General features: G+C 36.1%; 6 protein-coding genes across 6 annotated transcripts; 4 read left to right on the forward strand and 2 right to left on the reverse strand.

Moving 5' to 3' along the window:
* Positions 1-1,219: 1,219 nt before the first annotated feature.
* LOC128983368 (uncharacterized) lies at positions 1,220-15,055 on the reverse strand. The gene is made up of 15 exons (XM_054402628.1): positions 14,930-15,055; positions 14,201-14,410; positions 13,292-13,463; positions 12,742-12,862; positions 11,266-11,476; positions 10,227-10,347; positions 9,130-9,232; positions 8,654-8,855; positions 7,319-7,419; positions 5,720-5,809; positions 5,132-5,333; positions 4,397-4,612; positions 3,891-4,014; positions 2,531-2,643; positions 1,220-1,427 (listed from the first exon to the last, which is right to left on the reverse strand). Exons 1-15 carry the CDS (start codon positions 14,970-14,972, stop codon positions 1,279-1,281), a joined length of 2,178 nt encoding a protein of 725 aa, XP_054258603.1. The 5' UTR covers positions 14,973-15,055; the 3' UTR covers positions 1,220-1,278.
* Positions 15,056-31,458: 16,403 nt separating this feature from the next.
* Positions 31,459-63,065, forward strand: LOC128992476 (sodium- and chloride-dependent GABA transporter 1-like). The gene is made up of 14 exons (XM_054416069.1): positions 31,459-31,499; positions 44,259-44,387; positions 46,473-46,638; positions 47,591-47,725; positions 48,495-48,623; positions 50,081-50,183; positions 50,706-50,838; positions 51,819-52,057; positions 53,388-53,499; positions 54,194-54,298; positions 54,678-54,830; positions 56,013-56,216; positions 57,370-57,537; positions 57,649-63,065. The coding sequence occupies exons 2-14, from the start codon at positions 44,307-44,309 to the stop codon at positions 57,781-57,783; spliced, it is 1,863 nt and encodes a 620-aa protein (XP_054272044.1). The 5' UTR covers positions 31,459-31,499; positions 44,259-44,306; the 3' UTR covers positions 57,784-63,065.
* Positions 63,066-65,023: 1,958 nt separating this feature from the next.
* On the reverse strand, positions 65,024-68,712 carry LOC128983374 (uncharacterized). The gene is made up of 4 exons (XM_054402635.1): positions 68,665-68,712; positions 67,581-67,834; positions 66,200-66,451; positions 65,024-65,319 (listed from the first exon to the last, which is right to left on the reverse strand). The coding sequence occupies exons 1-4, from the start codon at positions 68,671-68,673 to the stop codon at positions 65,055-65,057; spliced, it is 780 nt and encodes a 259-aa protein (XP_054258610.1). The 5' UTR covers positions 68,674-68,712; the 3' UTR covers positions 65,024-65,054.
* A 6,106-nt stretch (positions 68,713-74,818) lies between these two features.
* On the forward strand, positions 74,819-78,747 carry LOC128983369 (uncharacterized). The gene is made up of 4 exons (XM_054402629.1): positions 74,819-74,921; positions 75,837-76,081; positions 77,001-77,252; positions 78,402-78,747. Exons 1-4 carry the CDS (start codon positions 74,913-74,915, stop codon positions 78,664-78,666), a joined length of 771 nt encoding a protein of 256 aa, XP_054258604.1. The 5' UTR covers positions 74,819-74,912; the 3' UTR covers positions 78,667-78,747.
* A 737-nt stretch (positions 78,748-79,484) lies between these two features.
* LOC128983370 (uncharacterized) lies at positions 79,485-83,910 on the forward strand. The gene is made up of 3 exons (XM_054402631.1): positions 79,485-79,579; positions 80,837-81,292; positions 83,668-83,910. Exons 1-3 carry the CDS (start codon positions 79,559-79,561, stop codon positions 83,875-83,877), a joined length of 687 nt encoding a protein of 228 aa, XP_054258606.1. The 5' UTR covers positions 79,485-79,558; the 3' UTR covers positions 83,878-83,910.
* Positions 83,911-87,174: 3,264 nt separating this feature from the next.
* On the forward strand, positions 87,175-90,227 carry LOC128992486 (uncharacterized). Its single transcript, XM_054416081.1, has 2 exons — positions 87,175-87,289; positions 88,634-90,227. The coding sequence occupies exons 1-2, from the start codon at positions 87,281-87,283 to the stop codon at positions 90,194-90,196; spliced, it is 1,572 nt and encodes a 523-aa protein (XP_054272056.1). The 5' UTR covers positions 87,175-87,280; the 3' UTR covers positions 90,197-90,227.
* The last annotated feature ends 28,327 nt before the right edge of the window (positions 90,228-118,554 follow it).

A 118,554-nucleotide genomic window follows, 5' to 3' on the forward strand; every position in this document is an offset into this window, starting at 1 on the left:
TATTTCATGCTGTACATGTTTCAAGCTTGTTACAGCTCATCTTCAGCAGCATTCATTCATTTAAAATAAGTCTTGAGTATTAACAAAACTTATATACACAAAAATAAACATTACATGTTTTGTTTTGCCGGTATTTACACATTTTAGCCTACACAGGCATGGAATTATTGGAACCGGACAACATTCATAAGCCTACTCAGTCTAATTTGGACACCTTCTGGAAAATGTGGAAGTAGATTTTTATCTATATTTTTTATTAAGGGTGTCAAGGCTGTTAAATTTGAAAAGTTGTTCAATGTGTTTACCAACAAACCCATTTATCTACAAAGTAAATATTTTAACAAATGTTATGTGTTTTTTTAGCTTTATGATCACAATGTGTAGTATTTATTTAGTATGACCAGTTAATAGTTGTCAATTTGTTGCATTATCATTGTCAAAATGTGACCATTAAAAAAAATTAATAATTTCAAGTCCAACTAGGAGAACACAATGAACACGTTTGCTTTGCACAAGATGGTGGTGGATTTCATTTTAGCCATCATCTTGAGTAGAAGTAATGTGTTCTCATCATCTTGTTTATTACTAATATATTCTTTAGGTACTTCCCACCTAAAGATGGGATCAGATTTCAGATTCCATGTTCTGAAATGTTATTAAAACTTTTGTCTCTATGGAAAACCTCTCTTAAATACCACAAGTATTAGTATTAGAAGTACTTAAAGGAGGATAGAGTCTTTTGGGAGGAGGAGTAAAATTTTGAATCCTCTTGCAGAGTCATAATCTAGTTTTCATATCGGGTATTATAGGAGTATGTGTGACGAACTATCCTACTGTGACATACTTTTTTACACTGCAACATAAAACACCAGTTTAATATGCCAGGTTCAAGCCACGTGTCTCCTATTGCGACCCCTATTGCTACCGCAGTTTTGAGTTGTACTTCCCATCAGTCGCCGCTTTTGTACCGGGTGTTTCCTGTCTGTGGTGTTCTCCAAGAATTCTGCTCGTCTCTCGTAACCCTGTCACAGCAATGAGTCTTGTGATGGCCTTTTATTCTTAGTCGTTATCCTCTCATTCGTCCAAATGTTCCTAGCGACCTTTGGGAGGGATTTGCCTCCATTCCATCCCTTTCTTTCTCCCACGAGATTCTCCCTGAACCCAACAAGGAGCTGCTAATCCATGGGTATTAGGTGTAAAAGAAATCAAAATCGACAAGTGTTTTAACATTCTTTTAATTCAAATTGACCTGAGATGGGTGAACTTGTTTCAATATGTTTATAGTCCTGGAGGTACAGGAAGAAAGTCCCCACAAGTCGGGAATTTGTCCGGAGGACGAGGGAAGGTGTTAGCCTCTCCTACCTGCAGGATACCGCTCATTCCAGAATCCAGGTGGTAGGCAAAATGACAGTGGAAGAACCAGTAGCCTGGAATGTATACATTGCTTCATGAAGGTAAAATAAATCAACATTTTGCATAATCATCTATACCCTTAGCACTACGGTAGTGCTCCTGAACTTTTCTATTTTACCTTGTATTCATGGGCTTTCCCATATTTCATGGTTATAGTATTGTCATTATTTTTTCAGCAATGTATGTAAAATCTAGTAGTGGCATAAACTCTTTACAACGGCTGTCCATAAATTTATTTCTTAAACAAACTCCTGTCGCAGTCAAGCGTGCTTAAAATCTGACTCCAAAGATGATTTCTTTACTCTATTCACCATTTCTCGCCAGTTCCCATCTCAATTTGTTTAGTTTAGTTTTAGCTGATAATGATCTAATATGGAAAGTCAACGCTTCTGTCAAATACAAATACGATTTTTCCTACCATTGTTATTGGCTACTGCGACTTAAGCGTCACTGGAGATTGGAACTGACTAAAAGTGATGAAGAAAGTAAAGTACCCAGTGCTGGTATCAAATTTGAGCAAATTTAATGTGTCTTGACAAGAGCTTGTTGGAGAATTAATTAACAGACAGAGACAATCGTTGTAAACGATTTATCCATGAATTTTTTTTGTCCTAGGTCACTAGGCTGAGGCTCCGAACTGGGATTTTTTCACATTACTTCAGACTAGGCCTTGGGGTTGCGGCATTATCCCTTAGAAACATGCCTTGGAGATTGGTGGAACTCAAACCCAAGATCTCGGGGACCGAAGTCTTGCACTCTACCACTTCACCCGTTAGCTCCCCCAACAAAGGTAAACTTGAAATCGGTATAAATTGCTTGCAATAGGTATATAAACATAAGATTGATATCAATCTTTTTGGACTCAATCCGAACCAAAACCAATATTCGCTGATAGTAGACAACTAGATGAAGAGATTTCTAGACACATTGTTAACATATAATAAGAAATAGATGTTTTGTTATTCATTACAGATTACTGTATTACCAAATTATTTACTATTTAGGAGTGCTCGCATTAGAATAATTTAACATCAAGCTTACTTTAATAAATTAACCATCTGCTTTGTGTTTTAGGAGGTTTAAACTCACATTTCTATCACTATTCACTGTACTCTACCTGGGTTATCAGTAACAATCCTAGTGACAGCGTAGCCTCCAGCCGTGAGAGGGTAAGTATCTTTTGTGGCGAGGTCTTGAGGAATACGTGGCCTTCTGTCAGAGTCCAGATACCTAGGGCAAACAAGATTGTCACTAAGTGTGGTGAACACTAGATGAGAATTGTAACATTTCTTTTATTTATAGAATTTTTCAATTTAGAACCTATCATTGTCATTTATAATTTTATCGTTATCAGAAAGTTGGATAATTTTATTCTCTATTGGAGTTGCTATAGTTTGTTTATAAAATACCACAGAAATATATAATTGCTTAACAAAGTTAACCCCATTGCTACACTGGTTAAATTTGTGATTGCTGCACAGCATCTACAATCTCATGTTGGGTTACCCTCTGGATCAAGATGATGCAAAAATAAAAGGTTTAATTCACGTGTTGCGTCAATTGATCCTTAAGTTATGAAATAATTACGGCCGTTTCGTGCTGCTAAGCGAGCACATCTTCAGGTTGTGTGAACGTTAAAATATGGTCTTCTCATCCATGGATGGAGTCATCAGCACATTTAGGACACATAACACTAAACACATACAAAACATTTAAATATTTACATTAAAAAACTTGTCCAAGTAGTCCGGACACGAGTTGGGTAACTGGTAGCGGGAGATGATGAGAAACAGCCGTAGTTATTTCATAGCTTAAGGATCAATTGACGCTACAGGTAAATTAAACCTTTTTACAATCTACTTCTAAATTTGTTAACTTAAGTTTTTTTTTTAAATTTAGACTTTATCTCAAGTGCTACAGTCATTTTAACTTTCAACATAAATGATGCATGATTTTACCTACACCCTTCTTTTGTTTTTAAGATCAATTGAAGCAGTCAGCAGTGTGTGCTATCATTAGTATTGAGTGACGTAAATGGTGTTGGTACAAAATCTTTTTAAACTACATTTTCAAATTTAATTTTAAGTAAATTACATTATTTCATTGGATACAATGGATTCTCAATTTAAAGGTTTTTTAAGTATTGCCACAACTTTTCCTTGATTACTTAAGTTTCTTTAATCATTATGACAAGTTCTTAAGTATCTTTAACCTACTTTACCTAAAGTCATTAAATGCCACCCTCGTTTGGACCGGGCGTTTGGTTCCGCATACATATATCCACGGTCAGGTTGAGGTGTGTTACCTAAAGTCATTGTATTTATTTGTTTTCACTCGTTGCATTTTTTTAAGCCTTTACCTTGATTCGCTGTTACTTTATTCTGCGATTAGCTATTTAAAGTGCTGTCGTTAGGAAACCTAAAACCTCTTAACACTGCAACTACTTTATTTATTAATTGCTACAGTATAACTTTTACCTCATCAGCTGCAGATAGGATTGGTTGAAAGGCACTCCCTGCGGCATGACACCCTGTTCCACCATGTACATGTCGTAGCCGTGGAGGTGGATGGCATGGGAAATACCAGCCTGATCGTACTTAGCTGTAGAAAACAAAATACTTCTTGTAAAAATACTGTCCCATATCTTCGACTATTGATAGAACTAAATATTCCATCCGTAAAAAGTTGTTGCCATTTTTTTTTTCAAAATTTATGTTAAATTGAGCCGTTGACTCGCTGATGTTAATTACTGTTTTCCGTAAAAATAAAGTTAAACTGATAAAACGACTTTTTGTAAGCAATATGATATTTTATAATACATAAACTATCAAAGGAACAACAAATAATGGAGAAAATAGAATTTTTGACACTAACAAACTCTGTGACTGGCTCACTCGACTATGTTCTTTAGGAATAAGAAATTGGTGACATCTGGTTCATAAACGGAAAGTCTATTTTAGTATTCAAAAGTCAATTCCCTTACCTATATCAATGGCCACTATCTCCACCACACTGTTGGCTGGAACCTTCATCACATGCACACACTCTCTGTGTACGGTGTTCCAGGTGTTGGATCGATAACCTTCCGGAGGGCAGATGATGTTCCGGGGAACGTCCCGCGGCTGCGACAGGATAGGGGAGGGGGGGAACATGTTGACTATCCCGTTCACAGTGCTTCCAACTGGGTCGAATGGAGACTCTGAAATACAATTTTTTTATTTACCCAAATTGTGAATCAATGTTTATAAACATTGATTCACAATTTGGGTGAACCCTATAGGGTTGTGTCAATTAGGAAAGCTTGTATTGTTGATGTATTGTAGAAGGGGCGGACTTGGGGTCCCAGCTAGTCAGCTGAAGCTTAGTAGAGGACGATTGCTTGTAAGAAGAATAAGAAGCAAAACTTAGAGCACACCATTAGCGGAATTAAAGTAATTTATTTACCGTCTGTCCTCTGTACAGTAGTGTAAACATTTTTGTATTTTATATTTAAATTTATGGATCAACAAGAAGAGACATGATAAGAAGTGAAGAGATAAGAAGAGGAATAAATATATACAGTTTAAATGAAAAAATTTAAGAGAACAGAGAGAACTGGAGACAACATCTTCAGAAAATGCCAAGAGCAGGTTTCCACGGAAGATTTTTAATTACAACCCTAGAGGGAAGAGGGATGTTGGAAGACCTCGGAAGAGTACAATACTAAAGCGTAACTCACGTAAAAATCTATCATATTTTCTCCCATTGAACAGTTCCTCGTCTGTAAAGAAGTAGAATCCGAACGCCCAGACGATTCTCATGTCAGGTCGTCTGGCGAGCACTCGTGAAGGGGCGTTCCTTACGCCTCTCAAGTCTGCGACACACGGACCTAGTCTTTGCCTGGAGCGAGCCGTGCAGTTGGAATTGATTGGGTTTACTGTCTACGGACAAACATAAAACTGTTTATGCTGAAATTTACGTTATATATTTTGTGCAAAATAAGTTGAGGAATTTAGTCCATCAACAGTTCAATTGACATTATTTCTCATCCTTTTGGAAGTGTAGCTTGGTTTTTGTTAAAAGAATAAGGTAGATTGGAACTGTTAATTTTACTTTAGTTACTTCATTCCTGAGGTGACGTTGGAAATGTAAGAAAATTACTTTAAATATGTTTGATATGTGGAAACTAGAAACTCGCACTTATGAAGGCTATTTGCAAAATAACCAACCAACACAATTGTTCAAAGAAAGATGGCTTATTACATGAACTAGGAGGAATAGTTTTGCCCTATTTTATTAAGTTTTAGGAAGTTTATTAACTACTTACGATCCCAACTCTGTTGACGCTAGATTCCAGATGGTTGGGAGGTGCAGTCGAGGGTCGTTGTGGTCCTCCTTGGTATCTTAACACAGCAACCTTGACAACAAAATTATATTACTGCTTTGTTAAAAAAATAACTGTTTCAAATCCATTTTCGTGTAAGCCTTTAGAATAGACTGGAGATCTAGAATCGTTCAAGGATGCAATGATGGGACAAAAGCAAAAGAATTTTAAAGTAAATTTTTTTTTATCTTATAGTTGTTTGTTTCATCTTGTAATTTAAATTTTTTGCTTGAACTTGATTTAATATTCAAAATTTTATTATCTTTGTCAGTAATAATTTAACAAATTCTACGCAGGCATCCTTGGGTTCATGTAACTATATATTCCATTCCCAAGGCAATGTTGCTGCCAGTTTTTGGATCAAAACTGACATAGATGAATTTAGCCAACAACCAAATGGTGTAAATTACACATTTATGTCGAATATGCTAAACTTTTAACCAAGTCAAACTGATAGGACGGTTGTAAGCTATAGCATCTTTCATGCTACATAAACTATCTTACACACAAAAGCAAATGCAGAAAATATAATTTTAGACTTGTGAGCACTCTTAAGCCTGTGTCACACTTGGCTACTTACTAGCAGCTACCTAGTAGCAGCTACTGAAATAGCAGCTACTTTTGCTGTCACACTTATTTTGGTAGCGTCTATTCACTAGCTGCTACTACTAGTTTAGCTCAAGAGAAGTTATGTCCCAAAGACACGGATATTTCCTATACAGGTTCAAAAAATTAATCACATCTCCCCCACCCCACTTCGGATCACTCATGATTACTTCAGAAATTATTCAAAATGAACGAGAATAAACAAATCAGGTAGACAGCACGTGGTGCAAGTAGCCGCCAGTCTGCTATTGAAGCTGTCACACTGAGCGACAGTCGCTACTTGATAGCTGCTAGTTGGTCACGTGACTCACTAGCGCAGTTTAGTAGCACGGAAAGTTGGACATGTTCAACTTTCCATGCTAGTAAAATTTCACTAGCGCGCTACTCTTAGTAGCTGCTACTGCCTATGTCACATTGGCTACTAGTAGCTGCTATTTCGCTAGCTGCTAGTAAAGTAGCGTAGTGTGACATAGCCTTTAGGGTGACTCATTCCACTATGTTCTATTTCAATAACAAAATTGGATAGTCTATATAGAATGTCTTCTTCAGTATCCGAAATTCAATGGTGTTATACAATACGTGCAAGCAGTCTGGGCGCGCGGTTCCTTCTCTACTAGCCATTCTATATACATTTAACCCACCCCTTCCACCTCGCCTAGCCACGAAGACAGCTGAACAACCCCAGAGCTGTGTGGGCCAGATGTTTTTGCATTTTTGGTAATGAGCAATAAACACCCCCTTACACCCTGGGCCCTAGCGCAGCCACGCGCCCAGACTAAATGCGACTACTGTACATTGGTCCAGCACTGTAGGATTCAGCAGGGAATATATTTGGAAGAAAATGTACAAAATTAAAATGTTGGTTGTGAAAAGAAGTGTTTTAACAATCCGAGTACATAAAATGTTTGATCGGAACGCAGGATCAGAAAGACTCACCTGATTGGCTCTCATGTGTCTGCACAGTCCTACAGTCCTGACTTGCATCCAGTAAGCTCCGACCCTTTGGTTTGCATTGATCACTATACTGAATCTCTCCCCTGGTGACAGACACATTGGAATTTTAAACTTTAAATACTTGTGGCTAAAACTCTCTAGAAATAATCTCTATCTTTAACACGTTGTATGCGGCCGTTCTCTATTAGGTAAGGTGCTTGGCGCCCATCGGGTGCAACCGTACCCTATCAGGAACACACGGCAATGCCTTTCGTATATTTTTGTTTCTCTGTCAGCGTTGCTTGTACACTTTAGTCTCGCGTTGTGTGTTACTTGCTTTTTGTTGTGGTGTAAGTTGGTAGTAAATTTCCCCATAAAATCCCAAAGCAAGCTTAGAAATCAACTTGTTGTCCCGTCTTTCTCCCTCCAATTGGCAATACAATGGGACCGACTACGTTCCATGCAGTGCTGCTATCTGTGGGTATTTTAGCCATCTACATCACTCTCGTCGTAACACAGTTCATCACCACACATTATTTGCTATTTGTCAGACCGAAATTTGAAAGCCAATCGTCCGGCAATCTGGTTCGTTCGACGCGGCGTGGCACTGGGGCTTCGCCTGCCATTGATGGGCCGCAGCGAACGTGTTAAAATTTAATGCTTCCTATTTAACCTTATGATAGCATATACAAACATAAGAATATGTACCAGTACATTATGTATGCTAAGTTATTACATTCCTTACAAGCTTTCTACATTAAAGATTCATTGTACTCGCTTATATATCGATGTATCAGCAAAAGATTACTTTATGCTTAGTTCCGACTGGATTATAGAGAGTGTTTTGTCGTTTACTTCTTTGTTTTTTTTTATTTAAAAACTGTTGTCCTCTGATATAATCCATAAAGTAGTGTACAAATCCTAAATTTCACCCTAAAATAAGGGAGAGCATTTAGCATTTAACATTTAAGGGAGACATTTATTTAGCATTTAAAAGAAGAACATCTGCCAATATGGAACACACATCAAAACAAGCTTCGGTTTGTACATTACGATGAAAAGTCTACTTGGGGTATGCAAAATCATTTATCTTAGAGGAAAGCCATGCGGCTGATTAGGATTTTATTTTAAAGTCATAAAGTTCAGCTATTTTACCTGGCAAAATGAAAGTACAGGGGGGAATGGATACTCGAGTGTTGTAGTTTTTGTCATTTTGTCTGTATACTTTTAACCTTGGACACTAATATCCGTTGGAAAGCTAGCTGAACTCCATTCCTTTTCAGAAACAGAAACTCTTAAGTTATTTCAGTTGCTCCCTTCTACATAAACATATCTTACCAGGGGACATGGTGAGGCTGTTGACCCTGTAGGGTTTGGTTGGTTGAGCGTCTCCCCCGACGATGACCATATCGTGGTTCTGTACGGTGAACACGTATTGACATTCGAAGCAGGTTCCCGCGATGATATGGAACTTGTAACGGCTGCCTCGGGTCACGTTGAACTCGGCAATGGGAGTGTTGGCCAGCCTGGTGCCGTCCGCCTGACAAACAGTTAACAAATAAGTTAGAAAGAAGTGCTTTGGATTCTACTACGGCAGAAAGTAACATTACATAAGATTCTGAATGTTGAAGACTTCAGCTATCAAGACAACTTCACTCAAAGGGTTTCTTTCTGTTACATTCACCGTACCACAGTAATCGAGGGAACAACCATCATCTTTCTGTCAAAAAAATAAAAACTTTTAAATAAGTTTGTTTTGCAAAATTTTTATTTATTTATATTTTTTTATACAGTGTTTACATAAAATTACTGACCATGATGTACTGTCCTTTGCCTTGTATTAGGTAGCTAGCAGCCATCTGCTCTGTATCCCTGTATCTAAGACCGGGGAACATCCCGTCAGCCACCATGTGATACCTGGATAAAGAGGAACATTGAATAAAAGCTCATAATCTAAGTAAGCTAAGATCGAGTTATGTATATAAGTATGTAGCTAAGTGGATTTAGTGCTTGCATGGTACAGTAGACTCTCTCTCATCCGGATCGGCCTTGTCCGGACTCCCGGTAGTCCGGATCAGCAATCGTGATTTTTTTTAGTGGCTCAGTACAGTAGACTACCTTGAATAATGAAAAAACTCGGATAACACGGCGGTAAAAATTATTACCGGTGGAAGTGCATATGCCTGGGCTATCATTACTGTGGACCTGGAACAAAATTGAAAAAACGTCTATATACAGTACTGTGTATTTGATCGACTCTCGATAGTCCGGATTTTTTGTAATCCGGACCGGACGTCCGCCACATTAGTCCGGATGAGCGAGAGTCTACTGTTATCAGAATTTTGCCAGTTCAATACTGGTAAAAAAAAAATAAAAAATGTTTAATGGTTCCAAACTGGACACAGCTGTCCTTATTATTGGGATAATCAATGATATATGGCTTTAAAACCAGCTGATCATAGTCAGTAACAAAGCTGTCTAATTTATTAAACACTCATCGGTAAAAATTATCTAATCTATTACCCTAGACAATGGATGCTAAGGTAAAGGATTAGTAAAGGATGAATATAGTAATAATTATCTTGTAACAAGTGTTTGTGTTGCATATTTGGATAATCTGTTTATTTAGCTAGACTCATTGTATCACACAGTTAGTTATTTTTAGCGCTTGACTTAGGAATAATACATTAAAGGAGAAGGATTGGATATAGAACTAACTTAGCCAAGAAAAGAGTTTCAGACAGTTAAGAGTAAAAAAAATAATGGTTCTGTAAATATTTTGTGTGCTATCTCTGCCTGGAATCCTATTACCTATTCAACCACACAGAATATCTAGTAAAACTGAATAACTATATATTTTCCAGAGTCAATTGCATGCTGGTTATGTAAAGCTGAGACGATTGATACGTACCAATCCTGTACCACAATCACATGAGAAGGTAGGTCTAAGTCGTACTCCCTGTCGTTGGGATCTTCTGTCCTTGGTTGACGAACAAGAAGACTTCCTACAATGCCGTCAACTTTCTGTAGACCTGGTAGACATTAGATACATCAATGAAAATACCCACAATATATAATATCGCTTCACATTGTAACTGTACAATAATATTAGTTTTTATAAGTAGTACACAATTGGTTTTAATTTAATGAAAATTGAGCATTTATTATTTAAGGGTAAAAACAAAAACACGTAAAAACCATTTTTTTTTTTACTTAAAAACCTAGACCACCTTGTTCTTATGAGCTTTTAAGCTTTACATGTTCCTGCCAAATATGCAATAAAAATCAGACCAAAATTACTCGAGTATATATAAAGATTTTTTACCTCTGGAGACATCAAAATAGAAAAGGGTCTAGGTCTTGCCAGCTACGGTAACGGTAATATCACTTACTTTATCCCTATAGAGGAATTTGGTAAAATCAGTTTTTCCTCTTCTCCATTGTCCTTGATGACGTATTTTTTAAGCTAATAGAATTAAACTATGTCAATGACAAAGTGAAATAAATATTCCCTGCAATGAATTTCATTTATGAGGTGCCTGTTAGATTAAATATTCTCAACATTCCTCTAGTAACAGACTTTTTTGAGCAGTCTGAGCATTCTGATGAAAACTATCTCTTACTAGTTATGTATTTGATTTATTTAGCATGTTAAAAATTACACTACTGGTAGTGCATGTATTTAATGCTGAAGGACAATAAATTATTGTGATTCTGTAATTGATAGGTATGAGGGATGAAAAGTAACCGCATAGTGTGGAAAAACAGGAGTGAGAAGGCAAGAGGTGGGGGATGAGAAACGGTGGAAGGTTTGGTGAAGATGAAGAAGCCTTATCAACACTCAAATCCAATAATAACTGGTTGGTAAGATGTAATTTGTACATACTTGTGTGACTATTGAGTTTTTAAAGTAGAATACAATGTTACCAACCTCAAAAAATTATACTTACCATCATGAGAGTGGTAGAAATGCAGTCCGGGATCTTCTGCGCGGAAAGTGTAACGGAAAATCTGCGACTCCTCTATAGGACACTGTGTAACCATCGGAACTCCGTCCATGAACTTACTGTTCCGTTGACGTACTCCGTGCCAATGTACTGCAGTGCTGCGACCTGGCATGTGGTTCTTTACATCCACTACGATCAGATCTCCCTCACACACCTAAAACAAATCAAAGTGTACAAATGTAAATTTCTGAAAAAAAAACAAAGTGAAAAACACAATAAAAGGGGAGCAGCTATGATTTCATCATTGTTTTGATCAAAATGTAAACTTCTGTTGTAGAATATAGTCAATGTAGATTTGATTTTTGCTATATTACACTGTTTAAAATTTAAAAAAAAACCACTATACAAGTTCATTTAGGCTTGTCAACTGGATTTGATCAAGCCTAATCGAGTTTATTTATGCAAAAACTGGTTCAAACAATGAGATTTCAAGATAGATATTTGACTGTGTGTGTAGGAGCGTGAGTTCTCTAAATCAGCTGTTCTGACAATCCTGCAAAGCTCAGTTAGATGTATTTAGTAGGATTTTAGATTACTGAACAGGATTTTCGAGGAGATAGACTGAACAGCTTCACCGTTTCTTCTACTTATCTATAACTGAAAATATTCTGATGTTTTGTTGTTTTGTTAAAGCAGCTGCTTAGAAAAACATTTTTTTACAAAATCTCTGGCCGTCCAAAAGATCTTGAATCATCAATTTCAAGTTTATTTCAAATGCTTTATGCGCCATCAGACAACATTTTTGAAGTGGTTGGATCTGTTGAAGAAACTTTCCTTGATTTCTTTTGGTGGTGGATAATTTGTTGTGGTAAATTTCTTCTCTTGAATTGTGTTCTACCAAGAGGTTCTCAAAGAAGTTTTCTTCAAGAGAGTAGTCCTATTATTAATTACCTTTGTTGTTGTTGCCTGGGAAGATGTCTTTACCCTATGCATTTCAAAGGCTTGTGTGGCATCTTCAAGGTTCTCATTAAACTATATCCTCATTACCAACACTATATATTTACAAAAATATTTGCACCTATGGGGGTCACTAGTATTGGGGTCGGGTCGATCGAACAAAGCAACAACAAACAGGTGGAGTCACGGCAGAAAGTATTTCTTTCTTTGTTTAATTTCTCGGACAAAAGATGTTGAAATTTAGGTTTTTAGATTGTTTAGGGTAGTTTGTAGCTTTCCTAGTTTATGTATGGTCGGGCGGGTGCTTTGATCTTTGTGGTGTTGCCTGTTTGTCGCTGTATTACCAGTTTTGTTAGTTTCAATGATGCATATTAATTTAAAAATTGTAAAGCCGGCGTAGTCTTCTTCTTTGGTTTAGGAGGGTGTTCAATCCATTTACATTTATTTACATGTTTTTATAATAAACCCTAAACAAAAGACCTAATTTTTAACCTATTAGAATAAAATAATATTTGCCGTTACCTGAATGGAGGGTCCAGGCATTCGCCTGTTGATGGTAAGCACTGCTTTCTCAAAACCATCAGCTGTCACACATCCTCTGGCGAAGCAATCAGAGATGTTGGTGAGGCAGTCATTACAAGCTCTGCACATACAAACATAGGTGAAGACATAGTAAATCATTGTCACATGGTATTAAAATGTGTTCCTTGGACCTGGTTTTCTTTTAAAACTAACGGTTGGGTCTTCTTACTGTCAGTAAACTAAATGGAGAATTTTATTTTACATGTTACTAAAACGTTAATTTTATGTCCTGAGTGAGACGAGGGATCAGGAAAGCTAAGTATTTCGAGAACTTTTTGTGTGCACTTGAAAATCTTTTCTTAGGTGAGTTAGCCATCTATGTATTCCTTCTATGTTCTTCTGAATGAAACAAGGTGTAAGGAAAACATAAGTTTTTTCAGAACTTTTTGTGTGCACTTGTAACTTTTTTTATGTGAGTTAGCCATCTATGTACTACTTCTTCTTTATTTTGTCCTAGCAAGTATTCTGAGGTTTTTAAACTTTTACTCACTTGCCCAGCACTGAGTACGGCTCAAAGACGAAGCGATAGTAGCACACCTTAGGGTCATTTTTTTTGCAAGGGCGAGTGCAACTGTTCCCCGGGAGGTTGGCCGGGTTGTCGTAGAGACCGGAGTCTACATCATCTATCTGTAGGAAGTCGAGGAGTCTTCCTCTTGTACTTGCTGTGGAAAAGTAACAGTAGTATACCTGTTTCATCACATTAACCACCCTGTTTTGTTGTGAAAGAGGTAATCTATTGTAATTGAAAATAAGGAACACAGACTTTTGATAAAAGCATGATTTGCACACATACAAACTGCATACTTGAATGAAAGGAGTTGATGAGAAAATTTCTCAGATTATAAGCGGGTTTATCAAAATCTAACACTATTCCCAAGCACCAACCTCAACTAAAGGGTTGTATCTAATCACATTTAAATATTGAATACAGGTCAGCTAACACATTATACTGTTTGGCAGATTTAAACTTTGACTCTCATTAAGATTTTCTGTGTTTGCAATCAAGTTATTAGTTTTGATTCTGACACATTATGGTGTTTTTTTCACTAAATATTTCAGATTTTGCCTTTATGTTGGGTAATAAGTGTGTGTAACAATGTTGTCTGTAGGTCTCAAAAGTTTGGACTTAGTTGTTTCGTTGTTTGTGTAGATAAGTAGTTAGAGTGCAAGCCTTCAAATCTAAAGGTTGCTGGTTGGATTCCAAGCAAGATCGTTTTGGACCCAGATGCAATTTTTTATTGGGCTATCAATTAATGATCCTAAACAAAAGGTTGTTGTTAGATAGTAAAAAACCCCAGGGCTTAAGACTGTCCCCTTTTAAAAACATGTTACAACATTGCCAGTGTTGTAGAAGCACACACAAAAAAACAATCATTTAAGATGCCATCAGTATACTCACTGTCTGCCGGCCGTCCGTTGTTGACGTTCTCGTAGTTGTTTGCGCTCGGAGGCGGCTGCTGCGAGTTCTGTATCCTCTGCGCCTCAGTCTGCGCTACTCTGTCACGGTAGTTGTCAAACGCTCTGTACTGCGACGGATCTTCCCCGTTCCTCCAGTTCTGTGGATTGTTGTTGTGGTATTGGTTGCTGTCTGACCCTTGTGACTCGCCATCTAAAAAGATGTTACAAAGTCATGCTCGTATTAAGCCAGAACCTATAGTGTCTGGCAGTAAATATATTTGGTCAATCAGCTTAATAGCATTACAGATAATTTTTAAATCAATGTATATTTTACAAACAAATCTATATGTTTTATTATACCTTATATCAGTTTTGACATAGATAAGATTATTTTAGTGATTAACTTTTAGAAAATAATTTTAGTGTGAGAGAGGAAACAAATTTTGTATGTAAGAATTTCAATTATTTTTTTACAGGCTTCTTGTGTTTCTTATCTCATGTGCGTAAACTTTGTCTTTCAAAAATAAGATAACTTTTGATTTGAATAATAGTCTTTTTTAATTTAGGAAAAACACTTGAAATATGGCATGTGGTACTAAACACTGGTTCTGGGTTCTATTAGTATTAATAAACATTTTTGCTGTCATATACTGTATGAAAAAATTTGTACTAAGAAAATCAGCCACCGTTTAAGTTTAAAACATAATTTAAAAGACTTGGTTTATTATACCTTGAACTACGATCAGAAAAAGTAGAAACAAAAATATTCCCATTTTGGAACAAATTCAACAAAACTACAGACAGCCGACCTGTCGATCGGACAGCTGGGCACTACCAGACGGCAACATTGCAAATATTGTTCGTTAGGTGTTGATTAGGTCGCGATTGTTTAGAACAATTGGCAGATCAACAAATCAAACGTTAGCTCAGTTGTGTCATAAACGTTCAATGCTAAATCAACAAGTTAATCAAGAGCCTTGTATAAATATAGACTATTGTTGAATAAAGTCTGAGTTTGGCTTTTGCAAAAAACAATAAAGGAAATTACAGCCAACTTTTGTAATGCCATCTGCCCACAACCAGCATAATTTGGTCTATTTTTTATTAGCTAATACACTACAGCTAGCTACTGATGAGCTTAACGCATAAATGCTAAAACATGCTTACCTTATATTTTACAATCTTAAATACCGGTATCTCTTTCATCAACTTATCGTTCCCAAGGCCCAATGTCAGTTTCACACAGAGTGGTGTCCTCTATCCTCCAACGGCTGAAGACTAAGATGCCTATTGGAGCTGACAACGAGTCTGAACATGCCGGAGTGGTGAGGGTGGAAGGCCGCTGCCACCACTACGTACAGTCCAGGCCATAACCAACACCTTCGCTGGACCTCTGGGCTGTTGACGTATACACCGGACTGTACCTCGGGTGAGACGCAGAGGAAATATTCTGGCTCCAACCTTTCATGCATGGACTCTGTCTGGAAAAACTTTCAAATATGTATTTCGAAATTTAAACTGAAATAGTACTCTGTGGAGACCGTTTCCAATATTTTGGTTCTAATCTAATCCAACCTACACAATATAACCATATCCTATAGCCCCAAACAGGATTTATAGACAAACATAACATTTCAATCTAAGAAAAACATATTGGAATAACAGAAAAGGTCCCGCCATATGGGAGTCACTTTTGAAAATAAAATATATTAAAGCATTATTGTTAAAATTAGTGTAGTCAACATATAGGCAAAAAGTTGTAAATTTTATTTTAATCGGTTACTCACCTTATAGACAAAGAAGGCGATATGTAGAGGCCGTTTGGTTTCGGTTTGCGAGAGAGATATAAACACTGGTATACGAAATCTCTTCACATTTAAACTGTATTCCTCTGTAATATCGCTGGGAGAACCTGAAAAGCTTTTACGTTTAGATTACTCAGAAATAGAAGATGGTATGGTTACATTTTTTATTACCTACCGGTACATTTAATGGAATAACTCAAAGACCATCAAATGACAAAGCAAATTCAATTATTAACTAGAATAATTAGATTTAAATTAAATTCCAAATTTCCATAACAATTTCCAACGATTCTGTACATAGTGCTATGACAGATGAGGCACAACTTTGGAATATTTTAACACAAGTACGTAACTTACTGTGAGATGTGTTTTGTAGTCTTCTCACTGACTATGAAACTAGCTGGTTCATAAACCAGGACATTTTTAAATCCCAATGATCAAGCACAGCTGACCTGTCGTATTGTAAATGCCAAGTCTTTGCATTGATTATCTTGTTTGAGGTACTTATATTTTGAACAGAAATCAATTAATTGCAATCATTTTTACGCCACACTACATTATTTTGACGAACTTCCCACGCAAGGATTTAGTCCAGAAAACAGCTGTTTGCCGCCAGCTTTTTCAAATGGGGTTTCATTGCGTACTACTGTGCTGCAATGAGTTTTGCCGGACACCAATCAGCTGATTATACTGTATTTAGGTGGCAGTGAGTGGTTATAAACAAAAACATAACCTCTTTATGACTAGTGATTTTTAGTCCTTTAGTTGGTGGAAATATATAAGGATTTGTACGGATTTAGTAGTATGGCGTAAACTATCGTACGTAACTCGTCCAAAATGTGTGTACCGGACTCGTATGGTAATCCCGTACTCGACTTCGTCTCGCACGGGAACGACCACACTCGTCCGGTAAACACTTATTTTCAGGACTAGTAACGTAATATACTATTACACTCTGATTCGTCATAGGTTGGCAATCCAATCCCCCGGTATGGAATGTCCGCAAACAGAATCCTTGTCTCCCTACTCTTCATCTGAGCAAGGACTGCCATATTAATCCACGTTTCTTCAGCTTAACACATGGATTGCATTCACCTATCTATATCCTACTCTCCACTCACTTTTCTGTGCCCTTTTCTTGAGTTCGGTTTCATACCAACCCAAGGTGTCACGTAGACCGTGTCAAGGGGTGAATGGCACCTTACATTTCACATGGAAACTACAAAGCGAGGATTATACTAAACTTTGCTTGCCTCGTATGGTTGGTGTGTCCGGAAGAGAGTAAGCTGAAGATCTTTGGCCCACTATCAGTAAGAACTGAGGGTTGTGAGCGAACATCTCAATATTGTTGCGAGAGCCTCCAGCTGACAAACCTCTTTTCCACTCCCCTTCTACATGAACGGTCTGTGTACAAAGAAGTAGAGTTGGTGATGCTACAAAATGTTTAAGAGAACTTTACAAATAGAAAAGAATTTTCTAACAAAAAGATTAAAACCAAAATAAAACTACTTGCGAAAAAGATATGAAATTAGCTAACAGACAGACATGAAAACCTTTAAAAATATGAAGGCAAATTCTATAATTAGAAGAGCAGGTGTGTTAAACAAAGAGAAGAAAAGACACTGAAAAATCAGAGGACCAAAACTAAACAAACATGGGGGAATGACTTTATAACAAAAACACAGAGGAAAATTAATACACTTACAAAACAAAACAAACCAGAATATCTCAGAAAAAATTGTTTAAAATTCAACAAGCGAGGAACCCAAAGAAATATTTTCTTTCCCTCTGACGAATTGGGAATTTTGTGATACATAGAAAGAAGAAACCCAAATCTAAATTATTTGAGGAAATAACCCCACAGATTACAGTATTATCTATTACGTTGGATGAGAATCGTAACTGCAGATACATTTACATAACAGACGCTGCAGATATATTTTGTAACGTGTAGCTACATCCAAAGTCAATGTTAATACTCACATATCGGTAATCAAGTTCATCTTGAGGCGCACTCCTGGTGGAAGAAGATTTTGGAAGTGTTTTACATGTGTCAACCTCTTCAACCTAAAAATCAAACTACCGATAAGTAAAATGTTATGAACCTCTTTATAAATTGTTGTAACTAACGTTAACAATTACTTTTCATTAATTCCCTTTTGTTATATAAGTATACATTTTTACCTGAATCCTATGGAGAATGTGAAGCTTTAGTTTTAAAAGCAAGTAAAACCTATTAATAATTTTGTTATGAGATCAAGTTTGGGTGGAAATACACGCTTTGGGTCCCCATGAAAACAAAAAAAATTGTTTTTGAAGTGATGTCTGTGTGAACAAGCGTGCGTGTGTGTCTGGATATGTGTGTGGATTTGTACAGAGACTTACACCTGTGACCTAATTTTAATGAAATTTGGTATGTAGGTACTGTACCTAATCTCCAGGTGTTTTTTTTTGTTTTTTGAAATGTAGATTTTAAATGGAAAATTTTCTATAAAACCCATAAATTAACAGGAAAATGGGTTTTGCTCAAAAAACAGTTTTAATAAAAATTTAGTTTGTTATGGTCCTTTTTAACTGTAAACAAAATTGTACAACCCCCAACGCTGTAAAGATCACAGTTTAATATATTTTGCAATCTTGTGATGTATCCCTAAAATCATAGGTAATCACACTGCTTATCCACATGTATAGGTTGTTCGGTTTGTTGACAAGCTATGTCAGTTTGCAGATACTGTACATTTATCACTAACAATTTTGCTACTTGCCATACCTATCTTAAAACAAACCTGTAGAATTCAATTGACCCTCAACTGACACTCACAGTTTTATAGTTGAATTAAGGGAATTCAAGAAACTTGACGGTTACCTACCTGGAGTATCCTAGTTTCTCTAGGGTGTCTCTGAGCAACACCCCAGATATGAGTGATACCACTGAGATCACTAGGGGTGGATACACTGGCTGCACACCCCATGGCTTACTTGATCACTAATTTGTCACTTGATTGTTCAGGAAGATCTTCACATTGTCACTAAATAGTAAATTTATCAGCTGATCACCTGCAACATGGAAAAAGTTTGAAAATATTTGAAGGTTGATTAGAAATTACAACAATATCGTGTTTATTTAATGGATGTCGATTTATTTCATTACCATCATTATAGTTAAACACAGTGGAAGTATTTAATTTAGTCATCAGTTTGCCACAACTTTTTTAAACTGTCAGGGTTGATTTTTTATTGATTTTCATGTATTTTAGAAATTTTGGCAATTTCTCTGATTATTTTAGTATATCTAAAAGTAAAAAAAAAGTAGAAAGACACTCTGAAAAGTAGGGTGTAAGTAAGACAAGAATTAATCTTTGAAAGTTTGTGTCGGTTTTATCAAAGTTGTTTTCTAGTTTTGAATGTATATGAGCAAGTAATATTTTGAATGAAGATAAAAATTATTCAGATATTGAAATACCTTACCTTAACAATTATCTTCTGTAACTTATTAATTGCAGTAGGCCTACTGTAAATGTTTGGCGCATAATAAATGCATCAGATTGTGTGTCACATATCCAGAGGCGGCCCTACATAAAGGCAAACAAGGCTGTGCGGGGCCCCACGTTTTTCAGGGGCCCCGCACAGCCATATTTCAGGTGAGAGCCCCCCCCCCCCCCCACCGCTATAAACTTTGCCTTGGGCCCCTCAATCTCTAGGGCCGCCACTGCATAAGTCACAAGTTTTTGTACTTAATATATTTTAAATGCAATGCGAACTCTCAACCTTATACCTACTCCACCATGCATTTCCAGTGACTGTTTACAAATACCTATGGTATTTTAAAGTTTTATTTTAGAACGTATTGAATGCATGAATGCAATTTTAAAACCATTTGTCTAGAATATAATCATGATCAATTACAACTCCAATACAAAGTTAATTGAAACGACCAACAACTGTAGATTATCGAGGAATCTAAAACAAGGGAGGTTAGGAATAGCTCAGATCTGTTGGGATTTATTGAAAGGGTTGAATTCTGATTGGCTCCTACTCACCCTCAGTGAAGCAGGTAAGTTTGAGGTTGCAGTAACCACAACTAAACTGACCATGAGGGTCAAGAGGATCACGTGATTCCCCTTAATATTCCCCCCACCAATATTCCCCCACAACACCCCCCTTAGCGTGGTGAAAGGGGGCGGCAGACAACCCCCCCCCCTATGTATTGGCTGCAAGCTAACAATAATTGATGCATGAATTAGCCCTTTGAATGACGTGTGAATTGACTCTTGCTTGTCTCCGTTGATATAGGCCAATTCTATTGGTATTTAGTTAACTGTGCTATTCAACTGCTCTATTCAATTTTTTTCTTTTTCAACGAAGGAAAAATTGCTCTAGCGAAGTTGTATGTTGCAATCAAAATTGAAAGAATTTAAAAGGTTTTACTTTTCTGTCGTCAGCGGTTGTATATTAGAAAAAGGTAAAAAATGCTCCTTATATATTAATTAAATCATACAATATTAGAACTATGGTTGTTTCTAAGTTTATAAAGCTACAAATTAATTTGTTTCCAAGACATAAACGGTTTCTTCGGCTATAATTATAGTTACAATAATTTTTTTATGTACCGGTCCTACTAAACATTTTTTTAGGGTTTTCAAATATATATGAACTTAAATTAGTATATGGAGTACTTGGATTTATAAGTAGTAGCTGTTGTAGTTCTCTACGCAAGAGAATGAAAAAGTCCGTGACCCCTACCTATACATTTTCGTTCTATTAACTAATAAACGATTACCTGAATACATTAATCCTGTCATAATTATTTCGTATCTAAAATTAAATAAAATGACAGTAATTTCTCCAAAATCAAGCCCCAATAAACCATAAACACAGTTCATTCAAACTTGTAAGTTCGTTGCATGATAACTTTTTTTAAATATGAAATTTGGTTCAAAATTTGAAACTTATGAACATAATAGAAGAGTACCCAACACCTTTGTACAAAGTTGGCGTATAAGTATAACATTCTTAGAGCAGGTTATACTCGTGCTCTGCGTTTGCAATGGGAGAAGACACGATTTCAGAAAATATGGTTCTTTATTTAATTAACGGTATACCATAGTATAGCACATCTGCCATAGCTATAATGTTCTACCACTGCACCTAAACAATAGAAAAAAGTAGGGTTCTCATTGGGTGCTTTTCGTTGCTCTTGGTTCAAATTAGCTGCTGTCATAATGAAAAATTATATTTTATTCGGGAATGTAAGCTATCATCATACCAAATTTCAACCGAATCCGACCAGTAGTGAATACGTGATTGATCTTCAAACAAACACACAAACTTTCACAATTATAATGTTAGTATGATATTTGTATACCTTATACAAATCAGCTTAATCCGGCCTAAGCAATGATTTAGTGAGAATCTTTGTAAAAAATTAATGATTTATAATTTAATATACATTTCAACAAAATAAAAACATCCAATATCACAATATTCAGGAAACGTGATTTTGTAGAAAAACTTGAGATTTAAATATCAAACTTCATCGAACACTGCGAAGTAGCAGTTGTAAAGTTTTGAACGACGAAACTCTTGGTAATATTTTTATTTTTCCCCCAGAAAACGTCAGAACCCAAGACATGTTAAATTACCCACGACTTGACATCAAAGAACTCTTGCGTGCTTTGCCGACGCAAGAATATAAACAGCTGACAAGTTAGCGTGCAACGATAGGGTCTTCATAAATGTATGATTTAATTAATATCTCTAATTCTAAATTAAAGCTGTCACGTCGCGTTCTTCCACTTGATATAATTATTCTAACGACCTTACCGATTTGCCAAAGACAATTCTAAGGCATGTTTTGGTCAGAAGTACTTTTTGATGTTCACCCTTTTTGATCGTTATTTCACTAACGTTTAAGTTTAACCTATTGGCTATAGAGTGTAGATAACATTCATTGCTGCTGAAGTCGTCGCCAATTTCAGAAAACCGAACCACGACAGAGTGCGCTAATTTCAATTACTGTTTTATATGAGGAATACGCAATTTTCAAACCAATGATCTTACTGTAAGCTAAGGATTCGTTTCTTTCACAACTTTTCCAAGGATGAATAACTAAGATAGGTAATAGAATTTTTGACGGTGGAGTGACTGAGTCACTTTGAGTGGTTCGTTCAACGTTTTTATACTCAAACAATAAGTATGTAGTAACGTGGTAAAAAGTTGCACCATTTTGAGCGTCTGGTTTTGGTTGGGGGGGGGGGATGAGTGATTTGTAACTCTTGTAAGTTTTTTTTAGCAAGGTTATGAAGAGGAACTTTCTTTTTCAAAATTTGTAGATTCTCTTCGTAAAACACATATTGCGATAAACGACACAGCTTACAAAATACTTCATGAAAAAATAAACAAATTTTAACCCAAATATTGGTAACAAGTACCAATATTGTGTTTGCGAAGTAGTCCTACTTAATTCATGTGGATTGGTAGCAGGTGTTTAGTATAATAGTAAAAGTTGGAAGCTTCTTGGGAGATAATTCACAAAGGTAAACTACTAAATTAATGTTTTGTTACCGGTAATTAATTAATTAATTAGTGCAACGAAAGTTAAAGTAAACGGGATGTCCATTTTGACTTGCTCATTTTAAAACATCGGTTGTCAAACCAGAGCTCGCGTCGAAAAGAGTCACTAGAGATGAAAAATACACTACTGAAACGTTAGGATTCCAAGTAAATTAGGGTAGACATCCATATCCTTTGGCACAAACGAATGAAAATATTGATTATTCGATGGTTTCATTCGATATATCGTTTGGTTAGTTAGGTTAGGTTAACCTTATCTAACTCACCAAACGATATTCGAACACTCGATATATCGATCGATATTTTCATTCAGTTGTGCCAACAGATACGGTAGTCTACCCGTAAATTAAAATAAACTTTTCGCAAATATTTTAAATCGTAAAATAGCATAACGTGGATCCGACACGTGTACATCGTGACCGTTACCAAGGTCAAGTTAAAACAAGGTGAGAGTGAGATGTAAACGAAGGGGATGAAACGGAAGAGAACGGAAGTGAGAGGGAAGAGAGGGTTTGAGAGGGAGAGTTTTCGTCGATACACCCCCGGAAGTTGGGCCAGGTCGGAAACAGGTCAGGATCCAAGGTTATTGAGTACTCCACACGTGGCGTTAATTTACATTGTTTACTAATCCTACATTACGAGCGAAGAGGGTTGTGATCCGCTAACATCAGACCAACCTGGCTTGTAGTAGAAAATGTTTGTTTTATCCCCTTTGGAAAGTGAAATACTTTCTATGGATCGTAGCAAAATTTAAATTCAAACAGTTGAAAACCACTCAAAGTGTGCTAATGTCGAAATTCTATTTACTCTAAATTCAATCTTATTGTTTAATAATAATATAGCTTATGTGCGTAGAAATTGCTAGTTTAAAGGCAGTTTTTTTAACTTGGCTTGACAATTGTGGAATAGAAATCAGATATTTATATAAACGCTCTCTGTCAGTTTTTCGTCCCAAACTGGCTTCAACTTCAACAAAGGGATGTAGCCTTTCGAATCTTTCGTTCTGTCAATCAATTGCCAAAACTGAAACTCGTAAATTTATAAACGGCTGTGTGTACAACTTCGTGAATTGCCTCTGGATGACTGGATTATTCGGAAATAGTTTTAGGCTACTGTTGTGCTGTACATGTCCTGAATACGAGTGATGGATTAGTGTAGAATGAAGTTAGATGCTTTGTGTAGCTTTGTTATTGACTATAAGACTGGGACGGGTGGCGTCGTCCTGCAATCCAGCTACTAGGAGGTCATGAATTGTGGATAATTATAGGGATGCACTGTGGATGCGATGCTCCCTGGTGTGGATTAACGTCCGCACTAGTGAGTACACGACTATCCGCAGTATTATCCTAATAATAAGACCAATTCGTTAATTACGAGAAAAAAATGTGGTTCGGATTCCACAATAAACTGTAGGTCCCTTAGTTGTCGTTAGCTGTATGGGCTATTAATTAACAGCTGTGTCTAAGGAACATGTCGGCCTTAGTCACTAACAAGACTACAAGATCGCGCCACTCATCCTACACTCATCCTTCACTCATATTTGGGTTAAAATACGCACATAGTGGCGTCCCCATCTTAAATAATTGATTGATTAGTCAGGATCTTTTTATTAAATGCCTAATGAATAATTTTGTGTGTCCTTGGACGCTAGGCACGAGCCCGGAATTGTTTTCCATTAATTCAGGCTAGACCTAGGGGTTGCGGCATTATCACTTAGATAAAATCCATTGACTTGGCGGGATTTGAACTCGGGATCTCAGGGACTGAAATCCCATGCCCTAACCACTAGACCAGCTCGCTATCCCCCACACAATGAATAATAGAAGCTACAGTATCATTAAAATAACCCCTACTCCTTTCTGGGTGAATCGAGTAGTATGCATCAAATGTAGTAAATGAGCAAATGAGTAGTATGCACCAATGCATCAAAATGCATTGACAATTGTCAATGCATTTTTGTAATGTCCAATGACAAATAAATATTTCTGATTTCTGATTCTGATTTCTGATTTTGAATTTACTTTGCCACACTCTTTTTATGACACCCTCTCATTACTAATTGAGATAGGATGGGGACTACACTCCCCTTATGGACATTGAATGGTGTGTGATGCTTTGTTTTCACCAATGTAATCTCTCCATTTTAGGATGTACATGTAGACAATCTAGAGCCTAGGTCGATACCGGAAGTAATCCGATGTTGCAATCGATTATTTTTAGTGCTGTTACAATCAAGGTAGCTTTTGTTTGATGAAAAATTCTACAATTGATGTTTAAGTAACCGAAATAGTATAATCAACATTTTTAAATTTTATAAACTGACATTAGAGCGGTAAAAAGTTTGAGGTTTAATACTCTGAGAAAAAAGGTGTGAATAAATTTCTAAATACGTTTTGGTAATGAATATGATTTTATCAAAAAGAATAGCGGGTTTAAAACTTTGGGAACACCTGTAAATGTATATTTTCGTGAATTCCGTAAATACCTTTAGCAATATTATTGGTGTTATACAACAACTAAAATTTTACGAGTTACAAAGTCTTATTTACCCTTACGTTTGCCTGTCTACAAAAGTCTCAAGCTATGCATGAAAGGTAAAACGTATCCACCAAAGTAAGGGTGAGCCGCTGGCGTATTTACATATTTTTGATGGTGTAAATCGCCGTCGGTATTATGTTAATGATTTCACGATAGACTTTAACCCAGTCAGTTTACTCGTTGAATGACAGGATTTCCGACTATTTTGACGGTATTGCCTCAAATAACCAGCCAAATTTAATTGAGAGTAGGCCTATATATCTAATTTATAAATTAAAAGAATTAGCTGTACGAATCAATTAACTAATAACCTTTGACGGGCTGTGTTGAAAAAGGAATTGCGTTATTAAAATTAACACCCCGAATGTATCACAATCCAACATCAACCAGTTATTAATAGACTAATAGGCCTAATTGATTCTCGGGACACTAAAGTACCGAAATGGGGAAAATACTTAGTAAACTAACTAACTAACTGTTAGTATGCAATAATTTAATATGAAGATGTTCTATTTCAAGGATTTATAGATAAAAAATAAGCTGAATAAACTCACCCCTGTACTGTGGTTCGCTTCCGACTGTGGCTAAGGGACTGGGGCCATTGCTTGCGTGTGCTGGTTATTTTAATATTCATACACCGCCTCGGCCAAACCACCAACCAATACACTATAACCTTCACTCCTTCATTACTTATGACTGAAACAAACTGTGTACGTTGTCGAGCTGCACTTGTTTAATATTTAAGCGGGTTTCAGTTAGTACAAGTTTCATTTTAATGCTACATATATTTTTGTTCCCAATACAATAACTATAAAGTTTTGTTTTGTGAAGCCCGGTTTCTGTACTAACCTTCTTACGTTCTATTAGGTTGTAGTTTCCTTCCCACCTGAAAATATGGTTGAAGTTCAGATCTCGAAAAATTGTGAATAGTTAAATTGTGACTTTCTAATCAGTAATTGAAATATTCGTAGTTTAAACATACACAGAACGTCAAAATATTAACATAAAATCTGAATTTTCAAGGTTTAAGCAGTATGTTGTATTATTTACGTTTATTTTGAAGGATTATTTTAATATTCATCTTTAGTGTTAACTAGCTGTTGTGCCCGTGCTTTGCAACGGGAATAGGACACAAAATAGAAACATTTTAATCTTTACATCTGTTGCATATAATAGTTACACGTCCGCCAACGCTTTTAGAAACAAAATTCAACTTTTATAGCCTAAATAGAAACGTTTAAGTTATATGACTTTTAAATCTGGTAAGTAGTGGATACCACCATTTTGGTTTTGATTAATTTTAAATCTTGTGTAGGCTGATATGAGAAAAACTTACCAAATCTTCGAATAAAACATTGACATACATGATTTAGGTACCTTCGTCTTACACATCTTTTAATTTATTATTGACATTTAAAATTTCAATTTTGAAGCTGCAAAAATACTAATTATTAAATTTAAATGAATTTTTTTTTTAAATTTCACTCTTCTTTATATTAAATCACAAATCCTTCCATCTTCAGTTTCTTTACTCATAATAAATCATTAGCAAAACTAAGTCCGCTGTTATAAACTTTAGAAATATTGCTGTGCCTTATCAATACAGTTTTTTTTTATATTAAAGAAAATATATCTATAGATACTATAAAAAATTTTTCACAAATGATTTAGCATTAAAGACAGCAGACAAAACTAATATGATTATCAAAGCATCAAGGCCTAAAAAATTTAATAGCAAATACAGTACTGTATATGTTTCATTGCATCTCTGATTCTACTCTACAAAAATATCAACAAACGACTTAATATACAAACTCGTTCTTTTAATCAGTTCCATCGTCCATTGCCTTTACATTTTCACACTTACCATTAAGTTAACATAGTAATACATATTTCATTGATTTTAGAAACAAAAGAACACTGTATACTGCCATTGACTATTAGTCACAGACACTGCTTAGTTTTATGATATTTTCCTTGGTTTAATTTAATCAGTGGTGTGGCAAAACACAAATAATAAATGTATCAAATAAAGTAAATGTGAACTGAAACCTATATTAAGATAAAATAAGAGTATTTTGTATTAGCATTTGATAATTAAATATAGTTACATACATAGAACAGATTTTAGAAAACAAAAATCAACGTACAATTTAGTTATTGATGATATTCTTTAGTTTAATTTAAGCATAGGTTTAGCAAAACACAATAACTTAATTTACCTAAATATACATATAAAAAACAATGTGATGTGCAAGTTATGTTAAGTTAATCTAACACATGTTAAGCAGTTAGAATTGATTTAAAGTAGCCTCCAAATTCATATAAAACATCTATACTTTGTAATTTTAATACTGTTTCCATGAAAACATTATTTTCATAACTTAAACGCTTTAAAAAATCCAAAGCAGAGCCGGAGTTGATACAGCAACGGTAATAGATTTTTTTTCTATAATCATTGACATACAGTAGTTTCATAATAAATAATCCATGATAAAAGGTTAGATTAAATTAAACCTACCTCATAGTTATGGAAAATATTATATTTAATTTCTTTGTATCAGCTGTCTGAAATTGTGAAATATGCAGTTTAGCAGTTATTCTTGTTTACATTTAAATGTCAAAGCAAATGAAAAACAAACATTGTTAATGTTCTCATCACAGCCATGGAGACCAATCAATATTTACTTTTAAAATGTTCACCTCAGAACTTTTAAAGCCAAAGGGGCAAAGCCTACGGTCAGTATCGAAATGTGAATAGTCCTATAATGGTCCTTGGTATGGTAGCTATATTTTTGTATAATTTAAGCCCAGTTGGTTCAGTAGTGTTTGCACCTATTAGTAATACACATACAGACACCATTAGACTTTTATATAATAGTATAGATATAGATTATTGGCATCTTAGTATTGACTATTGTTCTGTATTTCCACGAATAAGTTATACAAGTTATAATGTACTGTATCTAAATATTTTTACAAGTTTTTCGGAGTATTTTCCCGTATTTTAGTTTGATTGCTTATGTAAAAATGAATTATGGAAAATGAAATCTTTGGAAGATGAGTAACTATTTCATACTTGTAAATTTAAAGAGCCAAATCTTCCTCTTCCCTTTCCCCGTTGCAAAAGCAATGCACCGATAATGCCAACTCCCTGAACGGGTACTCTGCTAGTAGGAAAATCTGACAGGCTTGTCAAAATCCAATCAGACCAATTGAAATTCGCTTCTGCAGGGCAGCTTTAGTGGGGGTATTTTTTCATATTTTTATTTGATTTTATTTGTTAAAATCTGTTAAAACATCAAAATTTCGATGAATTTATCTTGTGTTTAGGTGAACCGTGTACTGTAACCAACAACACTAGTTCACAGTTTAATAAATTTTACACTGCACTAGATTCAAAGACATTGTTTACAGTCTTGTATACATAACACCTCTAAGAGCATAATATACATAGTGGTGCAGCTAGCGTTGCGTTTTAATTATAACTGTGAAATGCACTGCAATGCATTGCGCATGACGTGACCTTCCATTGCAATTGTTTATAATGCTAAACTAAACCAAACTGTTTGCATGGTTTTTACTTCAAATTCACAACGTATCTTTTTTATTTTATTCTAAAAATAGTGGATGAGTAAAACAAAAATGAAGATAAATAGTTATAAGCACATTATAAGCATATTATAGATAGGCACATTATAAGCAGATTATAAGCATATTATAAGCACATTATAAGGACATCATAAGCACATTATAAGAACATTATAAGCATATTATAAGAACATTATACAGGGTGTTCATTTGAAAACTTTCCATATCTGTTGTGTGCAAAGGTAAGGCTTTTAACACTTGTTTGTTCTCATTTCCACCTAATTTGGACATGCCAAATCCAATAAAATTATTTTCAATTTTGAAAAATGCCCCAAAAGGGCCCAATTTGGGGGGTAGGGGTGCTTTTTGAGAAATTTTCAAATGTAAACATGGGTTGTGTGATACATCAATTTAAAGGTCTAATCACCCCGATCATTTTGGTGCAAAAAAAGTTTAAATATCTTTAACCGTATTTACAGGGTGGGTCAAAACGTTTTAAAAAAGGACTTTGAAGTTAAGTACCGTATTACCCTAACTACTGAACGGAACAGCGCCAAATTTCTTTCCAAGCTTATTCTTGAGCTACTCTTTAAGATAACTTGTAGTAAGGGCATTTTCCAAGTTATTTTCTAATTTTTAAAAAATCTCAAATTTTAAGAATAAAAGAAAGCTGAAAACTCAAAATTCTTAAATAACAATGTATAACAAATTTCATACCACGAGAAAGGTCCTTTTTTAACAAACATTTTACGTATTTAAGTTTTCTTTCTATCTCTTACCGTTTAAAAATTGCAGTGGAAAAACATAATTTTCCATGGTAAAATTATAACTAGTTTTCTAATAAAACACATTGCACTTTGTTCAACGATGTAGTAGGATTCATAACAAATTGATCGACTACTTTTACGTGTGTCAGAATTCATCTTGGACCCTTCATCCTGTTCTTTTCTCATTGGTAACTGAGCCAGTTTCAGAAAACTTCCTAACTAAATCATTTACAGGCCATATGACTCAAGGTTATACCTGGATATCTATTGTTAAACACTTTGCAGTTATCCTGGAACACTTTTGTTATGACCAATAAGTAAAATAAAGTCTATTTTTTTAACCACCATATTTGATTAGGTACTACAGGAAATGGTACTTTTGAAATTAATACTACCATTGACTAGACAATGGTACTACAGAAAGCGGCCCACGCTTGGGTTTTTCTCATCAGCTATAAAACTTGTTTTTCACAAAGTAAAACGTAATGACTTGTTTGCCTATCTGCCTAAAAATAATTATGAATTGTTTCCTTCAGATATTGCACCATTTAATGTGTCTAGAGACGAATTTTGGCTGTTTTATTAGAAAACTAGTTACAATTTTACCATAGAAAATTATGTTTTTTCTACTGCAATTTTTAAACGGTAAGAGATAGAAAGAAAACTTAAAAACGTAAAATGTTTGTTAAAAAAGGACCTTTCACGTGGTATGAAATTTGTTATACCTTGCTATTTAAGAATTTTGAGTTTTCAGCTTTCTTTTATTCTTAAAATTTGAGATTTTTTAAAAATTAGAAAATAACTTGGAAAATGCCCTTACTACAAGTTATCTTAAAGAGTAGCTCAAGAATAAGCTTGGAAAGAAATTTGGCGCTGTTCCGTTCAGTAGTTAGGGTAATACGGTACTTAACTTCAAAGTCCTTTTTTAAAACGTTTTGACCCACCCTGTAAATACGGTTAAAGATAATTAAACTTTTTTTGCACCAAAATGATCGGGGTGATTAGACCTTTAAATTGATGTATCACACAACCCATGTTTACATTTGAAAATTTCTCAAAAAGCACCCCTACCCCCCAAATTGGGCCCTTTTGGGGCATTTTTCAAAATTGAAAATAATTTTATTGGATTTGGCATGTCCAAATTAGGGGAAAATTAGAACAAACAAGTGTTAAAAGCCTTACCTTTGCACACAACAGATATGGAAAGTTTTCAAATGAACACCCTGTATAATCACATTATAAGAACATTGTAAGCATATTATAAGCACATTATAAGGACATTATAAGCACATTATAAGCATATTATTAACACATTATAAGCACATACGCACATTATACGCACATTATAAGCACATAATAAGCGCATTATAAGCACATTGAGATCACAAAATACGTTTAGAAACAAGAGTTAGTTTATCTGGTATGATATTGTAATATTTTGAAGTATTGTCTTGAGGACCAGTAAATAAATTTGAAAAGTTTTAAAATGCCTTTTTAGATTGTGTAAAATTGACCGGACAGGTATTTTAAGGCTTTTATTTATTACTGTGAGATCGTATTAAACTATTTTGAATCTGATTAATTACAACACATTAATTAAGTACTAATGTGTGCCCCTATGAGAGGGTTTATCTAAAAACTGTTATCTTTCGGCGAAATTAGATTTTTTTGGCTAGATCAAAGACATTTCATTCTAATATTAGTTTGATAGTTCTAGTTCTTTAATAACTTGATACATGGGTATTTTGTACACTATAACCGAAACCACTTTCAAGGAACCAAGTGTGTATATCATGATGGACAATTTACATATGTTCACAAGACTCTGTTCAGTTAATCAATCAATTACGACGTTAGGACAAGACAAGGAAGAGAAGAGGGAGGGAGTTAGGGGGGTGGGTTTAGAGGGTAGCTAGGTAGTTCTCGAGGTGGCCACCAGGAGCGGTAGCGGCGGGGTACAATCGATTTTGGGTTTTTGGTCCAGTGTGAAGACGGCATAGGGTAGGTCGCCCCTTAGTGTCATCTGGTAAGTTTGTTTCTCTATTATCTGTGCCATCTTGTTTACACCTTGAGTGTTTAGCTGTTGTGTCTTTTTATTATGTGCGTAACAAGTTAGTTTGTTTATAAACAATTTAAATGGGTCATAAACATGTTTTGTTTATTTCGCCGGAGTGTGTTTATTTATAAATAGTAGACAGATCCGTCATGTTTTTTTTTATAATTTTAATGACAATGAGTTTAGTTCGGTGTTGATTGTATAAATTGACTCAAGATGGTGACAATTCATGATATGCACGTCTCGTTTAGTGAATTAAGGAAATTATATTTACAAGCATTATACATTTTTGTTCTTGCAATTTCATTGTTGTCATATAAACCTTTAAACTGTGTTTTAGTTTGGTTGACAAAATGGCGTATACACAATAACACAGTTAAATAAGTTCCATTTCGTTTAGTATATTTTGAAGAAAAAAAGAAAAAAAACACAGTGGAGATAGAAAAATAACACGTAATACTACTAGTAAAAAAATAAATGAGTGAATTGATATTCTTAATACTCTAATGCAAGTACGAGAAGCATACTATTGTTTCACAGCTTGAAGATGTGTTTAATATCATTCAATGGCCATTCTGTTTCTGTTAGGGAAGGTCGGATTTTCAAAAACCGTCCTCCCCTAACACGAGTGTGCCAAACATCTTATGTTATCGATTACATAAACTGTTTGGATCGCTGAAGCACTTAATTGATATGTATGATATTAGTAATGGTTTATGTATTACCGTATGTGTATTTCATGAAGATACACATTTATTGTGTTTATACACATCAGATTGAGCGATGTTTTGTGTCATGTCCTAATATTATGAAATACGAAATGTGTTGTGGATAGAGAATACCGTTATACTCTGTATTTGGATCATCCGACATTTCTATATTTCTAAAAAGTATCATTTGTACTCAAATTTTCCAGTTTATATAATTTGGAATACTGGCTGGATAGAACTACGCCTGGGTATATTTGACAAGTAGGCATACGGTGTACTATATCAATATTGATAACGTAAGAATTTTTATTTTGACAAACCGTATTCTGTTTAAACATATTTGCAAGTATAAAAGTTTGTTAGTGGATACTATTTGAAGTACTACATCGAATAGTTTTGTGATAAGATAGAAACATGCGCAGATATATACTCATCTCCATTCATACTTGGCTTAAAATACCTACATTCGTAGCATATGGTCGCCATTTCAGATTAAAATGTTTAAATTGCGTATCAACTTTGATACTACAGTATATGCAATAATGTAATATGACCAAAGCAGTATCCGCCGCAAAGACAGATTATCTTTGCCAATATTGTTGTAGGCAAATCTAATTATTGTTTGTGCAGCTCACTCAAGCTGTCCCAATATACCCTTTGAAGTATTGTTTGACAGTTGATTAATGACCTTCTTGTTAGAATTCCCCTCAAGTTTCGTCTTTACCTGAAGTCATGGTTTGAGGACAAGAACTTGTTGACACGTTTAGGTAACTTGAGAGATTTATAATGTCATTTTAAATTGAAATGTTTCCTTTTGTTTTGTTCTAACTTGTAACTGTACACATATCTATACAGGTTTGTAATACTGGATCGTGGTCATTACAGTATAGAGGTTTATACAGGGTGTCCCGGAACTCTCTACCAATATTTTAGGGCATTGTTCCTGGGTAAGAAACATATCTAAATATCATATTTAAATTGTCCGGAAGTCCTTAGTTACTCAGATAGCCGCCATTTTGTTTTTTTTCACTTATTAATTTTTTTCTGAAAATTGGTTAAACATACGAAGTTGAAACTTTGCACAAACATTTATGACAACTAGACAAAGCTACAAAAAAATTATGACGATTTTTCAAATTCACAAAACAAAATGGCGGCTGTTTAAAATTTTGTTTCTTAAATTACTCGAAAACTGTTGATGTTACAAAAATGTTACAAGAATAACTTTTTTAAGGCAATTTTATTACAAATCGATCGACACCTTAATCTTTAAGATCGGACGAGTATTAACTGAGATATGGCAGTTTTAGTGATACGTGACCGCTTTCAGCATGCGCTGCAACTAATATCCGGCGGTCACGTATCACTAAAACTGCCATATCTCAGTTAATACTCGTCCGATCTTAAAGATTAAGGTGTCGATCGATTTGTAATAAAATTGCCTTAAAAAAGTTATTCTTGTAAAACTTTTGTAACATCAACAGTTTTCGAGTAATTTAAGAAACAAAATTTTAAACAGCCGCCATTTTGTTTTGTGAATTTGAAAAATCGTCATAATTTTTTTGTAGCTTTGTCTAGTTGTCATAAATGTTTGTGCAAAGTTTCAACTTCGTATGTTTAACCAATTTTCAGAAAAAAATTAATAAGTGAAAAAAAAACAAAATGGCGGCTATCTGAGTAACTAAGGACTTCCGGACAATTTAAATATGATATTTAGATATGTTTCTTACCCAGGAACAATGCCCTAAAATATTGGTAGAGAGTTCCGGGACACCCTGTAGTATGGGTTTATAGGGGGTTTTCTTGTATACAACATAATTTTCAGACTAGAGAAAACCTCTCGGAAATGTCTGCAGAAATTTAATACGATTAATTATGCTTATTAACCGTTTGTATTAACTAATTGAAATGAGATAATTCTTACACATGACGAACATACATGTAAAATCTCACAATGTTCCCGCCCGGAGACAGTTAAGTGTGGAAACGATCGGCGAACTCAAAACCATGTTTTTCCTACAGTTACCTAACAATGTACATGTTCTCTCACTGATTTGAGAAAGCAAAGTGGCCAATTCGCTCATCAGTGAGACAATGTTAACATTGTCTCACTCTAATTACTTTGTCTCACTCCAGATTTTCAACGTGAAGGCACGAAATAGTGAGCGCGTAACATGCAGGCAACGCCGTATGCGCGCGAAATACGTTGGCAGCACTGGCTGTAAATCAGCTGGTCAGCTGTTGTACTGTTGTATTTGTCACTTCACATTAAACGTTATATTAAAAGTTCACTTCTGTGTAAAAATAGGTTATGTTTCTTCACCAATTTATTTGTTTTATGGTAACTGTAGGAAAAGTATGATGTGCAACTCGAGTTCAAAGTACAATTGCATCACTCGAGAAACCATTCCTCACTCGCCTACGGCTCGTGAGTAAGGATTTCTCTCGAGTGAGTCAATTGCTCACTTTTCTCACTAGTTGCACAAATAGCTATTGCCTACGAGAATAATAAAGAAATCTATTTCATTTGTTTTCCTACAGTTGCCTAACAATGTACATGTTCTCTCACTGATTTGAGAAAGCAAAGTGGCCAATTCGCTCATCAGTGAGACAATGTTAATATTGTCTCACTCTAATTACTTTGTCTCACTCCAGATTTGCAACGTGAAGGTACGTTGTTTCTTTACCAATTCATTTGTTTTGTTATATGGTAACTTTAGGAAAAATATAATGTGCAACTCTAGTGCAAAGTGCAATTGCCTCACTCGAGTAACCATTCCTCAATCGCCTACGGCTCATGAGTAAGGATTTCTCTAGAGTGAGGCAATTGCTCACTTTGCTCACTAGTTGCACAATAGTTATTTGTGCAACTAGTGAGCAAAGTGAGCAATTGACTCACTCGAGAGAAATACTTACTCACGAGCCGTGGAATGGTTTCTCGAGTGAGGCAATTGCACTTTGCACTCGAGTTGCACATTATATTTTTCCTACAGTTAACATAAAACAAATAATTTTGTAAGGAAACGTAACATATTTTTAAACAGAAGTGAACTTTTAATATGACATTTAATGTGATGACAAATACAACAGTACAACAGCTGACCAGCTGATTTACAGCCAGTGCTGCCAACGTATTTCGCGCGCATACGACCTTGTCTGCATGCTACGCGCTCACTATTTCGTGCCTTCACGTTGCAAATCTGGAGTGAGTGAGACAAAGTATTTAGAGTGAGACAATGTTAACATTGTCTCACTGATGAGCGAATTGGCCGAGAAAACATGTACATTGTTAGGTAACTGTAGGAAAATAACTATTTTCATCATTAAAGTTCAGTCATGGAGAATGTTTTTACCGGAGTACAGAGTATGTAATAACGTTATGTCTACCTTATCATCATGACATGGAAACACATTACAACCTCGTATGAAATAATGAGTCTTCCGTCTTGTTCGTCTTCCTACTTATCCACCTTTCTTCTCCTTGTCATTTCTATATCTTCTCCTCCTGCGTCTTTAAATTCTTCTTCTATTTCCCTCTCCTTCCTGATCTCGTTTGTTTTCTTTCTCGAATTCTTATTTTTCATAATCTTCTCATCGCTTGCAATAGGTATACTGATAAACTGAAGAAAGACAATACGAACGCTTTAGAGAGTCAATCAATTCAGAAATGATACTTTGTGGAAAATTTAATGTCCTGAAAACGGATAACATTTCTGCGCAAGAATAACAATCTACCGATTGTATTTTAAAAGCTATCTAACTCTTTCCATTTGTTGCTCTACGGTTTTGAGGTCTTGTTTTATATGCTTAAGATATGCCACAAAACTCACTACAGTATTTAAAAAGGCTGTATTGTTTAGTCAAAATAAAACTCATGAAGAAGTAAAAATTTCTAATTGGCCAAGTAATCAAATTCAACAGAACCCTCTTAATGAATATTTTTGTTCCGACCGACATAATCTCCTTTAAAATGTAGTTGTCGACTTCAATGTTCTTTCATTTTCCTGGATCTTATGTTCCAAGTCGTGAAGTATATTTCTGACTTTATTAAAGTTAACAATATTTACTTATCACTAAATATAGGTTGATAATTTTAAAGATATCAATGGATGTCCAAATAGAACATGTTTACGAAAGACCAATAAGCAAGCGCTAACTCTTTATCTGGGTTCTTTTTATGACTTTTAATATGAATTGGTGTCCAATTATACATATTGATGCCAACAAAAATTTCCAATGTTGCTGTAAAGACCTTGTTATCATAAACATCTTTAATAACTCAACAGAAAGGTTATTCTTGGTATCTTTAATTCCGTTTGTGGAGATAATATTAGTGGTTTCCCTTTGGGTTTTGGCTTATTGACGATTTATTGAGGTGGATTTTCCTAGAAAATGTAATGACGCAATTAACTTTGCCATAAGGAAGCTTCTAGTCGATTTAATCTTGTTAGATCCACTTTGAGAGTTTTGCAATTCCACTTAGGTTTGTGTACAGGTTGAGAAGGAAGGTTTAGTTGGAAGTTCTCTTGATCATTCTGTGGAACTTTGTAGTTTTCTGAGACGTCAAAGAAAGCTAGAAGTTCTTTAAACATGATAGACTTCTATCTAATGTAATGAGTTTGACTAAAGCGTTTGATTCGTAAACCTATTCTCATTTCAAACCTTTAGGTCTGAAACAACTCTTTAAATCCTATTATGATACTAAAAGTTTTCATTTATTAGCGAATTTCCTGATGAGGATGAAGCTATAGGTGAAGGTGTCCAAGACCTAGACTTACTCTTTCATTTTGATGTTCCAGAGATCTTTTGACCTCTTGAACGAACAAAATAGTGTTTTCATTATTCGTAAAATTGTTAATGCATATATTTATCATATGTATCCGTAAACAAGATAAGTCGAGTAATTTTGGCCTGATTTTTAAAAATAAATTCGGCATGAATATGTCTGAATACACTTAAAAGAGTTCGCGAACCAACAAAAATAGGTTCCACAGGGACAGGGTAAAAAAACAATTTTTTTTTCAAATTTTGACTCTTAATACATATAAAAATGCCCGATTTCATTAGTCATCTTGCAAAGCTTAAAAACAATATTTTTTTATGTTTAAGCTTTATTGTAGGACTAAATATTGCGGACAAAATTCCAAAAACACATTTTAATTCCCATGTTAATTTTTTCAATTTTATTTCGAAGATAAATTTCAGACATAATCACAATAACTACTGATCAATATCCAAAGAGTAAGGAATGTATTTTATCTATAAAATGTTGAATGCTAGTGAATACTCTTCTACCTCTGTACTTTCAAAGAACCTCCCAATAAATCACTTCCGGATAATGTATTTTCAGTATCCACAAAGTCCACATGCTTCATTGATTTCTACTTTTCGTGTTTGGTTGATATTTTATGTTCATGTCAGAGCTTGTCTTGTGATCGGCACACAAGCATACAGAATACTATTTTGGGTTTTCCTCATTTGATTTTGACATTGAAATAAAAAAGTAAAAGGATTTTGTCGATATTCAATGCTTAGACTAAAATTCTCAAGCGCGAAGCTATATGTTTAATCAAATTTTATAACTAAGTTTAAACTATTTTACCTAACCATGTTAAACTTCCCTATCCCAAGCGTGATGAATACAACTTCCTTACTTTTCGAGTGATGTAAAGTTGAACTAAAACTCACTCGGTGATGTAATGAAACCCATTTAAATAACATTGAGTGCTTAACTTAAAAAATATACCTCTATGGAGGCATCGACGTTCAACGCTAGAAATCAGCTGTGCGCTTGAATGTTATTGTTATGCTTTAAAGTATTTTCATAACCTAGCTTTTGTTTGTAAAAGAACGTACTGTTAGACGATGAGTAAAATGGATAATGAAAAATATTGTACGTAAACCCATGTATATTGTCGGGTCAGGTAAAATCTTGTACGTTACACGTTGCGCAAGAGCGTGTTTACATCTCTTAGGTGTATTATGCACAACATTCACCTGCGTGATGTAAAAACGCTCTTACTACACTTGTAATGTAAATAGCTATTACTCAAGTTTAAGTTATTAAAGAATTGAGTAAAAATCACACACATGCAGACAGCGCTCATTATCACGTTCGGTCCAAGTTTCTAAAAGCTGTATTTCTTGATGAAAGGAAAAGAAACAAATTACAATACAAAAAGGCAACTTGGAAGTTCCGGGACACTATTAATTCCTTTAAGTTGGAAATCGAATGCGAAATTATATAAACATTAAGAACAGTTTTAATTTAATTGTATAACAAAATTAATACCCTGAAATCAAACATGCCACTCGTTAACAGTATTGTATAAGTTAACATTAATGAATATTAATCAATTGTAACTTAATGCATGTAAACATTGGAAACACATGTTGGAGGGTAACATGAGAAACACATTAACTTATGCCCCAGAGATATTAGAAACCACAACTGTAATATATTGCAATTAATACAGTTGACTGTACTTGTCGGCAAAATATATTTGGAATTTACAGTTGGTTCGAGTATACTGGGATGTTAGTTAACTCGTACACTAGGCCTAATCTATCTCTTATTCGGGCATTATCTTGAGACTTAAAGCCTAACCGAATAACGAATGGATCGGATTAAAAAATGTCCTTTAAAACCTTATTGCTTTTATTATAAATGGTGGACGTTTAAACATAACGTAAAACTCTAGAAAGACCAAAAGTTGACAAAATACTAACATAAATGTTTATCAGTGGTCCTGTGTGCGAGGGATAGGCAACTTCTAGAGTTTATAGTTTAATGATGTCCGGTTGTGCGGTTTGTAGGTAGGCGGATAAAAGGAAGGTAGCGGATTTTTATCCCCTTGGAATTTTACCCCTGGGCAGACGTGACGTCACAAACCAATTCCGGCCGCGAACTTTTGAGTTTCGCGACATCAGTTCGATGGATTAAACGCGGAATTAATCGTATATTTTCACGGTTGAGATTTTAATCAGAACACATTAAATTATAAAAACCTAGAGTGTACGGCCCGGATTTTTACCTCCGGATTTTTACCCCCTGGCCAGATATATAAATTAGTGAGAATAATTAATTATCTTCATTCAGTTTTAATTTAATAGTAAACACTTTATTGTTAAGTAGCCTATCTTAATTTATTTGTAACATCATTTAAACGAACAGGTTTTTAATTTTAATTTCGAGATCAATTTGGATTCGATCATTGAAGCCAACTATTCATTAATATGATCAAAATTAAACAGCGAATTCTGTTTACTTAGTTGAGATTAAAAGATAAATAAATAAAGATAGTCTACTTAATAATAAAATAGCCCTTGGTCTTCTGGGTAAAACGTCGGAAAACTAGGAGAAACTAGTTTTTATAGTTTTTAAGTTAGTGAACTCAGTTAGTGCCTGTCACCAGCTCTGAAGATTACTATCTGCAACGAAGCCGAAACGTCAGCAACTAGTGTTTCTCCTAGTTTTCCGACGCGGTCGTACCCAAAAGACCAAGAACTTTGTGTTAGTAATTGTGACTGTGGAAGCCTCACTTCTTATGTTAATAATAAAATGTTCACAATTAAATAAAAATAGAAATAAGAAAATCAATCATTCGTATTCTTAATAATTTATATATCTGGCCAGGGGGTAAAATTCCGGGGGGTAAAAATCCGGGCCGTACATCTTCAGTTGTCTAAATGCTAGTTATATGGACGGGGTTTAAAATTCCGGATTCTATTGCTAATCTAATTAATCACGCTCTGTCTATTTTCATTAGACTTCCAAATCCGCGGGGTAAAACTCCGCTCCCGAACAAACTTTTGAGCGCTCAGGTTACTACGTCATACCAACGTCAGCTTTGCCCAGGGGGTGAAATTCCAGGGGGATAAAATTCCGGCGACCCCCAAAGGGAAGGCGCGGTAATAAATGTTAGTTTCACAAAGATTTTTTGAGTTTGTCCAATAAATTTATACACTTCGCAAGGGAACGAATCTAACCTTCCTAAACTAACCTAACTGCTTAAACTAAAGTACATTACCATAATTTACTAATTTAAATAGCGCATGCTTCAGAGACCCTGAAACAGTAGTTAACCTATTTGTATCGATAAAGCCTTGGACTATTTATATTCATGCCAAGTACGCTAGAGGTTACTAATGACGTCATCGTTGTAGGCCGTAGACGTGACGTAGGAGCACGTAGAGGGGGGAGGGGGGAGCTTTAAGTCGCCCCATATACATGTTGGCACGTACCGCTTCTATATTCTGATACTGTGGGTTACAGATTGTATGTTGTTTAGTATGACCTGAGGTATGACGTACGTCATTGGGGTCCCAATGCATGATGTAGCCGTAGGTTTTATTTTATTTTAATTTATATTGCTTAAGGAACGTTTAACTATGCTTTAAAATGTGTGCAAGGTCGTTCTATGTAAATTTTACATCCACTTTTTACTCTAAAGGACTTGTCCTACAGTTGGAGTTTCGACTTTCCCTCCAATAGGTACTATGATTGTTGTTGTTGATCAGCTGATACAACTGTTGGTAGCACTGAATGAGTAAATTGAGGGACGTTGGCCGCCATGTGTACTATGGGATAAAGTACACGGTGTTACGTGTATACTCAATGACGGTACTTAGTACAATATTTTACACCAGGGGATTGTGTGAATATAGACTACATACATATAACTAGCGTTGTCACAGGGGAAGCGGAAGAGTGACTTTTTACAGTAGAAGATCAAATCAAAGCAGCTTACTTAAAAATATCTAAAGGCAGACAATTTTCCATTACACTAATAATAATACCCTCTCCGCAGCAAACCTGCAGACTAAGCGAATTTCCAATTTACCTGGTTGTATTTCTACAAAAATATTCCCTGAAAATGGTCAGATTTTTCCTATTAAAATCAAATTAGTTTTAATGTGTACCTAGGTTTGCTGCTATGGGGAAGGTATTGAGGTGTGTTTTTTTATTGAAATGTCGATAGCTTAGTATGAAATAAACAAAATTGCCAAATTAGTTTAAAATATATCCATAAACAAGCAAACTAGAACAGTTTATTTATTCTCTAAAAAAATAACATGGGAATTTTAAATTTAAATTTTTTTTTTAATTATGTCCGTAGCCGTTGGGCATATAACAACGCTTCAACGTACAAAATTATTTATTTTTTTTTAAGCTCTACAAAATGGTTTGGAGAGAAAATATGAAATTTTGTGTTTTCAGGGTCAAAAATGGGAAAAATAAATTTTTACCCCATAAAACCCCCCATAAACGGGGGTTCCCTTAGACCGATTATGCTGGTTCGTGAACTCGTTCGAATAAACGTAGGTTTACACGTTTGTACCAAATTTAATCAAAATCGGATCATTTTTGCCTCTGGGAACCTGAAAAGGAAAAAGTAAATCGATCCCGGGTCCAGGTTTTACCATGAGACCTACGGTAACAGCTTATTCACTATATGGGAAATTCGCTAAAATGAAGATTTATAATTTTTTTTCTCTGTTCGTAGTTTTTAAAAACCTAACTTGTTCATAGTATAGCACTTGCCAAAGGCAATTCTTGTATCTTTATAATGTGAAACGAGTTATTTAAATTCCAAAAATTATGTCAGTATGACAGAATAAGTTAATCAGCCATAAACATATATATTTAAAAATTGCTTTTGCTCACAAAGAGGATGTTACATACAGTATGTTTAGTCAATGAAGTTTAAACGAGCTTTACCTCTAAGCCAGTATTATTCACAACGGACGAGCTCATGATGTATTCAAATAGTTAATCTCATGCAAGGGCTATCATGTTAAATGAGATGGGTAGAATTGGATGGATCGCAACAAAATCAATTTCCTCCCCCCCCTCCCCCCTGAAGTGTCAGTCGCATATTTTAACATCTGAAGTTGACATATTATCATGTAACATTAGCTGTTATTAAAACTGCTACATAAATAGTGACAATATTTTTCTTGCAAAAAAACGTTCTTTTTGTTAAAGTGTATGTTTTAAAATTATTTGTAACAAGCTGCTATACCCGAGCTTTGCAACGGGAAAAATGTGACCTAGAGAGCTATTAAAGTGGTGATGATGTGTGTTTTAAAATACAGCAACTCTATGACTTAGTTTGAAAATATAAGCTGATTTAAAAGTATGAACCTACTTACTTTTAAACCCCTACTTTTGATGTTAATAGATCCATAAGAATATGACAACATACCTTAGTGTAGCAATAGCATCAAATGCTTCATATTGATGCTTCATGAATGACATGTTTTACCATAATTCTTAAATTTTAGTCAAGCCTCTTCACATGTAGCTTACTACATAAATTAAAAAAATGAAACTTTGAGCAATACTTTACAAAACTTAGGCTATACAACCTCACTCTAAAACCAAACATAACCCTCCTCAATCTACATAAAGAGTCACAAACATATTTTCGAGTAAATAAATAAACACCAGTTCCTTGTACTGACCAGCTGTTTCATTAACTAAATTAAATTAAATCATTTAAACATTGGAAGCATGCCAGGTGTAGCCCTTTGGAAATCAGCCTGTGGGGCAGAGCCCTTAGGAAGTTCGTCCATATCAATACTTTTCGGCAAATCTACACAATCTAAGCTTCATTTTGATGTGCCATATGCCTATATTTTTATTTGGTAAATTACCTTAACCGTTTACATACAATTTGATTGTATCACTTTAATAATATAATACATTTTTTAAGATTCTAGAAAACATAACCGAAAAAGTGGTAGTTGGGAACTTGGGCATTGTGTATTGCTTGAGTGAGTTCTCTTTATTTAAGAAGTAAAAAAAAACCTTTACGTCCAAATAGAGCTATCTATTTTTTTATCTACTGCTTGTACTACATATTAAGCCATACGCGTAAATTGTATTCTGTAAAATAAAAAATCTGAACTTGACATATTATCATGTAACATTATTTCTAAAATGAGAGTTAGATGTAATAAAATATGTATCAATAATCCTTAGTTAAACGTGAATTACATACCAAAACTAACATTGAACGTTGAATTAGGATGAGTTGTCCACAACCAGTATCCAACCAAAATCAATGCTAACTAATAGGTGCTAATAGGATCAGGATCAAATAGGTAATGCTAAATAATAGGTCGGATCCTTATAAAAACTATTCCACACTATTCTGTTCTATTTCACAAAGGGTCGCCGGAATTTAATCCCCCTGGAATTTTACCCCCTGGGCAAAGCTGACGTCACTATATGACGTAGTAGCCTGAGTGGCCAAAAGTTTGTTCGCGGCCGGAATTTTACCCCCACGGATTTGGAAGTCTAATGAAAATAGCCAGAGCGTGATTAATTAGATTAGCGCTAAAACCGGAATTTAACCCCCTGTCCATATAACTAGCGTTTAGACAAATGAAGATGTACGGGCCGGATTGTTACCCCCGGATTTTACCCCCGGATTTTTACCCCCCGGAATTTTACCCCCGGATTTTTACCCCCCAGAATTTTACCTCATGGCCCATTTTAGAAATTGAATGATTGATTTTCTTATTTCTGTTTTTAATTCATTGTAAACATTTCATTATTTAGTAGCCTATCTTTATTTATTTATTTTGTAAAGAAATTCCGGGGGTAAAAATCCGGGCCGTACACTCTAGGTTTTTATAATTTGATGTGTTCTGATTAAATTCACAACCGTTAAAATATATGTTTAATTCCGCGTTTAATCCATTAGCTGATGTCGCGGAACTCAAAAGTTTGCGGCCGGAATTTTACCCCCTGGTTTGTGACGTCACGTTTGCCCAGGGGGTAGAATTCCAGGGGGATAAAAATCTGCTACCCCTCCACAAATACAATCCTAAGTCCCAAGTGGCTCCCTTAATTAACTCTATATTCTATTCTATAAGTGAGGTACACTCCCAACCACCAAATACGGCTCCTATACTCCTCTATTCCGTCCCAGAAGTACACTCCAACTACCAACACAGCTCCTTTACCTTCTGATCTCTTCTAGAAGTAATTTCCACTTTTCTGTTGTAGAAGTACACTCTCAACTACCAACACGGCTCCCCCACTTCTCTCGCCGTCATGTCAGAGAAGATGTACTACTGGGGTCAGGAGAAAGACGTTGACCCCGAACAGACTTTTATTGAGTTCTCCGCCAAACAGGTATATTTAAAAACATTCCTTTCCTTTTGTGATTTTCTGTAAAACATTTTCAAACAGGCATATTGTCACCCTACCAAAGTGTGATAAATTTGTATTCCCTTCTATCCCAAATAAGTTGTTTTAAAGTATAATAGAACTAACAAAATGTTCATTTGGGGTTTTGTAGAGTTGAACCACTGGTGAGTGGGTACAAACATGACCAGTACCTTACCCCACATGAACATCAACCCTACACACAAAAAAAAACATTCATTAACTTATGTATGAATTCCAAATTACTTTTGTATTGTAGTTTCTTTATACGTATGAACCGCAGGGGGCCCACGCTTGCGTGGGTTCGTGGCCTGGGCGACCACGCGGACCCTAGCTCTCCCAGAGGGGAGGTAATTGCCCGGTGTTGGAACCGGCACTTCAGGTAGACCACAAGCTATGGACGACTGGACAAGCCAGCCTCTTTGGGTTGTACCCAAAGTGAGAGTACCCAGTGACATTCCCTCCATTCAGGGTGGTGGGGTGTTCAGCTCTGCTAGTGTTGATTAAGTTCATAGATCTTTCACCTGCCTGTAGCTTGTGGTTGTGACTGAGTCCTACCTGTTGTGTACGACTGACATTTTGTGAGGCATATCCTCAACTTTGGAAGTAGCCTCGTCCTGGGAGGTGAAATACCTAGCCCCCAGAGGGGAGGTAAATGCTCGGTGTTGGTATCGGCATTTTCAAGTAGGCCACAGACATGGACGACTGGGCATTGGGTCCCAGTGACATTCCTTTATCCAGGATGGAGGGGTGTTTAGCTCTAGGAGAGATGGAAGTGCATCATATTCTCTAACCTACCTGTGTCTGTGGTTCTTTGGGCTTCGGCCTGCTTGTTGTGTGCGACCAGCATTCAGTGGGCAAATCCTCGACTTTGGAAGTAACCTTTCCTGGAGGTGAAAACGGGCAAGTACCCGTAGCTCACGGGGACACTCAAGGGCAACATAACTTTCCGCAGTGTGAGGGCAACGGTTTGTAGGCACTTATGCAAACCAATCCCTGTCTCTGAGCACGGACGGTATGGTTATCTTGAGTGTGGGGGGTTCTTCCCGGAACCTCAATTGAGTCAAGGGTGTCGCCACCTCTGGTGGATAGGTTCATCCGGGTGGGTCCCACTTCTATACCTGCCTCCTTTTGGGAAACCCTGATGGCCTGGCAGTGATGTTGGGTCTGACGGGCAAACGAAGTAGATCGGGTGCTGGGTCCGAGCCCGCCAGGGGTATCTGGGGATCTATCGCTCTGGTTATCTCTGGTTTCCCAGCAATGGGTAAGGCCTCGATCGGGTAGTGGTGTAAATGGGAGGTTGGGGTTCCCCCCGTCAGCGTGCTGACGGTCCCCTTCCTCCTGGCTATTGATGGCGGGTTCTGCCTGTCAGGGATTAGATAGGTCCCGAGTGTTGCTTGCACTAAATGCGTCGGGGCGCTCTACCATGGACCTCTAGGTCCCGACCTAGTGGAACCCAGGTGGAGTGACGCTTAAACAAGCAGCCGGAATCCCTGGTTAGGATTGAGGGGCAACCCTCCTTCCGAAGGGTCTGCTTCGGCAGCCGGCGAGCCTGATGACCTTAAGTCATCCGCCCATGATGTGCTAAAGGTTGATGCGTAAGCTTCGGCCTACATCATGGGGCCCAGGTAAGTCTCACGATAGGTACCGGGTATGCAGTCAGGGGGCTTCGGCTCTCATGACAAATAATGTAATGTAATGTAGTACCTTACCCCACTGGCTTTACGGCTCAAAATTTATTGGAGTACCTTACCCCACTAGCTTTATGGTTCAAAGGTTATTGCAATTATTGTGATTTTCTCCATATTTCATAAAATATGTACCTATACATACAGCTAAGGACTACACCTGTGACATGATTTATACTAAATGCAGTATGTATTTTTGGAAAATTCATTCAAGATTATGCATAATTTATATACCCAAATATTTCCTTTGGATATAAGAATCAGACAGGTTGATTTCAATATCACTTTACTAGAGAAAAGTATTGGTCAGTTTGCTGATAACGTTTATTTGTCATTTAATAGAAAACATACAATACTATTGCAGGGCCCTTCAGACGGAGTCACCCCCCAAGTGATACCACCTCAGCCAGAAGAAGAGGAAAGGGGAGGATGGGGCAACAAACTGGACTTTCTGTTCTCCTGCATCAGTGTGAGCGTAGGACTAGGCAATGTGTGGAGGTTCCCCTACCTCTGCTACAAAAACGGAGGAGGTACATTGGGTTTTTATATTGGTACTCCGTTAAAAAAATTTTGGCAGTTTTATAGCAAGAAATCTCTTCCATCCACTCGATCCTAAATAGCTCCAACAGATTAAATTTGTTACATCTGCAAAGAGGTAGTGATGGAAATTCCCCTTAAAATGCCTAAAATTTTGAATGGACCATAAAATGCAAGGATGTATGAAATCCAAATTACTTTAGTATTGTAGTTTCTAATACGTATCAAAAGTGGATTTTTTTTGCACTGGGAGATAAATGTAAAAGGTAGTTTCATATACAAGAAGAAATTGAGCTCTATGGAACTTAAAGGTCCAGGAAAACCCTCTTGGTCTATGTGAACAATACGTTTTGTACACTACTAAGTAAACAGGGGGTTTCTGTACTTTTTGTAGACCAAACAGCAATTTTTTTACAGTAGAATTCGATTAAATCAGACAAAGACGTCGGCTACACTTTTAACAAAAAGTTTAGTATGGGTTTCTTTAGCAGTCGCTCAACGAAACTACTCAGTTATTGTTTGTCAGGTTTGGACACAAAAAACTTTACCAAACAAAATGTCAATTCTATTAGTGTTGTGTTCAATTAGTGTATAGGTATTTAACAGTTTTGTGTTAACATAAATACGGGTTGTGTTTTACTTTTTTTATATTCATTGCTGGTAGTGTGGCATATGACTCGCCAATGGAGGTGTTATTATCATGCTCGTACTCGTACTGTAAACACCTTTCAAAGCATTGTATCGTAATCTATTATAGTGCTAAAAACTATTGTGTCGAGTAGAATAATCTTAAAACATTAAAGTTTTGGAAGAATGAGAAGTTTTGATTTGAGTCTTGTCAACATCACTTCAATTGAAATCAAAATTTACCTTTGAAACTCACTTATTTATAAAGTTAGAACTTATCCAGTATTGCATACCATTATAATTTATCTCCCGTTCTAGGAGCCTTCTTGGTGACCTACGGCATAGCCATGGTGTTCTGTGGAATTCCCATTTTCTTCCAAGAAGTGGCTGTAGGACAATACCTAGGAGCTGGTGGCATGACCTTGGTAGGACAACTTTGTCCTTTACTGCAGGGTAAGTGAAATGCAAAAAATTTATTTGCTTTAAAGGGAAAAAACTGAGTAGAGCACGTAGCTTCAGTCCTCGAGGTCTCAGGTTCAAATCCTTCCAATCACCAATGGATTTAATCTGTGATAAGCCATAACCACCGGCATAGCGTGAAGTAATGTGTAAAATTGTTCTGGTGTTCAGTCTGACATCTAGGGTGATAAATTGTGATGGTGAGACATAAAATGCAGAATGGGTGATCCAAGGGGGGGGGGGTACATGATAGTACATGGGGTTACAGTAATCAGTAGTAAACTAAGCAATATTTTAACTTTATTCTCACAACAACATGACCCTCCATGTAATCTTGAGGGGCTTTTATGTTTTCGCAAACAAATTATTCTTAGATATTTTTTTAAAGAGGTCTATGTCAACGTCAAGAGCATTTTTGAATTTTAAACATCCATTCCCTTATTTAAGATTGAAATAATGAAGAGTTGATACTAAAAAACAACAAAAGTTATAACATGACAGTAAAATTTAAAGCATTAAGTTTCATCCATAGGACAAAAAGAGTAAAACTATTTCCATTTGTTTCCAATATTAAATTTCCTTTTCTAAACTTCCGATGTTTAAAACAAGCACGACTTTTACCCTAGTTTTGTCAGATTATGAAGGGAGTATCAAAAGAATACAGTAAAACTCGCAAAACCAAATATTTGTATAGACCTACTACAGTTTTATAACTATTGATTAACTATTATTTTATTGACTAAGGTTTACATCGTGTTTGTAGGAGTTGGCTACGCTACAATGACAATAGTATTCTTCCTAGACATCTATTACTGCATCATAATTTCTTGGACTTTGTTCTACCTGATCGCTTCGTTCACATCTCTACCTGGACTTCCTTGGGAGCATTGCGGTGAGTTATACAATTGACTATTGGATACTGAAGGTCAAAGGTTTTACCTCTATCTATCTTTGACTAAAAATACCACAGTATACTTCAGTATCCAATAGTCAATGTCTCTATTGATGTCTACTGAGTCTTACATTTGATGGAACCTATCCCATGTTAAAGTTGTCTCCAGTTTCTAATACTAAACTAGACATAGATGAATTGAGTGTTAACAGTGTGAAGTAATGTGATTACAGATTTTTATCTAATATGCCAATTAACTACAGGCTAGGTACAGTTGTTCTATTTAGAGGCTATGTCTACTTCGCTATACAAAAGTTAATGGTCTTAATTTACAACATCGAAGTAGCAGATTGCCATAGTACCATTTCTTGGATTCTGTTCCAATAAAAACAAAAAGTTTTCCTTAGGGATGCAGGATTGTGATTACGATGTTCGATGCTTTAAAACTTTTGTGGCATCATCAGGAGCTCAGTTCATATATTTACATTATTGTTCACACTGAATTACAGTATTTATTTACATTCGGTCGGTGGCAGAGTAGAAGCCTGGGAACGCAGACGTTTTTACCTTTGCCACTATCTGGCTGTTGCTGTTCAATCGGTATGGTAAACAGTAATGTAAATATTTGAACTCCTGATGATGACATACAAGTGGTGAAATTTACATCGAGTTTATTCAGGAACCTGTCAACCTCAAGGTAAACTTACATTATGGTAGTTAATTGTTCTTGAAACTGGGAATATTACTAGGTAAAGGCTGGTGTCCACAGTGCGAGGCTGCTCGCTGCGAATGCCTCGTGCCATCTGCCTCAGGGTGAGCTCTTAAAGCTGGCAGCTAGTTTGTAAACACGAATGCTCACTGCAAGCACGCAAACTACCAGCTTTGCTTTTCCATAACACTTTACTAAATCTCTTATCATGTCATGACTATCCATGATTACGCACAGCTCGGAGCGAGGCACCTTTCTTTGAGCACTGCTCTGAGACCGACAAGTACACGGCTCGCCTCACATTGTGCGACGTGAGCGCCTCACAGGTGCTCACAGCGAGCAATCCCGGTATCCACAGTCTGAGGCAAAGCCGAGCATTCGCAACGAGGCATTTTCGCAGCAAGCTGCCTCGCACTGTGGATACCGGCCTTAAGCTTGGTTACAAGCCACCAGCAAGTATATAACCTGTGTTTTTCCACTGTGTTTTTCCCTAAGTCCCACTGTATTCCATTCCAGCCTTGGGAGCTACTGCAGCATCAGGCATATCGGAGTGTGAACGAATAGTGGTCAATTGCCGCCTTTTGTTTACATTATATATAGCTCTAACCCATAACCAACTGCAACTGCAATTTACATGAGAACTCTGTCCTTAGTTATAAAACTCTGTCCTCTGAACCAAGGAAGGAATTAAATAAAGTCATTGACATAGAAGTCATACTTGGTCAAAAATCTCAATTATTTGTTACAGATAATTGGTGGAATACCGAGACTTGTTTTGCTCCTGGTATGAACGCAACGTTGATCCATAACCGTACCAACCACACAACTACGCCCGTGGAAGAGTATTGGGAGTAAGTAGCATACATCATCACTTAGAATGTGTTGATATAATGGACATCAGGGTTAACTATATCTATAGTTCACACTCTACCTATACACACACACTACCTTACCTATAGATAGGACACTACCTATAGATAGACTAAAGATTAAGTATTCATTACCGAACATTCCCCTCAAAATTACCAATAATTTACAGCATATTTCATATAGTCTTCCAAACAATGCAAAATTTGTGTGTTGTAAGTTTGAGTTTTTGCCATTGACCAAACATTGATAGAAACATAACCTAGCATTATCTTCAGCAGATTAAAAGATAAGATATGAGGCGCACAGAGTTGTCCAATAATCGAGTTTTCTCTGTACCTTACTCTGTGCAATAAGTTTTCTTGACAAACGAAACACCTGATCTTGGCCATCACACCATTTTACACTGAATCACTATTCACTTATTCAGCCTTTGCATGTATGTTTTTTTTTTTTAGTTTTTGTAGATAATGGCCAAGATTTTACATGGTAGTGTAATGTTCCAGCAAGCGGGTGCTACAAATCTCCCCCGGGATAGACCAGCTGGGGGGAATGCAGTGGGAGTTACTAGGGAGTCTGCTGCTAGGCTGGGTCTTGATCTATCTCATCATCTGCCGAGGCCTACATCAGAGTGGAAAGGTAAAAGGTTGATGTTTTAAAAAAATTTAACTAATTTAACATTTTCAAAGTGTTCTGGTTTTCTATTGAAAATGAAAATATGACACACAACGAGGGAACGTACTGTTATAGACATAAATTTATTTCACTTTAAAGATGTATGCACATCTGGGCAAAATTTTATTACTGTAACGAATTGATATAAATAAACATTACAAACTAACCAAACAAAAGAGTGTTAAACACATTATTTACACCACAAGCATGTTTATAACCTGTGTTTTCAAGTATCAAATGTTTTAGGACTCTCTAGCTCTTCTTGGTTGAAATTATACTTATGATCTTCAATTTTGTGGAAAATTGCCTTAGTTAGATTTTACAGTTAGTATTTTAAATTCTAGTTAATACATGTCATTACAATATACTTCACTACTAGTCATGAAAGTGACTCATTTTGGGGCGAGATAGTGTTTTACATGAGAGTTGAAGATGAACATGGGAAACATGGATTTCAGATGCAGTTCTCTCGAAGAGTCTTGGTGGGTAGACAGGGTTTCCAGTATGTCCTCTGGTGTGTTGGTAATTATCCAAATGGGACTTTCGTGAGCAGTACTGAACAATAATTTTTATCACGATTAAAAACTACTTCATCACTTCTCCACTAACCGGGAAATTCAGTTGTAACTTCGTTGGTGTCAGGCAAAGTATTTTTTGTGTAGCGAAAGTAGTGTTTATGTCAAGAAAAGTCAGCTGATTACTATTTGTTTTTGGTTCATGGAAATTGACGATTTTCGAAGATCTCAGCTGTAAGGAAACGGGCTATTTTCGAATACAAAGTGATGAAAAATATTTTGTTGTTCTCTGGTTATCTTTATAACTCCAGAATCATACACTTTTTTATTTCCTTCTTCACTCTACACCATCTTGAAAAAAAATATCTTCAAATCAATAGCAGTTCAAATTCTTCACTTACCCACTAATCAATCCATTTTTTGTGACAGATCATCTGGTTCACGGCACTGTTCCCATATGTAGTTCTCCTAGTGCTCCTAGTGAGAGGGGTGACTTTGCCTGGTGCCGGGGATGGGCTACTTTACTACATAACACCTCGCTGGGAGGAACTACTCGGTCCTGGGCCTTGGATTGACGGAGCCACTCAGATATTCTTCGCCTACAGCATCGGCACTGGCGCTCTCCCGGCCCTTGGCTCTTACAACAAGTTCCATCATAATTGCTACAAGTTTGTATATTTCACAGTAATTCAAAGTAGAAATGTACGTAAAACATCAGTTCATGAAAAGTAGGGTATTTTTGTTTCCTAGCTTAGTTTGCTAAAATAATAATATAATATGACAAAAAATATACTTAATCACACGGGCAAAAAGTGACCTTTCTACCCTCGCTTACTTTCCGACCTCGTCCTCGCCTCGATTGTAAAACTTGAGCTCGGGTAAAAAAGAGTCACTTTTACTCCCGTGTATAGCCCGATTATAGTTAGTAGCACTATTATAGTATAGTAGTAGTTCACTTTAATAGTGATGATATATACTATTATTAGACACATACATTCTCATATTTATAGTAATGGTCATCTGTTATTTCTGCTCTAATGTAGTAAACATGATATTATTTTTTTTTTTTTTTTACAGCATTTATTTCTGGTTCAATGTAGACATTATACACAGAAGTGTTAACAAAATTAAAAAGAAATTAACTATAATAACATCGTGGGTTCGCCCAAACCTGGTACACCCTGTAACATAATTAATTTAGAGAATAATTTAATCGTCTTTAGGCTTTATTCATCCAATAGATCTTGAGGGAGCCTTCGACGTAGCCTCCTGTTCTCAGTTGCTTCACCAAGATGAAAAGTTAATGCACCAGGAACATCGTTTAAAGATTTTAGAAATTTTGAGGTGGTTTTTTCAATAAAGGCCGAGATAGTCTCCACTCCTAGTTCTTCATGTATATGCCTGTTTCTAGCAAACCAGGGAGCATTCACCGCTATTCTTAGAATTTTGTTTTGAATCACTTGAATTTTGAAGAGTTTGTTTTTTGATATAGCTAATCCCCAGATAGGAGATGCATATGTAATCAAGGGCCGAATTATTGATTTGTAGATTAGAACTGTACAAGCTGGCTTCAGAGTAGATTTCCTATTGATTAAAGGGAAAAGCTTTGCAAGGCGTGCATAACCTTGGGACAGTTTTTATGATATTATAATAGAGGTGTAAACCTGGGTTATTTTCAGATTGATTTGTTATTGGCTGATTGTCACTACAGCTGTTTTCACAACGCAAAAGTTGATTACGGTACTTATCCCAGGTTAACAGGTCACGCTTGAAAATCTCTATGGCAGAGTTTGATAGAAGTTTTAAACTAAGTTTTTAAAATAAAAAAAAAAATAAAAAAACTGAAACTTAAGCAATAGTTACTATTTTACCAAACACTTATGATACAAAATACAGCGGTGGAAGGTAAGTCAACTATTTATGTTTCTTTATAGCTCTTAAGGTTAAATAAGTGGATTCTGTATTTTTCCAACTAACGTAACACTTATGGTGTTTCAGGGATGCCATTATAACCTGCATTGTTAACACGTTGACTTGTTTATTGGCTGGATGTGTCACTTTCTCCATTCTGGGCAACATCGCTCTGGAGCAAGGCACTCACGTATCCGAGGTAAGCAATCCGATTAACCGCAAGCCTTAAGCAAGAAATTGTTTCGAGAGTAAAAAGTATTATTGAATAGTATTTACACATTTTACAATCACTATCTCAGTTTGCTTTCAACTAAGTCAATTGAATAATGTTTATTTGCAACACAACTTTTGCCTAATCACTTCGGGTCCCGCAACATTCCTAGTGTTATCTTTTGTTTTTTGTTACCTAAATGTCCGTGTTTTATGTCCGTGACTGTGCGTGTCTTATTTACAGTGAAACTTCGATACCAAAACTCTTGGTAACAAATCACTCTTGATAACAAGTGTCATTTTCAAATACCCTTGATTTATTTGACCCCTGATCACATGTTATTGTCAACCATGTCAACCTTGATAACAAGTCTTATTTAATAATCCCCATGAAAAACTTGTTATCGAAGATCTACTTATTGATTGCCATACTACAAATGAAGCACGAAAACATATCTTAGTACTGGCCTGAGGATGACTCGTATTTGAGTTAAAACTAGTTGCAATATCACAATGCATCAGATGGCATAGATGAAGGTATTTTACACAAATTTATATTATTAAAATGCTAGGAGGAGGCTTAAATTCAATACAATGTAATTTTTCATTTAATAAGAATTCTTTGACTAAGTTTTAATTCCCATGCCCCTTGACTGAGTTTTAATTCCCATATTTCCCTGCAGGTGGTAAAAAGTGGACCTGGTCTGGTGTTCCTCACATACCCAGAAGTGGTGCTTAAGTTGCCTGGAGCCCCGGCATGGGCTGCCATATTCTTCTCAATGCTGGTGGTGAGTATACGTTAATAATTCGATTTGGTAACTGACTAAGACCTTACCTAAAGCTACATTTTTCACTAGATAACCGCTGGTCTTAAAATTAAAATTTTTCACAACATTTTGTGAGCCACAACACTTGAAAAAGTTCCCCCTGGGGACAAAATACTTTTTTGTGTCTTCTATGGCCTACCTGTATTTTTTCTCAGAAGCATTTGCTCCTCCTCTTTATTCCAAAATTCAAAATCCCGGCCTAGAGAAAATTCTTGAACAAAATTTGCTACAGTTTTCCCACGTAGATATGATGTCTACTTTGGCATCCAAAATATTAGTCCTAAAACTCACAATTAAAGTGTTCTAAATTAACTCATATATTAACCTCGATGTATTGCAGATTTTGGGTATAGACAGTGAGTTCTGCATCGTAGAGTCTTTCATCACGGGCATGGTTGACAACTGGCCAGAAACTCTCCGGCCACATCGGGCCAAGTTCACTATGGCCGTATGTGTGCTGCTGTGTCTGCTGGGCATACCTATGGTCACTCAGGTATTTGGCCAGGTGTAGATACTTCACATCAGTGCTACCTCTTGTTCTGTGTAGCTGTTGCTCCATGATGAAATATAAAAATATTGATTTAAAATTAGATTTTAAAGATTGTTGTTGAAGGTTGTATAAGATTTTAGTTCCAATATTGTCCTCTAAAGTCTAGAGTAAAACCAAGCAACTAGAAAGCCACATTTTGAGCAAATTGTAGTGAAATACCTCTGATCCAGTAAATGAAGTAATCAAACTACCCTATATCTGACTGAAGAGATTTTTTTACTTAAAATAAGCTGTTGGGCAATTTTGGCTGTCATTCTTGGCATTCAGCTATAACTTATCATACTCAGAAAATAGGATTATTATAATCCTACATAATAATCCTGTACATAATAATCCTAATCAGCCAATTGGCCTTTCCTTAACTCCTTACTCAATAAATAGCCTCTCGGTGGCTCAGTCGGTAGCATACTCTAGGGGTCGCGCAAGAGTTCTCTTAGAAACTGAGGTGGATTGGCAGATGTAACGATAAGACTTGACCCTTCTCAAATGGCTTCCCAGATCACCTGATCTTTCGGTGTGTGATTTTTTCCCCATGGGACTATGTAAAAGACAAAGTTTATATACCGCCAATGCCTCAAAGACTTCAAGAGTTCCATGGACGCATTTGCAATGCCGTAGAATCAATCAACCTTGGGATGTTGGCCGATGTATGAGACAATTTACAGCATAGATTTGAAACTTGCTCCATGGCTAATGGGTGGCACATTGAACACTTATAGGAGTATCTATAAAAAGTTTAAGAGTTATCTTTTCTGTTGATATATTTTATATCCGAATTTGTTTAACACTAACGTCAATAAAATGTTTTAAAACCTGATGATTCTTTTATAAACGCCCTGTATAATAGATTATTCCCAAAGCAACCTCATATTAATTTACATAACCTTAGGAGAACAAGCTGATATAGTGGTAGAGCGCGGGAGGGACCGAGGTTCAAAAACTGGCAAATCACTAATGAATTTACTCTAAGTAATATGATAAAACCTCTAGACAGAGTTATGTAAAAAACTATCCCTGGATAGAGCCTAGCGCCTAGGACAGAAAAGATTTAACGCTCCTAAGTGATTTTGATTAACTTTTCTATACACCAACTGTGTGATCCTTATGTGACTCTTATTTCTGCAGGGCGGAGCGTACATATTCCAGCTGATGGATTACTACTCTGCTTCCGGGATGTGTCTCCTGTGGGTTTGTTTCTTCCAGACCATCGCCATTTCCTGGATATTTGGAGCCGGCAAGTTCATAGACTGTGTTCACCAAATGATGGGTGTGAGGCCCAACAGGTTCTGGTACTTCTGCTGGGTGTTCTTCGCCCCAGCCACGATGGTGGTGAGTGTGACTTACCATTTTTTTTATTAAAGAAGAAGATAGTTCTGTGAGCCAGTCACAGAATGTGCTAGTGTATACAATTCTATTTTCTACCTTATATTTTGTTACTGGTAGTTATAGGGGGATAAAAGATGCTATTACAATAAGCTGTCCCGTGGATTTGACTTCTTTACAGAATCTGTAAATTTGACAGAAATCAGTAATTTATATCAGGGAAATATGTCATAGCTTAATTCAACTAAGTCCATTATTATTGTAAAAACTGGTGGCAACTTTAACATGGGGATGAAATATCTAGTTCAAATCAATAGTCAAATTCTATCTCCTCCACAAGTTGTTACTGTGTTTTTTGGTAACATAAAAGACTATATAACGTGCAATAAGTTGTCCTTTCAATTTGGCTTGGTTGTGAAGTCGACTAGATTTATTAATGAATAAATATCCCCATCTGACTATCGTAGAAATAAATAGAAAATAGAGCTTCCATACAGTAGCACACTCCATGAAAGGTTAATTGAACTATGTTCCCTTTTTATTAGAACAAGTGTTTACAACGTATATTGGTTGTCTACTTCTGCATCAAACTCATGGACCCAACCAAGGCCACACTAAATAAACAGGCTGTAATGCTCCTCAGGCATGACATCATCGTAGGCAACGGCAATGACGTAATGTATTTTTTTTTTGTTTCCAAGAAAAGTTTAAAACAAGCACCTGATCACAAACGGCAAACATTAGGTCATTGCCGTCGCCTATGATGATCTCATGCCAGAGGAGCATTACGGCCTGTTAATTTAGTGTGGCCTTGATCCAACCCACTCTTATTTCCAATTTATGTTTGATTTCTATGCTAACCTTTTATTCATACTTGTTTCATACTCAAATCTTTCATTCATAAAAATAAAATAATTTACACCCATGAACAGCTGAATAACAGAATTTTGTATCCCTAAATGGAAGTTGGATTAGCAAATATGAATATACTAACCTATCTTTTTCACACTTGTATACCTAATAGCCGTTAAATTTTAAAGTACTCTGATATGAAGTAACAGGGGATATCTTATGTGATTATTATTATGTAAATCTAGTAATGCTGCTGGCTAATTGTGTCTGTAAAATAATCTGATATTAAACTCCGAACATGTTGCAGTCTATCTTCATATTCTACATAGTGATGTACGTACCTGCCAAGTACGGTCCATACGTTTACCCGGACTGGGCAGAATTGATTGGTATTGGCCTCAGTCTGTCATCCATGCTGTGGATTCCAGGATACGCCATCTACTATCTTATCACAACTCCGGGAACTTTCAAGGAGGTGGGTTGTAACTGATACTTTTAATACTTACCCTTTAAGATTTGATATATCGTTCCGCTTTATAACAGCCGCTCGGAGTATAAAATTGCTAACTTCATTTTGTGATTACAGAACTTAGTTCTCGGTCTCACTCCCAACTTCAAGTCCCGAGCCAGGGTTTCAGCGAGCGCCAAGTCCTCAGCGCTTCAGATGTCTGAATCAAGCGCTGGTTTGCTGTCTAAGAATAGCTCCTTCTTGAACCCATAGCAGGCAAAGACCGGAGCGAGCGGGTCGCAGCCGAAGAACAGGAAAAAAGCTCCGGCAGCGTCCCTCGCCTCCTCAGAGAGCAGTGCTCGTCTTCTGTCCAAAAACAGCTCTTTCGTCAACCAGTAAGAACCATCAGGAACGCAGCTCAAGGTTTATGATTACAAACATTCCGTTAAGTCTATATAGTTTTGAGTCAAACTCAAAATGGCTGATTATCGCTGAAAAAATTATTATTGATTACGCTTTTATTCCGTTAGTGATATAGTTTTACCGTTTCCACCTAGTGGAGCCTGAATTGTGAATTCAGCTTGGTTTAGAGTTTTCATAGTTTTTATTACAAATATTTTTAAAGGTTATAGTGATGGGTGACTCTTAAAGAGACTTCTGATAGTTATAGGTTTTATAGATCTGTGCCTACCACTCGAGGTATTTTAGGACAAGTTAGGTAAAGTGTTATATTTTATAGATGAATATTCCCTTCAGAAGGATATGTATCGTGTTGTCAGTGCCAAATGGTAATGAGTTGAAGAGATGTTGAATGTTAACAAATTTCCCTTCTTATTTTCAACTTTTGTCTGTGCAGTTATTTCACAAACTGGTTCTCTAACTTGTCTTGAGTTTTTCAGCTAAGATTTTAATATTTGATCGGTGTTCCCCAACATGTATCTATTCTCCCCTTTCATTTGGTTTGAAATTTTAGTTTTACTGTACCATTTCTCAACCGAAACAAATTATTTAATTAAACTTTACAGTAATTTTAGTTTGTCTGGATTTGATAAGAGGAAAGACAAGATTATTTGTTGGACTGGGAAGTCAAGCGCCAAAATGCTACCTGAAGCTCGCTATTTTTTACTTGTAGTAAATGTTGTAGATTATATGTCACACAGAGTATACAATAAGTAACACACTTTTGTTAGTACCCTTAACAGTGTTTTCGTATGTGTGTTCAGTTGATTAAATTTGAGTTTGTAAATTTTAAATGATAGGTTAAAAACTAAATGAATAATTTGTCTAGATCCGTTTTATTGAACACAGCTCAATAAAACTTCTTGTCTTGATAAATCACACAGAATTTTTTTTTTTTTAAGGGAGAGGAGGGAAAATGCTTTTACGCACACAGGTAGCCAGCCTGTAGTGTGAGACTCCTGAAATCATCCGACTACTCACTAAAAAACCCCCTCTATTCTGTTGGACACAGACCTGGAATTGTTTGTCACATTACTACTTCAAGTCAGGCCAACATGTGACCTAAACCCTCAGGGCTCGCACCGTTTCTGACATTTAGATTCTTTATGACCTACACCGCATCCCGGTCAAGGTCGAGCTTCTTGGCGCGGAGAATACCCTGAATGTAATGTGACACACAGGTCCAATTGTCCTCACCCTCTGTCATCATCGGTATGACCGTGTCCACCGACAGCAGACCTACTAACTGATGAGCCTCCAGGCGGGGCCTTTCCCAATGCTGGCAGTGGAAAAAGGTATGTTCCACATCATCGGGAATGTCTGGGCAGTATATGCAATCAGGTGACACTGACGCTGGTGCTGCCTGACGCTGCATTCAGGATAGCCGCATCCTATATACCTCCTTATTGAGAGCGTCTGCCCACACCTCAGCACCGTACAAGAGTACGGACTGGGGCTGGACCGAGGACCTCCGACATTGGCCATCAACCGGCTAAGAGAGGAGACAACCCTAGCGGCCTTGTGCGCCGTACAGAAAATCTGATCCCGCCAGCTAAGCTTGCTGTCCACCATAACCCCAAAGGGTAATATCACGATCTCAGTTTTGCTCAAAGCAAGCGAGAGACCGTGGTCTGTCATCCTTGCGTTTATGGTACGCATAACTCGGTTCAGCTTTAGCTGAGCCAGCTCAACGCTATCAAAACTGCAACGTCGTCTGCGTACCCAACTAAAACAGTTTCCTCAGGCATTTCAGACCTCAGGAGGCTGTCATAAGTGACATTCCAGAGGTCTGGGGCGGGTATGGAACCTCGGGCAGCACCGGAAGTGACACTAATCGTCCGTGGGCCCTCTGTAGTTTCATACATGAGGAGGGGGAACCGGAGATAATCCTCTATGATACGCATGAGGTATGCCGGAACGTGGAATGTTATGTAATAGAGCGATAGCACCACCTCGCGGAATTAAATCACACAGAATTGAAACTAGCCAGGTTAAATTTAATGCAATTTTCTCTAATTACTTTTAGCCAAAATTTAGGGGCTTATTTGAATTTAGTTATTAGTTAGAAACAACACAATATTTTCCTGCCAATTGATCCAGAAGCATTTTTTAATAATCCCATTTTAATGATTTATAAAAGTGTGTTACATTTTTGCTGTGACTATTTTGATGATGTAAATAGATGTAGATAAATGTGTAGAGAGTAGAAATTGTGTACATTAGTTGTATAAGTGTACATGAACCTGTTTTTGACGTTGCAATAATTTTAATGTTCTCTCTTTTTCTTACCTTATTAGATTATTATTGAAACTAAAAATCAATATATTTGTTGTTTTATGTTGCACGCCTAGAGGGGATGTGAAAAAACCATTCAAATTCTTAGTTTGCAAAAAAACAAATGATAAAAGTATTCACAAATGTTATTAATTTGGTTAACCTTTAGATTAACGTTTGAACACAATTATGTTTTTTTTTACTTAACACACGGATTGGCATTGATTTTACATTTTAAGAATAATTTGTTTGATAAATTAAATGTTTTGTAAAGGATTTAGTTTTAAAAATATGTTCAAACATAGAAAAGTAGGTTACAGAGGAAACATTCAATGGTGCATTTAAGTGGTGTCCAGCACTAGTAACTGGTGTCTAGAGCAAAGATCATCACAGCCCCCCTCATGTACTACGAGACTTTTACTGTAGGAAGACCCTGATGTGTCCTGTGCGATAGGAATTGCGCACAAGACTTGCCACTTAGGCTCTTCTTTGCTCGTCACAATTAGGTACATTTCCCGCACAACATACTATAGTCCTCGCCACCCTAAGTTGAGGCAGCCAAAGGCCGCAGTAGATATACGCCGTGCGGCCTTGGGCTGCCTCAACTTAGGGTGGCGAGGACTATAGAGCTAAAAGCGCACAGTCCCTACTTTGTACCTTTACAAGTAAATAAATAAGTTTCCTCAGTACCTTACTTTTCTAGGGTTTAGCCCATAAGTTAACTTTTAAGTTGGTTTTAACTCAAAGTTGGCACCTTTTTTAGAGATTCTGCTTCCTTATCGTGCCAACTTATATCTCAAAGTGTTTTAAGATGTTAAAAAATTAATTTCCTAACATGTTTTCTTCGCTACAAAATATTTTTATCCACTTTGGTGCTAATGTGTGTAGTCTTCCGGTCTAATCTGTGCCACACAGAACATATTTTATGAAGCCTCTATATCTTTACTGATCCTGGAATGTAGTCGGATAAATTTTAGGAGATTTATCTTTGGATAAAACATGGTATAATGTGAGAGTGTAAATTAAATTTATATGGTTTTTTTTACTGCCTCAACCATCTGAATAGAATATATATTTATTTATTTAAATTTTGTGCACCTCAAAGATTTACAATAAAATTGGAAAAAAGTAATTAAATTACGATTAGAGATTTACAAAATATTAAAATTACATAATTTACCTTGATTGCAATGCAAGGAGTCATAAAACCGTCTTTGAAAAGTGCTCTCTTCATATTTATAGAGTTTATATAATTATGAACAGATTTTAATTCATCCATTAGATTCTCAATGAATCTGGATTGTTGACGTTTCACTGTGTTTTACTAAATGGCGCAAAATAAAACTGCACAAATAAAATATTACACTAGGATAGTAAGTTTTAAATATATTTCTTAGATATTTGAACAGCTTGGTGTAATTTAATAGACCAAAGAGTTTTGTGATAGTATTTTAAGTTTTATAATTTTTGTTTTATTTTTATAATAAGCAATACTTATTTTGTAAATAATTTGTGGATGATAGTGTACAGCCAACTTAAAAACAACTAATTTGTTCAATTATTTTTATAATCAACATTATTTTGAGATGTGTTATGTAAAATATATTTGTATCAGACAGAATGAGACATTTGTGGTAACACTATTTTGCAGATTAGTTTAACAATCACAAACCCAACTTTGTCTTTTTTATGCTCACATTTTTCTTAATCTCTTGCTGAAAAAAAACTTGACCTTAATGATGAATTATACTGTACTTCTCTGTAACATTCTGTACTGGGAGTTTTTTAAATACTTTTGGTAGATAAATGGATGGTTAGTGGCTAATAATGTTATAAAACTACAACTATTTACACTTTACCATTCAAAATATTTTTTTTTACTGATTCATCCCTTAAGTCTTATGACCTTTCTCAAGGTTAATACAAAAGCATTTTGTAGTTATTAAACCTCAGAGTATTTTTGTCACTTCAATCGCTTCAATGCATGTTATAAATATAAATATGTATAAACATTCTCATTACAAAAAACAAACTTCAATCAAGGTAATACCACTGCCAAGGAACCTTTAATAAAATCTGAGAAACTTCTATAGTCTGAAAATGATTTAAGAGATAACATAGTTTTGAAACACTTTGATACAGTTTTTGAATATTGAAGCAATTTAGAATTTAACCATGAAATCATGTAGTATAATTTAATTTTAAGTTATCGGAACTTAATTTGTTTCTAGAAAGTTTTTCAAACATTTTCAGAGGCTATATAACACGGTACTCTGCAAAAGTGAGTTGTTGAGTTTACAATGTATTTGATTTTTGATAGTTTACCAAATATGAAAAACTTCTTATAAAACACAACGTGGGTATCAGAAGTGGTATATAATGATGTGTAGATCTAGTTTTATGAGACACAATAATTAAATTTATCCTTACCTCAATCATATTTTATTTCAGCTGAGGTTTTATTTTCACGGTACAGAAAATCCACAAGGTGCTATAATTTTTTTTATTGAACTTACTCGCTTAAGTTTAACACTTTTTAGTAAATATAGACTTTATATATATATATTTACGAATTTTAAGTTCCACTAAGAGTTTTTTGAAACTGCCAAGAGAGTTCAAATTATGTTTTGAGATCTGGTGAATCAGAAAAACTGGTGTATTATTTACCTCAAACTTAACCAAATCTTCATATTTTTTTGTAAACGTATCCCTCAAATTTAGGTTAAGCTACTAAAGTATTATTAGATAATAATGTACAGGTGTTCCAAACAATGAGACTTTATGTATTATATTTAGTGTAAAAGATGTATCAAATGCAAATCCTAGAAAGAGATTATTATCATTAACAGAATTTTATTTATTACCTGTTCCATCAGACTTATTAGGCTAGTAAGTTTAATTTTGTCTTTGTGGATTATGAAACTTTATGCCTTTTTCCTTGCGGTTTCCAGCAGCACCCACTATTGAGAATTAAGAGTGCCCTTCTTCTGCAAAGGGATTGATTTGGTGTCTCGAACTGCAGATAGGACTCCTTAAAGGGACCAAACTCCTCAGGCCCTAGTCAGACAGTACAAGGGTGCAGAGGTCGGGCTCTGAACTATGAAGGGGACCCCTCGTGTGTCAGGATTTCTGGTACTACAGACAAATGGAGGCTGGTCTCCCAAGAACTGGGGTAGAGGTTATGTCCCGGAGAGCTGGATCCTGGTTATTCCAGCCCGTCCATTGCCGTACAAGGCACTGGCAAACATTTTTAAGGATACTCTAACCTCAGGAAGTATGGAGGGCTTGCTTGGCAAGCAGTCAGAAGTGGCGGCGGAGGTTTCAGTGTTGAACACCCTCCGAACACAGAAAGCTGTACACCTCGAAAATGGCATGGCCAAACGGCCAAACTCAAGGATGACCTCAGTTTTGTTTTTACCTACTGGCTGATGAGTAATTGGGCTACGGAGAAAACTGCGGAGAAGGTGATGTCCCTATCCGAGGAAAGGGTGCACCTTTCTAAGAAATGCAGGAGATCGTGTCGGAAAGCCCTCCAAAAAGGGTCATCCAGAACACAAAGCCAAAAGCTGAGGCAATTTCAACTTTTCAAAATTTGTTTATAGAGAATAAGTAAACTATATTATTTTGATTAAAATTGGCAAATTTATTTATTTTATACTAAGCTTTTAATATTTTACTAAAACACGTTTTATTACCCTTCCTGTAGCAGCAAACCTAGGTACTTATTAAACCTTAAGTTGTTTAAATAGATTTATGTAAAAATAAAATCAGGTATATCGAAATTTTCTTAGTCTGCTGGTTTGCTGCAGGGGGGGTACTTAGACTTTAGTTTAGGCTTAATATGAACAAAATATAAATATAAAATAGAAGTATTGAGAGTCTATTATGTACCTTTATTGCTCACTAAGATGTGCCCTTTCTTTAGTCAGGATTACCTAGTTTCAAAGTCTAACGATAAAATACATCTGGCCAGTTCCTAACCATGAAAAATCCACAGCAACCTAATGCTAGAAACACTATAATTACTCTTTTAGAACATAAAGTTATCATAAACAATCCACATGAATAATCCACACACGTGGAGTGGAAGAGAAAAGAAACAAATCCACTGCCACAACAGTAGAGTAAAGTTGGTCATTCTACAATATGAGATCATCACTCGCCCGTCCTCTTAATGTCCACAACGATCACATTGTGTACAATACAAACCCGCCTCATACAATACAGCCGCACTCTCACAATACACAATAAAACTCTTTTTAGTATTGTTTGTTGCCGTCGCTCTGACGTATTTTCTATCCTTTAATTTCTCAAACAGTCTACACGCTTTGTCATTAGGTTCCTAACATTGTGGGTGCTATCATTTAAAAAAATAATAATAATTGGAAGATCTATTTCAAAAATAGTAGATTACCTGAAGTGTAAGAATATTTTGTGTCAAAATATTGTAATGTTGGAGTTTATTTTGTATTTATTTCATTATCACATCACATCCACGGTTTCAATAGTTAAAAAAAGGCATTATTCAACAGTTTACCTTAATAAACAATCGTAACTATGCAAATGTGTGTGTGTGTGTGTGTGTGTGTGCCGTAATAATATGCTTCAACCATTAACATTGCTGTCATGGGCAAAAAACCCAAGATGGCCGAGGGTCCTGCCGATTCTTAACACAATCCTTGAATGTTAAGATAGCGAACACAGAATGTACATAGTAAAAAAACGCAATTGGAGAACAAAACAAAACAATTAGTTCTTCACAAGATGTGAACAAGGTAGATAGATTTTATTTCTCTGACAATACGGTGTAATTATTTTAACAACCAGTTTCTCGCAAACGGAATCCAGTATCTTATGTCCGCCGCATCTGGAATTGGGATTCGTTTTTTCGTGATGTAGAACGGGAACAGGACTCCGTGTGTCTTTGCTTCGTCCACGTACAACTTGATGACCCTAGTGTTCGAGCGCCAGTTAGTTTCCGTTTTCGTCAGGTCTATATTTTTTACTCGGGCGTATTCTATGATATACTCGTTCAGCTGTCTTTGATGAACCGCCATGTCTCCGTTGATAGTAAACCTGTAAGAACGTTGGGGCTGATTAATTACGTTTTAAAAACATACAAATCCTATGTTTCAACATGCAACTCACTTGGAGTAGCCGCTTATAAATACTTGGCACGAAATTGGCACAATATAAGTCAATGCTTCTTATATGCTACACTTATACAAACAGTACTTCATCGAAGCATCCAAATATGAAACCTCACAAGCTAAGACCAAAAAGGCTGAATATAAAGTACAGAATTGAATTACCCACAGTTGAAACAAAAAATAAATAACTTTTTAAATACCATCGCAGCAAACCTGAAGACTAAGCGTATTCCCATTTCCCTAATCGGATGAATAAAGGCAATTTTATTTATTTATTTATCTCCACTGTAATAATCCCTTCAACATGTTAGATTTTTTACCCATTTAGATAACAATAGGTTTGGTGAGTTTAGGTTGGCTGCCACAAGGAATTTTGTAATTGTGTAAGTGTTCCGATCATGCTACTCTGAGTGCTGCCTGATGCCGCACCTATACAAACCCTTATTTAACGCGTCTGCCCACACTTCAGCACCGTACAGGTGTACGGACTGGACCGAAGACCTCCAACATTGTCCATACCGGCTAAGGAAAAAACCTTAGTGGCCTTATCCGCTTACGGAAATCTGGCTCGGCAAGCTAAGCTTACTGACAACCATGATAGAAAAGTACTTGGCACGAATAGTCTGGACTTCGACATCCTCCAATCTCAGAGGCATAAAATATTGCTATTTCACCTTTTGGTGAGATTCACGATTTTGGTTTTGCTCAGAGCGGTTGGTACGTTGATGGTACGTATTTGTTCCCTACAAATAGAACCTACGTATTTGTTACCTACAAGTAGAAATGTTAAACAAAAAACAACCTACCTCCAGCCATTGTTGACCCAATAGAAGGTGGCTCCAAAAGCCTTGACTGCGTGAACAGAGCCGAAGAATTGTAGGAGGATCACGGTGAGTATTTTGTAGACTACGTATCGCGTCATTCGGTTCTGGATCAGCCTCCTCTGGTTGTACAACGCGCGGTTGTAAGCGATCAGCTGTTTGTCGGGTACGTCAGTGAGGTCGGTCGGAATGTAGATCGGTTTGAGAGGCTCTCTTGCCTTCTTGGACAGGCCAAGTCTGTGAAAAAAGGTTATTATGTTTATACTTGATTTCAAATCCAGTACCAATCTTTATGAACTGAAAGTTACATTAATAGGTAGTAAAACTCACTAACTTGGTGGATCTAATGTAGTAGTAATTTTGACTTACGGAAAGAGTTGATCCACCTCCAGAAACGTTGTGCAGTTTGAAACACAAGACACGTTCCAATTTAGTAGTAACATTTCAGAACTAACGTCATTATGAATTTTAAAAACTCTGTTGATCCAAGACACCCGGTCGACAGTCAAAAACCTGACAGGGCACACGTTTAGGCTTTGTTTTGAGTGCGTTTGACTTTGCAAGCAATTTTTTAATGGTAATTAGGTTTAATTATTGTTGAATATTCGACATTTATTTGCAGATTGTTTACTCAATATTTAAACACCCATGTAAGAAATAAATGTATATGTAAAATTATTGTGTATTATTTTATATAAAAAACCCATTTTCAAACTTAAATGTTCTGGACAACTCGTGTCTGGGTCCACAAATTGTCGAGTAACAAGATTTCACTATAGACTTTCACATATTAAGGGGTGCAAATATTACTGACTATACTTCGTTCAAACAGCCGTGGCACCTGACGGATTAGGACACCCTATGGAAACCCTTGGGGCCTCCTAATCCCTCAGGTGCCACGGCTGTTTGAACGCACTATAGTGAATATTACTACAAAGATCAAACACTCGAAGCAGTTTTAACTGTGTAACCGTGATATTCGCCTGCAAGAAAATAATTAATTTCTTATTTGTTCCAATAAAGGGAATATCGTTTTCAATATTCACTATACAATGAATGACTCAGAGTCCCATGATATTTTCTAAGTTCATTGTTTTGGTATGTTAAAATCAACTGTAAGAAACGTTCGCTGACGTTTTCGATCTTGAAAGTCACCCCGATGTTGCGGGAACTTATGAGTATGTTTTTAGTAAAAAAAAGAGTAAAAATAACAAAACTAGTGTTTGTCCAACCACCCCTGAAATGACTTAGTCGTTCTATGCACACCACGTGTAACTGAAAACTTAAAGAATCTCCTTTTAAATTAGAGCCCTACAACAATACGGGGTTTTCTATTGAATAATCTTAGCCAGATTCAAGTGTTTACTTATCCATAGCAGTAATCATCATTTCATTTGGAGGCCCATAATCCGGCTCCGGTATGAGTTGTTCAGCGTTGACACCCGACTTGGTCTTGGTAAGAGCGCTAGTTTTATCAGTAGAGACAGCTGTTTTGTCAGTAGAATCAGCTGTTTTGTCAGTAGAATCAGCTGGTTTACTGGAAGGTGCATTATTCTCAGTTCCTTCAGCTTGCACCACAGCAATTACTACCGCGACTATAAAAACTTTATGGAAGAGGCTCTGCAATAAAATACATTTTAACTGGATTTAAACGTAGCATCAACCAAAACAAAAACCTATGAAACAAAAACAACTAAGATCATTATTAAAAATATGATCTACTCAATATTTATTCCGAAATAATTTTATACCACAGGTAAGTAATATAAACAGATGAGTTAAAAAGGCAATGGGAAGGCTGTTGCGCGGGTCCTCTAGTTTACATATGTCCCGCAGTGTATCAATGTAAAAAAAAACAATGTAAATTCTCCGTTATACCATCAAAATGGATGGTATTAAAATGGTAAATTTTGGACATTGCAAAAAATAAAAGACACTTTTCTTGTGTTGTTTTTGCCTATAAAACAACGCAATGGTCTTTGTAAGCCGTAAAGAATGTACTTATGTAGTTTTTCAAATGTTCCAACACACATTGCAATGCTGCGCAAAGTTTATTTGTGGTTGATAATTTATTTATTTATTATTCATTTATTTATTTTTGGTTTATTTATTTGGTAATTGTTGTGATGTACAGGTTAAATTTCAGCTAAGGTTCTCTGTGTTTTAAAAAGGTGTATTTATCTGGTGTAAATTTTAGCTTGGATGTATTTGATATGTTTTATAAGCTTAGATAAAAATATTTATCTTAAGTCTTTTAATCATCTAGATATTTGCTTGTATATATATCGAATATAAATTTTTATCTATTAATAATTGATTTTTGGCTTCGAATTTCAAACTTAAACAGGTCAAAATAGAATTTGCACTACATAATCATAATATTCTATCATTTAAGTATCTTAAAATCCACCTTTTTATCCTACAACAATAATAAAACTAAAGGTACTTACCAAAGCCATGATAGAGTTAGCTCCAGCGTATAGGTTTTATGGAACAGATCGTCAAAATGACGGTTAATTGGTGTTTCAAACATCTGTTATGGTAATTTAGTTGTCAAAACGAAGTGACTTATATGATTTTCATACGTCGCAACATCATATCCATACTAGCTGAAATGTGTAGCATTATGGTAAAAGTATCGTTCTATTAACATATGTAATACTCATTGTATGAATTTGGTCGAAATATCTCCCCTACTAACATATACAGGTTGGGAATCACACCTGTAAGTTACTAGACTAAAGGAGATGGTCGATATTTTAAAACTATTATTCGGGTAATGATTTAGATTTACAACTTCACAAATGATTATAAACTGGATATGGTAGGTAAATATTGAGACTTATGATGATTATATAGTTGATTTGTGTTCTCAACTATTATGAAAAAAAATATGTCGTAGCTATTTAGTCGTATGATGTTATGTTTTGCCCAATTAAAAACAGTGGTTACTTTTGTCACCACGTGTCTCTAACATATAGATGTGATCTTACTATAAAGACGATTTTATAACTAACATGGGAAAACACTATGAACAAATCCATAAATAAATTAAAATTTTTTTTATATTTATTTAGTTAAAAGTGGGCTAATAACATAGGCCTCATAGTAACAAAACATGAGTGCTATTTTGGCACTCTTAGGTTTAAATACTAAATGTGTTTTATGATCACATAGAACTAAGTATAAACTCATTAAAATACTTAAATAAATTTTAATTTTTTATGGATCTGTTCATCATGTTTATAATATGGTACATTAGATTATTTAATTTGATTTATAAATATAAAGCGGATACCTAGTTTTCTTTATGTTTAAGAAATTAAGTGGTGGAGGACTTGCTAGTCCTATCTTCGCCTCTTAAATAAAGAAATTTTTTCATTTAATTAACAACTCAACTAAAAATACATTAAAGATTTGTACCGTCGGGGTACTTTAATACTTTATTCAGAAATGGTAACGATATGTTGGTATGGATACAAAATGAACCTGTACCGTAGACCAAACAACAAAACTGTACTTTTCATGCCATTGTAAATTTTGAGGCTGGTTTTTCTTGCCCCGTTCATGTTGGTGAAACTAATCGCTAGGGTCGACGAAATTTTGTTTCTATGATTTTAAAGTTAATTTCATGATTTGTGCGTTAACGTTGTTATATAACTAGGGAACGAGTTATTGTTATTAGATAGTTTTATTTGGTTAAACGAGGTTTTAAATGACAATAAACAAATTGTAAACAAAACATGACCTCTGCAGTGCACCGGACGGAACTAACAATAAAATTGTTTTTAGCTGTTCCATAAGGATGAGAAATCTACTGAATGTTTTATCTATGCCTGTACTCCCACTCGCAGAGTATATATTTGTTCATTTAACTCTCAATGTAAGTAGTCCTTGAGACATGAAACCACATGATTACTTTGTCCTTTTACATTTAATAATGTAAACGCTCTGTCCTCCAATGACAAACTAGGACCAATATTAATCTAGTTGCATAACTTGAGCATCCATTTCCAATCGCATTTGTCAATCCATTTGCTAGATGAGGGACCGGATTAGAGCGAGTCGTTCTGCATACGGAGTAGACTCGTCCGTAAACGCGTCACGTAGCCTTCTCACTCTACCAACTCGCTCTAGTTCAGTCCAGTCCGTGACTGGTGGACCCCACGTGGGTTGTGTGTTGTCATATTATTGTGAGAGGCTGTAAAGTTTTGGAAGTGTAATTAAACGTTTCAAACTGTTTCCGAATACAGGGTCAAGTAAAGTTACAGGGTGTCTTGGAATAGTGCACAGTAGTGTTTGTTTGAGTTGAATGCGGTAGTAAGGTGTTTTAAGTAATTAATTTGAGTGTTTAAAAACAAAGCGTGCGGTTTATTTTAGATTGTAGATGTGTTATGCAGTAAGTGTTCCGTTAATTTTTCTTACAATATGGATAAACTAATAGATTTATTTACCTTTGAATTAGATATGACCCACTATTTATTCTACTAACAATACAGATACAATATTTCGAAAATGAAAATCATATAATTAAGAAAATACTTACGGTTATTTATAGTGGAAAAATGAAAAACGTATGTGAATTTAAACGGATGTTGTTTTTAGCCTCTGGGGACCTCAAGACAAACAAGTAAATCGGTCCTGGGAACAGGTCTCACCATATGAGACCTACGGTAATAGCATTCCCTGTATGGAAAATTCGCTACAACTGACCATGTCTACCAAAGATAGTTTACTATGTATTATTAACTTTTAAAACACTACAGTTTACTTATAGAGTGTAATTTTCCCCCACCAATCATTTTTAGGGATCTGGTTATAGAGCCTACAGCCTACAGGGATTGAAAGCAATGGATAAAGGGATTATCACATATAGATTAAAGACACTGGAGATTTTTGGGATTATCAATTGAGATGTAAACGTCCCTTAGGTGTGTATTTTAACCCGAATTTGAGTGAAGTATGAGTCTATAGAACGGAGTGAGATGATCTGTGTACATTTGTTTCTGCCTAAGACCTCATAGCTAAGACTTCACTGGTAGAAATTTGTTTTTATTTTCTACTCGTCTACACTATAACCACTCAGCTACTCAGCCTGTTTATAAACCCAGCAAAAGATACAATTAAGCTTAACCATTATTCCAAAAACAAACTAGTTTTACGTGAACAACCCCGAACCCCCTCACATTCAATCCAATCCACATTTCAAAATTACTTCCTAAAAGCGTACATTTTGCTCCGGACAAACGACAAAGCGTGTACACTGTTTGAGAAATTAAAGGATAGAAAATACGTCAGAACCACGACAACAAACAATACTAAAAAGAGTTGTATTGTGTATTGTGAGTGCGGCTGTATTGTATGAGGCGAGTTGTACACAATGTGATCGTTGTGGACATTAAGAGGACGGGCGAGTGATGATCTCATATTGTAGAATGACCAACTTTACTCTACTGTTGTGGCAGTGGATTTGTTTCTTTTCCCTTCCATTCCACGTGTGTGGATTATTCATGTGGATTGTTTATGATAACTTTATGTTCTAAAAGAGTCGTTATAGTGTTTCTAGCATTAGGTCGCTGTGCATCTTTTATGGCTAGAAACTGGATGCAGTTGTATTTTTTCATTAGACTTTGAATAACTAATCATGTCTAAAGAAAGGGCACATCTTAGTGAGCAATAAAGGTACATAATAGACTCTCAGTACTTCTATTGTATATTTATATTTCGTTCATGTTCGACTCCAACATCCATTGCCCAGACTTGAATCCTGGCAACGGTGGGGTAGACAGTCACCCCAAAAAAATATTATTTGCGTTGTCCGAGGGGGTAACTTAGGGACACAACTTCTCCACTGAAACACCACAACTTCTGACTGCTTGCCAAGCAAACCCTCCGTGCTTTCTGAAGTCAGAGTATCCATAAAATGTTTGCCAGTGCCTCGTACGGCAATGGACGGGCTGGAATAACCAGAATCCAGCCCTCAGGGACATAACCTCTACCCCGGTTCTTGGAGGACCAGCCTCCATTTGTCTACAGTACCAGAAATCCTGACACACGAGGGGTCCCCTTTGCAGTGCAGAGCCCGACCTCTGCACTTTGTACTGTCTGACTAGGGCCTGAGGGGTCTGGTCCCTAACAATGCATCAAAGAGATCTGCTATTCGAGGCACCATATTAACCCTTCTACAAAAGAAGGACACTCTTAATGCTCAATAGTGTGTGCTAAAGTGCTAGAAACTGCAAGGAAAAAGGCATCAAGTTACATAATCCACAAAGTTAAAAGACAAAATTAAACTTACTAGCCTAACAAGATGTCGGATGGAAAGGGTAATAAATAAAATTCTGTTAATGATAATAATCTCTTTCTAGGATTTGCATTTGATACATCTTTTACACTAAATATAATACATAAAGTCTCATTGTTTGGAACACCTGTACTATATTATCTAATAATACTTAAGTAGCTTAACCTAAATTTGAGGGATACGTTTACAAAAAATATGAAGAACGGGTTAAGTTTGAGGTATTGTATACACCAGTGTTTCTGATTTACCAGTTCTCAAAACATAATTCTCTTAGCAGTTCCAAAAAAAACTCTAATGGGGCTTAAAAGGCGTAAAAATATATATAACGTCTATATATTTACTAGACACTGTTAAACTTAAGTAAGGAAGTTCAATAAATAAAATTATAGCACCTTGTGTATTTTTTGTAACGTGAAAACTCAGATAAAATAAAATATAATTGGGGTAAGGATAAATTTAATTTTTGTGTCTCATAAAACTAGATTTACTTCTCATTATTTACCACTTCTGATACCCACATTGTGTTTTATAAGAATGTGTTCATATTTGGTAAACTATTAAAAATCAAATACATTGTAAACTCAACAACTCACTTTTGCAGAGGCTAAAAACAACATCCGTTTGAATTTACATTTATATTTTTCTACCATAAATATACCTCCTTATGATTTTCATGTTCGAAATGTTGTATCTGTATTGTTAGTAGAATAAATAGTGAGTCATATCCAATTCAAAGGTAAGTAAATCTATTAGTTTATCCATATTGTTCGTAATAATAGAACGCAATCTATCTGCATAACACGTCGATGAAACCGTCCAGTTTTGTATTTAAACAATTAAATTAGTTGATTAACTTAAAAACCTCCTATCGCATTTCCCAACAAACACTATTTCAAGGCTTTGAACTTTAAACTTCATCATTCTGTCTTTGAAAACAGTAAAACAATGTTTAATTACGCTTCTAAAACTTTACAACCTGTCACAATAATTTGACAACACACAACCCACGTGGGAGTCCACCTGTCACGGACTAGACTGAACTAGAGCGAGTTGGTAGAGTGAGAAGGCTACGTGACGCGTTTACGGACGAGTCTACTCCGTATGCAGAACGACTCGCTCTAATCCGGTCCCTCATCTAGCAAATGGATTGACGAATGTGATTGGAAATGGATGATCGAGTTATGCAACTAGATTAATATTGGTCCTCGTTTGTCATTGGAGGACAGAGCGATAATTTTATGAATTGTAAAGAACAAAGTAATGTGGTTTCATGTCTTAAGGACTACTTAAATACATCAAGAGTTAAATCAACAAAGATATACTCTGCGATGGGGATAGATAAAACATTCTCTCAGTACAGTTTTCTCATTCTTAGCTGAAGACAATTTTATTGTTAGTTCCATCCGGTAGAGGTCGTGTTTTGTTTACAATCTGTTGCTTGTAAAATAATAGTGATTGTTCCAGTTTAGTTGGTTTCATAGCTTTTCAATTATTTAAAGTTTAAATAAAATCATTATCCAAGTCTAAGGTTTCCCAATTTATCCCTTCTTTTGTTGAGTGTAACCTCACCAACATGAACTAGACACAAAAACCAGCTTTATTGGTATGACAAGTCCACTTGTGTTGGCTGGTCTATGACACAGGTTAACGACTTATCTATAACATAACCCGTTGGTGCAAAGATTTATGTTTTTTAGTCAATTTATATAGTAGTTCATGAACTTAAACTTAGTTCTATGGTCATAAAAATAAAATTAGTAATAAAAACTAAGATAACACTCATGTTTTGGTACTATGAGACCAATGAGTGCTTAATTGCCTTTAACTAAAAAAAATATAAAACATGTTCCAATTTTTATGTATTTGTTCATACATACATATTTCATATTAGTTATAAGGTCGTCTTTATAGTAAGATAACATCCAACCATCCGATAGAGACGTGGTAACAAAATTAACAACTGCTTTTAATTTGGCAAAAACCATTCGACGACTAAATAGTTTTAAGACATATTTTAGGTCACAATAGTTAAGAACACGAATCAATACGTCTAAAGATTTATAGACTATATACATTTTATAATCATTTGTGAAGTTGTAAATCTAAATCATTACCCGAATAATAGTTTTAAAATATCGACCACCTTCTTAGTACAGTAACTTACTGGGGCGATTCCCAACCAATATACTAGTATTATAAGTTAGTAGCAAAATACTTTTACCATATTTAATGCTACACATTTCAGCTAGTATGGATATGATGTTGCGACGTATGAAAACATATAAGTCACTTCGTTTTGACAACTAAATTACCATAACAGATGTTTGAAACACCAATTAACCGTCATTTTGACGATCTGTTCCATAAAACCTATACGCTGGAGCTAACTCTATCATGGCTTTGGTAAGTACTTTTATTATTGTTTTAAGATAAAAGGTGGATATTAAGTTATTTTAATGCTAGAATATGACGAATATTATGATTATGTAGTGCAAATTCTATTTTGACCTGTTTAAGTTTGAAATTCTAAGCTAAATAATCAATTATTAAGGTAGAAAAAAAGTTATGTATGTTTTAAATTGGTATCAATGCAATTTTGGACTTTGACCTTTAAGTTTTTTCAAAGATATTTAGACCTACTTAGGATTAGGTACTTTTGTATTAATTATTATTACCCAAAAAGGTTTTTGTCTGACACCGCTTGACAATATTTGCATTACCAAAACCATTTATGTTAGATTTCCATACAAACCTAGATATTGCCTAGAAATGATTAAAAGACTTAAGATAAATATGTATAACTAAGCTCATAATACATATAAAATACATCTAATTTACAATTTACACCAGAATAAATACCTTTTTAATACACAGAGAATCTTAACTGCAATTTAACCTGTATATCAATCAACCATAAATTACCTTTGCGCAGCTTTGCAATGTGTATTGAAACATTAAAGAACTACATAAGTGTATTCTTTACGGCTTATTTTATCCATGAAAAGAGTTTTCTATTTTTTGCCATGTCCAACATTTACTTCAATCGTTATTACATCTTTAATACCTTCCATTTTGATGGTATAGCAATAGAGAATAAACATAAAATACACTGCGGGATATATGTAAACTAGAGGACCCGCGCAACAGCCTCTCACAGCCTTTTTGACTCTGTTTATACTACTTCTCTACGGTATAACCTTATTTTGGAATAAACACTGAGTAGATCACATTTTGAACAGTGATCTTAGTTGTTTTTGTTACATAGGTCTTTGTTTTTGTGTTCCGTCTTAAATTAACTTAAAATGTATTTTATTGCAGAACCTCTTCCATAAAGTTTTTATAGTCGCGGTAGTAATTGCTGTGGTGCAAGCTGAAGGACCTAATGATGGATCTGCCAGTAAACCAGCTGACACTACTGACAAAACAGCTGATTCTGCTGACAAAACAGCTGCCTCTACTGATAAAAATGGCGCTCTTACCAAGACCGAGTCGGGGGTCAACGCTGACCATCTCATGCCGGATTTTGGGCCTCCACCTGATATGATGATTACTGCTATGGATAAGTAAACACTTGAATCTGACTAAGATTATTCAATAACACGTCGTTTGGTTGTAGTGTTGGTAACAAGGCTTTAGGTTAAAAGGAGATTCTTTAAGTTTTAAGTTACGCATTGTATGCATAGAACGACAAAGTACGAAGTCATTTCAGGTGTGGTTGGACAAACACTAGTTTTGTTAGTTTTACTAATTTTTACTGAAAACATACTTATAAATTCCCGCTACATCGGGGTGACTTTCAAGATCGAAAACGTCAGCAAACGTTTCTCAGAGTTGATTTTAACATACCAAAACAATGAACATAGAAAATATCATGGGACTGTGAGTCATTCAATGTAAGGTGAATATTGAAAACGATATTCCCATTATTGGAACAATAAAGACAGAAATTAATTGTTTTCTTGCAGGTGAATATTACGGTTACACAGTTAAACCTATTGCGAGTGTTTGGTCTTTGTAGTTATATTGAGTTGTCAGTAATATTTGAACCCGTAATGTGTGCAAATCTACAGTGAAATCTCAATAACTCGACAATTTGTAGACCCAGACTCAATAACTACCTAGTTGTTGAGTTAGGGAGTTGTCGAGTTATCCAGAACATTGGAATTTTTAATGGGGTTTAATATAAATGAATACACAATAATTTTTACATATACATTTATTAGCAACCGGGTGTCTTGGATCGAGAGAGTTTTAAAAATTTATAATGACGTTAGTTCTGAAATGTTACTACTAAATTGGACTCAACGTGTCGTGTGTAAAACGTTTCTGGGAGTGGATTATCTCTTCCCGTTATCAAGTGAAAATTACTAATTCTACATTAGATCTACCGAGTTTTTACTACCTATTAATGTCACTTTCAGTTCATAAAGATTGGTACCGAATTTGAAATCAAGTATAACCATAATCACATTTTGCTCACAGACTTGGCCTGTCCAAGAGGGCGAGAGAGCCTCTCAAACCGATCTACATTCCGACCGACCTCACTGACGTACCCGACAAACAACTGATCGCTTACAACCGCGCGTTGCACAACCAGAGGAGGCTGATCCAGAACCGAATGACGCGATACGTCGTCTACAACGTACTCACAATGATCCTCCTACAGCTCTTCGGCTCGTCTTCCGGAATGAAGGCATTTGGAGCCACCTTCTATTGGGTTAACAGTAGCTGGAGGTAGGTTGCTTTTTGTTTAACATTTCTACTTGCTACAGTCAAACTTTGATAATGCAGCTCACAATAACAAGGCATCCTTAAAATTGTCACTGTTAATTACTCTTGCTTTTGTACCACCATACATGCTATCTTAGAGGGCTACCCCCTGAACAGTGACACTACGGAAGGCCCGCGGAAGATGATGTCACTTGTGATGTCACACAAGGGTCCATAATCGGTTTGGACCATCTATGACCTCACCTATGATGTCATCAGTGACAGGCTCTTGCCGTGTGGAATGCCTGTGAACGCAGATGACCTTGTAGCTTCGATAGCTGCACGTAGCGTACTGCCTAGCTGAAATTAAACTAAATTACGTACCATCAATAACGTACCAACCACTCTGAGCAAAACCAAGATCGTGATTGTCACCAAAAAGTGGATTGGCAATATTTGGTCCCTCTTTGAATGGAGGTTGTCGAAGTCCAGACCATTCGTGCCAACAAGTACTTCTGTGTCATGATTGTCAGTTAGCTTAGCTTGCGGAACCAGAACTTCCGTAAGCGGACAAGGCCACTAGGTTTGGTCCTCGGTCCAGTTGCAGAAAGCTGTTGAGTGCTGATGTATGGGGCCCAGTCCGTACTCCTGTGTGGACAGACGCGCTCAATAAGGGTTTGTATAGGTGCGGCGGTCAGGCAGCACTCAGGGTAGCATGATCGTAACCTTTACACAATTACAACATTCCTTGTGGCAGCCAACCTCTGTACTCACCAAACCTAATATTATCTAAATTGGTGATAAATCTAACATGTCGAAGGGATTATTACAGTGGAGATCTTATCAGGAAAATGGGAATTCGCTTAGTCTGCAGTTTTGCTGTTGCGATGTTATTTAAAAGTTATCTATATTTTTGTTTTAACTGTGGGGTAATTTATATTCACCATTCTTGGTGTTAACTTGTGAGGTTTCATATTTGAATGCTTCGATAAAGTACGATATATATATATTTATATATATATATATATGCATAAGTGTAGCATATAAAAAGCAATTGACTAAGGCTCTACCCATATCGTGCCAAGTATTTATAAGCAGCTACTCCAAGTGGCATGTTGAAACATAGGATTTTGTATGTTTTTAAAACGTAAAACAAACCCAACGTTCTTACAGGCTTACTATCAACGGAGACATGGCGGTTCATCAAAGACAGCTGAACGAGTATATCGTGGAATACGCCCGAGTAAAAAATATAGACCTGACGAAACAGGAAACTAACTGGCGCTCGAACACTAAGGTCATCAAGTTGTACGTGGACGAAAAACAGAAACACGGAGTCCTGTTCCCGTTCTACATCACGAAGAAACGAAGCCCAATTCCAGATGGGGCGGACATAAAACACTGGATTCCGTTTGCGAGAAACTGGTTGTTAAAATAATTACACCGTATTGTCAGAGAAATAAAATCTATCTATTGTTCACATCTTGTGAACGAATAAATGTTTTGTTTTGTTCTCTTAGTTCGTTTTTTACATTGCATACTCTGTGTTCTCTGTGTTAACATTCAAGCATTGTGTTAAGACTGCCCTAAGAATTTAGGACCAACATGAGTTGTGCAGTATGCAGGTTTCTGTGCGATTTACTTTAAAGTTGTACAACAGTTGTGTTTCAAACATTATTGTAAGATCATTCCTTGCATACATGGTTGATGGATTTGGAAAACGTTTAATCAGTTTCCAACCGAACCGGTTTACCGTTAGGACTTGTAAACAGTTGTTGAATAGACTGCCACCTGGTTGGTTATAGTGCTCGCCCTGGCGGATTTTTTCAGTTTCCCTTTTTCGATTAGATTCCAAGCGAGACCGTTTCCAGACCCATAAGTCATGTATTTACAAGTATGAAAAAGGTCAACGTTGTACATCAACGAGACAAAAACTTTTAGATCGTTCACTGACAAAATGTAAAAATAATAAAATAAATACAAAATAAACTCCAACATAACAATAACCACAACATATTCTTAACACTTCAGTTAATCTGCTATTTTGTAAATATATCTTCCAATTATTATAATGAAATAAAAATTAAAGCACACACAATGTTTGGAATGTATAAATATCGACAAACGTGAAACATTGCTAAAAAAAGACTTATTTGAGGATGTGTCCCGTGAAGTTTTGTGTTTATCTCGTGTGTTTTGTAGCTGTAAAGCCACAAGTTTGGTTATTTCACCACAGAAGGCAAGTTGGCTAATTACAATTACATCACTACAGTTGGTCCGCCTCCACAACTCTTTGCACACCGAGTGTAAAATGGATTCACAAATGACCGATGTATTTTAGCTTTACCATGGTGAGTAAGGTTGGATTCAAACTATGTGATTTAGATTTACTTATGTTGAGACTAAACTTGACTGTATAAACAATTGCGAATTTCATTGAACTGAAAACCTGTGGAATTTGCTGTATATTGTTGTGTATGTGCAAAGATTTTCATTTATGAAATTATATTCATCAAAACAAGTAAAAATCTAGTTAATTAATTTAGTAGTTGAAATAACCAGCATATGAATGAAAACATATAAAACGATATGGAACGTTTATTGAAGCCACATGAGTAAATCTATGTTACAATGTTACAAAGATAATAAATAAGAATACGATGATATAAGATTGATGCAGATTTAAAAAAATTGTAATTTGAAAATTTAGTAGTAGCCTTATTGTTCAAGGCATTTCTCTAATGTGTTACTGGTAAATCAACAGGACATCTTTTTGCGAGCATAGAGTTTATTAATACATTCACAATGCTCTCCATACTGGGTTCCATGATAAGCCACACTGTAGTTACTCTGCCACTAAATATGAGCGGTAAATATTCTTGAAAATGTACAGCATAGCCTATATATTATTTTTCATATTGTATGGTTAAATCATTACGGGAAGTGATTAAGCTTAAAAACCAGTTAAGGTAGTGTTTTGGACTAAATTAGGATGATTTAAAGTTGTAAAAGGAGAATATTCGCTTATCTATTATAAGGCTATAAATCTGATAATCCGTGCTTTACAACGGGAAGAGTATAGTTTTTTTGCTTTATGAAAAAGATTTTGAACGTAAATAGTTAATTTAAGTTCTCTTTCTTTCAACTCAGGTTTAAATTATTCTGTAGGCTCCTTAGTATAGTGTATGTATGACAAAAGTTAGTGATTCGTGTAAAAAAATACTGTAACTAAATTAATTTTTAAACATAAGGTCATTTCAATGAGTACTTAATTTAAGCCCCCACTTATATTTATTTGAAAACAGTAGATCCAAAATAATTCAACAACATTGGGTACTGTAGTAAAGTAAATAAATCTCTATATTTAATGTATTGATAATGATAACATGGCACCTATGGGAGCCAGTGGGGCGGAGCCCTAAAAGAGTTAAAAAATTCATTGTGTTAGTTTGTGGCATATTTTCACTTTGTAATTTTTTTTGCTAAATTTCAGCTTAATTGGTCCACGAAATTGACCATTGGACATTCTCATACACCACGTAAACAATTTCACATTTTACAATCCAGTAGTCTTTAGTAAGATAAACGTGATTCTAAAACAAACACAGGTTTCAGGTACAGTGATTTTCTTAATTCTTTTGATCCCAGCCCTGGGGGACCCTGTCACTAGGAGCTTAAGCTTTGACAAGCATAAAGTCAGCGAGTACGTGAGCCAACAAAGTACCCTGGTCCACAGAGAAATAAACAATTCCGGAGCGCTGAAGAAACTGTTCTCTGTAAGGTTTGAGGATATTCCTACGTCACTGAAGGACGAAGTAGACCTCAATGTGGAGTACTATGCGTACACTTTGGTCAAGGAGAGAAGACACATTCAGAGGCTGATGCTGATACACATGACTCATTGTACAGTCGCGGCTCTTGGCGCGTACTTGGTTGACAAATCCTTCTTGTTCCCTTTTGTCAAGTCTATCGTCTTGGACGACGAAGGGAGGAGGCAGAGTTTAGAGGAGACGTGGACCAAACATCAGCAGAGAGTTAGTGACTTTGTCCACGCTTATCTGGAGGTGGGTTTTAAATTTTTCTTTGTGTACTATTTCAAGTTAGTTCTAAGTTCTAACTTAATAGTAACAAAGAAAATTTGATCCTGAAAAACGATAGTAGCTTAATATTCTTTAGCTTGACCAAGCCACCCATCGTCATTGAACTGTAAATTGAGACTGGGACGGGTGGTGTCGTCCTGTAATCCAGCTACTAGGAGGTCACGAATTGTGGATATTTATAGACATGCACTGTGGATGCGATGCTCCCTGGTGTGGATTAACGTCCGCACTAGTAAAAACTACGACTATCCGCAGTACTATCCTGATAATTAGACCAATTTGTAAATTACAAGGAAAAATGTGGTTTGGATTCCACTATAAACTGTAGGTCCCTTAGTTGCCATTAGCTGTATGGGCTATTAATTAACAGCTGTGTCTAAGGAACATGTCGGCCTTAGACACTAACAAGACTACAAGATCGCGCCACTCATCCTACACTCATCTTTCACTCATATTTGGGTTAAAATACGCACATAGTGGCGTCCCCATCTTAAATAATTGAAATTGATAATTTAATTGATAAAGCTGTAGAGAACATTAATTACTTACATACTCAATGGTTTTTGAAAGTTAAGTAGTTTGAGAAAATGGTGTATTTTAAGCAGGATATAAACTCGAGGTGAGAGCAGAATAGAGTGAAAACTATGCTTAGCTTGGTTACATAGTAAAACATTTGATTTACTTCAATCTATTTATTCAAAGTTCAATGAAGGGTGGCTAGGTCACGCTAAGATATATAAAAAGCTATCAAAGTTTTTCAGGATCAATTTTTCTTTCATTAAGTTAGAGCTTAGAACTAACTTAGCTGCTACATTTACTTATGAGTTAAAACTATACGGAGTGTTTGTGAACTCTCTCGAAAAACTTTGCAGGATTGTTGCTTTGGATAATACAAAGACATTTTACATTATAAACATGGGTTGACAGAGTCTTGTTTTCCGGCTCTCCGTATGTAGCTAACATCTAAATCTACGTGATATAACTAACGTAATTGAATACAAGTTAATAGATCCAAATTCACCTTTTAAGTTTTCACCACTGCAATAGAGTGAAATAAGATTGATAGTACAATAAGAAAAAAATTCAAACAAAGTTCTAATTATCAGATGACTAGCAGAATACCCGACCTTCGTACGGGGTTGGCATGCAAGTATAAAATGCTTATTGCAGTTATACTCAAGCTTTGCGTTTGCAATGGGGAGAACAAATTTGAAGAAAATTGTTTACTATAATAACATTTAAGGTATACTTTAGTATTACACATCTACCATGGCGATAATGTTCTACCACTTCACCTAAGCAACAGAGACAGATAAATTATTCACAATTCACAAAATATCACAAATTATTCATGAAGTTAAAAACATAAACCTAACTGTAAACAGTCCTACTTTGAAAGTTCTCATTGCATATCACAGTTTTTTGTTGATTCATAAAACCAAAAGAATTATAGTTCTGCGCCCTGTTGGTAAATCTTATAACTTGCTTTAGCATATCATAGAACCAACTTTTTTAGTTAAAACAGCTGACTAAATTCTTTAATCCCCTTTATTATGAATACTCATAAGGTTAACATGGGAAACTACAGAGCCACTGGGGCGGAGCCCGAAAGGATCTTTGAGATACGAATATGCCTATATGTTAATCAGGAATGTGACCTATCACCATGCCAAATTTCAGCCCAATCCATCCAGTAGTTTATGCGTGATTGAACTTCAAACAAACAAACAAACAAACAAACACACAAACTTTCACATTTATAATATTAGTAAGATTAAACCCAGTCTGAAATGAAAGAATCGGTGGAATTAAACCTTTTTTAAAGTAACATAAACAAAGAATTTACAAATTCTTTCCAGTCAGGTTCAAATAGCGCCATTGTACATGCAATGGACTGATTTATGAAATGTTAAATAAACACACATTTTATGAAGTTTTACCAATCCTACAATCGCTTCATTCTAAATCCCACGAAATTACATATGACCCAGAACTAAATTAGAGAATAAATAGTTTTTGTTCAGACGATTGTATTAAACTATATGATAAATACTAAGCACAAGAACTCTTTTACCATCACATCCCAATACCCCTACAATGCAACCAAAACCTAAACGCAAAACACGTCAGCTAAAATAGCATAAAGTTTAATCAGTAAAACTTTACTATTATTACATCCTGGTATTACTGTACAGACTAAGAGGTTCTAATATCATTATTGTATTTATTTGGCATAACATATTGAGCATAATTGAATTTTATAGAGATAATAAACCCACAACTCCGAAACAAACCCCTTCCATCTTTCTTACAATTCAAAATGTGTCCATATTTTACAGTATAAGAACATCCCGTACTCATCACTGTTGCGCAACCACGTTGGAGTCAAATATGTGGAAATCGAGGTGAAACCAGACCATATAGAGCTGTTACCCGTGTACGTGGAGAAAAAAGGGGATCCTCTTCCTCCCTTCACCAGCGAAATATCCTCGTCTGCCTCCAGGATCCTCCAGAACTGGTGGGCAGGAGACGACGATCTTCCGAACTAATAAAAAATGTGATTTGTGAAATAAAAGTGTGAAAAAACATGCACGTTATTTTGATTAGTCAAGGTACTTTTCAACCTTTTTGGTTGACCTAGATGGTAATAATGTAACGTTGTTGGATTGTAAGTTAAGTTTTATAGGTTGACAGTTTGATTTTGAGAAAATTCAGTTCCTTTTTGTTTAAATCGTAGACATATTGATAATATTTTAGCTAAAGAATGCCTTGGTAAAATATATATTGCATATAATTCGTCCACACTCACCATTTACTCGTAATCGGCTTTTGATATATTATTACAAGTTATGCCTTTAATTGGCATCACTATTTACCAGTTGAGAGGATACGCCACATAAGTGCGTATTTTAACCCAAACTAGCTGTAACCCGCGGGCTTTGCCCCGTTTAACTTCTTAATTTTCAAGATGATCTCGTTCGCATGGCTCAATCACGTCCTGGTTGAAGTTCGTTCGCTACGCTCACTCACCTTTAGGTTGGAGCTCGTTCGCTACGCTCACTCACCTTTAGGTTGGAGCTCGTTCGCTTCGCTCACTTGCCTTCAGGTTAGCTCGTTCACTACGCTAACTCGCCTCCAGGTTAAAGTTCGTTCGCTACGCTCACTCACCTTTTGGTTGCAAATTAGCTGTTGTCATAAATGTAAAAGAAATAATAGTGCTGCACCCTGTTGGCAATCCTTGTAACTTTAATGCTATTGAACATCATAGAACAGAACCAACTTGTTTAATTGAAACAGCTGTTAAGATTCATTAATTCAATTTATCATAAGGTTAACATGGGAAACCCCAGAGCCACTGGTCGGCGGATCACGAAATTGATGGTGTATAAACCTATTCCATGGAATTCTACACGTATGTACCAAGTTTCGTGGCAATCGGTTCAGCGGTGTCTGAGTTTATCATTGCCAAACAAATATATATATATATATATATATATACAAACATCCTCTTTTATACTTATGGATATGGGTAAGGTATGAGTGTAGAATGAGGTGAAATTCTTTGAGTAACTTTTTGTTACTGACTAGACCAGCTGATTGGCCAAGTGTTGCCTTTATTTGGTCAAGCCTAATGATTATACAGAGCTACTAACTTTCCTAAACATCGAACTGGTGGGTTTTGACATAGACGAAAAGAATTAAATATAGGATGTCAGCCGTGCTGTGGTTACCATGGTTACCATAGGTTCCGGCGCACACCGCTGGGAGTGGCATGTAGTGACGTAGTGCGTTCGCCGTAACTACATGGCACTCCTAGCGGTGTGTGCCAGAACCTATGGTAACCTTAGCACAGCTGACGGTCTATGTTTAATTATTTTTATGTATTGTTTTGATTACCAAGCAAGCACTATAACCACTCAACTACCTAAGTAGTATCAGTAGGTAAGTAGGTATCAGTATTTCGTGATTCCAAGGGTAAAAGACATACACACCAATATTTTATACTGTTGTTACGGTCTTGTGTTATTCTATAGGCCTTCTGTGAATATAATTACAGTAAAGGATAACTATGTGGAATAGAAGAAGTTAGTTATTGTTAACCATATTAGCACACACTCGTATACACGATCATGATGTTATTTTGTCACAGCGTAATTTCACCTTTGTGCCTCAATCAAAACAAACCCAACCCCTGGTATCATTACCGCCTGTCGATGTTTTGAAGGCACAATAAATTGATAGACTGGGAACGACAACCATCAGAACTAAGCCTACAAAAAATATTGATAATGGACAGCAAGTAAGTTATGGGTAGTTTTCAAACAATAACAAAATCATTTATCATCATCATTCTTTATTGATTTTTCCCTCAAAGATTACATAAAATAAATACATTTTCCAAATACAATTGCACGAAAAAATTATGGAATGTCACAAGAATTTCCTAGGATAAGTAAAATATATCCAACATACATGGCAAAGATTTCCCACCGGTATCAATTATATTAAACGGTATCTATTATGTAGTCCAATGGGTAAAAAAATAATAATTTATCGTTTGTATTTTCGTGGTCGGAAATAATCAAAAACTAAGAAATAAGGAGTACAATGCCAAAGAGACTATTATCTTCGTACTTGATAGAAAAAGGCTAAATTCTTAAAGGTATACTAAACCCTGAGTCATAAGTGAATGGCATTAATTGGTTGTGCTGCTCGTAACACTCGATGTGATAAATACATATTTAATCCCTCAAGTTGGTGTGATATGCTGAACACTCTGGAGAATACCTTCCTCATACGCATCATAGAGGATTACCTCCGGTTCCACCACCTCTATGATTACGGAAGGCTCGTCTACGGTGAATGTGCACTTCTGGTGCCGCCCAAGGTTCCATACTCGGTCCGGACCTCTGGAACACGTACGACAGACATCTGAGGTCTGAGATGACTCATAAAACCGATTTTTAGTTGGGTACAAATATGACTTTGCGGTTTTGATTGCCACCCATTGTGTTGAGCTGGTCCAATGAAAACTGAACCGAGTCATTTATACCATCAACGCATGGATCACAGTCTCTGGCTCACTTTGAGCAAAACCAAGATCGTGATTCTGACCACAAAGTGGATGTATTCCATCGTGTTGTTGAAGGTGACACTGAAGTTCATAACGTCCGTGCTACCATCCTCGTTGTACCTGTTGTCAGTGGATATGGTCATCCTAATGATAAGGGGGAGGACAATTGGCCCTGTGTGTCACAGTTCCAGGTTATTTACCACTCCGCACTATTTACTAGTTAACTTCTCCGCGCAAAGCAGCTTGACTTTGAATGCGATGACGTCTAGGCCATAAAATAACTGAATGCCAGAAACAATTGGAACCTTAGGGCCAGGATCACATGTTGGCCTGACTTTAAGTAATGCTATGAACCATCTCAGGCATGTGACCAACATAGTAGAGGGGGTGAGTTATTGAGTATTCTGTTCAATCTAAGAGTCGCGCCCCAAAGGCGTCGTAAAGAGTGCTTGTACGTTTATAATAAGCGTCATTATTATAATAAGTTAAGTACCTGTGTGTGTAAACGCATTATTTTACCTCCTCTCATTAAGAAAATTACGTCAACGGGTTATAAACATTATTCTTTTAATAAAAAACCCTGTTTGATACCTTGGACATTGTTATACAAATGAAGATCTAAAGGTAAATAAAGTTACAAAACAAAAAATAAAGAACAAACATAGAATTTTTAAAATATATAGCAAAATCTATTGCATTATTTTAAGGCTAATGAAAGCTAGAGTGGTATTGTACGCTGGCATTCGAATTGATAACACAATAAGCAGGTATTGTGGAATGGCTGTGGATTATAATTACTTTTGTCGTAATTATTGTTCTGTTCACATAACTGTTGAAGCGTTTCGCAATCGAACCGCAGGCCAGTAGAATTCAGCAAAATGCGCTTGGTAAGTACTTGTTGAATATGAAATTTCTAAATTCACAAAACTTTTGCAGTATTTAAAAATAATATAAATATAAAATAAATAAAGTAAGTTAGAGTTAATTTTAAGTTTTGTATTGCAATTTAGGATAGCGTAATGTTCAGCCTTATGACTGATAGGTTGATTTATATAGTGTGAAGTTTAATTTCTGTTTAATACATGATTATTAGTATAACAACTAATTCAAAGAATACTCTTTATTGTATTTTAGTCCTTGAAGCACCAATAGATTGTCTTAGGCCATAAGGTGACATCAGGTAACTAAACACTTTTTATATGTCAAATATTTGGTCCGGAAACACCGCTACAACAAAAATGATAACCAAATCTGTTGTGGCTGTGTGAAATTTAAGGTATTACAGCAATAACACATCAAAGAACCGAACACATAAAGAACCGTATATGTAAATTGTGTACACAAAACGTCAATGCCAATGACGTATGGAGGATAGGGCCGTTCTATTTTAGCTTTTAAAGTGTCAATAGCTAACCAAATCAGTGAAAACTCTCATATGAGCCAAGCACTACACTTAGGCTTTATATCAGCGACCACGGAATTAAAATTTGTATTCTATGGTCGCTCCTTTTGACCAATGTGTGAGGTCGCTTATTTTCTCAATCAATGGCCGAGTTGTTCAAGTAAGGAATCAAGGCATTTTGTCTCCTCAACTAAACTACACAAATAAATTCGACTACAGCTTTATTATCGAATATAGCATTATCATTGAAATTTGATTGGTGAGGAGTTTGATTCTGTTTCGACATTTTTGTTTTATAATGGATTTTTATTTTTTTATTTTCTTGGTTATTCTATGGTCACAAAATTCTACACAACAACAGTAAAACAGTGAAACATAAAGACCGAAATTGAAACACTACTGATGATTTGTAGTGTAGTGTACGTAGTTTATTTTTCTTCGTCAAACTTTCATATTTAACATTTTCATAGTTTTCATTCTCCGCAATCCAACAATCAATACAAATCACTATCTGAAATACAATACAGTGCATGTGACGTCACTACCAATACCTCTTGTCATCAATCAGTTTTAAGTCCTAGTCTGAACCAGTTATCATTCTTTAGATCTTGGTTTCTAATGATGTCCTTTGACTTGTTTGATTACTGAATCTACCAGCGTCCATAATTATGCTCTTAAGCTGTAATACCAATCATTGTGGCTTATTAGACTTTTAACCTGTACTTGATACCAATCAATCCATTAGAAATATTAGTGTTATGGCTGAATTTCAAATGCTTTTTTCATAGTCAACAAAAACAACGTATCTCATATTGTGATTTTCTTACAGATACTTATACTAGGATGCCTTGTGCTAGTGATGGTCATAGCACCATCTGAAGGCTACAAATGGCCATGGGCGACAGGAACGGCCGAGGCAAAGTCAGAATCAGAGGAAGAGGTTCAAACAGGTCTCGTGACAGTGAAGAAACCTCAAGGTAAACCAAAGACCGATCAAAGTAAGGATAAGTCAGAAGGTAAACCTGCGGATCCGAATCCCGCAAAACCTCAAGATAAAGTGAAGCCAGATTCAAATGATAAGGAAAATAAGAAGTCAGAATATAAACACGCAGTTCCGGAAGAAACCAAGCCCGCAGATCCGAATCCCGCAAAACCTCAAGATAAAGTGAAGCCAGATTCAATTGATAAGGAAAATAAGAAGTCAGAATATAAACACGCAGTTCCGAAAGAAACCAAGCCCGCAGATCCGAAGTCAGAAACTAAGCCCGCAGATCCCAAGCCGGCAACGCCTCCGACGAAAGATGTTGACTCTAAAATCTCGAAAGACACCGAAAAAATAGCAACTGCATCGGCGTTAGCTTTGGCAGCAATGGCGGCTGCAGAGAAGAACTCGTATGGAGGACTCTACCAAGGCAAGAAACCTGAATCTGTGGCGAAACTTCAAACAAGTCTTGTAAAACAGCAACCATCTCAAGACAAGCCGAAAACTGATTCCAACGATAAAAAGCCAGAACCTAAGCCTACAGATACAAATATGATAACTCCGGTGGTAAAGGTCGACCCTAAAGTCCCTACAGACCCTAAAACAGTAGCAGTCGCGTCAGCGGCAACCCTAGCAGCGGCGGCTACACAGAAGAAACCATCCAGAGGATTCTTCTGGAGCAAGAAACCCAAGGATTCATCAGAGTCCGATGAGGAGATTCCAACAGGCCTTGTCAAACAAAAACCAAAGACTGCTTCAAATGGTAAACCCACAGAACAGCTGACAACCCCTCCAGCTATAAAAGTAGACCCTAAAATCTTGAAAGACCCGAAAGCCTTGGCCGCTGTAGCAGCAGGAACCACAGCAGTGGCCGCTGCACAGAAGAAGATAGACGAAAACAACAAGAAAATGAGTCAAATGAAAAAGAAAATTAAGCTTGAAGACGAACTGAATATCAAAGACCGAGACGCGTCTCTTTCCGACCTCAATTTGGATGTTATAAGGAAATCGAGGCCTAAAATCAGGTGGACTCTGGCCGCATATGCTTTTGTCAACTTGATATTGTTCGTGGCTCAGTATGCGGGAAGTATAATAACACCACCGATTGGCCGAGTCATTTACGGGCTGGATTTTGCGATGAAGAAACTCGCAAGAGCACCTGTGAACAACATCTACGCCAAGTACGTAACAGAAAATGCTGACTACGGCCTTAGATACCTGGAGAAGCACGAAGACGTTAGGGGCAGTCTTAAAGTCGGGAAGGTTCTTCGCATAACATCTCACGACGGGCACATGACCCCGGTCAAAATACTGCGAATGAGCAAAGAAGATCAGATTGACCCGAAACTATTGAACTTTGTTGACAAATCTGTGTGGGAGCAACTTCAAGAAGTGTATGGTAAAATATAAAAACCTCATGAAGTAAACGAGTGATTGAAAACACTTGAGTTCTTGATTCCCTCATTTTAATAGATCCGGTCAAAGAACCGGATTTGTACTTGAAAAGTTAATTATTCGTGATCCGAATAAATAAGAATTTCGTCTAATATACGACAAATTGCGTACAAATTTAAATGTCCAATCACTGTCTGGCAATTTCTTACACAACAACTCGTTGCTTAAGTGTACTGATTTTATAAATGGTAACTAAGGTGTCATGGGTGACGCAATGATAAAGTTTGGCAAGAAGTATAATATAAACTGCTAGCTGAAGTCTATAGCTGAAAATACATTAAAAAGGTAATATTCCTGAAGTCCTTGGACATCTCTCTCGAATCTTTTAAAGTTCGGTTCATAGGTGTAGAACAACTTGGCAAACACAACATATTTTCAAACAAACAAATGAACAATCGGAATGGCATGCAGCCAATATTGTAAAGCTATCATATATTTAAAGTTTTTCGATATTTGGGCCATAAATGGATTTGAATTTAAACTAATTTGGCCTAGACTCTGCATTTGGTATACATTTATCAATCTTCAGGACGGTTATATTTTTTAACTTTGTTGGTTAAAGATACAAAATGTCTGTCAATTTTGGACAATCTTTGAATGAAATGATTAATTAAATCCAATTACGGTTATACATGTTTTCGTGAAAATGTAACTTAATATTATGAGCAAATTATTTAAAAAGATGAAAATTACAATTATCATAGTTTACTTTAGTTTAAACTTGTCATAAAAACAGTTGGTTACAAGGAGGGATGTCAAGTTAGGTGCAAACAAGGAAAACAAATTGCTAGTATAATTCATCAATGGCTCACAGTGTCTCTTTTCGACGCAAGCTAAAAAAGTTGGCGAATTTTGAAAAGATACGGTTAACCCATGTGATGAACCAATTTTTAGTCATGGCACCATAAGGATAATGTATTCACAAAAGGGAATGTAGTATTTACTAAGCGTATTGATAGCTTTAATTTTTTTTTTGCTGTTATTATTATTTGATTTGTTTTGGTTAATTGGATAAGGTTAGATGCAGACATGATGCAGGATGTGTTAAACTACCAAATAAAAAATAAACGGTATCAGCATTCTGACACATACTTTCTCCCATAAGTTTGTCAACAACCTTTATCATGTGTAAGCGGTGAGAGTAAATATACGGAAATGGGATTTATACAATTTTGTTCACAATTTAAAGAACTACATACTAAATTTTTATCGAAATCTTTCGGGCCATTTTTGCGAAAATCGGATTTTTCCGTTATTTTATGGGGTTTTATGGGAAAATAACATAATTTACAATAACTTTTGAACCATAATTTTTACGGAAATGGGATTTGTACCATTTTGTTCAGAATATAAAGGACTATAACATCCAAAAATTTTATCAAAATCGTTCGGGCCGTTTTTGGGAAAATCCTATTTTTCCGTTATTTTATGGGGTTATATGGGAAAATTCCCATTAAAAATATAAATGTTTTTAAAATGAAAAAAACGATCAAAATTTTAAGGATCATAACATACTATGTTAAAATAAAACCGGATTTTTTTCTAAAATCCTATTTTTCGTTATTTTATGGGGTTTTTATGGGAAAATAACATAATTTACCATAACTTTTGAACCGTAATTTTTACAGAAATGGGATGTGTACCGTTTTGTTCAGAATTTAAAGGGCTACAACATACCACATTTTTATCAAAATCGTTTGGGCCATTTTCGAGAAAATCCGATTTTTCCGGTTTTTATGGGTTTTTATGGGAAAATCCCCATTAAAAATCAAAATTTCAAAAAAATGAAAAAAACGCCTGGAGATGCCATGGATTAGAACCTACATACCAAATTTCATCAAAATCGGACCACGGGTGTAGTCCCTAGCTCTGTACACATCCAGACACACAGACACACACACACACACACACACACACAGACATCACTTTGAAAACCACTTTTTTGGGTCTAGGGGGACCCAAAACGGATATATCCACTCAAAACTCAAACTCGAAAATTTTGACGAAAACAATACTTTCTCCATATACTATGGTATAGGGGGAGAAAGTAAAAATAAGCTATACAATTTTTACATTACATTTGCAGTACTTTATATGAAACGGTATATTGATAAATTGTTATCTTTTGTAAAATCCTATACTCTAATACGAGCAAAGTTTGCTTGTATGTATGTATGTATGTATGTATGTATGTATGTATGTATGCTTGCACCAAGATCTCGAAAACGGCTCCGACGATTTTCTTCAAATGTTGTATATAGTTTATTTCTGGCCTAAAAACGAGTTTACTGCAATTAGAACTGCCAACAAAAATCTAATTACGTAGAAAAATGAAACTGAAAATCACATTTTTTTAACATTAGTCTTATGGGTTGCTAGGTAACCATGTTGGCTGAATTAAATAACAAGGAAAAAGTAAACAAAAGACTTGTAATTAGTCTATCCACAGTATACTAGCAAAACAAAATACAGTACAAAAGGAAAAACATCAGTTGTTACTATTGAGCAAAGATTATACTGAAGATTACTAGATTCTATAGTCAAGGGTAGCAGTGTGGAGTGTGGGATCTGTTTATGACGATTAGATTACGGTACCTGCAATCCTTAAATGCTATGGAAAGGGAGGAAAACAGGTCCACGACATAGGAAGTGGTGAAGGAAGTAGTAAAGGCGAACAGTCTGGAGTGTGGGAACTGTTTATGGCGATTGAATTAAGGTATCTGCAATCCTAAAATGTAATGGGAGGGAGGAACCAGGTCCATAACGTAGGAAATGGGGAAGGAAGTTGTAAGGCTAGCAGCGCAGAGTGTGGGAACCGTCTGTGGCATTTATGTATCTGCAATTCTAAAATAGTATAAAGAAGGAGGGCAAACAGGTCTACGACATAGGGAGTGGTGAAGGAAGTAGTAAGGGTGAGCAGTCCGGAGTGTGGGAATTGTTAATAACGATTAGATCAAGTTATCTACAATCCTAAAATGCTATGGGAAAGGGAGGGAATCAGGTCCGCGACGTAGGAAGTGGTGAAGGAAGTATTAAAGGCGAGCAGTCTGGAGTGTGGAAACTGTTTATGACGATTATATTAAGGAATCTGCAATCCTAAAATCCTATGGGAAGGGATGGAAAGAGGTCCGCGACGTAGGAAGTGGTGAAGGAAGTAGTAAAGGCGAGCAGTCTGGAGTGTGAAAACTGTTTATGACGATTAGATTAAGGAATCTACAATCCTAAAAAGCTATGGGAAGGGAGGGAATCAGGTCCACGACGTAGGAAGTGGTGAAGGAAGTAGTAAAGGCGAGCAGTCTGGAGTGTGGAAACTGTTTATGACGATTAGATCAAGTTATCTACAATCCTAAAATCCTATGGGAAGGGATGGAAAGAGGTCTGCGACGTAGGAAGTGGTGAAGGAAGTAATAAAGGCGAGCAGTCTGGAGTGTGGAAACTGTTTATGACGATTAGATTAAGGAATCTACAATCCTAAAATCCTATGGGAAGGGATGGAAAGAGGTCTGCGACGTATGAAGTGGTGAAGGAAGTAGTAAAGGCGAGCAGTCTGGAGTGTGAAAACTGTTTATGACGATTAGATTAAGGAATCTACAATCCTAAAATGCTATGGGAATGGAGGGTAACAGGTCCGCGACGTAGGAATTGGTGAAGGAAGTAGTAAAGGCGAGCAGTCTGGAGTGTGGAAACTGTTTATGACGATTAGATTAAGGAATCTACAATCCTAAAATGCTATGGGAATGGAGGGAAACAGGTCCGCGACGTAGGAAGTGGTGAAGGAAGTAGTAAAGGCGAGCAGTCTGGAGTGTGGAAACTGTTTATGACGATTAGATTAAGGAATCTACAATCCTAAAATGCTATGGGAATAGAGGGAAACAGGTCCGCGACGTAGGAAGTGGTGAAGGAAGTAGTAAAGGCGAGCAGTCTGGAGTGTGAAAACTGTTTATGACGATTAGATTAAGGAATCTGCAATCCTAAAATGCTATGGGAAGGGAGGGAAACAGGTTCGTGACGTAGGAAGTGGTGAAGGAAGTAGTAAAGGTGAGCAGTCCGGAGTGTGGGAAATGTTTATGACGATTAGATTAAGGTATCTATAATCCAATAATGCTATGGGAATGGAGGGAAACAGGTCTGCGACGTAGGAAGCGATGAAGGAAGTAGTAAAGGCAAGCAGCTCGGAGTGTTGGAACTATCAATGAAGATTAGATTAAGGTATCTGCAATCCTAAAATGCCATTGGAAGGGAGAGAAACAGGTCCGCGACGTAGGAAGTGGTGAAGGAAGTAGTAAAGGTGAGCAGTCCGGAGTGTGGGAACTGTTAATAACGATTAGATCAAGTTATCTACAATCCTTAAATCCTATGGGAAGGGATGGAAAGAGGTCTGCGACGTAGGAAGTGGTGAAGGAGAAGGAAGTAGTAAAGGCGAGCAGTCTGGAGTTTGGAAACTGTTTATGACGATTAGATTATTGAATCTGTAATCCTAAAATGCTATGGGAAGGGAGGAAAACAGGTTCACGACGTAGAAAGTGGTGAAGGAAGTAGTAAAGGTGAGCAGTCCGGAGTGTGGGAACTGTTAATAACGATTAGATCAAGTTATCTACAATCCTAAAATCCTATGGGAATGGAGGGAAACAGGTCCGCGACGTAGGAAGTGGTGAAGGAAGTAGTAAAGGCGAGCAGTCTGGAGTGTGAAAACTGTTTATGACGATTAGATTAAGAAATCTGCAATCCTAATATGCTATGGGAAGGGAGGGAAACAGGTTCGTGACGTAGGAAGTGGTGAAGGAAGTAGTAAAGGTGAGCAGTCCGGAGTCTGAGAACTGTTTATGGGAATAACATTAAGGTATCTACAATCCTAAAATGCTACGAGAGGGGAGGAAAACAGGTCCATGACGTAGGAAACGGTGTAGGAAGTAGTAATGCTAGCAGTGCAGAGTGTGGGAACTGTCTGTGGCATTTATGTATCTGAAATTCTAAAATGGTATAGGGAAGGAGGGCAAACAGGTCCACGACGTAGGGAGTGGTCAAGTAAGTAGTGAAGGTTAGCAGTCTGGATATTGGGAGTGGATTAATGTATCTGCAATACTTTTCTGAGTAAACTAATAATTTTCCCCGAGCAAAGCTCGGTCCCCAGGTACTAACCTTTATACGGTTATTTAGTTAAATATGATAAAATACCCAATAGAACATACATTTTGTATTTGAACTATTCTACTTTATGAAAAAAAATCAGTAGACGAACAGTTAAAGCCCTCTCGACTCTAGCTGATTCATTTTTACCTAACAAATATATGTTAATCTGAACTTTATTTCTATGTATAAAGAATTACTTTAGCCGCGGTAAGAGCGTGTATTCAAAACAGTTTTTTTTATACAGTATGACAAAATATATAAATTGACGATTTACCTAACGGAAACACACGAGAGTGTTTTCTTTCACCCTTCACCCTAAAATTTATTCAAACAATCCAATTAAAGGTAACTTATTCACATGAAGTCAACAAATCGCACTCTACCAATCGATACAAAACATTGTGTGAAAACCTTATAATTTACATCAACACTAATTATAAGCTTCTTTAATTACAGACCCAGTTATGAACTTTTAACTATTAAAACGGTGAATATCAGTTCCGCGACTGCACCAAAGCTTTTGATGTTCAAAATGCGCAATTCTTTGCGTAATGTTTTACGTTCATATAATAATGATAATGATAATAATTATAGTTTACCTACAAATTTGATTGGACAATGAATCAAATATACAATTGTTTGTTACATAAAAGTACTGTATAGTCGGATTAATTTTGTATAGATTTTGAATCTCGTTTGAAATATTTTAGATACAAAGAACAAATCTCTTAAGGGTGCAGTGCTGAAATGATTATGAGAATGATATAATAACTGAACCGATAAATTATTGAATGTGTCAGACCATAGGAGGCTAGGTAAGATGGCTTTTACCAGGACAGTTCGTCACGTTGCTGGACAAAAGTTTTGTTGTTGCGTAGCGACCAAATATTAAATTCCAGTTTATGTCATGGCTGCTTCAAGGACCATTCTGTGCTTTCGGGCGGTTTCCTTCTCAGCAAGGCTAGGTCGAGGAAAATGCAAACACCCCAAATGCGGTTGTAGGGAAACGGAAAAGAAAAGCAATGAAAACTCAAAGAAAAGAGCTACTTTGTCGGATAAAAGACTGAAGGAAGAAGACTTTAAGTTGGATGGCAATGATAGTCTATACGATACATCAGGGTTCGACTTTCCTCTGCACAAAACACCGAAGTCAAAATATACTTAGGTACTATTTGTTTAATAAAAAGGGGGAATAAACAAGTATTCATTATGATTGCTGCAAATAGCCTTGTAACTAATAGCATTGAGTATTGGATACTGTTAATTTACACTACACACCTACCTTTTCTCCAAGTGATGAAACTTAAGTTAAAATTAGAAAAAAAAACTAGACTTTTTATTCTTCACTTTTGTTTTCAAAATTCATATTACACTGACAACAATCAACAACCGTATGATGAATAAATTAGTCAACAGTAAATATTCATAATATTAACAGACTAGGAGTAGGAGATATAACAGATATTCCAAGCTAATAGTAAAATCCGAAGTAGTATATTTCATAACGAGAGTAGAAAGTAAGTCGCTACATATTTGAGGCCATGTTAAATGGTGGGTCTTTTTTTAGAACCACTTCACTCTTGTTTCGAACGTTACTTTTCGCTAAACTACAAAGACTAATTATTTTCTCAATTAAAAATAGACATTGGATATTTCTTTACTACAGTAACAAAACTCATAGCATTTTTAGTTTTCACATTCAGTTTAAAGTTAATATTAATTAACTTTGGTGGTAGAGTTTGGTTGGAAATTAAAACAGTTGACAAAACAATATCAAATCTTTGTTTACGTCAACAAAATCCAAAAAAAAGTTAGTCAACATTACTTTTGTATAGTTAACATTCTTTTTTCATAGAAAACAATTTAACGATGAATTTTCGTAGGTGATCAAAATGTTGCAAAACAGGTCATTTTCAGTAGTGTAGCAAAAATTGTTTTTCACCACACTATGATGTTTTTGGCTGTATTACATACGTTAATTGGTGGCTGAAAGTTACGTTTTGCTGGCCATGCCAGCTGTCATCGAAATTTGGGGACCGAGCAGGTTTTTACAGGCCGAGGCCGCAAAATCAGCTGTCCGCTTACTTACTTAAAACATGAATGCATTTTAAATACACAATCAAAATCCATAGCATTGCAATAGAATTGTGTTATTGTCGCCGTTGCCTAGCAACTATTTATTTTTATTTTTGCTGATTCCTCAAATTATTTCTTTACATAACCTTAAAGTTGTAGTTGTGTTGACTATCAGTGTGCATTATTATAATGGTGAATAGTGGTAATAGGGTATAGTGTGGTGAAAAATAGCGTTCGTACCACGGGCCGAAATGGTTTTGCAGCTCTCGATCGATTTAAGTTCTCGACTTCGTCTCGAACTTAAAAACTATCTCGAGCCGGCAAAACCTCATTTTTGGCCCTAGGTACGAAATATACTATTGTCAACTGTTTCAAATTGCAATAACCAAAACTCTACAAAGTTAATTTTAACTTTTAATTTAAGGCATACCTAAAAATTTCTATAAGTTTTGTAATGTTCCTAACTGTAATAAAATAATATCCAATGTATGTTTTAATTTAAAAAAAATTATTAGTTTTTTGTTTAGTGAAGTGAAAAGTAACGTTCAAAGCACGAGTGGAAGTGGGTCTATACATATTGTTGACCATTTAAAGTACTCGATAAATCTCGCATTTCAAACATGGTATCAAATATTTAATGCGTCACTTTCTGTTCTTGTTATGAAAAATACTATTACGTGTATGAAATCCGGTTACCTTTGTACGTGCTGATTTCGAAAAAATACATTAGTTTTTGCAATACACAAGGAAAATATAAGGTATATAAGGTATTTCCGAGTTATCTTTTTTCTGGTAAACACAAAAATCGAAACAGCTGTGAAAATGAAACCATATTCTTTCGGTACACAAGCTTTATTAATTGAAATTAATGTCTGAACTTTATTTGTAAAATTCCACGTAAGTCAAATAAGGTGCAAAAGGAACTACGCAGGTGCGATCGATCAAAAGCTCTGGTACAGTAATAAAGCTAATAGAACATTCCATTGATTAAAAGTTAGTGATTGGGTTTCTAATTACAAAAGCTTATGATTAGAACGGATGTCAATTATGAGGTTTCCATGGATACAGATCGTTTTATCAGCATTGAATGTATACGAGTATATTAGTTGACTTTACATGTCTATAAACTCTCATTACAATCGTAAATTTATTCTAAACTGTTTAGGTTACCTTGCTTCGTCGAGTGATTACTTTTAGTAGTATACTACTATAGTTTCCGACTTCCGGAGGACTTCGACAAAAACATCAGGTTATTTATCCGATTTGGCTAGATCCGTTGTTGACATTGTAGTACACACATGACACAGACACGACAAACATACGAAATACTAATATTATACTGTAAAACCGGCCAGAGTTATCACGGGAAACACATGAAGTGACGCCGGAACATGAGTCATGGGACTTGTTTTAAAAGTTAAGAATTAAAGCCGTTTTGTGTGTTAAGCTTAAATTGATATGCTGGATCAATGATATTTATTTTGTATTACCCTTATAGTATAAAAAGTGGAATAAGCCACACACACTTACCAGCTACACTTTCTACTGAATTGGCACTTACAGTATAACTGGCGTATTAGGAACTTAGCACTTTATATCTCACACAAGTATTAGACACTCAGCACTTTATATCTCACACAAGTTGGACACTTAGCACTTTTTTATCTCACACAAGTTTTGGACACTTAGCACTTTATACCTCACTCAAGTATTGGACACTTAACACTTTATATCTCACACAAGTATTGGACACTTAGCACTTTATAACTCACTCAAGTATTGGACACTTAACACTTTATATCTCACTCAAGTATTGAGCACTTAGCACTTTTTATCTCACACAAGTATTGGACACTTAGCACTTTATACCTCACTCAAGTATTGGACACTTAGCACTTTATATCTCACACAAGTATTGGACACTTAGCACTTAAAGTATGCGGGACCTTAGTGCCGAGTGCACTTAAGTACGTTTTATGGCTATGGAAATTTACGAGGGAAGTAAAAATGACGGCAACTTAACTAAACGTCAACCACCGTATTTACGATTATTGCTAGGGTGAAATTATCACTCGTATCCAACACTACAATAGGAATGACTTCAAAATTAAATCAGTGAAAGAAGAAATTACAGACCTTAGCAAAAAGTATCAAGAAAAATTAGAATATCATCCGAAGAGTCTTGCTGTTAATCTGCTGGACAATAGTCAGTGCATTACCTAGATTAAAAAGTGTTGTGCATGTGCTGGACCTAAGCTACAGATTTCTGTTAATATTTAAATGATTGATCCAATTTTTGGCAAGACTTGTTGATGAACAGGTGCTTGCTTCCTGACAATGTTTTGATAAATGTTTTACTTATTGTTCTCATATTTGTTTGAACAGATTGTAAAATAAATTCTGATAAAAAAATATATATATATATATTGTAACCAACGTGAACACGCCAAAGCTAGCAAGTTTCGGTTGAATTAATAATGTTGTAAAATATTCTATATTTGAAATCCCTCCCCTACGTAATATAATTGTCAATGGACATTGCTGGTTAGCATTCTCCCAGTTACTTATGCTAGACTATCCAAGTTGACTATCGGTAAATCATTTACTCAATAATATCATACCATGATATAAAAAGCCCACAAATGTTCTAAGTTGAGTTTAACCGAAAAGGAACCATTAAACATTGCTGTATTGAATAATTATTTTTGGCTATGCATTGTTAAATGTTTTGACTATGCATTGTTAAATGTTTTGACTATATCGGTGGTTATTTGGGGAAAAAGAAAACATTTAGTTGAATGGAAGGTTTTATATGGTTGTTCACCATAACTTTTAACACAGTCCTCTCTCCTACTACGGAATTTAGCGATGGGACCCCAATAACAACATAGTAAACACAGCTGATATATATATAGCCTTGTAATTGAATTATCACTTCGTACCATCAGTTGGTCGTCATTAGTCTTGAATCATCTATCAAATGTTAGAATTTTTAAAAATAGTATAGGCCTACATACCAGCCTTTTACATTATAGCATAATATAATATGATTATCCTCTGCCAGTAGTTTTAAAACTTTTTCGAACTGCTAACGAATGAGCCAACTATGCACTTAAATTACAAAAATTTCATGTGCTTCAGTTGATTTCAAAGTTCTTAACGAATTAAATTATGTTTTCTAACCTATTTCACTATACATGGTCACAATGGGTCGTAGAAAAGCTGGTCTTTCTTTAGATTACGTCAATTTTGTTTTATCCGGACTTTAATTAAACCAACTTTTATTTTAACCGAATTGGATCCACAATTATTATGTCGTCTGGATTTTCGAGGGTTTACTTAGCATCTTTAACACTCTGTACAACAATGTGAAGAATATGACTTAGTATCATGTGAATTGACTAAATACAACCTTAATACATTCTAAAAAAATTACCTCACCAACTTCTTTTGTAATTTTATCTCGTTTATATTTAAATTTAAATGCATCCATATGAAATAAACATTACAATATTATAGGCGAAGTATTTATTAAACATTTAAGTTCCAGTACCTCATGAAGATACAACCTTTACATTTCCCTCAATAATTTAGATATAATTTCATTTGAGCAATTAAAATTACTAGAGCTAGCGGTTCTGAACAAACCGTGGGGTTTTTGTCGGTGAAGTTATCTTAAGAAAGGCTGGGTTGTTTAACTTAACTCATGGGTTTGGAGTTTTAGTTTAACATTTGTCTTTAGTAACCTCAAACCGTCAAACAATTAATATACTATAACATGCAGTATATTTGGCCCAATTGGTTTCATATGTTTAAAATATGACCCAACAATCACTTATAACCTGTGTATAAATGTAGTAATTCTATCACAACCAGTGATTGGGTGTAAACAACTCATGTACCAGTAGACCCATATCATCAACACATACCGTGGTAGCCAACCACAATGTATTAGACTCTGGTTTATTGATTATCTCTCCCATTTAGACCTAATTACTTTCAATTCTGACAAGGTTTAAATGGTTAATTGATTGTGAGAAAGATAAAATTAGTATTTCTTGAATGAGGAAGTCAGTAGAAGTAAAGAATCTGGAATTGTAAACTTTTAATTGTGCAAAACTATGTACAATTTCGTAGAGAAACATAACTTGAAACGATTAATTTTCCTCTATCCTGTCTACGTATATGACAACCGCAGGTGTAATGAGAGTGACTTACTGTATATATATCATAACAATACTACAATGTAATTTGTAACATTTCAAGTGTATTGCCTGATAATTCTGTACATTTAACATCCATTACCAACCGTATAAAATTAATTATCTTAAAGAAACCGAGTTGCGTTACACGAATTATTTTGGGAAGAATACGTAGGCCTAATTGAATGTAGAGTTCTCCGTTTACAAAATACAGTTTGATATTCTCTTCTACATGCAATTCAACTTACATAGGCCCTAATCATCGGTTCAAAAACTTTTTCTGTTAGTAAGGGGACCAAAGAACGGCATTATATTAAAATCAGTTGTCCCACTTAGCATGTTGCATAAATTTTCTGTTGGAAAGACAGCACAGGTTGAAAAAACATTCAAATAAATATTTTTCACTAGCTTACAGGGCTTAACGATTTAAATGTATTCAATAATGTAAACTCAAAACTCGAAATTCATTCAACTGGTTTTAATATTAGATTTTCATAAACTTTACGTAAAGATTGTGGCTTTAAAAATACATGCATTTTGACACTCTGTGTAAAATATGACAAACCATCATTAAAGCACAGGCTATTACGAGCACACAGATTATTTTAAATTTCAGACCTTTAGAAAACAGGTTAAACGAGTGAAGCGTACTATACAGTGAAATGTAGTTTCAAGAGACCTACAGATAGGAGTTCCATCGTTAAAATTGATCCAGCTAAATAAAAAAAAAATATCTAAACCCATCTTAGTTCATCGCCAGCCAAGTAATGTTTGTGCAACACATTTTAGAGTCTATATTACAATTGTTCATCATTTTCTGTCTACGTACGAGTGATAGGTATTTCAATTTGTAAATTAAAGAAACAAACTTTTCTAAACTTTTCATTTGGCAGATCGTATCAATTAGGGATGCCTTGTTTGTCGAATAAGACAAAAGCTGCCAACAAATTTGAGAGCAGCGCAAATAGAAACCAGTGGTATTTAAAATAAATTGTGGAAATTTTTGTTGAAATCACTGAACAAAATAAAAGATGACGGAAATGGTTCTAGTGCGCGTGCTCATGCCACTGATTGATAGATTTATACCAGGTTGTGGATAATCCTTATCTCAACCTAAGAGAACTGTATAAACACCAGCATGTACGATATCACAGCACCAGCAGCAATGAACAGCGAGGCTCGGTCGATGGTGAAAAGTCCCAAAGCAGAAAACTGAACAGGTGTTTGATGCAGCTCCAGAAGAAACAGAGCGATCATCTTCTGTTGCTGTTTGGTACAAGCTCTTGCAGTCAAGGTCACGTCAAGTTCTTGTTTTATCTCCTCCACTTCGCCTGACACAGATGATGAAAAGATTGCCAAAAGGACCAATGGAAATATGAAACTAAATAAATACATCATCGCAAGTGCAGGACGAAGATCCAAATAATACTTGGAAGGATCTTGAAGTCCAAAGATAGTCCAATAGCCGTACAGATGTTTGACTGCCACAGGGTATACCGTTAGAGCGTATGCTGATGCTGGGATTTGGAATACTTGGTTTATTTTGGAGTTACATTCAAACACTTGGCGGAGTCCTGTCACAACTTTTTCCAAATTGTCAGCTGTCTCAGCCTTTGTTCTGAGAGCTTTGAGTCTCTTTATGACCAAGTGCTTCAAGATGGTGGCGTTGTGGATGTCGAAAATGCAAGCCCAACCTCCAAAAACGACAAAATAAATTGGGAATGTCAAACCAAATGAAGCCAGTACTGGAATGCAGGTAAAGAATACCATCCATTTGTGTGCTACTAGAGCTGTCAAAACAGCATCTGTAGATGTTGCAAGTCCAAGGTTTGCTTCTCGTCCAAGTGTTCCAGCCAACTGATGGTACAACTCATTGACACCTGGAGCAAAACAAGTGATTGATAGGTCTGCTAGCGTCAAGACAACACGGAAGTTTTGCAGTGTGGAATTCACAACTGTAGCCAAGGATTTAACTCTTGATGGGGCGGATAAAAATAGTCCAATCCTAGCAATAATGGATAACACAGGTATGCAAGCGGTGAAAATAGTTCCCAGTGCAACATTTCTTTCAAATATCGTCACTGATATTTGTTGCTGTGGAGTCACAAATCCCATTAATGCAGTTTCAGTAAACATATTGACCATAAAAAACGATTACGGATCCCACAGTTGCCGTTGAATCTACTGCAGGTATACCTGGTGAATACAACCTAAACGTTTTCTAGCAAAACATTGAAAAACTAATATCATAAATGGAGCGGTACGAATAACTCAAGAGACCACTTTACATAACTAAATGTTTAATAAATATTGACTTTACATAGTTTTTCTCGTATTGTTTGGACAAATGACGTTAATGCAATACATTACTGTCAAGTATTCAATAATAATTTTAATGACATTAAAAATGAAAGCACGTGGTATACGTCAATAATTTAAACCGAAAAGGTTTTAGTGATCGAGTCGTATACAGTTTCAAAAGTAATTTTAACAAAGTTTATAAGATTTTTATAAACACAAAACTCTGCATGATCAGTCAAAGCTATTCAATGTCGGCAATGCCTCGTCTAGACGAAGCAGGAAAGATAGTCCCAGTGTAAGTTTTGAAAAGGAATATAATGTATTATATGGACTGTCTTTGAACTTTGTTGGGCCAAACGCAAACTAAAATATATTACGTCAAAAATTCCAAAAATAAAAGTACACATACAGCAACTTATTTATTCTTTTACGACAAAAATGTTTAATATGATAACAGTTTACAATGAATTGAAATTATTTTATACGTAAGTTATGTAAAGAACTTTTTTGAAAAAAAAAAAAAATATATATAACGCTAAGTTCACTAAGATAAATGTTTGATTAATTAAAATATTTTAAAACATATTATTTCTTATGAGTTACGTTTTTTTATATCCACGTAGTTCTGAAAACGTTATGGCCATAAATACGTTGCTTCTTGATTTTATATTATTTTAAAATTATATTTATAAAGTCTTTAAAGGTTATCTTTAAAGTATTTAATGTTAAAATGTAAACGACAATAATAAATCAGAACCTAACCACAAATCGGTTATCCCACAGTCTATTGTTGATGTGCGTCAGTTGTAATACCTTTATTAACTCCTTTAATCAACGGTATTGGCTATCTTTCTATCTCTGACCGAATTACTGAATTACTATATTAAAGTTTTGTTGATTTATTGCAATAAGAGAGCTGATTTCGTAATTAGTACTTGTCATATTTTAAATGTGCTTTAATTATGCACAGGAATGTTTGTGATTAGAGGTCTTTGGAAGTTTACTGATTCTCGTGTAACCTTGAGTCCCTATTATGGACTGATTTACCCATTATTGTCTTATTTGGTGGCAGTTTGGGGCTGTGAGAGCGTACGAACAAAGTTTGTCTTCCGTCTTCAGAAAAAAGCCTTCAGAGAAAAAGCCTTCTTAAGAGCAGCCTTCAGAATATCCCGTCGTACTTCTTGCAAGCCTCTCTTTAAGGAATACAATATTCTCACATTTCCATCCATTTACATACTGAGTTGTCTATCGGTTTACAAGAAATTATCATCTGTAACAACCGCAGTTCCATTTAATGCAATACACTCTTAGACAAAAAAACAATATTAAGCTACCTAAGCACTGGACAAGGTTCTTTGAGAGACACCTCTTTTATAATAGTACAGTACTAGCCCGTCCTTCGTACGGGGTTGGCATATCAGTAAAAAATGCTTATTGCAGTGTTATACTCAAGATTTGCATTTTCAATGGGGTGGACACAGTTCGCATTCCGCTTGCCACTGATTGATCGATTTACATATCAGGTTGTGGATAATACTTCTCTTAACCTAAGAGAACTGTATAAACACCAGCATGTACGATATCACAGCACCAGCAGCCATGAACAGAGAGGCTCGGTCGATGGTGAAAAGTCCTAAAGCAGACAACTCAACGGGTGTTTGATGCAGCTCCAGAAGAAACAGAGCGATCATCTTCTGTTGCTGTTTGGTACAAGCTCTCGCAGTCAAGGTCACGTCAAGTTCTTGTTTTATCTCCTCCACTTCGCCTGACACGGATGATGAAAAGATTGCCAAAAGGACCAATGGAAATATGAAAATAAATAAATACATCATCGCAAGTGCAGGACGAAGATCCAAATAATACTTGGAAGGATCTTGAAGTCCAAAGATAGTCCAATAGCCGTACAGATGTTTGACTGCCACAGGGTATACCGTTAGAGCGTATGCTGATGCTGGGATTTGGAATACTTGGTTTATTTTGGAGTTACATTCAAACACTTGGCGGAGTCCTGTCACAACTTTTTCCAAATTGTCAGCTGTCTCAGCCTTTGTTCTGAGAGCTTTGAGTCTCTTTATGACCAAGTGCTTCAAGATGGTGGCGTTGTCGATGTCGAAAATGCAAGCCCAACCTCCAAAAACGACAAAATAAATTGGGAATGTCAAACCAAATGAAGCCAGTACTGGAATGCAGGTAACGAACACCATCCATTTGTGTGCTACTAGAGCTGTCAAAACAGCATCTGTAGATGTTGCAAGTCCAAGGTTTGCTTCTCGTCCAAGTGTTCCAGCCAACTGATGGTACAACTCATTGACACCTGGAGCAAAACAAGTGATTGATAGATCTGATAGCATCAAGACAACACGGAAGTTTTGCAGTGTGGAATTCACAACTGTAGCCAAGGATTTAACTTTTGATGGGGTGGATAAAAATAGTCCAATCCTAGCAATAATGGATAACACGGGTATGCAAGCGGTGAAAATAGTTCCCAGTGGAACATTTCTTTCAAATATCTTCACTGATATTTGTTGCTGTGGAGTCACAAATCCCATTACTGCAGTTTCAGTAAACATATTGACCATAAAAACGATTACGGATCCGACAGTTGCCGTTGAATCTACTGCAGGTATACCTAGTGAATACAACCTAAACGTTTTCTAGCAAAACATTGAAAAACTAATATCATAAATGGAGTGGTACGAATAACTCAAGAGACCACTTTACATAACTAAATGTTTAATAAATATTGACTTACAAAGTTTTTATCGTATTGTTTGAACAAATTACGTTTTTGCAATACATTACTGTAAAATATTTATTAATAATATTATTGACATTAAAAACGAAAGCACGTGGTATACGTCAATAATTTAAACCGAAAGGTTTTAGCAATCGAGTCGTATACAGTTTCAAAAGTAATTTTAACAAAGGTTAGAAGATTTTTAGAAACACAAAAGTCTGCATGATCAGTCAAAGTTAGCTATTCAATGTCGGTGATGCCTCGTCGGGATAAGGCGGGAAAGATATTTATATATATTTACAACTACAAGCTCGTTGAAAATGCTCTTAATTACATCAACTGTTTAATTTCAACTTATGCGCTGGTTGAGTTTCACAACCGAAAAATAAGCCAATGTGAAAAACAGTTTCAGATGTATCAGGTATTCAGTAACTTCGTCAAATTATCAGTAACTACAGTCTCTCTCTAACTTGAGCTCTGATTACTACCTGACTGCTCAAAAATTACTGTAACTGACATATCCTGGAATAATACGTTTAATAAATTCAAATGGACTTTTTTACACGTTTTATTTCGAGTTTATTACTTTATTGTTACAGTTTAATACATATTAGGTTTCCTAAAGATTTTTGTTTGGCTGTAGCCGATCACTAAACACAAATATCACTTTTCATAATAAATTATAGGGTAAATTTATTTATTTGTATAGTTGAAACATAATCTATTATTTGTTAATTATTTAACCTTTAAACAAATTATTTACATGGAAATTTCAATCATATAAAATATTGAATCCCAACAGAATTTTTTTTTTTTCTAAATCTAAATTTTCTACTAATCACCATGTTTTTTTTTTTTTAGGGAGAGGAGGGAAAATGCTTTTACGCTCACAGGTAGCCAGCCTGTAGTGTGAGACTCCTGAAATTATCAGACTACTCACTAAAAAACCCCCTCTACTCTGTTGGACACAGACCTGGAATTGTTTGTCACATTACTTCAAGCCAGGCCAACATGTGACCTAAGCCCTCAGGGCTCGCACCGTTTCTGGCATTTTGATTCTTTATGACCTACACCGCATCCCGGTCAAGGTCGATCTTCTTGGCGCGGAGGATACCCTGGATATAATGTGACACACAGGTCCAATTGTCCTCACCCTCCGTCATAATCGGTATGACCGTGTCCACCGACAGCAGTCCTATTAACTGTTGAGCCTCCAGGCGGGGCCTTTCCCAGCGCTGGCAGTGGAAAAATGTATGTTCCACGTCATCGAGAATGCCTGGGCAGTATATGCAGTCGGGAGACACGGCTTTGCCCATCCTGAACAGGTATGACCGGAAAAAGCCGTGTCCCGTCAGAAATTGGTTGAGGTAAAAGTCCACCTCTCCGTACCGCCGATCAACCCAAGGTTGGACTTGCTGTATCAGTCGCCTGGTCCAGAGTCCCCGTGTCTCCTGTTCCCAGCCCTCCTGCCACAGCTGGAAGGTGCGGGTGCGTTCCTCTGTTCGTGCCTCGTCCTCCCCGCGGCGCCGGTAAATTGCCTTTCTCTCCGCCGCCAAAAGTTTGACGGGGATGACTCCAGCAATCACCAGGACGGCGGGCTCGGACACTGTTCGGTAGGCAGATGCTACCCTCAGTGCTGCCTGACGCTGCACTCGGGCGAGCCGCATCCTGTATGTCTCCTTATTTAGTGCGTCTGCCCACACCTCCGCACCGTACAAGAGTACGGACTGGACCGAAGACATTAACAGCCTTCTACGACTGGACCGAGGCCCTCCGACATTGGCCATCAACCGGCTAAGAGAAGAAACCACCCTAGCGGCCTTGTCCGCTGTTCGGAAGATCTGATCCCGCCAGCTAAGCTTGCTGTCTACCATGACCCCAAGATACTTGGCAGAACGAACAGTTTGAACCTCGACGGCTCCCACCCTCAACGGCACGATGGTGTCAATCCGTTTTTTTGTCAAAATCACGATCTCGGTTTTGCTCAGAGCAAGTGAGAGACCGTGGTCTGCCATCCATGCGTTTATGGTACGCATAACTCGGTTTAGCTTTAGCTGAGCCAGCTCAACGCTACGTGCAGCTATCAAAGCTGCAACGTCGTCTGCGTACCCAACCAAAACCGTTTCCTCAGGCATTTCAGACCTCAGAAGGCTGTCATAAGCGACGTTCCAGAGGTCTGGGCCGAGTATGGAACCTTGGGCAGCACCAGAAGTGACACTCATCGTCCGCGGGCCCTCCGCAGTGTCATACGTGAGGAGGCGGAACCGGAGATAATCCTCTATGATGCGCATGAGGTATGCCGGCACGTGGAAGGTGTTCTCCAGAGCGTCCAGCATATCGCACCACCTCGCCGAATTAAATGCATTTCGCACATCGAGCGTTACGAGCAGCACAACCCTGCGAGAGTAGTGGTTAAAAATCATCAGCTCTCATCACTGCTTGCTTCACCTCCTCAATCGCATCAATCGTTGATCGCCCCGTCCTGAATCCATACTGACGAGGGGAGAGGTCCCTCGCAGCGACAACGGCTGAATTCAGCCGGGAACGGATCAATTTCTCGAGGACTTTGCCAGCCGTATCCAACATACACAGAGGTCTGTAAGAGGATGGCAGATCTGGGTCTCCCTTGCCCTTCCCAACAAGCACAAGCCTAGCTGTCTTCCAGCACAAGGGGAAAACCCCTTCGACCAGGCAGGCGTTGTACATGCTCAAAAGGATCAAGGGGTTGGTAGTCAAAACCTTCTTGAGGACTTCACCGGGTACCCCATCAGGACCAGGAGCCTTGTTGTTCTTCAGGGATATGACGGCCGCCACCAGCTCTTCAGGGCTGAAAAGTGGGACGTCGTCCACCCTTCCGAAATCCCGCAGTGGTCGCAACGCGTGAGCCGGGAAAAGGGACTCGACTATCCTCTCCATAGTGGCCCTGTCCATAACGGAAGGTGGAGAGCGGGTTCCAAGTTTCTTGGTTACAAGTTTGTAACCCAGGCCCCACGGGTTGGAATCAACATCGTCCCTTAATTTATCCCAGCAACTGCGTTTACTCCGATTGATGGCTCGACGAAGATACCTCCTAGCCGCCCTATAAGCATCCGACTTACGCCGTCTGTCTAGGGGTTCTCTAGCCCTGGTAGCAAGTCTTCTGGCTCTCAATGCTGCTCGTCGCAATTCCGCAATCTCGGCAGTCCACCAGTACACAGGACGCTTATTGCACCGGTATCTCCTGCGAGGCATAGATTCATCGCAGGCCGAGACAATCAGTTCCATCGTGGATGCAACTAACGCCTCTGCGTGAGGCACGCCAGTTGCGGGATGAATATCCGGCGTTCTTCGTAGGATGGCTCCATTGAATTTTGCCACGTCCAGTTTTTTAATGTTCCATCGAACGGGCACTTGACGAAACGCTGCCACTTGTCTCTGATGACCATCCAGGACGTCAAAAATTATGTACTGGTGGTCACTGCCCGTGTAATCCTCCAGGACTCTCCAGGATCTGATCCTTGGCAAAAGGGACTCAGATGCAAGGGTAATGTCTGGGATCGTCCCCCGCATCCCAGGGCGGCGGAAAGTTGGCGTGTTGCCCTCATTCAGTACAACGAGTCCGGCTCTGGCAGCAAAGTCCAGAATATACTTGCCCCGGGAGTTGGTGAGGGTCATTCCCCACTCGACAGCCCTAGCATTAAAATCCCCACCCACGACGACGTGTCCGGTGGTATCGCGCACGCTCTCTTCTAGGCGGTCTATCTTCTCACGAAAGTCACGGATGGCCTCGTTGGGAGTAAGGTAGACACTGAAGTAAGTGACATCCCTGCACCGAACCCAAACGAAACCTCGGCCATTCGCGTGACCCCGCACTTGTACTTTAGCTGCATTACGAGCCCAGAATGCAGCAGTACCAAGACTATCAGGGAACCATAAAGATGGGTCCCTATCTCGATACTGGTACTGTTCGCTGATTAAGAGAGCGTCGACATCGTGTTCGAGGGCAAACTGACAAAGAAGTGCGTCAGCCGTCCTGGATCGCTCCAGATTGCACTGAAGGATTCTTATCTTCGTGGGAGAGATTTCGCTTGCTGTAGAGCAGTTTTAAATACACTACACTGCCCAGACCCAGCTATATGCTTTACGTGTTTGTAAGCGAGCCCATTTTCTTTGCAAAGGAAACAGGACTCGACTTTGTATCCCAACAGAATAGAGAACCCCCTTTGAAAAGTTATCTGAATTTGTTTTATAACAACACGACAAGTTACATGTAATGCTAAATCTGTCACTTTTGACTAACTTTTCTTAATTTTAAATTTTAAATTTCTCTCGATCAATGCTAAATCAAAATTTAAAAATTGCAATTAATTTGTTACAGCATTCCAGAACGCCTCCTTGAATCAATAAACTTTGTCAATAATACTCTTCATTTCTGAGATCCAGGTACATAAAAAAAACTGTTCCTTTAATATTCTATTAAATCTTTATAAAACAAAACCATCTTCCAACACACTAGTTACACTTCTACATATTTTTCTTACAAGCCTTATTTTAAGGAACCAACTACAATACCTTATTAACTTGTATAATCAATTCTCTCTAAGTATGAAGTAACTAAGTAACTCAGACGGAGGTAGGACGCTAACCATAACATGCATTACAAGTGACCCATATCATTAACACTGGTGTTAGTGGATAACCAATGTGTGGGAGGTTCTGGTTTATCAATTATCGCAATGAAACATAATTGCTTTACAGTTCAACGTGTCCGTTATTTTCATATATACCTTAAAAGATAGATGAAAAATTAATTTGTCACTAAGCACTAATATTTTTACTGTTGCAACATTTTCAGCACAGTATGGACAATTTGAAAGACACCACGATACTATTGAGATGGAATGTACTTAAAGAGTCAATCTTATAAAAGATTTGTACAAAAAAGAATCCTGGATCCTGAAATGGGGCTGAAATTGTGACGATTTATGTTCATAAACCATACTGAAATTGTCACAGCAGTCAGGAAGGATTATACGGGTGTTTTCAAGCAGGGCAGAAACACTGAAATTGCAACAGCAGATTTGAAATGTGCATTGAAAGCAAAAATTGCCTTGGGTGTTTTCAAGAATAAGGCTGCTGCTATTATCTTAATTACCTAAATTTGACTGTAAAGTCAAGGCTTGATTTATTGGCAAAATTTAAATTTGGTAAAATAATTTGGAAAATGTATACGAGTCAATCGCTAAAATATATTTCAGCCTTATTACTAAATTATTTACTCTAACATTTATACATTTATTGAGAGTAATAAGAGTAAATTATTTCGTACTTGACAGTAATGTTTTTCAAAAGGGTCGTTTAATAACATAACATAAGTACAATGTCATAAAAAGTGTCAATGTCTATTAAACATTTATTTAGATGATTGAAGTGGTCTCCGAAGTTATTCTGGCCGATCCATTAATGATATTAGTGTTTCACTATTTCGCTGGAAAATTTTATGTTCTTTGTATTCACCAAGTACAAATGCAGTAGATTCAACTGCAATCTGTAGGTCAGTTAATTCTTTGATGATCAGTATGTGTACTGAATCTGCAGTATTGAGATTCGTGTCTCCACAACAACAAATATCAGTGACGATATTTGAAAGTAATGTTCCACTGGGAACTATTTTCACTGCTTGCTTACTCCTGTTAGGCATGATTGTTCAGACTGGAATAGTTTTAACCGACGCAACAACAGTTAAAACCTTGGCTGAGATTATAAATCTTCTATTGGGAAACTTCGGTGTTGTCTTGATGCTAGCAGTCCTATCAATCACCTGTTTTGCTCCAGGTGTCAATGAGTTGTACCATCAGGTGGCTGGGACTCTTGGACGTGAAGAAAATCTTGGACTTGCAACATCTACGGATGCTGTTTTGACAGCTCTAGTAGCACACAAATGGATGGCGTTCGTTTCCAGCATTCTAGCATTGGCTTCATTTGGTTTGACATTCCCAGTGTATTTCGTCGTTTTTGGAGCTTGGGCTTGCATTTTCGACATCGACAACGCCACCATCTTGAAGCACTTGGTCATAAAGAGACTCAAAGCTCTCAGAACAAAGGCTGAGTCAGCTGACAATTTGGAACAAGTTGTGACAGGACTCCGCCAAGTGTTTGAATGTAACTCCAAAATAGACCAAGTATTCCAAATCCCTACCTCAGCATACGCTCTAAGGTTATTCCCTTTTGCAGTCAAACATCTGCATAGCTATTGGACTCTCTTTGGACTTCATGATCCTTCCAAGTATCATTTGTATTTTCATCCTGCACCTGCGATGATGCATTCATTTAGTTTCATATTTCCATTGGTCCTTTTGGCAATCCTTTTATCATCTGTGTCAGGCGAAGTGGAGGAGATAAAACAAGAACTTGACGTCACCTTGACTGCGAGAGCTTGTACCAAACAGCAACAGAAGATGATCGCTCTGTTTCTTCTGGAGCTGCATCAAACACCTGTTCAGTTTTCTGCTTTGGGACTTTTCACCATCGACCGAGCCTCTCTTGTTGTGGCTGCTGGTGCTGTGATATCGTACATGCTGGTGTTTATACAGTTCTCTTAGGTTAACGGATCAATCATAACCGGTCGAAATACTTACAAAACAATTAAATTAGGAAACATTTTCTGTTAAATTTACTGTCATTACTCGTAGGGGAATTTCAATCTGGCTTATACATACATTAATTAGTCCTTGAAGAATTTAAATGTATTGTTTAGTCACAACCAAAAGCAAGACAATATAGTTCAAGTCAAAAGAGTTAGGGATGTATCACCAAACTTATGCTTTCAGGTTATTAATTTAAACTACAAACTACCTCAAATTAAAACCTAAGTCAGAGAAAAAATCCTTAAAATAGATGTTTTTATTAAATTACGTTACTTTAAATTTTCACTAAATGTCTACGAGTTTAATGAAATATATTTGTAAAAGCCAGTACGTCAGTCTAAAATCCTCTTTTTTGGTGTGATAATATGTAGTCCTAATTTGTATGGTGAATCAAACATGTATGGGTATGGGTTTGTATCAATAGTCTAAAGTTCTTCTTTAAACACTTTTTGAGAAGTTTGGTTACGTTTATGCTGTATTCCAAAAGAACTTCCAAAAGAAAATAAAGGAATAATCCAAGCAATCTATTATTCTGTGTTACTTTATGATGGCAAATTATACAGCATACTTTGTGAACATTTACTTTAAACTTAACGTTTTATCCTTTTAAATGCAGCATACCGAGGTACAAAATTCTATTGCGAACATTTCAATTCCTTTAGACTGTTTTGAACAAGTACAAACATATTAAAAGTTTACTAAGTTTCCCTTTTGCTGTCTGCAGTTATAATTTGTAAGCTGTCAGGTAGTAATCGTAGTAAATCGTATCTCAACTTCTGGGAACATGTCCTGTACGATTAATTATAATCTGTGCGTAGTTTAACTCCGTGCGTAGTTAAAATTTCAATCCTGGCTGTAGAAATCATTATTTTAGTATTTTTTTTTTTTTTGCTGTAAGTATTATACAAGAATGACAAATTATGTTGTATGTTCTAGTGCTTATGCCTTTATTGACATTTAAAATATACAAACGGCAAAGTAGTTAATGCTCTGTATGTGTTATCATGGTGATTATTCCAGGAAAGAACTTTGAATTATTTCCAAAATTGTAGTTTATTACAGAAGAAAAACTTTTATTTTACGATTAAAAGGGAAATAATGTATCTGATAATACTAGAAATATTTAACGCCATAGTATAATTTTTAACACATTATAAGCAAAAGATTTGATTCGGGGGCTTTACAATTTTTGATTCGTTTTACACACCACAGTACTCGATGGTACAGTCTACAACAACCATACTATAAATATTCCTGCATATAGTACTATAATAAATATTTTGTAATCATATTCCACAAAGCTGCAATGTCAACATTTGAAAACATGCATAATTCTGCATATAGGAGTGTGTGAGCGTGTTGTTACAGCCACAGAGACCAACATAATGTTTATGGAAAAATTAGTTTTGTTTCAACATTTCAACCAATTATCATGTTATTATTATGTTTTCAATTATCGAGGAAAATTTGTTGTTTTCAGTAAGTGTTATATTTAAATAATACAGACAGATACATGTTATACTGATTGGTGTAATATTTTTATTTATTAAAAAATTATATGATAATTTTTTTATAAGGCTTAATGTATGATTTAACTAGTTAAAACGCTGTATGAATAAACTACAGTATTCATTATCCAAATGATATAAGAAAACTTATTTAGAAGCAACACAAATGCCATATGTGATGGTACTATTTTGATTAGGACATAATTAACATTTGGACCAGTAATTTTATAGGGCCTCATAAAGAATCAGGATTGGATAAGGATTTGAAAAAAATGAGTTTACAGTATAACAATTTTGATTGTTCAGATTTTTGTGGTGTTTAAGCTATCATAATCTGTCTCCTTTTATCTTGCTAGATCTATGAAATTCATCTTGTCAATAAATGCATCCAGATAAATAGTACACATTTCGATACCCATGTTCACATGCACATGCTATAGTTATAAACAAGTATATAACCTATATTTCTTAGTGAAAAAAATTTATAGTGCAAAATTACAGTTGTAACAACTTCACTAGTTTAACATATTTTCAGTTGTAACTTTCACGTGTAGTGCAACGTATTTTCCCTCTCTTTACCCAACTTGTATCAAGTTATAAGCAGCCTTGTTTTCCCAATGGTTTTTCTTCACGCACACTACATGGGATACTTACTACCCTCGTGGATTACTACACTTAAAATATACGTATGTTGGGGGAGAACTTATTTGTTAGGTTGGTATTACCTCATTATCACATCATTGGGAATTTTACAACAGGAAAAACTAAATTCGGTTGGGTCTAATGTTTACTGTGTCTACAATAACCACTCAGCGAGCTGGTCTAGTGGTAAAGCGCGGGGCTTCGGTGCCTGATGTCCCAGGTTCAAATCCCGCCAATCACCAATGTATTTTATCTATGTGTTAATGCCACGACCCTCTAGGACTGCCTTGCAGTAATATGTTCCACAAGCAATTTAATCTTGAATTGAATAATATTCGAGTAAAAAAAATCATAAGCAATTGCGTGAATATGTTATTTAAATTATTATAACCGTTATTTAATTCCCATTACAATAAACCTCAGCAGTTCACACAATAAGGTTGTGAAGGCTCTACAGCAAAGTCTGTCGTCATATTAAAGACTTGACAATTCCCACGTACCGAAGCTTATTGGGGATGTTAACTGAAAACGTGGAGGACTTTCGGTCGTGATTCAATGAGAGCCTTGCATTCCTGCTAAATACGAGGATATCGTGAATATTGTCATAGACGGATTGCTTATTAGTGATTATGGTAAATGATTAATGAACTTATTTCTGCTTAGTGCTTTAAAATGTTAAAATAGTCTAGTTTCCAACATTAATTTCTCTTTCGATACTTATTTTGTTATTTTTTTATATTATTTGTATTGTTTTTTTGTTGGGGTTTTCATTTGGTATCCATCGTAGTGAAAATAAATCTCCTCTTCACCATCGTCTGAAAATATTGAATCAATGGATTTTAATTAGTTACAAAAATTATTTTATTACTTTATAAAAAATAAAAAAAAATTCTATTGCTATTGATTGTAGAGCACAATATCCCTCATTTACCTCCAAACAGCATAGAATCAAATCTGCAATGATGGAATGGATTGGTTTTAATGTTTATCCACTTGTACTTATGTTATAAAAATTGTAATTGTGGATCATGAAAACCCATTCAACTGTAATAATATCATGGAAATTACAATTTGCATGTACCAAACTAACAATAGGTTATTTAACCTATTATAAGTACTCTTTATCGTTCCATGAGATGAAACATGACTTAATTTTCGTTTAGTACTGTATCCATATCACTATTTCATCAACATAACAACTTGTTACTTCGCACGGCTCGTAGACACCTTCAAACAACAAAACGCAATTCTGATGCAGAACACATTTTGCAGCTCGCAGTAGAATGAAGGCAAGCTTGAATAATAAATATTTATCTTATAATAATATTTATGCCTCAGTATTACTATAATCTCCCTAATCTATAATCTACCTACCTATAATCTATACATATAATCTATAATCTCCCTAATCTATATCATCTTTAATATACCTACTTATAGTATATACCTATTATCTATAATCTCTATAATTTACCTATTCAAATTAACATTGAGTACATTGTCAAAATACTCAAAAGAGGGAAAAGGCTACAAAAGATCTACAATATATTTTGTTTATAGCACCATCACTTTCAGTTGAAGAAAAGGGTTTACTTAATATTGGCGTAGTTATGAAACTCAAATACATATTTATTTTTTGTATTTATAAAATTACAAATTATAATGATGTTTAACTGTTCAACCAATTTAATTAAATTACACACTAAATCCAAATATATTTTGCATTACAACTGTATCTTAACAAAAATAAAACAAAAAGTTAGTAACTTTATTGCGATTACGAATAACAGAGTAAAACCTGCTAAAATAGAAATCCCATTCAAAGTCCAAAATGGAACGAACTTCGTATGTACAACTACCGCTGATTTCCCAGCCCTAATTAAATAACATGTTTCAGTTGAAACGTTTTGTGGGTAATTTGTCAAATTACATGACGCAGTTCCAAGGGCGAAGTCAATCCAATGACATTTCTGAAAGCTTCACTAATTGGCGAAACTCTCTCAAATTCATCTACACGATTAGTGTTTGTTTATGGTTTAATGGTTTGAATTTGTTCTACATTTTGGATATTCGATTAGCTGCTGTTGTCTGAAGAAGTAGAATATGTATTTTTTCACACATTATAAATAGCCTAAACAATGTTTATTTCCAAGATATATTTTCGTCTATGATTAACTCAAGCTACCATTGAAATGGAAATGTATGTGCAGTTAAACATTTATGTAGACTTTTTTACAAGATTCTTACATATTCAAAACAGTCAACATTCTAAATTTTTTAACACATGTTACTATTTCTAGTCTTCAGCATACTGTAGCGTAAGCGTAAATATTTTTACTTATTGTATCAATAAGTCGAAAATAAATTAAGGTAATAACTAGCGAAACATTAGATTTAATACATTAAGGATTAAATAAGCCACACTATGTGATTAACTAACTTAATTAACTGCAGAGAAATCTTCCCCTGGAATCTCTTTACGCTTCCTAACACTTAGTGAAACGAGCAAATAAGGTAATTAGATTAAATAAATGTAGGGAAATGCATTAAAACTGCTGAACCACAAAAAAAAAGTGCTTAAAAAATTTGCATAGTAATGTGCTTGTATTTAAAGTTTCACAAAATGTACGTGTATGCATTATCAAGATATCTTCAATTTTATTTAACTATTTTTAAATAAAAAATCGTGTAACACGAGTACACGACAATGAAGCCAAAAGAAATCACTGAAAGAAGTTTTCCAATTGTTAACAACAGTTAGTAATTCTACGGAGTCAATTTCATATTTTTCTAATTTATTTTTAAAACGATCGACTTTATTATTTTTAGTTTTCCTTTGTACTTGAAACCCAATGAAATAACAAGTTGCTTCAAGAATATACAGTATAACCTTGATAACAAGACTCTCATGGGGATTGTAAAATAAGACTTGTTATCAAGGTTGACTTCTTATCGAGGTTTGTAATAACATGTGATTAGAGGTAAAATAATTTTAAAGGGAATTTGAAAATGACACTTGTTATCAAGGGCAACTTGTTATCGAGGGTCTTCTTATCAAGGTTCCACTGTACATAAAAATGGTTATTTACTG

The sequence above is a fragment of the Macrosteles quadrilineatus genome, unplaced genomic scaffold (assembly GCF_028750875.1).
Source record: "Macrosteles quadrilineatus isolate MER2022 unplaced genomic scaffold, UCM_ALF_1.0 Scaffold_1__1_contigs__length_201487025, whole genome shotgun sequence".
Lineage (NCBI taxonomy): Eukaryota > Metazoa > Arthropoda > Insecta > Hemiptera > Cicadellidae > Macrosteles > Macrosteles quadrilineatus.

What these genes read in the sequence shown, in the direction of transcription:
- LOC128983368 (XM_054402628.1), bottom strand. Translation starts at nt 14,972, where the DNA reads ATGGGAATATTTTTGTTTCTACTTTTTCTGATCGTAGTTCAAG. An exon ending in CAACGGACGGCCGGCAGACA is followed by an intron (nt 13,464 to 14,200) that starts GTGAGTATACTG and finishes ACTTTTCCACAG; the next exon opens with CAAGTACAAGAGGAAGACTC. An exon ending in AAAATATGATAGATTTTTAC is followed by an intron (nt 4,613 to 5,131) that starts GTGAGTTACGCT and finishes ATTGTATTTCAG; the next exon opens with AGTCTCCATTCGACCCAGTT.
- LOC128992476 (XM_054416069.1), top strand. Translation starts at nt 44,307, where the DNA reads ATGTCAGAGAAGATGTACTACTGGGGTCAGGAGAAAGACGTTGACCCC. An exon ending in ACTTTGTCCTTTACTGCAGG is followed by an intron (nt 47,726 to 48,494) that starts GTAAGTGAAATG and finishes TCGTGTTTGTAG; the next exon opens with GAGTTGGCTACGCTACAATG. An exon ending in GCCTACATCAGAGTGGAAAG is followed by an intron (nt 50,839 to 51,818) that starts GTAAAAGGTTGA and finishes TTTTTGTGACAG; the next exon opens with ATCATCTGGTTCACGGCACT.
- LOC128983374 (XM_054402635.1), bottom strand. An exon ending in ATGATTACTGCTATGGATAA is followed by an intron (nt 66,452 to 67,580) that starts GTAAACACTTGA and finishes CTTTTTTCACAG; the next exon opens with ACTTGGCCTGTCCAAGAAGG. An exon ending in TGGGTCAACAATGGCTGGAG is followed by an intron (nt 65,320 to 66,199) that starts GTAGGTTGTTTT and finishes ACGTTCTTACAG; the next exon opens with GTTTACTATCAACGGAGACA.
- LOC128983369 (XM_054402629.1), top strand. An exon ending in ATGATTACTGCTATGGATAA is followed by an intron (nt 76,082 to 77,000) that starts GTAAACACTTGA and finishes TTTTGCTCACAG; the next exon opens with ACTTGGCCTGTCCAAGAGGG. An exon ending in TGGGTTAACAGTAGCTGGAG is followed by an intron (nt 77,253 to 78,401) that starts GTAGGTTGCTTT and finishes ACGTTCTTACAG; the next exon opens with GCTTACTATCAACGGAGACA.
- LOC128983370 (XM_054402631.1), top strand. Translation starts at nt 79,559, where the DNA reads ATGTATTTTAGCTTTACCATG. An exon ending in TGTATTTTAGCTTTACCATG is followed by an intron (nt 79,580 to 80,836) that starts GTGAGTAAGGTT and finishes AAACAAACACAG; the next exon opens with GTTTCAGGTACAGTGATTTT. An exon ending in TTGTCCACGCTTATCTGGAG is followed by an intron (nt 81,293 to 83,667) that starts GTGGGTTTTAAA and finishes CATATTTTACAG; the next exon opens with TATAAGAACATCCCGTACTC.